Source organism: Aquarana catesbeiana, linkage group LG02, assembly GCF_042186555.1.
Source record: "Aquarana catesbeiana isolate 2022-GZ linkage group LG02, ASM4218655v1, whole genome shotgun sequence".
NCBI lineage: Eukaryota > Metazoa > Chordata > Amphibia > Anura > Ranidae > Aquarana > Aquarana catesbeiana.
Window position 1 is genome coordinate 315,489,025 of NC_133325.1, and position 144,179 is coordinate 315,633,203.

At 42.9% G+C, this 144,179-nt stretch overlaps 3 protein-coding genes across 3 annotated transcripts in view; 1 reads left to right on the forward strand and 2 right to left on the reverse strand.

Annotated features, from left to right (window-relative positions):
- Window positions 1-2,787: 2,787 nt before the first annotated feature.
- LG02H2orf49 (linkage group 02 C2orf49 homolog) lies at window positions 2,788-55,888 on the reverse strand. The gene is made up of 4 exons (XM_073614748.1): window positions 55,584-55,888; window positions 31,534-31,697; window positions 27,962-28,301; window positions 2,788-4,193 (listed from the first exon to the last, which is right to left on the reverse strand). Exons 1-4 carry the CDS (start codon window positions 55,686-55,688, stop codon window positions 4,137-4,139), a joined length of 666 nt encoding a protein of 221 aa, XP_073470849.1. The 5' UTR covers window positions 55,689-55,888; the 3' UTR covers window positions 2,788-4,136.
- Window positions 55,889-55,972: 84 nt separating this feature from the next.
- Window positions 55,973-108,110, forward strand: TGFBRAP1 (transforming growth factor beta receptor associated protein 1). The gene is made up of 12 exons (XM_073614749.1): window positions 55,973-56,067; window positions 64,136-64,873; window positions 68,037-68,231; window positions 73,876-74,030; window positions 79,149-79,231; window positions 85,357-85,698; window positions 86,964-87,021; window positions 88,812-88,955; window positions 93,947-94,093; window positions 99,833-99,992; window positions 101,476-101,909; window positions 107,241-108,110. Exons 2-12 carry the CDS (start codon window positions 64,165-64,167, stop codon window positions 107,424-107,426), a joined length of 2,613 nt encoding a protein of 870 aa, XP_073470850.1. The 5' UTR covers window positions 55,973-56,067; window positions 64,136-64,164; the 3' UTR covers window positions 107,427-108,110.
- Window positions 108,111-138,040: 29,930 nt separating this feature from the next.
- GPR45 (G protein-coupled receptor 45) overlaps window positions 138,041-144,179 on the reverse strand; it is an 8,786-nt gene continuing 2,647 nt past the window's right edge. Inside the window, exons 2-3 of the mRNA XM_073614750.1 lie at window positions 141,828-141,877; window positions 138,041-141,207 (exon numbers count right to left, since the gene is read on the reverse strand). Of these exons, the coding sequence (XP_073470851.1) occupies window positions 139,947-141,068 (1,122 nt within the window). The 5' untranslated portion in view covers window positions 141,069-141,207; window positions 141,828-141,877 and the 3' untranslated portion in view covers window positions 138,041-139,946. The remainder of the gene's footprint in view (window positions 141,208-141,827; window positions 141,878-144,179) is intronic.

Here is a 144,179-nt window from a genome sequence, read left to right on the forward strand (position 1 = left end):
CTGGGGATATGTAGTGAAATCCTCAAGTGTGGGGACTGTTACACCTATTAGTGTGGGTGACAGTAGAAGGTGATCGTAATAGAGAAGTGTAGTAGGGGTGAGGGAATGTGCTGGAATAGACTAGTTAACCATTTCAGATTTATGAAAATATGCATTTAGGAGTCATCAGATTAAAGGCCAATATCCTTTTTTACTGGTAGGGAGCACATTGTAGGGATATTATTGGTCTCGCTCTACCGATCGCGGTGATACCTCACATGTGTGGTTTGAACACCGACTTCATATGTGGGCGCTACTCACGTATGCGTTCACTTCTGCATGCAAGCTTTATTTTACCTTTTCTTTTTACACTGTTCTTTAAAAAAAAAATAAAAAAATTGTGTCACTTTTATTCCTATTACAAGGAATGTAAAAACACCCCTTGTAATAGAAAAAAAAGCATGACAGGACCTCTTAAATATGAGATCTGGGGTCAAAAAGACCTCAGATCTCATATTTACACTAAAATGCAATAAAAAAAAAACATTTTGTCATTAATTTTTTTTTTTTTTTAAATGGCCTTTTAAGAGCTATGGGCGGAACTGACATTTTGACGTCGCTTCCGCCCTGCAATGTTATGGAGACTGGTGTGGGCCATCTTCCCCTCACTTGTCTCCATGCCATTGACGTGAGAGGATCCGATCGCCTCCACTGCTGCCGACGACTCCGGTAAGCGGCGGAGGGCACCGGAGCGTGGCAGAAGGGGGGCCCTCTCCCGCATCCCATAAAAGTTATCTCGCGGTGAATCCGCCGCAGAGGCCACTATTATCGGAAACCAGACCGCTGGTCGAAGAAAAGGATACCGGGGTTATGGCAGCTAGCTGCTGCCATAACAACGATATTCCACTTTAAAGTTAGGACGTATATCGGCGTGCGGCGGTCCAGAAGTAGTTAAGACATTTTGCTTATAGCAAATATCTATAGGAGGGGTTACCACCATCCCTGCTAAGTTTCATTTTATACATGTCTTATTTTCAGTCTGATGTGTATTATAAGTGAAGTTGCGTATCAGAGACCGGTATTGTCGTAATATTGAAGCCTATTGAGATTTCTATACATTAGAGGATTCCACCATTTTTGTTAAGTTATTGATCAGTAAGTTAGCGCTACACTTTTTTTTTTTTTGTGGATTGGGAACACATAACAGTGCTTAGTGGCAGACCTTTTACTGACACTTTTTTTTATTTTACCTCCAGTAGTTTATTGTAAATAGTAGTGTGGTGATTACCTATTATAAAGATCGGCATGTGGAATTAATAAGTATCAACAGATTTCAGTTGTGCTCCACCAGACCGGCCCCCCCCATGGACAATGTGCCTGGCTGCTGAGTTTATCGCCCCATCCCTGCACTTAGTGCACTGATTGGCACTAATTGGCAGCAAAGATTGGCACTAATAGAAAGCACTGATAGGCAGCACTGATGGGCCCTGATTGGCACTACTGATGGCCACTGATAGACATCACTGAGTGGCACCGATTGGCACTAATTGGAAGCACTGATAGCACTGATGGGCGCTGATAGGTGGCACTCAAGGGCATTGATTAGCAGCACTGATGGGCGCTGATAGGCTGGCACTGATTGGAAGCACTGGCACTGATTGGAAACACGGATTGGCACTGATAGGTGGCATTGACAGGTAGCACTGACACTGGCACTGATTGTAAACACTGACTGGAAACACTGGCACTGATTGACACTGACAGGTGGCACTGATTGGAAACACTGGCAATGACAGGTGGCACCGGCAGGTGGCACTGATTGGAAACATTGGCAGTGACAGGTGGCACTGATTGGCACTGGCAGAGGGAGTTTCACACTGAGCCGATATTGACACTTAGTGAAACTATGTGTGACACCGTCATGTAATGTAGCTTCATGCAGAGAAAGAGCAGCTGTCAAAATTCAGCGGTGATGTCAGGGGTGGGTGGGAGGGACCCAGCAACTATCAAACACCAGCCAAGGATTGGGCTGCTTAAGAAAGGGGGCGGGGCCACATACACGTAGCGGCCCGCCCAGATTCTATCCCACTGGCTGGTGTTTGATAGCTGCTGGGTCCTGCCCACCCCCGACATCAACGCTCAATTTTGACAGCTAGTCTCTCTCTGTATTCAGTTATATAACATTACATGACAGTCAGTGTCACACACACTCAGTGGATCTTACAAGCAGAACAATCTGCTCAGTGTGAAACTCTCACAGGCAGCAGGGGCTGCACACTCATTGGATGCAGCCTTTCACAGCAGTCCCACAGGTCCCATGGTATGGCTGGCCCTGCCCTCACTCCTCTTTAACTTACCGAGCCCTCATTCGATCCAGCGCCGTGCACGTCTGCAGCTCTTCTCTCCCCTCACTCCTGGGTCTTGCTGGCTTTTCCTGGGTGCTCCCAGTGCTGTCAATCAAAGCCAGTGATCAGGGATTTGGGGGTGGGGCTGAGTCCCGCTGTCTGTGTCAATGGATGCAGGGGACCTGTGCGACTTCCCATGGGGGCACCAGACAGAGAGGATGGGCCAGGAGGGCCTGCAGGGGACCTGAGAAGAGGAGGTTCGTGGCCGCACTGTGCAATTCTATTGCCCAGAGCAGGTAAGTATAGACATGTTTGTTATTTTTTATTTCACTTATACAATCACTTTAAGTACCCATAAAGTGTGAGACCTGACCTGGCTAAAACACATCTGTATCAACCACCTGTATTATCCCATGTCCATGGATAGTTTAGCACACTAACCAGAAATTTAACAGAGACAGGCTTAATTCATATTTTTTTAATTAAAATACTGGAAGACCTCTTTGAGTAAACCACAATGAAGAGTATTTGTACATGTAGTAAAACATATACCATTGTATGTTTTAGGTCAGATTCTGGAGCATACAGCTGGTCAAAAAATATCAACAAACTTCAAAAAAACAATATTACTGTGTGAGAACAGTCATTTCCGAGGGTCAATCCGTCTACTGGCAAAATTTGTGCTCCTGCTGCAGTTCCATATTGCTTCTGGACATAAGTCACTTCTAGCGCTTCCAAAATTCAATCAATTGATGAACCGTCTACAGTCCACTCTATGAGAACCTTAAGCATTTGTACAGACAGCTAGCAGTCAGGACTTGATAAGAAAACAAAATCGGCATCAGGATACAGACCATTCAAATCTGCATATATACCAATATCCCCCTGCCCCAACCACATCTGGAAAAAAACTTACCTGCTGGAAGGGATTTATGACCCAGTGCAGGTATATCTGCTAACAAAAAAAAAAAAAATTTAACCTTCCTAAACTGATAAAATGTAAGTTTTCTAGTAACCTCCCAAGTCATTTAAAATCCTCTATGCAACATTTACTTTAATCAACTCAACCCACCATCTGCGAGTACCCATCAAAGCCACTTCAATTTGAAGCATTGACTGTAATTGGCAAGTTCAGCCTGTAATACATGTAAAAGTTAAATCTTCAATCAGTGCATTATTTAAAAAGTTAAATAATCATCGCTACTTGACAGAATCCCAAGGGTTGTTCCAACTGGAAAAGAATTATGGTAATGCTCCAAAGATAGGTGGGGCATCAAAAGACACTGCTGGGTAGAAAGACAGAAGGTCTGCATTTGAAGACAAGGTTATCCAATGGCAATGAGATCTGTAGGCATTTCTACAGGAATATGGCATATTACCCCCTCTAAATCATCATAATCCTGGAAGAACCCAAATTAATCAAAAGGCGTACACATGACACAGCAATCCAAAACCATTTAGAATACAAAAATAATATAATTAATTCTAACACGCAAAATAGGTCTACTCTGTACAGTTTTCCAGAACACAAACACCAGGAACAAACAGTCACACAAAGACTACTTAACGGCTCTGAAATGTAAAGAAATTAATATGTGAAGATGTGATCTATGTGAAGATGCACGTTCCTGGTCCTGTAATGTCTCTGTGTCGACCATCCACTTTCTCTGATCCTCCATCAAAAAGTCTGAATTTTGTACTGAGTGACAACAGTTCTGTGAGGTTCTAAGCAGAGGGACTAGATCCAAACACCCCAGTGTGCTCTGTCCCCAAGTCCTTTTCAAAAAAAGACACCATTCACAAAGTAAAAAATCAAGGCCATGTAACATGCGTAATCTTCTTCTTTGCTTCTGTAGGTTTTACGTCACTCTGGAAGAGATAAAATTGAACAATTGTTTTACTGTTCCATACCAAATAATATAAAATGCCCACCAGTAGGTCATTAAAAAAAAAAATCTGATAAGAGTGGGAAAGGGTTAGAACCCCTGGCAGGCTTTTATTGCTGTCTGTGCCCCACTATGTAGTGTCATCCTCTCAATTTGTCCTGGTAACAAAGAACAATGACAAATCCAAAGTGTTATGACTGTCACCAGAAAAAAAAGGTGAGAGAAAATATTCCAATGAGGACCCCCTCTTCAGGTGGCAACTGTCTAAAAGGGAAATTTCCCTCACTTAGGAGAAACTTCCTCTCACGTCCTGTTGTACCACCAGAATAGTCTTCTTACAAAAAACAGAGCACAAAATAGACAGCGATTTTAACCACTACCTACTTTATCCAAACGAAATAAAACATTTTTGGTTGCATGCACAATTGTCTTAAATCTTTATCTCGACTTGCTTCTGAGTCTGAATCCAATGTACCATAGCCTTAAAGGGATTCTTCATTTCTGTTTTCTTATTTAGCAAATCCTAGTTGTCTGGATATGATTCTAAACTGTTTTATTTGAATACTTTGAGTTCACTAATCCAGAAAAAAAATGCAGAACAGGACTTCTCATTTTAATCTAACTTTCCTGATATCTATTTATGTTCACAGATTCCAATAGTACTGATACCAGTAGGTCAGCAACAAGCAAGAAGGGCATTAGGAATAGAAGTCCCCACTTTTGGCCTAGAAGGGGTTTACCGTGTTATTTTCTCTTTGACATCCCATTCACACTTGTCATGTGACTTTGGACATCAGTTGCATGACAAGTCGTTCCCCATGTTTTCCAATGATAACTATTCATATATGTGTGACCTAAAGTTGCACAACTTCAAAGTAGTTTGTGCACTACTTTGGTCTGACTTTAATGCGACTTGAGGGCTGGTGACTTCAATGTTAACCCTCAAATGTTGCATGAAAGTCATCCCTGAATGTTTTACATGCAACTATGGGGTTGATTTACTAAAACTGGAGAGTGTAAAATCTGGTGCAGCTCTGCATAGAAACTAATCAGCTTCCAAGTCTTAGGGCCCTTTCACACGTGCGGACCATTCAGATCCGCCTGCCAGTTTTTTCAGCGGATCTGAACGATCACTCCATACATCTCTGTGGAGCAACGGATGTCAGCGGTGACATGTCCGCTGACATCCGATCCGCAAAATCCAGATGGATGGATGTCCTATTTTTATCCGTCTGGCGGATCGGATGAAAATGGACAGGCGGTCCGTAATCATCTGATCCCCCCCATAGAGGAGAGCAGAGATCTGACAGGTCCATCCCTGCACAGTGTGCAGAGACGGACTTGTCATCCGCCAGCTCAGCGGGGATCAATGGAGCGATCCCTGCTGAGCAAGCGGATGAGTAAAAACGGGCAGCCCCGTGTGAAAGGGGTCACTGTCAAAGCTTAATTGAACAAGCTGATGTTAGAAGCTGACTGGCCACAATGCACAGCTGCACCAGATTTGGCACTCTCCAGCTTTAGTAAATCAACCCCATGTGGGTCTGACTTTGCAGAAGGACAACAAATCACATCCAAATGGCACCCATCCAAAGTTGCATCAATTGTTGCACCAAAGTCGCAAAATTTTGCTTTGGCGTCATACAAGTGTGAATGGAACTTGAAGATATCAAAAAAATGCTTTCACTGGGATCATCAAAACGTGTATACTGCGTCAAGCAAAGTATTAATTGTAATTGAATCTTTCCTAAGATGCTATTTACACTTGGGCAGATTGTGATGCGTCTTTGGACATCAAAGTTGCATGACAAGTCACACCCCATGCTTTCCAATGATATGCAATCATATATATGCGACTTCTAATACTATGATCTGACTTTCATGCAACTTGAGGGCCACAGATTTCAATGCTAACCCTCAAAAGTTGCATGAAAGTCATACCTGAATGCTTTACATGCAAAAGTGGGTCCGATTTGCAGAGGGACAACAAGTCATATCCAATTTGCACCCATCCAAAGTTTTGTCAAAGTTGCACTCCAAAGACGCGCAACTTTGGAGTGGTACAAGTGTGAATGGAGCCTTAATCATGTATGCTTGAATGCAATTTTATATTCTATGTATTTGTATGCATGTTTGCGTATAGTCTACTATATTTTTCTATGTAATGTTGTTAGTATTGGAAATGGAGACAGAATAACTAAACTTTTCACCAGATGACTCAAATCTTATGCCTATTAAAATGAAATTCCAGTTTTAATAAAAGAAACACACTACTAGTATACTTTGTTCATTCAGGGAAGTCCCAATTACAACTGAATACTACTGCTATGGTTTTAAATAGGATGGAAAATGTGTTGATAGTTATAGAAAATTATGAAAACACTTGTGGCAGTTATAGAAGATTCTTTTTAAGAAAAATAAAAATTTTCCCTTAGTGCTAGTTCGCACCAGATGCAGTTCTGTGCACTTTTTTTCTGCACTAAAAATGCAAGCACAGTGTTTTCCATGTATTCCAATGTCTCTAGTTCACACCATGCAGTCAGTTTCCGGTGCAGAAAAAAAAAAAAAAAGTCGAGCGTTCTGCATTTTTTCTGCACAAAACTGTACTGGAACCTAGCAAATTGTATCAAAAACACACTGGAACTGCGTGTGGTGTCAACTGTAAGCAAAAACTGATCCAGAACGTATCCGTAGTGCATTTTTGTGGTGTGAACTGGCCCTAAAAATGCATGCACAGCATTTTCCATGTATTCCAATGGCTCTAGTTCACACCAATGCAGTCAGTTTCAGTCAATTTCCGGTGCAGAAACTGACCGGAAACTGACTGCATGGTGTGAACTAGAGCCATTGGAATACATGGAAAACACTGTGCATGCATTTTTAGTGCAGAAAAAAAGCGCACGGTAACTGCATCTGGTGTGAACTGGCCCTTAAACTATAAATTTGACAGAACTTCCAATCTGGTCTACAAAAAATAAAAAAAAATAAAAAAATTAAAAAAAAAGTCTCCTGGTGGATTGGTGGTGGGTTCGTTTGCAGTTTGCAAATCCTCATCAATAAAATGACTTTATCTTCAAACCAGATTTGTGCATAATTTTTTTAAAAACATTTCATACCAGAACCCTTGGATATAATAGGCAATATTCAAGTTTCAATCAGCCTTCAGCTGATACAAAGTTTAAAGCCATAATTATAATTTTTTAAATTTTGTGTCATACTTACCTGCTCTATGCAATGATTTTGCACATGGCAGCCCCGATCCTCCTTCGCTGGACCCAGGGCGGATATAAATCAATCATTTTTATTTTTATTATTTATAACTCAGATTTTTTAGATTTTTATCAAATTTATTTTAATAAAATGCTTTTGGAGTAAAAATCTATCCAAAAGATAGTTTTCTATTTAAGATACATTAATAATTTAGTTTATTCAGAATGAAATGGAGCTTAGTTATGTAGCATGAGGCTGTATATTCTGCAATATTTACATTTTTGGTAAACTAATTCAATGAATCCAAGTTCTGCAAGCTGAGATAACATGCACTGTATTGATGCATTCACACAATTTTACAGTAACCATGAGATAAACCAAAAGTTCAGGAATATTTCTTTATCCCATTGTTTTGCAAATCTATGTACAATACAAACTGTATGATTGATTCGGTTCTGATATCTGTTTTACTAACCTGACGGCTTATTATTCTAAATATGGAAACCTTCATTTCTTTATCGTACATCATGGGACACAGAGCCTTAAGTAATAACTTAATGGGTTATAGGCCACCTTCAGGTGATGGACACTGGTATACCCAATCCAGGAAGTTCACTCCCTATATAACCCCTCCTCCTTCCAGGAGCACATCAGTTTTTTCGCCAGTGTCTAAGGTGATGGTCACGAGTGAAGATGTGCTCTGAGGAGCTCCAGGAGGGATCCATGCTGGATTTAAATAGCCTTCATAGACCAGATCCATCCAAAGCACGACTGAGGCCAAAGTGGATGGTACCTGGGCCTCGTATCCGAAGCACAATGTTTTGCTTGTAACGCCTCCCTTTGTAGGGCTGGCCCCCGGGACTCAGGGCTTAGGTCATGCTACATTACCTAAAGCTTTCCTGGTGGGGTGCTTTTACGGGTCCAAGGGAGTAGAACCCCGTTATTAAGGAACCCGGTCCTTGAAGGTTTGCTAAACGCAGCCCGCCCTGATGGGTGAAGGTTGGATTGTCTGTTAATTCAGCAAATCCTGCGGCAGGGATAAGGTAAGGGAAGAAACTTAGGAACTAAAAAGTCCACCTATGCTTTCTTCTTTAACCACTTCAATACCAGGCACTTAGACACCTTCCCGCCCAGCCCAATTTTCACCTTTCAGCGCTGTTGCAATTTGAATGACAATTGTGCGATCATGCTACACTGTACCCAAACAAATTTTTTATCATTTTGTTCCCACAAATAGAGCTTTCTTTTGGTGGTATTTGATCACCTCTGAGGTTTTTATTTTTTGCGCAACAAATAAAAAAAGGCCGAAAAATTTCGAAAAAAAACAAGTTTTTCTTTGTTTCTGTTAATTTTTTTTGTAAATAAGTACACTTTCTACCTTCAATAATGGGCACTGATACGGCGGCACAGATGGGCACTGATGGGCACCGATGAGGTGGCACTAACGGGCACTGATGATGGGCACTGATAGGCGGCACGGATGGGCACTGGTATGCGGCACTGATGGGCACTCATAGGTGGCACCGATGGGCACACATAGGCGGCACTGATGGGCACTCGTAGGTGGCATTGATTGGTATATATGGGTGGTACTGATGGGTACGTATGTGTGGCACTGATGTGTGGCACTGATGGGCACTGATAGGTGGGCACAGATGGGCAATGACAGGTGGCACAGATGGGCAATGACAGGTGGCACAGATGGGCAATGACAGGTGGCACAGATGGGCAATGACAGGTGGCACTGATAGAGCATTGCTGGGCAGATCTTGGACATAATAGTGCCAATCAGTGCCCATTTGTGGGCACTGATTGGCACAGATTGGGCACATGTGGATGGCCATGGGGTACATACCTGGCCATCCACGTTGCCCCTTCCCTGGTGGTCCTAGTGGCATCCCTGGTAGTCCAGTGGGGTGATCTGAGGGGGGGCTGCGCTGATAAACAATCAGCGCAGACCCCCCCCTGCCAGGAGAGCCGCCGATCGGCTCTCCTCTACTTGCGTCTGTCAGACGCGAGTGAGGAAGAGCCGATCAACGGCTCTTCCTATTGACAGCGTGATCAGCCGTGATTGGACACGGCTGATCACATGGTAAAGAGCCTCCACCGGAGGCTTTTTACCAAGATCAGTGTAGCGGTGTGTCAGACTGACACACCGCTCCACCGATCGTCATGTGACGTCCAGTCAGGATAACACAACCACTTCCCGGACGTCAATCCGCTATAGGGCGGGCGGGAAGTGGTTAAAGGAAAAAAATGTTGCCATGCCTTAATTCTCCACTAGAGGGAGTCTATGCACATACCTTAATCTGTTGTCTTCACTGTAAAGCTCAGTCAGCCTCCGTGTGGCCGCAGCAGCTTGTGCAGGGGGATTTTTCAGGTAAAAGAAATCTGCCAAAATGCTTTCTTTTTTTCCCCCCTGAAGGGACAGGAGGTTTAGGGGAACATCAGCGGTGTACCCCACCCGGACCCGAAAAAACCCACGCACGAGAACATTTTTAAAAAATAAACCAGGGGGCAGGTTTTTGGAGGGGGCGGAGCCTAAGCGCAGCACCGTGCAACGTGCACGAGGACGCACGGCAGGCAATGGTAATAAAAACACAGCTGGGACAGTCTCTCCTCGGCTGACGAGGAGGAAACAAGCAGTCTGCACACAGGGACACAGGAGCTGTGGGGCACGTGAGGGTTGCAACTGGCATTCCTGATACAGGAAGGACACTTTTTTCCCAGCACTAGGCTGAACTTAATAGCGGCTTTACTGTCATGCCTATGTTCAGCGATTAATTGCAATTGTATAGTGCCATTGTTTTTGTGCTATGGACTATGCCTGCCAAAAAAAGACAACACAAAGACCAAAAAGGTACCAAAGGTTTCACCCCCAGGCGCTAGGATCTCGAGCCGCATTTCCACGCTGTCATCCTCGCCTGAATTACCAATTATGGCAAGCCAGGTGGAGCCATTGGAACAAGTTGATGGTGCAACTGCTTCTCACATCTCAGCCCCTGTATACATGACTGAAGATGTCCTTTCCTCCACCCTGCAGGGTCTGGAAGGAAGATTAACAGCTTTAGTCGCATCCTTCATTGAAATGGATAGGAAGCGTGCTAGATCCCCCTCCACCACTTTAGACCTTTTGCAAGCGGAACAGTGGGCACAGGGTGAGGTGTTACCCTCAGGCGATCAGGAGGAAAGACAAACCGATGATTCCTCTGCGGAGGAAACAGTAGATTAACCTTTTTCAGCCTCACAATCTGAGAAATTGCTGATACAATCTCTAACGGAGATAGTTCGTTCTACTTTCATGCTACCCCTAACGGAGTCTCCTGAAAGCTTGGTTTCTTCCTTGGGTTCCTTAAAGCCCTCACAGCCTTTGCATGCGTTGCCTGTGCATGCATTACTAGAACAGCTTATTTTTTCTGAATGGGATCACCCAGATAAGCATTTTCTCCCTCCAAAGAGATTTTCAGTTGACGCTGCGATTTCCAGCGTGAATAAAAGCCTAACTTGTCCAGTAGACAATGCACAAATGCTTAAGGATCCAACAGATAAAAGGCTGGAATTCCTGTTAAAATCTACTTTTTCCTTGGCAGGTGCTGTTACTCAGCCTGCAGTCGCCGAAATAGGCATCTGTTAATCCCTAAAGGACCAATTTAAACAGGCCCTAAGGCTGGATTCACACCTATGCATTTTTGGTGCTTTTCCATTTTGCACTACAGAATGTGTTCCATAGGAAACCATGTTAAATGGACTGTAGTGCAAATCTGCAAAATGCAAAAAGCACTTAAACTGCATAGGTGTGAATCCAGCCTTAAAGAGATTCCTGCACAACAAGCCCGGGAATTGGCTACCAAAAGCAGTATGCTTTGCCATAGATGCCATTAAAGATTCTATTCACCAGGCGTCCCGCGTTATGCTTATGCATATGCATAGAATCCTGTGGTTAAAAAATTGGTCAGCTGAAGCACCATGTAAAAACCTCCTAACTGGGTTCCCTTTTCATGGGGAGCGACTATTTGGGGAAGATTTGGACAAATATATCCAAACAATTTCTAGTGGGGATTAGTACTCTTTTGCCAGTCAAAAGAAAGTATAAACGCCCTTCACTTAAACTGGCTCCAGGGGCATCTACCTCTAGGCAGTGGCGACGGCCTCCGCCGTCAGACTCTAGGGGAAAACATCAGGGTCAGGTCCAGACTCAAAAGAAGTCTTGGGGACGGAAACCTGCAAAACAGAATCCTAAAGTCTCAACATGAAGCCGCAACCCCCCTCACCAAGGTGGGGGGAAGACTTCTGCAGTTTTCAGAAGTTTGGCAAGAGGAAATTCAGGACAGTTGGGTCATCACCACGGTAACACTGGGGTACAAGCTGGAATTTCGGGACTTTCCACCGTCTCGTTTCCTGAGGTCAAGCGTTCCCAAAGATCCAGAGAAAAGACCATCTCTGTTTCAGGCACTAGAGCGATTAATATCTCAAGGGGTGATCATACAGATCCCCGCAAAAAAGCAACGTTTGGGGTTTTATTCAAATCTTTTTATGGTACCAAAACCAAAAGGAGATGTCAGACCCATTCTAGATCTGAAAAATCGAAATCAGTTCCTGAAGACCTGCTCCTTTTACATGGAGACGATCAGGTCAGTAGTTTCTATCCCTCTAGGAGGAGAACTTCTGGCATCTATCGACATCAGGGATGCATATCTGCATGTTCCTATATTTCCCGCTCACCAAAGGTTTCTGCGGTTCGAGTTAGAACAGCAGAATTTCCAGTTTGTAGCCTTGTCCTTTGGGCTAGCTACAGCACCCCGGGTGTTCACAAAAGTGCTGGCCCCACCTCTAGCCAGGTTAAGGGAACAGGGCATAACAGTTGTGGCGTACCTAGACGATCTATTGCTAATAGACCGGTCAGTGGCTGGTTTTGAGCAAAGCGTACGCATTACAACCAGTTACCTGGAAAGTTTGGGTTGGATTCTCAACCTAGAGAAATCTTCCTTAATACCGCTAAAAAAGCTGGAGTACTTGGGTCTGATCATAGACACAGCCCAGGAAAAGGTGTTCTTGCCTCAGGCAAAGATCAACTCCATAAGAGAGCTGGTGCGGATGGACAGGTCAAAAGGCGATCCCTCCATTCGCCTTTGCATGAGGTTTCTAGGAACCATGGTGGCTTCATTCGAAGTGGTTCCCTATGCCCAGTTCCATTCAAGACTGTTGCAAAACAGTATCCTGTCTACTTGGAACAAAACAATTCAAGCTTTAGACTTGCCAATGCGGCTCTCCCCAAGACTGTCCCAAAGCCTCACTTGGTGGTTACTAACCCAGAATCTGCTGCAAAGAAAATCCTTCAGATCAGTTATCTGGAAAGTGGTAACAACAGATGCCAGTCTTTTGGGATGGGGAGCAGTACTAGAAAAGACAACTGTCCAGGGACAGTGGTCAAGAGCCGAAAGAACCTTGCCCATCAATATCCTAGAGATTCGGGCAGTGCGTCTGGCTCTGAAGGCCTGGACTTCCAGGTTATGGGATTGTCCTGTCAGGATCCAATCCGACAATGCCACAGCTGTGGCCTATATCAATCACCAAGGGAGCACCAAGAGTCTCTCAGCGCATAGAGAGGTGAACCATATTCTAACTTGGGCAGAAAGGAATGTTCCATGCCTATCGGCAGTCTTCATTCCAGGAGTAAAGAATTGGCAGGCGGACTACCTGAGTCGCCAGCAGTTATTCCCAGGGGTATGGTCTCTTCACCCCGACATATTTCGGGCTGTTTACTAAAGATGGGGGACTCCGGACATAGATCTTCTAGCATCCAGGTTCAACATGACGTTAGTCAACTTTGTGGCCAAAACAAGGGATCCACTCGCATGCGTAACGGATGCGTTGGTGACCCCATTGGGATCAGTTCTCACTGATCTATGCATTTCCCCCTATTCAGTTGCTGCCTCGACTTCTTTTCAATCAAATGCATTGATTACTGTATAAATGTCACTGGCAGGGAAGGGGTTAACACTAGGGGATGATCAAATGGTTAACTGTGTGTCCTAGGGAGTGATTCTAACTGTAGGGGGCGGGGACTCACAAGAGGAGACCACCAATCAGTGTTCTTCTGTACTGGGAACACATGATCGGTCTCCTCTCACCTGACAGAACATGGATCTGTGTGTTTACACACACAGATCCACGGTCCTGCTCGGTTAACGGGCAATCGCGGGTGCCCTGCAGACATTGCATTGCAGGCACGCACATCGTGTCCCGAGTGATGCGGCGTGCGCTCGCCCCCCAGACGGCCAGGAAGCCCAGGACGTCATATGACGCCCGCCAAGGATGGGAGATCCCTCCTGCCAATGTCATATGACTATATGCGGGATGTGAAGTGGTTAAGTATATTGCTTTGCTACAAAAACTGATGTGCTCCTGGAAGGAGGAGGGGTTATATAGGGAGTGAACTTCCTGGATTGGGTATACCAGTGTCCATCACCTGAAGGTGGCCTATAACCCGTTAAATAATTACTTAAGGCTCTGTGTCCCATGATGTACTCCAAGAAAAGGATTTTACAGGCTGTTATAAAAATCCTATTTTTGTTTGCAAATATTAAAGATTCTAACTACCAGCAAGGATAAGTCTATACATTTAAAGAGCACCTGTCATTTCAGATCCATCATGGCAGCGCCTGTTAGCGGACCTCCACTCACCTGCTGCTGCCACGTCTCTCACCTTGTTGTGTCACTGCCGCATCACCAGCTATCCTATTAAAGTGAATGGGACTGTCGGTGAGTCAACAGCGAGTCAGAGGAGGAGCCGCAGCAGGACAGAGTTGACAGTTGCTCTTTAAAAATTATGATTTAAAATCGAGTTGTTTTAAATCAAGCCTTTTTACTAGTGATTTAAATCAAATCCACCCTGGCTGGACCCAACCCCACCGGCACTCTTGGCTCCTCCCCCTAGCCGAGTGCCCACCATAGCAAGCTGCTTGCTATTGGGGCACTTGTGCCGGCTTGCACTAAAGCTGGCTTAATGTGCCCATAAAACACACAGAGCGTGGCTACCCCCTCTTGCCGACTTTGATTGACAGGAGCAGGAGCCAATGGCTGCCACTGCCATCTCTGAGCCTATGAAGAGTGAGACAGCAAAGAGAGCCTCTGCTGTAGTGCACATTTCTGGATTGAGATCAGGCTCAGGTAAGTATAAGGGGAGCGCTGCACACAGACTTTTTTTTATTCAAATGCATAAAGTGCATTAAGGTAAAAAAAAAAAACCCCTTCAGCCTTTAGAATAACTTTAAAGCCTAACTCTATCTTTCATTGTGGTTTAAATAGTTTGTTTGGACCAAGCTGGCCCAAATGACCCATTTCCTTTACTAATTGCTGTGGCCGCTGTCAGTGTTGCATAAACTGTATCCTGTCTGCTGCCAGAATAAAATTGAGTCGGCCCGAGTGCTGCTCAGCCATTCACAGGAAGTCTTGTGTTTTTAGCAATGAATGCAAGGCTTCCTCTGAGGTGAAGATTGTGATGCCATCTGCCTGCCTCTTCATCTCAGCCATTCAGAGGAAGCCATGTATTCATTGATAAAAATACAAGGATTCCTGTAAATGGCTGAGAACCACTCAGCCCTTTTTGATTTTGTTGTGGCAGCAGACGGAAAATTCCCTGCACCACTACACTGCATACTGTACATAGCTGTGCTACATACAGTTTATAAAGCACTGAGCAGCCGCAGCAGTTAATAAAGGGAATCATTCATTTAGGCCAGTTTGGCCCAAACTACCTATTTAAAGTGAAAGGAAAGGTGGAGTTAGGCTTTAATTTGATGTCATACAGCGGAATAAATTCAGCTTATTTACAAATAGCACAATTGCTGCACCATACAACCTGGAAGGCCAAGGACATCTAGTGGTAAAAAAGAATTACTGGGGAGGACAGTACTGAGGAGAAGGGAGTATTGCAGCCAGAGTTCTTGAAGGAGATCTCAGGTATCTATTAGGACCCCTAATGTAACCTTTGCACTCTGTTGAAGCTGATTGAGCAGACTGTGTTTGATCAGCTTCTTCCCTGGCCAGAGCTGCAGAGCTGAGCAATTGGGCTCATACTACCCAGCAGAGATCAGCATTAGGGCTGAAACAACTAATTGATTATGAAATTAATCGATTACTATTTTAATAATCGATTCATCGGCTAGTAACATGAGGTAAAAAAAAAAAAAACTAAAATTAGCCCTTTATAGTACAAAAAGAGCAAATAATCGCTACTCTAAATATTACTTTCACAGTTCTACAGTAAAAAAAAAAAAAAACTCCTTACAGTAGGGATTATCTGCTTTTTTTTTTGTACTATAAAAGGGCTAATTTTAGTTTAACCCCATTATGTTACTAGACCTTAGACCTGGTTAACATCTGTGTTTTTTGGTGCTTCTTTTTCATTTACATGGTTTCCTATGGGACATGTTCACAACTATGCTTTTTTCAGCCGCTGCGTATTTGGAAACGGGCAGGGACTTTTTTTTTAACGCAAAACGGTGCTTTTTTGGTTCAATATACTTCAATGGAGAAGCTGCAGAAAAGCATGTAATGCGTTTTTTCAGCAATTTGTGTCTTTTAACCTGCCCAACAGCAAATTCACCAAAACAAAAATGCAAATTGCAGCAAAATCACATGTGCAAATATCAAAACACAGCAAAAAGCACTGCAGAAACACATCAAAAGCAAACTGCATAGGTGTGTACCGAGCCTTATGCTGGCCACACGGATCAATTTTCATAAGAGAATATTAAGACAAAAAAATCTTTGTACATTCGCTGAATTAAAGAATGTTTGAAATTTTCACTTGTTTTTAATATTCTGTTTTTAAAATGAATGTAATTTCTGAACGAAAACCAGATACGCGGTCTGAAAATTGCGTTTGACCAAGAAGTTTTCTATTTCCAAATTTTCCCATCACTGTGGCTGAAAATGAACATCGATTTGACCCCACTAACGATTAGAAAATCGAACGAACGTTCTTAAAATTAAATTTTTTTTTTTTTTTTTTAAGGAAGACATTCATTGTTTGTTTGTTTTTTAAATAAAAAAAAAAAATTGATCTCTGAGTCTGATATTTACCAGATTTAGCCTTTAATAGTATATACAGTATATCTCTTCTGTCTGTTATTCTTAGGATTAGATATTTTGCTCCCTAACCATATAGTTGGTTATTTATTTTTACCACAGCATAGACATATTTAAGAATAAATTGCCTTTTTTTAAAACTTTACATATTAACTAAATTATACACCACACTTCTTTAGTTAAGTTATTAACCGATTAATCGAAACAATAATCGCCCAACTAATCGATTATGAAAATAATCGTTAGTTGCAGCCCTAATCAGCGTATAACACTCAATATCCTGACACCTGCTATTGAGGTCTCGGGCTATCAGGAGGGACAGCTGAGCTCAGGATATGACGGGGTGGAGTAACCTACCTCTACATGTAAAGGCGAATCCCTTCTACAAGAATGTTGGCAGTGGGGAGAAAAAAAAAATGTAAACATTTTTGTCTGTTTACATGATGGCTGCCCCCAATGTGTTAGTTATGTTGATGGCGGCAAAGGGTTAAACAATACCGCAGCACATAAACCTAAAAGCATTTCACTTGTGCCAATGCTTGGATTTTGCCTTGAATAATCACACAGGTACTAAAAAAAAGCTTGCACACTATACAGCTTTGCACGAAAAGTGAAAGACAGCATAAACTTTTTCAATAATGGGGCCAACCTATGGAGACTTGCTTGGATTAAATTGGATTAAATTGGTTGTAAAGGCAGAATGTTTTTTATCTTAATGCTTTCTATGCATTAAGATAAAAATCCTTCAGTGTGCAGCAGGCCCCCTGTTACTTACTTGAGCCCCACCTCTATCCAGCGAAGTGCCTCGGCTGTCCGGGACTCTCCCTCTTGATTGGCTGAGACACAGCAGCAGCGCCATTGGCTCCCACTCCTGTCAAAGTCAGTTAGCCAATCAGGAGAGAGAGTGTGCGGGGATGAACCGTGGCTCAGTGTCTGAATGGATACACTGAGCTGTAACTCGGCTTGGGTGCCTCCATAGCAAGCAGCTTGCTGTGGGGGCACTCAACGGGGGGAGGGGCCAGGAGCACAGAAGAGAAATCACTTCAGAACTTTTTCCACCTTTAATGTGACCTATAAACTGTACAATTCAATTGAAAAACAAACTGAAATCTTTTAGGAAGGAAGAAGTAAAACTAAAATAATGTGGTTGCATAAGTGTACACACCCGCTTATAACTGAGGATGTAGCTGTGTTCAGAATTAAGCAATAACATTCAAACTCATGTTAAGGCCCTTTTCACACTTGTACGACTTGCTACTGCAAAGTCGCATGACAAGTCGTTCCCCATGATTTCCAATGACAACCATTCATATTAGTACAACTTCAAGTCGTGCCGACTTCAAAGTAGTCCCTGCACTACTTTGGTCCGACTTTGATGCAATTTCAGGTTCATGGACTCTATGTCCACTGGTGGCCCGCAATCGTGGCATGAAGAGGCAGAACGGAGAGATACCTATGTAAACAAGGCATTTCCCTGTTCTGCCTAGGAACAGGACAAGGATCTACTGCTCTCAGTGATCTCTGTCGTGTTCTAGTGAGCCCATCCCCCCTACAGTTAGAACATGCTGAGGGAACACAGTTAACCCCTTGATCCCCCCTAGTGTTTAACCCCTTCCCTGCCAGTGACATTTACACAGTAATCAGTGCATTTTTATAGCACTGATCGCTGTATAAATGCCAATGGTCCTAAAATTGTGTTAAAAGTGTCCGATCTGTCCGCCGCAAGGTCGCAGTCATGAAAAAAAAAAAAAAAAAAAATCGCAGATCGCCGCCATTACTAATAAAAAAAATTATTAATAAAATGCCATAAATCTATCCCCTATTTTGTAGACGCGATAACTTTTGCGCAAACCAATCAATATATGCTTATTGCGGATTTAAAAAAAAAAAAATGGAGCATACATATTGGCCTAAACTGTGGAAGAAATTTGTTTTTTTATATATTTTTTTTGGGGCTATTTATTATAGCAAAAAGTAAAAAATATTGCTTTTTTTTCAAAATTGTCGCTCTTTTTTTGTTTATAGCGCAAAAAAATAAAAACCGCAGAGGTGATCAAATACCACCAAAAGAAAGCTCTATTTGTGGGAAAAAAAGGACATCAATTTTGTTAGGGTACAATGATGCACGACTGCGCAACTGTCAGTTAAAGCGACGCAGTGCCGTATCGCAAAAAAGGGCTTGGTCAGGAAGGGAGTAAATCTTTCCGGGACTGAAGTGGTTAAAGTGCCTCTGATTAACCCCAAATAAAGTTCAGCTGTTCTAGTAAGTCCACAGAGAGCTTCCAAAGCATCAGAGGGATCTCATTGTTAAAAAGGTATCAGTCAGAAGATGGGTACAAAAGAATTTCCAAGGCATTAGATATACAATGGAACACAGTGAAGACAGTCATCATCAAGTGGAGAAAATATGGCACAACAGTGACATTACCAAGAACTGGACATCCCTCCAGAATTGATGAAAAGACTAGAAGAAAACTGGTAAGGGAGGCTGCCAAGAGGCCTACAGCAACATTAAAGGAGCTGCAGGAATATCTGGCAAGTACTGGCTGTGTTGTACATGTGACAACAATCTCCCATATTCTTCATATGTCTGGGTTATGGGGTAGATCGGCAAGACGGAAGCCTTTTCTTACGAAGAAAAAAAAAAAACAAAGCCCGGCTAAATTTTGTAAAAACACATCTGAAGTCTCCCAAAAGCATGTGGGAAACTGTGTTGTGGTCTGATGAAACCAAGGTTGAACTTTTTGGCCATAATTTCAAAAGATGTTTGGCGCAAAAAACAACACTGCACATCAACAAAAGAACACCATACCCACTGTGAAGCATGGTGGTGGCAGCATCATGCTTTGTAGCTGTTGTTCTTCAGCTGGAACAGGGGCCTTACTCAAGGTAGATGGAATTATGAACAGTTCCAAATAGCAGTCAATATTGCCACAAAACCTTCAGGCTTCTGCTAGAAAGCTGAACATGAACTTCATCTTTCAGCATGACAAAGACCCATAGCATACATCCAAATTAACAAAGGAATGGCTTCACCAGAAGAAGATTAAAGTTTTGGAATGGCCCAGCCAGAGCCCAGACCTGAATCCGATTGAAAATCTGTGCACAGAAGATGCCCTCGCAATCTGACAGATTTGGAGTGTTTTTGCAAAGAGTGGGCAAATATTGCCAAGTCAAGTTGTGCCATGCTGACAGACTCATACCCAAAAACACTGAGTGCGGTAATAAAATCAAAAGGTGCTCCAACAAAGTATTAGTTTAAGGGTGTGCACACTTATGCAAACATATTATTTTATTTTTTTTTATTTTTACTTCCCTCCACCTAAAAGATTTCAGTTTTTTTATTCAACGGAGTTGTACAGTTTATAGGTCACATTAAAAAAGGTGGAAAAAGTTCTGAAATTATTTATCTTTGTATCATTTTTTTATATCACAGAAACCTGACATTTATATCCACTGTATAACATGTTTGTTATTTTGAAAGAAAAAAAAAATAGGATTTTTAAAACAGCTTACCTGTAAAATCCTTTTCTTTGAAGTACATCACGGGACACAAAGCTATAGTAGTTACTATGTGGGATGTCCCATAGCAATGCCAACTGAAGGGAGGGAGACACAACAAAAGTAGGGCACTAAGAGACTGGAGGACTTATACTGCAGCCTGCAGTACACTGTGCCCAAAGGCGATATCCTCATGACCTTTTACATTTATTTGATAGAACCTGGTAAATGTATGGACTGAAGACCAAGTTGCAGCCTTGCAGATTTGAGCCATGGAGGCTTGGTGATGCACTGCCCAGGAAGCACTAAAAGCCCTGGTGGAGTGCGCTTTAATATGAAAAGGTGGAATTTTCCTCTTTAAACCATAAGCTTAAACAACCACTTGACGAATCCATTTAGAAATAGTAGATTTCTACGCTACCTGTCCTCTCTTAGGGCCTTCTGGCAACACAAACAAAACATCTGTATTACAAATCTGAGCGGTCACCTTCGTATAGACCTTGACTGCTCTCACCACATCAAGAGAATGTAGTGACCTTTCTTCCGCAGAACGAGGTTCTGGAAAAAATAAAGGCAGAACAATATCCTGGTTTAAATGAAAACCTGACACTACCTTCGGTAGGAAATTAGGATCAGGACGCAATACAACCTTATCCTTATGAATAATCAAATATGGCTCTTTACAAGAAAAAGCTTCCAACTCCGATACTCTTCTTGCAGAAGTTTTGGCAACCAAAAAAAACTAATTTCCTTGTCAAAAGGACCAAGGGAATATCTCGTATCGGCTAAAAAGGCTGGTTCTGTAATGCAGACAGGACTAAATTCAAGTCCCAAGGGTTCAGGGGTGACCTAACCAGAGGATTAATCCACGTTACCCCCCGAATAAAGCTACGAACCAAAGAGTGTGAAGCAAGTGGTCGTTGAAAAAACACCGATAAGGCCGACACCTGGTCTTTGATAGTACTCAAGGCCAGCTTAATTTCTGATGCCATTTGTAGCAATTCGAGAATCCTACCTATGACATATTTCCTGGGGTGCCGACCCCTGGATTCAAACCAGGCGATATATGTCTCCCAGACTCTATAGTATATGACTCTGGAGGCCGGCTTCCTAGCATTAACCAAAGTAGAAACTACTGAACCTGACAGCCCATGGTCTTTCAGAATGTGGGTCTCAATAGCCAAACCGTTAAGTTTAGCATTTGTAAGGTAGGATGGAATACCGGACCTTGCAAGAGAAGGTCTGGCCGCGGTGGTAGGATCCATGGGTCCCCTACCGCCATCTTTACGATCTCTGCATACCAAGATCTCCTGGGCCATAAGAATCACCTCCTTTCCTTCCTGCTTGATCCTGCGAAGAAGGCACGGAAGCAGCAGAACAGGAGGGAACGCATAGACCAGTGAAAACTGATCCCACGGAAAAACCAAGGCATCTGTTCTGCATGCCAGTGGATCCTTTGTTTTTGACACAAAGTTACCTGGAATGTGGTCTTTCCTTTCTGAAGATTCTTGGATATCAACCACCAACTGAGGCTTTGATGCACTTTGGGATAAACGCATTGGGAAGTCTAGAGCTTGGACCTTCTTGTTCCAAGTTGACAGGATACTGTTTTACAGCAGTCTCGAATGAAACTGCGGATAAGGAACGGCCTCGAACGAAGCTACCTTCTTTCCCAACAATCTCATGCAAAGTCGAATAGAAGGATTCTTCTTTGCTTTGACCACCTGAATCAGTTCCCTTATGGAACTGATCTTTGCCTGGGGCAAAAACACCCTCTTCTGAGCTGTATCTATGATCAGGCCCAAGTACTGCAATCTCCTTGATGGTTTTAATCCAATGGTTGAGAATCCAACCTAGGTATTCCAGGTAGCTGACTGTGGTGACCAAACTCTGGTTTAAGCAGGCTACCAACTGATCTATCAAGAGTAGATCGTCTAAAGAAGCTAGAAACGTTATACCCTGAGCCCTTAAAGGGGGAGCCAGAACCTTTGTAAACACTCGAGGTGCAGTAGCTAGACCGAAAGGCAGAGCTACAAACTGAAAATGAAGATTTTCTATCTCGAAGCGTAGATATTTCTGGTGAGCGGGGAAAACAAGTACATGTAGATAAGCATCCTTGATGTCAACTGACGCTAGCAGTTCTCCACCTTGTAGAATGGAGACCACTGATCGGATTGACGCCATGCGAAAAGAGCGGATATTCAAAAACCGGTTTAGATCTTTGCGATCTAAAATGGGTCTGACATCCCCGTTTGGTTTTGGTACCGTAAAAAGGTTTGAATAAAACCCTAACCCTCGCTCTTCCATGGGTACCACCGATATCACTTTTTGAGACAAGAGATGATCCAAAGCCAGAAAGAGAGACTTCTTTTTTTTCTGGGTCTCTGGGAACGTTTGATCTGAGAAAAGGAGGAGACGGGAACTCTCGCAACTCTAGTCTGTACCCTAGAGATATTGAGGAAGCCACTCATTTGTCTTGACACTGTTCCTGCCAGACCCTTGAGAACTGCAGAAGTCTTCCCCCCACTCAAGCGAGCAGGGGCACCCCTTCATAAGGAGGTTTTAGTATTTTGGTTTAGTGGGTTTCCTCCCCCAGGGCCTCTTTTGATCATGAGGTTGACCTTGAGGTTTACCCCTTGAACTTGACGGTGGAAGCCGTCGTGACTGTCTGGAGGCAGATGCTCCTGGCACTGGAGAAGAAGCTTGTTTAAAAGAAAAATGCTTAAACTTCTTAACTGGTAAAAGGGAACTTTTTCCATTAGGAATTCTTTGGATGTATTTATCCAGATCGTCTCCAAACAACCATTCACCATAAAATGGAAAACTAGCCAAGAGCTTTTTGCATGGCGCTTTAGCTGACAAATTTTTCAACCACAGAACTCTACGCACATGTACCAGCCTGAGCATAAGCCGTGAGGCTTGGAGAATAGAATCTTTCATAGCGTTTACTGTAAAACATAACGCCTCTGATATCCTGGCCAAATCTTGGGCCTGCTGATCAGGAATAATCTTGAGCACCTCTTTAAACTGGTCTTTTAAGGACTGACATACCCGATCGCTGCCAGCGCAGGTTGAACCACTGAACCTGCTAGAGAAATATTGTTTTTAAATAGGAATTCCAACTTCTTATCTGTTGGATCCTTCATCATTTAAGCATTGTCTACAGGACAAGTCAAGTTTTTGTTCACAGCATCACAGTGTATAGCAGCGTCAATTGCTGGAATCCCCCATTTCTTATTAAACTCTTCCTCCATAGGATAAAGTGTTAAAAACTTTTTGGAGGAAAAAAACTGTTTATCTGGGTGCTCCCACTCAGAATACATAATCTTTTTCAGTAATGAATGGATAGGAAAAGCATGAATAGGCTGGGGAGGCTTTAGTGAACCCAAACAAGAAGTGGGCTCATCGACTGACTATGCTACTGGCAGTAAAAACGTGGAGCGGATCAATTCAGTGAGAGATTGTACCAACAACCTTTCTTGTGAACCCGATCCTTCTGTATTAGACTCTTCAGAAGAGGAGTCATCAGCCTCTTCCTGGTCCCCTGAGAGAAAAGCGTCATCTCTCGCCCCGTTCCTCAGTTTGAGAGTTTGAGGGTCCTGGGTAATAGACGGGGACCTATTGCGCTTAGTCCCACTCTGGGATGCGATTAAGGCATCAATTTTTTGTTCCAAGCCTAAAATGGTTGAGGAAAAAACCTCTTCAGTAATATAAACAGGGGCTGCAGTGCTAAAAGCAGCTGCAACACCCGATGTCCCTGATGGTTCACTCTGACCAGCCATATCACTCTCAGGGGAGGATGCCATCTTTTTTGAGATGGTTTAAGGCTTCCTAGTGCCTGTAGAAGTCTTTATAGAGCCCTTTTTTGAGGTGTTTTTACTCCCCCTTCCTACCATAGCCCGATGCACAAAGCAGAGGTACTACCAGAAGGAACGCATCCACTGCTTGAGCTATTAATGCTCAGCCTGATGCAATAGTAAATGTGTCAAAAGGAATCCCTGTGTCACCAAACCGCTTTCATGCCCCTCTTGCGTCCCTTCCGTCAGCTTGCAGCAGTAAAAATTGTGCTTTAAAACACACATTCCCACGCTGGACGACGCCAATGCTGCGCTAAGCCCCGCCCCCTCCGTTGCCTTCGTCCCCCCTCTCTTTTAAAAAAAAGAGCTATCACGCACGGGCCTCTGATCCTATGGGATTAGTCTAAGGAGGGGGAAAAAATGGCGAAGAGAGAGCCTGGAAGCCGCCAAGCAGGGCGGCGTGCCGATTGTTTTTTTTTTGTTTTTCTCCCGATGCTCTTCCTCATGAAGAGGGGGAGAATACAGCACAGGTGGGGGGTGTCTGGTGAGGAGGAAACCCCCCCCAGACTTACCGGAGGTCTGCTGCTGGCCGGAGAGAAAGGAAGCCTGCTGCTCTGGACACATCGTGATCTATTGAGGAAGCATGAGAAGGTATGTGCTCCATACAGCCCCCAGTGGTGACACATAGACATGACAACATTTACTAATTTAAAGGAGACATTCTTAGGAAAATTCAAAAATTTCCTTAGAAAACTCCAATTACCTTTCCCGCCGCAGGGTTTTCTGTGGTAAAACCAACAGACCCAATCTTCACCCTTCATGGTGGGTTCCGTTAATAAACCTTCAGGAGCTGGGGACCGTCAGGGAATCCACAATCCTGGGCCTGTAATAGCACCTCCGCCAGTAAAACTTTATGGCCTTAATACCAAAAGTACTGGTGGATCCTGGGGTCCAGCTCGCTAAAAAGAGAAGCGTTTAAAGGGCAAAACCTCGTTTCTTTGGACACGAGGCCCGGGTACCATTCAATTCGGCCTAAAAGACACTTTGAATGGATCTGGCTGCATAGCTAGCCCCAGCAAGGATTGCTCCAGTGGAGCTCAGCACATCTTCATTCGTGACCAACACCTTAGACACTGGCAAAAAACTGAGGTACTCCCAGTGGTGGGAGGGGTTATATAGGGAGTGCACTTCTTGTCTTAGGGTGTGCCAGTGTCCATCACCTGAAGGTGTCCTATAACCCACATAGTAACTACTATGGCTCAGTGTCCCGTGATGTACGATAAGAAAAACAAGACTTTAGTATCACTTTAACCGCTTACTGGACCGCCCACCATACATATACTGCGGCAGGGCGGCCCGGCTGCGCAAAATAACGTACCTGTACGTGATTTAGTGCATGCGGTGTAAGGGGTGTGTGAGCTCCCGCTGCGATTGGACACAGCAGGAGCAAAATCAGTGGGTCTGGCAGCCACTGCAACCCACCGATCGTTCTGTAATGAGACGGATCAGAGGTGTGCCTATGTAAACAAGGCAAACTGCTGATCTGTCAGGGAGGAAAGGAGAGATCTTTGTGTTTCCGCTAGGCTGAAACACGATCTCTCTTTTCCTCCAGTCTGTCCCTCCCTCACACAGTTAGAACCTCCCACACACACCTCCCTAGGACACACTTAACCCTTTGATAGCCCCTGTTGTTAACCCCTTCCCTGCCAGTGTCATTTATACCGTGACAGTGCTTTTGTTTTAGCACTGATCACAGTATTGATGTCACTGGTCCCCAAAAAGTGTCACTTAGTGTCCAATTTGTCCATTACAATGTCGCAGTCCTGCTAAAAATCGCTGATCACCAAAAAAAAGGCCCTAAATCTATCTATATATGCTTATTGGGATTTTTTTTATCAAAAATATGTAGCAGAATACATATGGGCCTAAATTGATGAAGAAATTTGATTTTTACAATTTTTTTACTGGAAATGTTTTATAGCAGAAACTGAAAAATATTGTTATTTTTTATTCAAAATTGTTGTTATTTATTTATAGTGCAAAAAAAAGTGCAGAAGTGATCAAATACCACCAAAAGAAAGCTCTATTTGTGGAAAAAAAAAGGACACATTTGGGTACTGTACTGTATTTAGGTACAACGTCTCATGACTGCGCAATTGTCAGTTAAAGCAACGCAGTGCCATATCGCAAAAAATGGCCTGGTCATGAAGTGGGTAAAACCTTCCGGAGCTGAAGTGGTTAAGCATTTGAATATCAAGCATGACATCTGCACACATGGGCCTGTACCTCGCCATAGACTGTGAACCTTCAATAATAGCAGCTGCCACATTCATTTTTTCAGAAGTTTCTTTTAAAGTCACATATTTGCTACTTACCAATGAAGCATTAAAGCGTTTGTTAACCCAAAAAAACAAAAAAAAAAAACAAAAACTTGATCCTGTTCCCTTAAAGCATGCTATACAGCACAGTGCTTGTGTTGTGTCATTTGGCCCCCTGTTTACCCTAAAAAACCTGGCTGATCCTGCCTGGCTATACCTCCCCTCTGCAAACAGACCACGATAATCATGGCTGCTGAGCCCTGACATTGTGGTCTATTTGCGCGATTCCGTCAGCCACAGCTCTTCTGTCTGCAGCTCTCCCTGTGTCCTCTGTCTTCCTCACCCCTCCTCTCGTATCTATACATAAATCATCTCATCTCCTCTGTAGCATTAGAACATCTGTCCCTGTGCCTGTGTAATGTAAAAACTCAGCCGATCTGTACCTGTATAAATGACTCCCACCACTCAGCTGACGTCTCAATTAGTTGTCGGCTCTCTCTCCTCTACCCCCTCCTCCACCAGCTGACAGCAGGTTGGCTCGGCCCCACCCACTTCAGCTCTGAGCTGGAGAAACAAGGGAGCTGACATGTCAGCTGAGTGCCCGGAGCGCAGCTTATACAGGTACAGATCGGCAGTTTTTTTTACATTACACAGAGACAAATGTTATTATGATACAGAGGGGATAAGACTATGTTAGTACAGTGGGTTAACAACCACTTTTAGCTTTTTTTAACAAAAAGTTTAAGGACAGGTGTGAAAAAATGCTGTAAATTAAGAATGCTTTCAGGAACAGAAGTGTTAATAGTTTTTATCAATTAACAAAATGGAAAGTAAATGAACAGAAGAGAAATGAAATCCAAATCAAATCAATATTTGGTGTGACCACCATTTGCCTTCAAAACAGTATCAATTCTTCTAGGTACACTTGTATACAGTTTTTGTAGGAACCCGGCAGGTAGGTTGTTCCAAACATCTTGGTGAACTAACAGTTCTTCTGTGGATGTAGGCTGCCTCAAATCTTTCTGTCTCTTCATGTAATCACAGACAGACTCAGTGATGTTGAGATCAGGGCTATGTGGGGGTCAAACCATCTATTCCAGGACTTCTTGTTTTTCTTAATGCTGAAGATATTTCTTAATGACATTGGCTGTATGTTTGGAGTCATCCTGCTGCAGAATAAATTTAGGACCAATCACTCACCTCCCGGATGGTATGGCATAACGGATAAGTATCTGCCTGTATTTCTCAGCATTGAGGACACCACTGCATCCTCAACGTTGCCCATTACTTTGTGCTTCTTCAAAAGAGCTTCAACAGCACGTCTTGAAACCCCAGTCTGCTTTGAAATCTTTGTCAGGGAGAGACCTTGCTAACGCAGTATAACTACATTGTGTCTTGTTGCAGTGCTTGCCATGGTGTATGACTTGTGACATGAAATGGTCTTCTACAACCTTACCTTAGTAGCTGAGTTTGGCTGTTCCTCACCCAGTTTTAAGCCTACACCTGACTCTAATCCTACAAAATCCCTGACTTTGTGCAAGTGTTCAATTGTAAGAATTGATGCTGGTTTGAAGCCAAAAAGGTAGTCACACCAAATATTGATTTGATTTGGATTTTTCTTCTGTTCGCTCACTTTGCATTTTGTAAATTGATTTAAATAAACATATTTTTGAAGGCATTCTAACTTTACATTTTTTCACACCTGCCTAAAACTTCTGCACAGAACTGTACATATTAGAATAGAAATTTTAGTTGCCAGAGCAAAAAAATATGTCTTAAAATAAAACAAAATAAGTTTGCCTATTGCAATCAAAACCAAGAACTTATGTACTTACTGTCACATCAGAGTCCTCCTTTGGAGCAGCTCTTTTTATTTTTACAGCACTTGCAGGTGTTTCGGTTTTTACTTTGCCTGTTGATGCATTGGTTCCTGGGCTTCTGGCCTGCTGTCCATTGTTACCAGTGTTGACTGCTTTGGCAGAAGGAGAACAAAGTTTGGACACTGGGCTGGTTGGCTGTTCTGTTCGGATAGTACTGTTTACTTTTTCCATACGCAAGGGATCAAGTGTCTGAGCTGTGTCTCCATTTTCTGTCTTTTTCACTTTTATGCTTGTGTTAGTAGAGCTTCCATCGAACACTATGAGAGGTCGTTTTCTTCCACTCTCTGTACTGCAACTTAAAATATATATATATATATGTCAATGAATGTGGAAAAGGTTGCTGACCCCTGCTATAGAGGTATGTCACTTGGGTGACAGCTCCGAGTCTGCTGGGGCAGCTGACAAGGAAGGAAGGGAAATCTTTTACCAAAATGCAGAAAATACATTAAATATACATCATATATTATTGGAAAATTGTTGTTGAAATAGTCTGATGACTAGGTCTCAAATTATTACATGTAACTGATTTTTTTTCTAATAGTACCTAGAGCTCAAAAGACTCTTCTCATCACCAAATGTTTTCTTATTGATCTCCAGTTGCCATTACTCGTGTGTCTTCTATTTTGGGACAAATGAGAGTGGATGTGCGCACTTCTCATTTCCCTCTACACTCTTAGTTTTATCTTTAAGTTTTATTATTATTATTATTATTATATCATTATCTAACTTTTGTTTCTTACAGGCATTAGACAACTGGCATACCGATCAACAACACAACACCATGCTTTTAAGTTGTTTTTTTTTTTTTTTTCACACTTATAGTAGTACTGCTAATAAAAAGTTAACTCATTATTTATTATATAGAACAGCCCCAATTTTAGACCTTGGATCACCTCCAAATTCTGCACCTTCAGACCTCAGATCAGCTCCAATGCATGAGCTTATCAGACCTCAGATCAGCCACGACGCATGTGCTATGAGACCTCAGATCAGCCTCAATGCATATACTATCAGACTTCAGATCAGCCCCAATGCATGTGCTATCAGACCTCAGATTCTACGGGGCTGTCCATAACAGCCAATGGCAGCAGGTGTCAGCTGAACTACATGAGGTAATGGGAATTAGCAACCAAAACCATATTTATCGCAATGCATTTTCAATGTTGTACGCATGCACATTTTTTTAGCTGCTATGGACAACGGTGTCATTCACACAGAAGCCACAAAAAAAAAAAACAAACAAACTGGAAGCTGATTGGTTGCTATGCAGAGTTGCACCAGATTTTGCACTCTCCAGTTTTAGCTAATCAACCCCACTGTGTCCTGGCAACCTAAAAACAGCACTCCATGTGGTAGTTTTGATCTACAGAAAATCAGGCCTTAGGGGTATTTGTTTTGGCCTGTGTAATATCTCTGTAAACAGCTGTTACTAAACCTGGCCATACAGAGCTTGAGTGCTTCTGAGAATAATGTGATTGAAGGAATCTCTATTGTCGGCTATTGTATTTAGGCAGGCCCAACACCCACATCCGCCACAGTGAGAGAAATCAAGCCCTGTATGGCCAGTCTTCGTGACAAATATTTACAAAAAACACAAAGTTACACAGGCAAAACAAACACCCCAAAACTAAGTTTAGAGTAGATCAAAACCGCAGCAAGAAGTTCTATTTTTAGGTTGCCAGGCTTTTGTGCGAATGACATTTGTCCATAGGTCTAAAAACTTACATACATAGAACACTGAAAAGTGCACTGGGGTGAATGTGACTTTGGGAGTTCATTTCTATTAGATCTTCGGCTTAAACTTAAAAGGTCAACTGTCAAGGGTCCTGGCTCAACAAACTTCCTGTGTAGCATGGATGGAGTAATCTATTTGAGAAATCAATTGTTAGCCTTAACGAGACTATCGGGTTGATTCACTAAAGGCAAATCCACTTTGCACTACCAGTGCACTTGGAAATGTAGTCGCTGTAGATCTGAAGGGGACATGCAAGGAGAATAAAAAAACAGCATTTTTGCTTGTACATGATTGGACGATAAAATCAGCAGAGCTTCCACTCAGATCTAAAGTGACTGCACTTCCAAGTGCACTTGTAGTGCAAAGTGGATTTGCCTTTAGTAAATCAATCCCATAGTCACCAACTTAAAATTTGCATGTGCTTGCAGAGCCAATCACAGCTCGAATTTGAGCCGTCTATGGTCAGCTTATTGCAGACCCTTCTTCCAAAACATTCAGTGAAATACGTGCAGCACCTTTCAAGCTCTAATCACTAAGGCCGGGTTCAGTGCAATTGTTTACGTGTTTTACATGTGGTTTTAGGTGTGCTACCATTGACTTGCTTAATGGCTAAGGCCTGGTACACTGTTTTTTTTCATTCAACCCGCTGAGCTCCGGTGGGAGCCGTTGTACTAACTATCCAAAGTTAGTACATTGATCTCCCCCACTGAGCAGTTGTGTTCTGACAGAGGGACGGCCCCCCGCCAGAACACTCCGATCAGCGCTCTCTGTCATTGCCTGAGAGCGTTGATCGGGAGCCAGTCAGCTGCTGGTTTTCCAGCATGCTCGTCTAATAGAAGCCGGCCAAATGGCCGGCTTCTCCTGGACCTGCTGGCATGTACTTGGGCTGAATGTCGGCTGTTTGTTTTTTTTTGAACCAGCCGATGTCACCCGGCATTTGTCCCCTGTGTATTATAGGGGTTCCTCACGGTTTTTCACATTAATGCAAGCTATGCATTAAAGTGAAAAACGTTTTGAGCTGGAGCTGCACCCCCTTTTTCTTACCTGAGCTTGATCGTTCCAGCGACGGGGACGAGTACAGCAGGTCCAGCCGCTGTCTTGGGTCCTCACTAGATAGATAGCAGCGGGAGCCAATGGCTCCTGCTATCAGTCAATCAAATTCAGTGACACAGAAGCCAAGGGATGGGGCAGAGTCCTGCTGTCTGTGTCAATGGACACACCAGCAGGACTTGGGAGCGTGCCCCCATGGAAAGAAGGGACAGCTCTGAGGGAGCACTCGAGAAGAGGAGGAGCCTGGAGCGCCACGGGGGGACCACATAAAAGGAGGATTGGGCTACTCTGTGCAAAACCCTTGCACAGAGCAGGCAAGTATGACATGTTTGTTATTTAAAAAAAAAAAAACCTTTACAATCACTTTAAGAAGAGCTAAATTCAGCGATACATATCTCTCCTTTAACGGTTCGTCATCCCTCGCTGATGATGGCATCCCCTACGCAGCCTCTTCATTAGCCGATACGGGATGATGTTGACTGGTGCAGGAGTGCAGTCATCCTTGCAAATAGGAGCTGTGCTGGAATGTAGACTTCACACAGGCAGGTAGTTTTTTTTATTGCAGAAGAGAGACTTCATGCCACTTGTGCAATAAAGAGCATGCCTGCTTCCAGTTTTTTAAAGCGTGACTTTAGTTCCACTTTAAAGTTAGATAACAACTCAAAACTTCTCAAGGGAGGTGTGGGGATACATATTCAACTGGAGACTTTATTGTGCCCCAAAACAATAAAATATGCCATACCTTTTCAGTGGCTGGGTGTGCTTTTTCTCTCCTTTTTTACTTTCCATCATTTTACCCCACCGACTCTTTGGCAAAGCTCTTTGAGGAAGGGGCATGGCGTGCTGGACGAAGATTTCAGTTAATTTCTCCTTGTCCTTCACAGAATCTTCCACTAAAATATTTTTCTGTATCAACAAAATACACAATTCAGAACTTATTGTTATCAAACTTCATTTAAAAAAAAAAAAAAAAAAACATTATGGGCATCTGGCAGTAGTAAAAGAAATACATAGATCTAAAAAAAAAAAAAAAAAAAAAAGTTTTGTGGCGGGGGATACGATCGCAAACTTTGGATCAGATGATGTAGTGCAGCTTCAAAACTCAAACAATGCATACCTATGGGAGTGCATTACAAGTAAATACTTGGTGCAATTTCCTGGGCTATGTTCTTAATAAAATATAAAGAAGTTTATCATGACAGACAAATTCTTTTATCACTTCAAGGCACTTGGGGGGTTAACATTTCAGTTTGAGAAAATTACCAGTTACACTTAGGCTGGCCATACATGGTTGATATTCAAAAGAATTTTCTTTTGAAAATCAGAAAATTTGTGCGTTTTGTGATCCGATAGTGCCACCATTGATTTCGAAATTTGGACAACCAAGCCTTCAATTTCACCTCATGTTGCTACAGAAAAGAATTTTCGTGGCTGGGAATCTTCTTTTCTTTCCGGGAATTTTCTTTTCTTGCACATGCACATTTCTTTTTCGATTACATTTCTTGCACGATTCTCCCATCATTGATTAGAAAATCGTTTGTTTTTCAAAAAATTTCCAACATGTCCGATTACTCAAATTCGACGGCCGCACGAAAATCGGCTGTTGCTGCAGCCCGCTAATGGTGCGAAATACGAATGAAAATTTTTAGATAAGATTTCCGAAAGAAAATTCTTTCGAAATTCGATCTGTGTATGGCCTGCCTTACCGGGAACTGCGTTTCTGGGAAATCTTCTAGGACGGTACACCTGAGAGATGACTAGTCCCACCTGACAGGACATACAATCAACAAATGAGGTGCAGGAGGGAAACTTTTTCACAATTTTTTTGCTTAGAAGATAGATCACGATTCTCGCTGCGTAACATCATCTTTCACATTAAAACAAAAAAAAACTGGGCTAACTTTACGGTTTCGTTTTTTTTTTTAAATTCATTGAAGTGTATTTTTTCCCAAAAAATTGCATTTGAAAGACCGCTGGGCAAATACAGTGCGACAAAGTATTGCAGCAATTGCCATTTTATTCCCTAGGGTCTCTGCTAAAATATATATCATGTTTGGGGGTTCCAAGTAATTTTCTAGCAAAAAATATTGATTTTAACTTAAGAAAGAAGTGTCAGAAAAAGATGTAGACTTTAAGTGGTTAAACTTCCTGCATTTACACTGTTGAAAACTTGGCAGACTGCCTGGATTATTTACCGTATTTACGCAGAAGTTTTATCCCTTTGATCTAAGAAGGATGCTTAGTTACAATGTTTAAAGTTAAAAGACTCCTGGATGCTTTCTTTTGACAGCTGAGTGAGCAGATAAAGTTTATCCACTTGTTTATATGAAAGAATTGGCAACCTCTGCACGAGAGATCGTCAGGGGAGGTGAATCGAGATCACGTTTTTTTAACGATTAATTGTGCAGCTCTAGTTACCGGTAAGTCTAACTGGCAATTTTCTCTAGTCATCTTCCAGGACGGCACACCTGAGAGGAGGAACAAGAAACTCAAGGCCTACCTTAGGGCAGGACCACTGCTTATAAAACCTTTTTTTGCCAAATGCCAACAACAGTTCCACTATGTAATGTCTCAAGAAGGTATTCTGCTTTACCCATGTGGCAGTTCGATGGATTTGTTCTATTGAGGCTCCGGCCAAGAGGCCACCAGTGATCTTGTGGAATGAGTTTTAAGATGGGCTGGTACTGGGGACCCAATTGCTTATAAGCTATTCCGATTGGCCTGTCTAATACACCTGGCCACTGTTGGTCTAGACGCCTTCCCTTCTTAGAGCCACTACACAGAACTAAAAGGTGGTTTGACTTCCCAAAATCTTTAACCGTATCTAGGTACATCAGCAAAAACCTTCTGACGTCCAATGAATTAAATTTTTCTTGTCTTTCGTTCCTCAGATTTTCACAAAAAGAAGGCAAAATGATTTCCCGTGATCTATAAAATTGGGAGACCACCTTGCGGAGATACAGGGGATCTTGACTCAGAGCTTCCATTAGCGTCTCCAACATCAGGCATCAGATTCAAAGGTGGGAATCTGTTAAACCTAATGGGAGTCAACCTCTACCCAGCTAACAGAAATCTTCTGATCAGGGGATTCAACACGAGCCTCTGGTCCAAGAAAACAGACACAGCTGCTACCTGTACTCTCACAGTGTTCAGGGCTATCCTCTGGTCCACCCCTGCCTGTAAAAATTCTAGCACTACTGGTACAGATGGACCGGAGATCTCTCCATCCTAGCACCAGCGTGAAAAAACTTTCTAGATCTTTGCATAAATCTTTCTAGTGACTGGCTTCCTACTCCCTAGAAGGGTCTCAATCACTTTTTCAGAAAATCTGTTCCCTTTGAGGAGCTCCCTCTCAAGAGCCAGGCAGTCAAGCAAAAGAACCCCAGGTTGGGGTGACTAATCTGCCCCTGTAGTAGGGGGATCAGGCATGGTGGGGAGGGGAGACTGATTTCTTCAAAACCAGCTCCTTTTGGCCACCAAGATCAGGTTGCATTCTAAAACGGGCTTACTTCTGTAGGACCCGTGAAATTATTGCTAGTGGGGGGAAAGGCGTACACTAGGTTGCAACCCCAGTCCTGTGTCAGGGCATCTACCCCCTTCGATCCCCATTCTCGGGTGAGAGAGAAACCGTTCCACCTTCCTGTTCCCCCTGCAAGTAAAGAGGTCTATATCTGGAACCCCAAATCTCAGTTGAACTCCCATTCCCACTTGATGGATGGGCTGCCTACTTAGGAAGTCTGCTTCTATATTGGTGGTCCCCTTTATGTGGACCGCCGATATAGATGGAAGGTCCCCCTTGGCCCAACCCAGAACTTTCAGGGACCAATTCAAGAGACTCCTGGACCTTGCCCCCTCTTCAGTTTAGGTAAGAGACCATTGTTATGTTGTTTGATAAGACTGGGACTTCTTGCCCCTGAATGCCCTCAGGGTCTGTTCTACCGCCAGGAGGTCCCTGTAATTGGAGGAGGTCTTTGCTTTAGCCGGGATCCAGGATCCCTGGGCTTGAAGCTCCTCCAGATGATCGCCCCAACCCCAGGAGCTTGTGTCGGTAGTTAGTTTGACTGGGTTCCACTGGGCCCAGGTTTGACCTGATGCCAATCTGTCCTCATCTAGCCAACATCTTAGAGAGGTTCTTGCTTCCCCTAGGACAGAAATCTTCCCATCCAATGACTCCCTCTTCCTGTCGCAGGAGGAAAGCAGGAAAAACAACAGTCTTCTGTAATGAAGCTGTGCTGAAGGGACCGCTGTGACTGCGAGAGCAGTCTCAGAGTTCCATCAATGATGAAACTGCAGCCACCACTTTCGCCTTCTTTTCCTCTGGGTGAAAAAGCTTTTGAGCCCTGGCTTCTACCAGGTATCCCAGAAAGACTTGACTTGGAAGGTTCGAGGGATGACTTTTCATGATCTACTATCCATCCTAGGGTTTCTAAGGTGAGGATAATTTTTCTAAGTCCGCTCTCACCTGCTGTAGGGAAGGACCATAAATTAGGAGAGATTCCCTGAAGGTGAGATAAGCCACTGCCCCTGCCAGGACCTTGGTGAACACCCTTGGGCTCGCTGCTAGGCTGAAGGGGAGGGCTCAGAACTGCCAGTGCTGGATCCCCTGTTCTGCGCTCTCCTGAGGACCGCGAACCTTAGAAAGGACTGATGTTTCAGGACGCTCGGGACATGGAGGTAAGCGTCCCTTAAGTCTATCGTGGTCATGAAAACATCTTTCAACAGATGTTTCCGCACGCTGTATATACTTTCCATGTGGAAGCTTTTGTGTCGTATAAATTTGTTCAGTTTCCTGAGATTTATTATCAGGCAAAATTTGCCTGAAGGCTTCTGGACGATTAACACGTGAGTAAAATCCCTGACAGAGCTGTTTCGATGGGACCGGGGCGATTACCTCCTGGTCTGCCAGATCTTGTATATTGTCTAGCAACCCTTCTGCCCTCTGACGATCCCTGGGTGGATGGGTCAAAATTAAATTCTTAGGGGGAGGGGAGAGAAGCTCTAACCAATAACCCCCTTTTAATAACTGCAGGATATAGTGGCTCATGGAAATTTCCTAACACTGAAGGACAAAATATGGGAGTCTCCCCCCTACCCTGATTCGGAAATCAATTGGACTGCTTACTTGGGTTCTTGGGGCTGGAACAGAGCAGACCACATTTCTGCCCATTTTTCCAATTCCCCCACTTTCTGTTTGTGTCCTTCCTGGCCTTAAACTGGCACTGGCTAAGGGGGGGGGGGGGGGGCTGCCCATCTCATTCTTGGCTTTAACTGTGATTTTTTTTTTCCCCTTTTTCCGCAGATCGCAAAAGAACCTGGTCTAAGCCGGGCCCAAAGGGCAAGGCACCCTCAAAGGGCAACCCGCACAGACGTGACCTGGACATGACCCAGACGGCCCTTCTTGCTGAATTGAGACGGATCGCTGACTTAGCTGTGGTTCTGACAGTTTTCACTGCCGCATCTGCCAGGTACGCCACTGCTTTACTAATGATCTCCAGGGAGTCTGTGATCTCTTTGGACCTGTTCTCCCTAGCAACATGATCAGTTAGTCTATAAAAGCCAAGCATCAATGTTTCATGCTACACAAGCTGCGCATCCCAGGCCCTACGTAGCAGCGTCTCGAACCTACGGTCCATCTGGTCCTTCATGTTGCCTGAGTCCTCGAAGGACAAGTCAGATTTCTTTGAAACCTGTGACAGGGTTGCATCCAGTTTGGGGGTTTTGAAGAACTTATCCTCCTCCTCTTCCCCGAATGGATAGCTCCTTTTCCATGTCTTGAGTTTTAAGATCTTTCTCTCCGGGTCCTTCCGCTTCCTTAGGATGACCTCCTTAAAGGTCTGGTGGACCCACAGAACTTTGGACTGAGGTCTCACAAGCCCCCTGTACATCTGGTCTCGGGATGATACCTGAGTTGGGGGTTCCGGGATGTCTTCGGAGGTGTAAATCGCCTTCAGCAGCCCCTCCATATCCTCCACAGCAAAGAGTTGCCTGTTCTGCCTGGAATCCTCACTTTCCTGACCCTCCACTTTGCCCCTCCGGGGCTTTATGGCCTCTGCAGGTCACATGGCGGCGCCCGCCGCGTTGGCCGGCGTCATGTTGCTAGGGTCCCGCCCCAGAAGTGACGTCTGCCTTGGGAATGAGGCCTGGAGTGCACCAACATCCGTGCATGTGTGGAAGAATGACTGGGAGAGGCGCCGGTGTTCTGTCAGAATCGGCGACCCTTCAGATTATGTAACGGAAGTGAAGTTCCGACCCATGAAACTGACTGCGCATGTGTCCCACCGCGCTATGCATTTCACCACTTTTCCGACATTACACGCCAGCGAAACAGCAGATTATGTAACAGAAGTGAGGTTCCGTCAGCTGCGCATGCGTTCCAGGTTTGCTAATCTGACAGAACCCCTACAGTCAGAAAGCGGCAGCGGACATTTTACTACACCCGGCTACGTCTTGAATTTCAGAGTAATTTTAGCAATAAAGTGCGCGTATATAAATAAACATCGTATACAGACATCTGTGATGCGGTTATGACATTACATTTTGAAAGAAGTTTGACGACAGCAGTAGGAAGGTGGTGGAGGCCATGTTGGTAGACCCCACACTGCTCAGCGCTAAACCTTTAGGCTTTAAAAATTAAACATCCAAACAGCATTGCAGATGTTAAAATACTATATTTATTTATATGCGCTCACTTTATTGCTAAAACTACTCTAGAATTCAAGACGTAGCTGAGTGTAGTAAGATGTCCGCTGCCATCTTCTGACTGCAGATGTTCTGTCAGATTAGCAAACGTGATAGCAGTGGAACGCATGCACATCTGCTGGAACGTCACTTCCGTTACATTATCTAATGGGTTCGCTGGTGTGTAATGTCAGAAAAGTGTTGGAATGCATAGTGCGGTGGGACGCATGCACAGTCAGTTCTTTGGGTCGGAATGTCACTTCCGTTACTTAAACTGACGGGTTGCCGATTCTGACAGAACACAGGCCTCTCGGCTGAGACTCCTGCTGCCATCTTGCTGAAGTCTAGGCTGCCGGAACCCACGCTCACCTTGCGAGGATAAGGCCCGGAGCACCGCACATTCGCGGAAAAAGCCCACCGCGCCATCTGACCAGGAAGCGTGTTGGCTCCCAGCCAGGAGACTCCTGTGCTTTACCTGCTAGCCCCTTCACCCCTAGAGCCCTGAAACCTGGATGGAAGGTAAGGTGGGGAGAGATACATCCACAGCAGCGCCAGGAACACTTCCCCTGTGCCCAGAAAGCTCCTCACAGAGGGGAACCCCTGGAAGTGGGAAGACCTTCTGCTACCGCCTTTGGTGAGAAAAAAAAACAAACAAAAAAAAAACAACAAAACATTTCGCTGCCAGGGAAACACAATCAAGAACTGAGGTGCAGGGGGAAGGGCGGGGGTTTTTAACCTCATTTGTTGATTGTGTTTCCTGTCAGGTGGGACCAGTAATCTCTCAGGTGTGCCGTCCTGGAAGAGGACTAGAGAAAAATTATTTTTTGAGTAGTAAGAATTATTACAAAATCAAAGGGTTGTTAGGTCATTTTTGAAAAATACTGATGTGAATAGATTCATATATTCTGTAAATACTGTATAACAAGGGTAGGCAACCTTTCAGGGGTTGAGATCTACCTGGACAACATGGAGGAAAGCAAAGATCCCTAGGGAAGAAACTCCCTCTAAAAAAAAAAAAAAAAAAAAAAAAAAACAACTAAAAAACTATCAAGTCCCCAATAAACTATCAAGCCCCCAATAAGAACACAGCATAGTGTCCTGCCCCCTTCATATCACCCCCCCACACTGTACTGTCCTCTGCTCCTCCCCCCTATAGCAGTGTCCTGTGCCCCCCAAAGCAGTGTCCTCTGTCCCCCTTAACATCACATTATCACCCTCCCCCCCCAACTGAAGTGTCCTTTGCCCCTCTGCCCCCCACCTTCCATAGCAGTGTGCTCTTTCCCCTTAATATCACCCCCCCCCACTGTAGTCTCTTCTACCTTTCACTGGTGTACACTTTGCAACAGAGCAGGGAACGAGAGGTGTCATAATACTGGATGGAGGGCGGGAGCTGCCGGAGTTAACTTTTCACATTAACAAGCTGGTTATTGGTTGCTAGGACCACACAGCTTCCTAGCAACCAATGACCTCCTGGTTAATGTGAACAGTTAACTCCGGCAGCTACCGCCCTCCATCCAGTACTGTGATATGTCCCACTCTCCTATCTGCAATGAGAGAGAGAGCGCAGAGGCTGGAGGGGCTGGGGAGGGATATCGGCAATGCAAGGCCGTCTTTGTGATTTACCTGTCAGCTGCCAGCGGTTGACTAGTAGATCGCGATCAACGGCTTTCCGACCCCCGCTATATAATATTAGGATGAGACAAATCCAATAAACCATCAACATTATCAATTCATTTCATACAATACCCCTATTTTGGGAGGTTTCTTTCTGGTCTCTGACCAAAATGTAATAACAGCAGAAGATCAACCGGCAAAACCATATGTTTGAGTGTTATACATTTGATGGTTGCTGGGTCATTAAACATGGAAGGAACTTTAGTGGGTGTAAAATATGCTCTACGCAATTTATCACACGCATGCCCTAGAAGTTGCGTGTGACAAAACGTGTAAGTCAGAGCTACGTGCTGATGTCATTGTACAACTGGAAGTGACTCTGAAGAGGTTTGTTTTTGCAGGCTGGACTGTTTTTCAATGTGCAATCACATGATATTACCTGTAGGTGCAATACTATTTTAATAAAGAGTATTTTTAAAATTTTACACTATGTGGAGCATATGCTCTTCTCTTTCTGAGTGCAAGCGGCTGGTGGCGGTGATGTCTAGTTAACTGGGCATCTTTTCAGACTCTGTGAAAGAGCAGAAGGAGATGTGACAGGTGTGGAGTAATACCATACATGCTTTATATGACCACTCTTTTACAGGAAGGTCATGTTCTTCTAGTAAGCCTGCAGTCTTGATCTTCCTGGTGGAGGTGTTTGATCTGCCATGGCACATTTATCAAATATTTTCTCTGTGTATTTTTCACTTTCACTTTATTTTTGAGACTTTTCATGTTTGCTTACTTAGATCAGTATAAAATATATATAAATGCACAACACATTTAATTTACTGAAATAATACAACAGCCCTACTCAAAGGCAATAAGTGTCACGAAAACAGGGTAAATGGAAAGCAAACGAGGAGGGTCAGATCCCATAAAAGGTATCACATAACAGTAAGCATACTTTAAATAACAGCTATCTTCAGAAAGCACCTGGAGAGCACGGGAAAAAAAAAATTCTCACAGCATGTACAGTAATACTATGATATGATACTCAAAGATGGAAATAGTTAAAAGCAGATGGTATTAGGAGTTGTTTGTTGGGCAGCAGTCTAAGGCCATACATAGGAAATTTTTTGAAAAACTAACGATTTTCTAATCAAGGATGGGAGAATCGTGCAAGAAATGTAATCAAAAAAGAAATGCGCATGTGCAAGAAAAGAAAATTCCCAGCCACGAAAATTCTTTTCTGTAGCAACATGAGGTGAAATTGAAGGCTTGGTTGGCCGAATTTCGAAATCAATGGCGGCACCATCGGATCACAAAACGAACACATTTTCTGATTTTCAAAATAAAATTCGACCATGTTTGGCCAGCCTTACATCCAGAATTTACGCATTTCTGAGCTTCCAGAAGGCAGAGGGCGGGGGATCTGATGTCACTCTCTGTACAGCTCAGAGAGGAGAGCTCAGTGTAATTTGAGACCTGATTGGAGGGAAGGGACAAACCCCCTCCACACAATCTCATAGGAAAACATGCACAGCTGTGGCTGTCAAACGCAGGCTGTGTGCTGGAGTTCCCCTCCCCTTCTCCCTTGGAATCAGCATAACCTGTTAGAAATGACTCATTCAGATAGGAGAGCAAGGAGGCAGCAGACAGTAATCATATTCAGTGCTTTGCATTAAGGCAAGTACACACTATAGAAGGATTTGATTTGTTCATTGTTTGTGTGCAGAGGTTTACAGCCACTTTAAGAAACTAGGTTGCATCCAAATACTACATGAGGTAAAGGATGCGTTTGGGGTATATCCCCTGCAGAAAAGATACCATACAGTATATGTCCGTTCAGGGTCATATGTCATCCAAAAGATATGTCACCTCCTCACTGCCTGCTTTAACCCTCAAAATGCTGTGTGCACTGCATGTGGTTGCAGTGTGGCCCCTATCACTTAAATGAGTTACATTTGGTAGTGGTTTCACCTGCTGAATGTGACATGTTGTTTAACCACTTCAGCCCCAGGAAGGTTTTACCCCTTAACGAGCAGGCCATTTTTTGCGATACGGCACAACGTTACTTTGACAGATGCACGGTCATGCGACGCTGTACCCAAATAAAATTGATGTCCTTTTCCCCCACAAATATAGCTTTCTTTTGGTGGTATTTGATCACCTCTGCAGTTTTTATTTTTTGCGCTATAAACAAAAAAAGAGCAAAAAACAATATTTTTTACTTTCTACTAAAAAACATATCCAATAATTTATTTTATTTTTTTAAATCTAATTTCTTCATCAATTTAGGCCAATATGTATTCTGTAACATATCTTTGGTAAAAAAAATCCCAATAAGCGTATATTGATTGGTTTGCACTAGAGGTCGACCGATATATCGGCCGATATTTGGCGTTTTTTACTTAATCGGCATCGGCCGATTGTGCTGATAAAAAAGGCCGATTGTAACTTCAGCCGTGACTTGCAAATGACTTCTGTAATAGAAGTCAATGCACGTTGCCGGTGTTCTGCCATATAGTGTCCTCGTATCAAATAGTGTCCGCCTCGTACTGCGCAGGCGCAGCGCCTGCGCAGTACGGAGGAGCAGGAGATGCCGAAAATGCCCGAAGTTGATCAGCTGACCATCAGCTGTACACGGCGCTCGGGCACTTGTTAGCGATGGCAGTGTAAGAGGGCCCCTCGCGGGCTCGCTTCGCTCGCCACGCTTCGGGCACGGCCTCGCTGCGCTCGGCAAATATTTATTCTAACTCTATGTCCACTTGGATAGTAGGGAATGATCCTGGACATAGGGTAAGAATAAATGCGCAGGCGCCGTGTACAGCTGACGATCAGCTGTTGAACTTCGGAGACTTTCGGCGTCTCTTTTGTCCTCCGTACTGCGCCTGCGCAGTACAGGGAGGACACTATATGATAGGGGACTGAATTCGATAAGACACCGGAAAGTTATCTTCTCTCCTCCTCTGGGCAGCCTGCCAAGTCTGATAAGAAGATACATTTGTATCTCTTCAAGTTCTTTTTTATCAATAGACTGAACTCCGTGTAGGAATTCTCAGTTTAACCATTTAAAGACTAAATCTTTTCTGACACTTGTTGCTTACAGGTAAAAATCCAGTATTTTCTGCTAGAAAATCACTTAGAACCCCCAAACATTATATATATATTTTTTTAGCAGAGACCCTAGGGAATAAAATAGCGGTTGTTGCAATATTTTATGTCACGCGGTATTTGCGCAGCGGTCTTTCAAACGCAATTTAAAAAAAAAAAAAATACAGTAATGAATTAAAAAAAAACCTAAGCAGTAAAGTTAGCCCATTTTTTTTTCGTCCAAAAGTTTTGATTACCTGTTTTTGTGTATTTAATATTTAAGATAGTTTTTTTTTTTTTTTTCTAAATTATACATACAAGTGAACTGATTGGAGGTTTGTTTTGTTTAATGTTTAAATGTAAAAAATTTTCTGTATCACTTATCACTTAAGGTTGCTTTCACACTGGAGCGGGCATGCGTTGATGGTAAAACGCTGCTAGTTTTAGCGGCGCTTTACCGTCATTTTAGAGGCACTATTCGGCTGCTAGCGGGGCGCTTATAACCCAGCTAGCGGCCGAGGAAGGGGTTAAATGCGCCCCTGAAGCGCCGCTGCCAAAACGCTTTGCAGGCGCTTCGGCAGCGGTGCGCATTCATTTCAATGGGCAGGAGTGGTGGTATACACCGCTCCAAAGATGCCGTTTACAGGACTTTTTTTTACATCCTGCCAGCGCATCGCCTCAGTGTGAAAGCACTCGGGATATCACACTGAGACTGCAGGGGAGCCATTTTACAGGCACTTTACAGGCGCTCTTTTTAGCCCAAAAGCGCCTGAAAAACGCCCCAGTGTGAAAGGGGTCTAACTGTTAGATTTTATGAGATGAAGGGAAAAAAAAAAAAAAAATCGGCCAAATATATCAGCCCAAAAAAAAATCGGCATCACATATCAGAATCGGCCACCGCAATTTCTAAATATCGGCATCGGCATCGGCCAGAGAAAAACCCATATCGGTCGACCTCTAGTTTGCACAAAAGTTATTGTGGCTACAAACTATGGGATAATTTTATGGCAGTTTTATTTATTTATTTTTACTAGTAATGGCAGCAATTAGCGATTTTTAGCGGGACTGCACCATTGCAGTAGCCTAATCGGACACCTGACCCTTTTTTGGGAACCAGTGACATTGTTACAGTGATCAGTGCTAAAAATATTCATAGTTACTGTACTAATGATACTGGCAGGGAAGGGGTTAACACCAGGGGCGATCAAAGGGTTAAGTGTGTCTCTAGGAGGTGCTTGTTAACTGTGTGGGGGATGGACTGACTGGGGGAACACAGAGATCCATGTTCCTGCTTAGCAAGAACAGAAGATCTCTGTGTCTTCCCTTGACAGAACGGCGATCTGGCTTGTTTACATAGGCAAATCGCTGTTCTGCCTCTCTGGGTAATGATTGCGGGTGGCAGGCGGACATCAGGTCCGCCAGACCCGCTGAGTGGCTCCCCCTCTGTCCAATGGGCATGAGTGCGCGCGTCCTCAGTATCCTTTGCAAGAAATGAAGTACAGGTACACAATTTTGCACAATAGAGCCGCCCTGCCGCAGTATATGCGGTAGGCAGTCTTTAAGTGGTTAACTTTTGCCATAGCCGTGGCATATGGGTACAGCCCTGAGCCGCTGCATTTCTTAGTTTAGGTGGGCTCTAGAACTGCAGCTCAATTGCCCGCTTTTACTGTGAATTAACTAGGGGTGCAACGGATCGTCATCGATCCGTGATCCGATCCGCGGAGGTTGATCCGTACGGGACACCCGCGATCCGCGGATCGCTCTGTGGCCTCGGCCATAGGAAAGGCCGCGGCTTCGGCCTAGCTCCGGAGCGGCGGTCATCTAGGTACACCCAGCGGCCGTTTAGCATGTGATCGCTCCGTCAAATGACGGAGCGATCACTTGTAACAAACCGGCGTCGTGTCATGACGCCGGTTCCTGTCTCCCCTCTGTGTACTGATCTGTACAGTGGTAGGGAGAGATCGGATGGCAGCAGTGCCAATGCTCTGCAATGCCCTGCCAATACTCTGCAATGCCCTGCTGCAATACCCTGCCAATACTCTGCAATGCCCTGCTGCAATGCCCTGACAATACTCTGCAATGCCCTGACAATACTCTGCAATGCCCTGACAATACTCTGCCAATACCCTGCCAATATACCCGCTAATACCCTGCCAATACCCTGTCACACCCTGCCAATAGGGAGATTGTGGATATTACAGTGGGGGAGATTTTTTTTTTTGTTGATCCGAAAATGATCCGAACCGTGACTCCTTATCCAAGGAACGATCCGAACCGTGAATTTTTTGATCCGTTGCACCCCTAGAATTAACCTCACCAAGATTCAACCTTATGGATGGCTATCATTACTCTGTACTGAGTCGCTGCATACAGTAAAATCATACAAGATGTCAAACTATTGGCATATAGACTTAAAGTGGTATTAAAGATTTGGCTTTAAAAAAAAAATATATATATATCTCAAACATGTCATGCTTTGTGCAGTGGTAACACAGAGCAGCCCCAATCCTTTTCTTCTCAGGTTCCCCTGCTGGTGCTTCTGGCTGCTCCCCCTTGACCAGTGTCCCCAATAGCAAGCAGTGTGCTAAGGGAGCACTGATGCATGCTTGCTCCCGAGCCCTGCTTCATGTGTCCATAAGACACCCCCCCTGCTCTTTCCTCGTTGGCTCACTGGCTATGATTGACAGCAGTGAGAGCTAATGGCTACAGCTGCTTACTCAGCTAATGAGGAGAGAGTGTCCCAGGACAGCCAAGGCTCTTGTGCACATCACTGGATCAAGAAGGGGCTCAGGTGAGTATTAAGGGGGCTGTGGAGGGAGCAACACACAGAAGGTTTTTTACCCTAATGCACAGACTGTATGAAGGTAAAAAACCTTCAGCCTTTACAACCACTAATATCTTATTATTTTCCCATTTTCAGGTACTGCACCCTTGAAATCAGTTTATGTGGACACACATTTGGAGGCATCTCACATGTAACATGTAAGCCAAGAATAACAAATCAAAAGGACTATTACCTTTTTCAGACTACTCTGCCAATTTTGATCAAATACACTAGTTTTCACTACTAGAAAATCACTTCAAGTTGACCGATGTAATGTTAAATATCTGACAGTTCCTTGGAAGTAAAAGGAACTGCTGCATATGAAGTCAGCCCCAGGACTCAAAGCTGAGGTCTTGCCAAACATTATCTTGAGTAATGCATGAGCAGCTTGTTCTAGTGGTTGGGTTGCCAAAGCCAATGTTTGCTAAATTGCATGATTTTTTTTTTTTTTACAATACCAGCTCAGTAAGGCTAGTCTACATTTGCAGTTGGGGGGGGCTTTAAAAATAAGTGTTTGGGGCACATTTTTACTACACTCCAAACCCGCCTCAAAGACAGTTAGATAGGGGTGTACACATGCTGCAGTGGCAATGCCTTGTTTCACTGCTTCACCGTAAGGTGGGCAGTACTGCTGCCTCACACAACATAATTAAGTGATTGGGGCTATGCCACGGCTATGAGTCAATCACTAGGCTTGGAGTTATGGTGTGGTATTCCCATTCAAAAAGTCCCTTCAGCTGTAAAAAACAAAAAACAAAACACATTCAGGGGGTTGCAGTATCACCTTCTGAATGACAGTTTGCAACACCTGCACAGCTCTGTGAAAAGCAAGGAAAGGTAATAACCCCTGTAAGGTATATTTTTGCCATCTGTGTCTAATTGAGGATAGTTCTCTTCACATCCTGTCCCAAAACAGGAAGTAAGGGAAAATTCCATGAATTTGCCTGTGATTTTTGACAGTGCCGATGTGTGAATGACAAATCGCAGGACTTGTATTTGAGTGGCTATTCATTTGAATGACACCTCAAATCACGGTGTGGGTCTTCCGCGATTGTGGAGTGATAATTCGCACTGCAATCGAGGCAATCCGCATCGTGGGAAGCATGTCGCCCCAAAAAAGTTCAGGAGCTACTTTGGGGCGACATGCTTCCCGCGATGCGGATTGCCACGACTGCTGCGATTGTCACACGATGATTCACGCAGCAGACCCGCACCGTGATTTGAGGTGTCATTCAGATGAATGCCATCTTAAATGCGAGTCCCGCGATTTGTCATTCACACAGCGGCGCTGTCAAATCGCGGGCAGATTCGTGGCAAATCTGCCCCCGATTTAAAATTCTGTAGTGTGAATGTAGCCTAAGAGCTCACAAGTTACTCGCCATTTTTTTTTTTTTTTATATACTGGTTTGGGGGCACTATGGTGGTTACTTCACATTTAAGCCTCCTGCACATGGGCAGAACAACCACTGCTTTTAAAAGCATTTATTTCATTTGATATGCCTCTGAATGCTGCTCCATTTTAGCCAATGTATCTATGCACATTGTAGCATTTAGATTCATCTTTTGAAGCAATACCCAGGGGCAAACAAAAAATAAAAACATCCCAAACCTGCATTTAGAGAGGAGTGTACTGACATAATTTATGCACATGTATGTATATATTCACCCAAGTGACTTGTATAAATGAATATTCTAACCATTAGAATAAGTTTACACGCATATGACGTTACATGCTTGTAATTACGCACCAAATTATTCGTTGATAAAGTGGAACGTTACCCATAACAACTTAATAAAAAATAATGGGGTCAATTCACTAAATGTTACCGCATGCAATATGAAGGTCACGTGACTAGTTTTTTTTTTTGGAAATATCGCATGAGATAATAAAAGTCAAATCATCAAAGTAAAATATCAAAAAGGTGAGGTAAATACTGCATTTTTAAAATAGTCAGATAAATACTAAAAAAAAAAAAAAAAAAAAAAAAAAGCAAAATCATAAGGCCTCATGCACACTGGACATTTTTACAGCTGCTGTATGCTGTAAACTCCCCAGCATGTTATCCTATGTGTCCATGCACACATAGGCTGTTATCAGCGTCTTTTGGCAGGGGCGTTTTCTGGCTGGAAAAATTCCTAGAAATAGTGGGTTTTAAGAGGAGTTTTTCAGCTATAAAAATGCTCTAACTCCGAGAAATGATGAAAAACACGGCTATTGGGCTTTTATCCCCTTCCCGCCGACTGTACGCACATCTGCGTACTCGGCTTTCCAGGGTTATACCGGGATGATGCCCGCAGCTGCAGGCATCATGCCGGTACCGTTGTTTCAAGCCGGCGATTGGCTAACCGTATATAACAACTGATGCGGCTAAAAGCCGCTCGGCTGTTATACCGGAGGAGCGGGAGGGGACATCCCCCCTCCCGCCGCTCTTACCGGGCCTTCCGTGCGATCAGGAAGCCCGGTGTCCAATCGGCTGCCTTCGGCGGCTGGGGGCGGGCTGGAACAAAGCTGTGGGCGGCTTTGTTCCAGCCTTCTCAATGTAAACGCGGAAGCGACGTCATGACGTCACTTCCCGTTTACTCGGCTGCCAATGGCGCCGGTTTTAAAAAAATATACGGTGTTCAGAATCGCCGTTTTCAGCGATCTGAATACTGTGAAGTGCAAAGGAGGGATCGGGGGTCTTCTAGACCCCCGATCCCTCCATAAAGAGTACCTGTCACCACCTATTACTGTCACAAGGGATGTTTACATTCCTTGTGACAGCAATAAAATTAAAAAAAAAAAAAGTTTTTTTTAAACACAATTTACATTTATAAAAAAAAAAATTTAATAAAAAAAAAAAAAAATAAATAAAAATTTTTTTAAAGCGCCTCTGTCCCCGCGAGCTCACGCAGCGAAGAAAACGCATACGGAAGTCGCGCCCGCATATGTAAATGGTGTTCAAATCACATGTGAGATATCCCTGCGATCGTCAGAGCGAGAGCAATAATTCTGGCCCTAGACCTCCTCTGTAACTCAAACCTGGTAACCGTAAAAAAAAAAATTTAAAGCGTCGCCTATGGAAATTCATAGGTACCGTAGTTTGTCGCCATTCCACGAGTGCGTGCAATTATAAAGGGTGACATGTTTGGTATCTATTTACTCGGCGTAACATCATCTTTCACATTATACAAAAAAAATTGGGGTAACTTTACGGTTTGGATTTTTTAAAATTCATGAAAGTGTCCCCTTTCCAAAAATTTGCGTTTAAAACACCGCTGCACAAATACCGTGTGATATAAAATATTGCAACAATCGCCATTTTATTCTCTAGTTTTTCTGCTAAAAAAATATATATAATGTTTGGGAACTCTTTTCTAGCAAAAAATACGGATTTTAACTTGTAAACACCACATTTCAAAAATAGGCTTAGTCATGAAAGGGTTATGGGCGTTTTTGAGCCATAAGCTTTTGTAGGAGTATAGTTATGCTAAAAAAAAGCTACTGCAAAAATGCTGCAAAACTCACCCTACAGCTACAGGTTAAACTGACCACGGTGTCAGGGCTCAGCAGCTATGATATACCGTGGTCAGTTTACATGGGGGAGGGCAGAACCTGCTGAGGGCAGAACCAGGCAGGATCAGCCAGGTTTTTTTTAGGTGATACAGGGGGCGAAATTACACAGCACAAGCACTGTGCTGTATAATATGATTTAAGGGAACAGGATCCAATTTTTTTTTTGGGGGGGTTAACAAACACTTTAAAAACATTCTTCCATTCACCACGTTCTCTGGTGAAATGTTACAATTTATTTTCATACCTTAGCTCAGGGCAAAAGATTTTCACACTGATACATTGTATACTTTTCACTTCCTGGCCAGTGCAGAGTTCCTCTAATTGTTATTTTGTACATTTCTAAAATACCGCCAGCAAACACCAGGTGATAAATAACAAATGTGTGTATTTTATTTATTTTTTATTGATGACTTTAAAAGGAGAAGTACAGCCAAAGCTAGTTTGGCTGTACTAGTTTGGCTGTCACAGGAGTGCAATTTGCACTCCTGTGACCCGTTTTCAGCAGAGAACGGCTGAAGCCCGCTCTCTGCTGATGTCACAAAGTTGGTCTAGGCTCGGTGTCATCATGACCATGGAGCCGGGATCCACCTAGATCCCTGGACCGACACCCGGCTCAGCCTCTCCACAGCCCATCGCTCCAGTGAGCAAGGAGGGGGCAGAGCAGAGAGCTGCGACTGACAGTCAGCAGATATCTGCTCGGGGAGCTGTGAGAACTGAGCAATCAGTGGTGTTCAATCGCTCAGTTCTCAGTGTAGAGGTGCCGGGAACAGATGCAGTCATCCTCCTCCTCCATCCCCTCCTGCTGCTCTCATAATACAACAACCTCTCTGCTATGTTAAACAATGTCCCCAGTGTATTTGTTTTTTTTTTTTTAAACTGCCGCTGTGTACCTTTTATATCGAGGATCGGCGCTCATGTGACCCGCCGCCTCTCTCGTCTCTTCCTCCTGACTGACGTCAGAGGGGTTTCCCAGCCCCACCTGCTGGAGCTGTCAGCTCAAGAGAGGAGAGAGGCGGCGGGTAACGTGAGCGCCGATCGGCATTATAAAATAAAGTACACAGCGGCAGTTTTTAAAAAAAAAAACACATACACTTGGGACATTGTTTAACATAGCAGAGGGGATTGTTGAAAGGTTGTTGCATGGCTTAACAACCTCTTTAAAGTTTTAAAACTTTGCTGTGTGCCTTCCGGTGCGGTGTTTAGTTTGGTTCACACTGCTGTGACTTTGGATCTGACTTGTGAGACCCCAAATCACATGACGTGAAATCCCATGTTAGTCAATGAGCTGTCTTAAAGTGTTTGTTAACCCCCCCCCCCCCAAAAAATGAATCCTGTTCCCTTAAAGCACGAACAGCACAGCTCTTGTGCTGTGTATTTTGGCCCCCTGTATCATCTGAAATACCTGGCCGATCCTGCCAGTTTCCACCCTCCCCTTTCCACACTGACCACAATATATCAGGGCTGCTGAGCTCTGACACCATGGTCAGAGTATGTGCCTCCGTCAGACACAGCTATCTGCAGCTCCCCTCTCCTCTACCTGCCTGTCAGCGCTCACTAGTGCTGCTCTGCTCCTCACTGCTTCAAAACAATCTCATCTTTATATCATCCCCTCTGTCACATAAAAAGCTGTGTCCTAGTTAGTGCCTGTGCTTTTTTTTTTTTTTAAAAAAAAGCTGATTTCTACCTGTTTTAACAGTGTCTCCCAGCGATCACATGACTCCAGGTTTTCTGCTCCTCTCCTCTCCTCCCCGCCTCCCTGGCTGACGTCATCAGGTGAATTGCGGCTCCGCCCGCTGGAGCTATCACACATGGAGAGCAGACAGCCTGGAGTCATTTGATCGCTTGAAGACACTGTTAAAACTTAATGAACTTTATAAAGCATAGGCACTAGGATACAGCTTTTTATGTGACAGAGGGGATGATATAATGATCAGTTAGCGACTTAACAAACACTTTAACCACTTCAGCCCGGGAAGATTTTACCTGCTAACTGATCAGGCCATTTTTTGCGATACGGCACTGTGCCGCTTTAACCACTTCAGCCTCGGACAATTTGGCTGCCCAAAGGCCAGATTTTTTTTGCGATTCGGCACTTTGTCGCTTTAACTGACAATAGAACGGTCGTGCGATGTTGTACCAAAATAAAATTGATGTCCTTTTTTCCCACAAATAGAGCTTTCTTTTGGTGGTATTTGATCGCCTCTGCGGTTTTTATTTTTTGCGCTATAAAAAAAAAAAATGGCGACAATTTTGAAAAAAAAAAAAGCATTATTTTTTACTTTTTGCTAGAATAAATATCCCCCAAAAATATATTAAAAAAAAAAACATTTTTTTCCCTCAGTTTAGGCCGATATGTATTTTTCTACATATTTTTGGTGGAAAAAAAAAAAAAAAAAAAAATCGCAATAAGTGTATATTGATTGGTTTGCGTAAAATTTATAGCGTCCACAAAATAGGGGATAGTTTTATTGCATTTTTATTTTTTATTTAGTAGTAATGGTGGCGATCTGTGATTTTTATTTTATTGGGACTGCGTCATTATTGCGGACACATCGGACATTGTTGGGACCATTGTCATTTATACAGCGATCAGTTCGATTAAAAATGCATTGATTACTGTGTAAATGACACTGGCAGTGACGGGGTTAACCACTAGGTGGCAGTGAAGGGGTTAAATGTGTCCTAGGGAATGATTCTAACTGTGAGAGGGCTGGGCTTGAACACACTGGACAGTGATCACTGCTCTCGATCACAGAGAGCAGTAGATCACCGTCCTGTCACTAGGCAGAACGGGGAATGCTTTCTTTAAATAAGCATCTCCCCGTTCTTCCACTCTAGCCATTGAAGGCTCTGATGAAGAAGGGTAACCTTCGAAACGCGTTAGCCAGCAGTAGTCCGTACGCCTCCTTCCTGGGACCTGGAAAACTGCTACCACTGGACTATTTGCCTCTGTGCTATATACAATGCGATTTTTTTCTTCAACCTTTGTGAGTAGTTTTTTTATCTTGTTTTTAATTAATAAATCTGTCAAGGATAATGCACTAGGCTGGTGCGCTCTTTTTCTTTCTTTTCACCTAACATTAGGACAATCCCATCCTTAAGAGCAGCAAGGCCGAAATCCACAGTTCTTCCTGAACCCTTGGGACCTTTTAGCCAATACACCTGTGCGCAACAGTATTTTTGCATCCTCTCACTTTTCCTCACTGACAGAACAGCGGTGTGCTTTGTTTACATCAGCACATTGCTGATCCATCTCTCATGTGAACGACTGACCATCGCGGACGCCGGACCCACTAATTGGCTGCTGCTGTGTCCAATCGCAGTGGAAGCGGCACGCGCGTGCCCCCTAAACTGCATGCACAAAATCACATACAGGCACGTGATTTTGTGCCCCCTGGGCCGCCCTGATGCAGTAAATGTACGTGGTGCGGTCCGGAAGCGGTTAATTAGCACTACTGAAGTCGCTCCGTCTTTAGAAAAGGTTCCTGTACTACTTCACAGGTGATTTTTTTTTTTACTTCTGCCCATAGACTTTTTTTTTTTTTTAAGTTTTTATTATGCACATGAAGAATAGTCATACAGTACATCAGATAGGTGTTACATCAGCATTATTAATCAGCAAACACACATCAGTGTCAATAACATTGCAAATATCAATCTTCCCTAACTGAACCATTCGGATCTCCGACCCTATCCTGCAATCCAGTATATTTGCTTTTTCTTTTTCAAAAGCCCATAGACTTTAATAGAAGTCGCCTCCAAGTTGGATCCTCACCTATATTGATGTGATTTCGATCCAACATTACAGGAAGATTATCCAGGCATTCCTGCACCGCATAAAAAAATGGTGAAAAACCGATGCCAAAAACAATGCAAGCTCTAAACATCTCAAAACATAAATATTTAACGCATGTTTTTTAGTGAATTTACTTTTTACCACGAGTTATTTTAACTCAAAAATTCAAGTGGTATTTATCTCTTAGTGAATTGTTCGCCAATGTTCTTTAGCAAGGAACATACATCCTACATTAACAATTATGCTACCAAAATGAGTGTGTGCTGTAAATTGCCTCCATTGCTCCTGTTTCTTCTTGCTGGAGGCTGCCATTTTGCTGAAGCCCAGAGCCCCAGAACAATAAATCTTTAGGCTGTCAGCAGATCGGCCTCTACAAATTTGGCATAGTGCCCAAAAATAGAGAGCAACTGAGCATGTGCAGAGCAGGGTGAGACAGTGTATTACTGGATTTCAAACAGTATAGGCACTTATTTTTAATGTTTTACATAGTTACACCTACAAACGGGGCCAGCCTGAAGTGATCTAGCAGGACTTCATATTGTGACTAAAGTTCCACTTTAAGCTGCATTTTTCTGCCAATTCCTGGCACAAAGATCCAGCATAAATAGCTGTAGTTGAATACACCTGTGTACATAAAAAACTAAGGGCTGGTTCACACTGGAAAGTCTGTCATTTCAATGGGCTGCCAAATGCACAAAAAGTAGTGCAGGCACTACTTTTGCAAATAAACCTGCACCAAGCCACATAGTACTGTATGGTAGCTGCAAAAAGACTATGTTTTAGGGTGCCATTAACAATTAATGGTACCTTCACATAGCACGGTGTAGGAAACATGCACAAAACGCACCTTTCTCGCACCGCGTTCCAATGTGAACCCCCCCTCAGGCAGATTCTTACGTTGCCAATTCCGTGAACTTGAAAATATATCTTAAAAAATAGTCTCCTGATAGAATATTTGTGTCATAAAACATACCTGGGAAAGATTAGAGAAACAAATTGTGGCAGAGCTGCTGCTATGGGCTACTTCTATCTACATAGCATTGTCACACCTTCCAGGTTTCTGTGATGAGAAAACGTTTAAGAACAAAGTACGTAGTCAAGGGACACACTCCTGTCAAGAGTCACCAGACAGGTTACAATCTGATCATACACACTTTATACAATCAAGTTTAGACTTACCAAAACAATGCAATATGAGCACCTACCTAATCAATCTAAACAATCTTTGTCCAGGCAGGCCCTGGCACCACATACTACTGGTAGTTCTAAAGGAGGTTGTACAATCAGATTGTAAAATGTGTGGTGAGCTTATGCAAATTATGAACATCTAAATTTGGAAAATTGATCGGATAATGTGCATGTGTGGCTAAACAGCAATGCAAAGAAGCATCGGCATTTGCAAGAGCGTTGCTTCATCAAGCCGTTCACTTGTATGGCATGATGTATGTGGCAGGTGCGGCTCCCAGGATGTATGTAACCTTATACGGTTTAAAAAAAAAAGCAATAATTTAGTGGGGTGGAACTATGTGCTGAAGCTTGCTGGCTAATTCAAGTTTGTGGCTTTTCTTCCAGATAATGCTGGCCATACACTATACGAAAAAAATCAGCCAAACCCATTTTCAAAAAACAAACATTCGGCCGTAAGCGCAAACGATAGTGCCATCATGTAATGACCTATAAATCGTTCAGTGGACATAAATGAATGCATTTTTTGTTATTTTTTTTTAACATATACCTAGTGCAAACAGTTTGGACGGCAAACACATTAACCTTTCAATTTATCGTTCGTTGGAAAATTTCCAAAATCGTTTTTTCGGCTCAAAAACGTCCCAACGATTATTCATTTTGTACCCATTAACTGGCTGAAAAACAAACGAACTGTCTAAATGACCGAATTTTGTCCGATTTTTTGTACAGTGTATGGCCAGCATTAGACAGAGTTATAATTAAAGGAGTTGTAAAGTCTATGCATTAAGATAAAAAACCTTTTGTGTGTAGCAGGCCCCCCCAGCACCCCCCTATACCCTGAGGCCCTTCTCTATCCAGCAATGGCCACTATTCCCTTGGTCGTCTGGGGCTCACATTGGCTAACAGACTTTGACAGCCCCGGGAGCCAATCAGAGGAGAGAGGGGGCCGGGTCAGGGCTCCATGTCTGAATGGATACACGGAGCTCTGATTCGGCTCGGGTGCCCCCATAGCAAGCTGGTGGTCTATGAGGGCACTCGTCAGGAGGGCGGGGCCAGGAGCAGCAAAGAGTGCAACTTTGAGACATCTGTGCGGCTTTATGCACAGATGTCTGTGCAAGTCGCACTCGAAATCGCCAAAAGTAGTACAGGAACTACTTTTTAAAATCGATGCAGCATCGCACCGATTTGAACAGTGCCACTACTGACGATAGGATGCGACTTGTCATGTGATTTGACCTGCCAAATTGCATGACAAGTCGCTCCAATGTGAACGAGGGCAGAGTGCTCAATAGCACCCTGGTAGTTCATTGAGAACTATAAGCCGTTAGCTGTACATTTCCCAATCTCTGCAGCCACGCATTGGGACAATGACTCACTGCTTGTGATTAGCGCTCCGCAGTGCCGACTTCCTGGCAGGTTCTGCACGTGCGGTTTGCGAACACGCCTGAGTGCATCCTTACTGGACAGTAACATGTTACACCGTGGATACGGGTGTAACATGTTAGGAAAGACAAACTTATCCTTTAAGGCTGAATTCATGCTGCAATAGAGACTTGCCGAAGTCTCCAGAAGGTCTCCATTGTTGGCTGCGGTAGGAGGCAGTGTGGTGCGCGATTTAATGCATCACACAGCCCCCCTTTTTTTGTACAAACTTTATTTGAAGTGTACAAAATGTACATTTCATTTACAGGAATGTGATTCAGCACGGTGTGCTGCAATAAAATGCATGTCTGCATTTAGGCGCAGGGCTAGGCTGCGTTGCGGTGTGAATGGGAGACATAGGAAACAATTGTTCCCCGTGTGTCCCTGTGGTGACATACATTTTACATGACAGTAGAACATATGTCACCACATACAATATGAATGATCCCTTAGTGGATGGGTGCATGATTTAGTGCTGCATTGCAGTTCCATTTGATGATTTCTCTAGGTGTATACATTAGGGGGGGGGATTAATGAGGGCCAATCATTATGCATTGCAGTCCCATTTGATGATTTCTCTAGGAGTATACATTAGGGGACAATCATTAGGTATGACACAACAGTCACCAGCCTCACCTGCTCTAGAGACAACAGCAGGAAATCCCTGGAAAGCAGCTCTGGGTGCAGGAAGAGATCGCAGTCCTGCCCCATGGCCACTGATCGCCCACCAACCTGAGCCATTACCAGCACCTCCCACAATGCCCCGCACCTCGGCCGGAAGTGACAGCTCAGCTGCAGGGGCCGTAGAGCGAGGGTATGTTAAAAGCCTTGGTGGATTTTTGAAAGAAAGCTGTTGTTTCATTGTATAGAAATAAACAAAAGACTGTTCCATAAAACGAGTAACGGATGGATTCCCAGGCTTGCTGCCTTTGTCTATTTTTCTATTGCACGCTTTACGTTGTGATACCCAAACAAAACATGGCGGAAGCGGCCTCGCTGACATGTCACGTGAGGTGCGCTAGAGTAAGGGCGACGCGTCGTGTGTGTCATGAGTCCGCCCCCTGTCGGTGGCACGTGACCGTGGCAGAGAGGAGGCCCGGGGCTGCCAGAGCATAAGCAGGTACTGACCCCCACCCCTTCCCCCTGGCATACCTGTGCACAGGGAACCTTTCCCCCAGTTGTGTGTGTCTTCTATGTCCCTGTGTACAGGGCAGCCTAGTGTCAGCATTCATGGGAAGGTGTATGTGCCTAGTGATTCCTATAGAAGGGGAGTCTATGCATGATTCACCTCAGCAGCCAAGCCACCCTCACCCACTTGGCTTCTTCCTATAGGGATGCATGGCTCTGCCTCACCCACAGCACTATGACAGCTTCTGCAAGAGGGGAAGGAAATACTGGTGGGACCCCCAGACTTTTCATTAGGACAGCCAATGAAGGAACAGCCATTCACTATGCTGCAATGAGCTCAGCCTCGGTGACAACCACACTGCTGGTAATATGGACAGGGGTCATCCTTTAGGACTGACACTAAACCATATCCTAATTACATAGTAGTAAAAAAAACACAAGTCCAACCTATGTGTGTGATTATATGTCAGTATTACATTATATATCCCTGTATGTTGTGGTCATCCAGGTGCTTATCTAATAGTTTCTTGAAGCTATCAATGCTCCGCACTGAGACCACCGCCTGTGGAAGGGAATTCCACATCCTTACTGCTCTTACAGTAAAGAATCCTCTACATGGTTTAAGGTTAAACCTCTTTTCTTCTAATTTTAATGAGTGGCTATGAGTCTTGTTAAACTCCCTTCTGCAAAAAAGTTTTATCCCTATTGTGGGGTCACCAGTATGGTATTTGTATATTGAAATCATATCCCCTCTCAAGCGTCTCTTCTCCAGAGAGAATAAGTTCAGTGCTCGCAACCTTTCCTCATAACTAATATCCTCCAGACCCTTTATTAGCTTTGTTGCCCTTCTTTGTACTCGCTCCATTTCCAGTACATCCTTCCTTAGGACTGGTGCCCAGAACTGGACAGCATACTCCAGGTGCGGCCGGACCAGAGTCTTGTAGAGTGGGGGAATTATTGTTTTATCCCCTTTTTAATGCATGCCAATATTCTGTTCGCTTTGTTAGCAGCAGCTTGGCATTGCATACCATTGCTGAGCCTATCATCTACTAGGACCCCCAGGTCCTTTTCCATCCTAGATTCCCCCAGAGGATCTCCCCCCAGTGAGTAAATTGCATTTGTGTTTTTGGCACCCAAATGCATTACTTTACATTTTCTACAGTAAAACCATGTAGTTGCCCACCCCATTAATTTGTTCAGATCTTCTTGCAAGGTTTCCACATCCTGCGGAGAAGTTATTGCCTTGCTTAGCTTAGTATTGTCCACAAATACAGAGATTGAACTGTTTATCCCATCCTCCAGATCGTTTATGAACAAATGAAATAGGATTGGTCCCAGCACAGAACCCCGAGGGACCCCAAACATTCTTCAAACATAATCCAGCGCTCGACAAAACCCAGGCGAAAGGTCTCAATGGCAACTGGAAATTGCATCGTGGCACCTGGGCTACACCGCAGCAGCGGTCTGGATTCCTGCAAAGTGCTTCCCCCCCGCGGGTGCATGGACTTAGGTCGGGCTGGCCAAAATTGAGGCTGCGGCTTTGCGGGATACACAATCTTTTCTGCGAACCAGCAGATGTGTAATCAATACACATCCACTACCTAATAGTCCTTTATTCTTGTTTTCATGTTTCTTAATGTGCTTAGGGTAACATCCTCCATGAGCTCCCAAACCTCTCCTTTACGTCTTGGCTTTCATTTGTTAGTAGAGATGGGCTCGGGCGTGTTCGTGATCTTAGTTCCAACCTACCTGCCCGATCCGGCCAGCAAGCCGACACTCCAAACGTTCAATCACAGACAGTGAGATATTTCCCCATCCACAGCTGCACAGATCGGGAAATGCTTGTGATTGGCTGTGTGCAGTGTTGGCTTCCTGGCCAGATACGACAGGTGGGTTGGGACTAAGATACCGAACATGCTCGAGCCCATCTCTGTTTATTAGGACAGAGCAGTGTACTTTAATTGTGGTCACAAAAATAGAAAAACTTGGGACTTTTGAAGGTGCATCAACTTCCTCAGAGACCGCTAATTTTATGCAAAAACATTTAGAGGGTAGATCTGCCCTCAAAACACGTCGGCCTTTTAGAACATCTTCTCATGTTTGGGAATTGTTCAGTGGACCAGACTGGAGTATTCTTTGATGTTGCGGTTTGTGAGTATACATCTGCACTTGTTTTTATGAATAAAGTCATCGTAAAGCAGAGTTCCACTCATAAATGGAACTTCCGCTGATCAGTTTCCTCCCCACCTCCGATGCCACATTTGGCACCTTTCAGGGGGAGGGTGGAGCATATACCTGTCAAACCCAGATATCTGCTCCCACTTCCAGGGAAAGACCGCCTCACATTGTGCAGGGAACTATGTAATGTTTGGCCCCTCCTTCTCCCCTGCTGCCGTCTGGGAGACACACCGGTCCCATAAGACAGCAGGGACCATTCATAAAGCACAGCTCGACATGCGCAGTAGGAAACAAGCTGTAAGGCTTCACTTTTTGTTTCCCTTAGTAATGATGCCGGCACCCGGAGCTGAGGGACAGGTCGGCTTCAGGTGCCGACATCGCGGGCTCCCTGGAGAGGTAAGTATCCTTATATTAAAAGTCAGCAGCTACAGTATTTGTAGCTGCTGACTTTTAATTTTTTTTTTTTTTACCCAGCGGAACTCCGCTTTAAAGGTAATGGCGCTAGGCTGGTGCGCCCTCTGTTTCTTGATTTGCAGTTACACCTCTGGGTTCCCCCGGCCTGTCTTTGTGGGGGTGGCACCAAAACTGGCACAAAATTCTGATCACCTGAGGACTGTATATTAATGCTTGCCAACGCTTTTCTCTTGAGCGCAGAAGATTTCTTTTTTGGCAGCACATTTTATGTATGAAAGCAAAGTTTATTGTAAACATTTAAAAACATTATTGGCGTATATCATATAGAAAGCACAGAGCGTTCACCATTGAAATGTGCAGGATTCATACAGTTACCCCTTTTGACCTCCTTCTACTCAACCTCATACGTAGTAAAATATCTCTTCTACGCCCTTAAATGCATCTCATCACACCAAGAACGGCGTGATCAGATGCTTTCACTATTTAAAAATGGCGCTGTTTACATCCGCAAATGACAAATTCTTGACGCTTCCTGGTCTCCTAGACCATGGGTCTTCAAACTACGGCCCTCCAGTTCAGGAACTACAATTCCCATCATGCCTAGACATGTCAGTGTTTTACAATGCCTCATGGGATGTGTAGTTCCGTAACAGCTGGAGGGCCGTAGTTTGAGGATCCCTGTCCTAGACCATAGAGTTGATCAGAGACGATCCGGTCTCAGTTCATCTCTATTATAACCCGGCGCAATTGTCGGATCAGATGCCGATTTCCCCACAGAGACCAAATAGGTGGCAGGGGGACCCCCATACCTTCCACCACCTGTAAAAGCAATCCAGCAGCTAATTAGCCGCTAGGATTGCTTTTACTTTTTAGAGCTTCGCCAGCTCTAAAAAAAAAACAATACCGGGGTTATGGCTAAGCAGTTAAAGATGACAGAGCGTTCCCCAGGAGTGAGGTCCGTATATAGCAGTAGATGGGTCCCAACGTGTTTTGTGGAGAGCTTATTCAGGGAATCTGGGCAAAAGAAGGCATAACACATGGTGTAAACCTCAGCCATTGGCTCCTGCTGTTGTCAGTCATAGCCACTGAGCCAATCAGGAGAGAGAGGAGGCAGAGACAAGCCAAGGCTCTGTGCATGAATGGACACGCAAAGCCACAGCTTGGGAGCGAGCCTGCTTGGGTGCCCTATTGCAAGCTGCTTGCTCTGGGGGCAGGAGGGAGGGACCAGAGAAAAGGAGGATCGGGGTTGCTCTGTTCAAAACTACTGCACAGAGCAGGTAAGTATAACATGTTTGTTATTTGTTTTTAAATAAAAAAGAGACTTTAATATCACTTTAAAGCTGAACTAAGCCCTTTACAACCAAGGAAGCAGCTGCCTTAGCCTCTGTTTGATCTGCAGTGGCCATGGTTTAGCACATGTGGATCAGCTATGACACCAGTTATTTAATGGCTTGACAGGCCAGTTGAGAGCACAAGCGACTTAATTAACAGCATGAAAGTAAAGCCTCGTACACACGGTACGATTGTTGGCTAACCAAGTGTCTGATTTTTATCAAAAGGGTGTGTGCCAGGATCTTGTCTTGCATACTAACAGTACACAATTGTCATCCAACAAACACAAACGTAGTGATGTAATACGAGGAATTTCAGCTCTTTAGCACCACCCTTGGGCACCTTCTGCTAATATTGTATTTGAGCATTGATTCCGAGCATGCGTGTTTGTACTTTCAACTTTTGTTTGATGGACTTGTGTACTATCAGAAAATCTGACAAGCAACCGCTGTCCGCTGAAAATTTAGCATGTCATCCATCATTTGTTGGCAGAAAGTTGTACAACAATTGTCAAAAGGAGCGTACTAACGGTAAGATTTTAGGACAACATTCTGTCAACAGACAATCCCCTGCTAACAATCTGTACGAAGCTTAACTCTTTTGAGGAAACTGTTAAATTGATGGGTTTAGTTCTGTTTTAATAGCTGTAGGTGCTTTATTTATTTAAGTGCTATTCTTTAATAGGAACTACTCCTCCCTTTAGGGCCTATTCACAACGTGTCCTTTTTGGCAGCTATATTTCTTATTGAAATAGATATAAGCACATCGAAATGCATGTCAACAAATGTTTAATAGGTGTCAATGCGCATTATGACATGTTTATTTTCAAGTGCGTTGCAGCATGCATTTAGACCCGTTTTTAACTTCAATCTAAAACGCATTTGTCAAATCTGGAAAAATGATGGCTGTTAAGCTGCCCTATGCTGCATAGTATTTTGATCTCCATACTCTAGTGTACAAACTGGTTTTTGTGGATGCTAGAATTTTTTTCTTTTTTTTTTGGTGTACTTTGAGCTGTAAATCTGCGTTTAGATTGCTTGTTGGATTGTAACGCTGTTTATATTTGTAAAACTTTAATAGACAGAATAAACAAAAAGCAGATGCAAAACTGTTAATGGGCCCTTGTATCCTTTTAAGCCAACAAGCATATATTGTTAATTTCACGTCAGTTAAGTTGTACGTGGGTAGCAGTATGTGACTGTGATCTCCTCTGTTAGAGGAAAAATGAGGAATCTGCTGACTCTTTGCAACCAACCTAAAAAGGCAGGAAATGTATGTATGGCACCTCTTGCATGTGCTAAACGAATGCCTGTAACTGTGTAACAAATATACAAGGCTTGATCTGTGTATGCATGTACACTTTAAAGATCAAGCCTGGCAGATTTACTACACAGATACACAAGTTGGTTTTAGTGAGTGCAATGTGTTCCATACGTTTGCTTTTTTATACAATAAATAAAAGAATCTCCCAGTGCAAGTTATAATGTACACATACTTCACAGAAACTGGTAATAGGGTATAAATAATAAAAAAAAAAGAAACCTGATAAGGATCTTAGTTCACAATGTGTCCTACGTTTCTAGATTCCATAGTGTTTCATTTTAACTTGCTGGCAGTACTTTACGGAATGAGTTTGTTTGTTTTATTAATGTTTGTTTTTCCATCATGTTAAATCTTTCAACAGTGCAGTAACCCAATGGCAAATGTAAGCTATATACACAAGGATTGTTTCCCACTATTATCACATGCTATGCTGCCTAAAGTAGGTTTACTGCAAAGATGCCTTAGCTTGCATTCATAAGGGTTGTAGTGGGCACCAAAAAGCTGCCCATCTTCATTGTCTGTTCTGCCGTAGTATGTCCCATGAGAGAAAATTGCCTAAAAAATTCACCCTCCCTTGTGAAGTGGTGGGCAGGTGCACAGATTTGACCAGTTGCGATATTGCCCTGGTTAACTGCCAGAGCATAAAGCTTGTAGCTGGACTGCCTGGGTACCTATTGGGCCCAAGGCTTCTGTCCACACTGCCGTGTGCATAATCTGGCTCTGGTTTTCCTTACATAATTTTGAAAGCTGATGTGAAAATATTTGATTGCTTAAGTTAAAGGGATGGTAAATATTCTGTTGTCTTTGTTTTTCTTAGGACCTATGTACATCCTTGGATTGTGCTAATGCAGTGTTCCCCAACCTTTTTGGCACCGGGGACCGGCGTTGTTGAAGAAAATTGTGCCAAGGCCCGGGGGGGTGTATGCGGCTTTTCGCTGGCAATTTATTGGGGCAATGGCTGGTGTTGGCGCTTCAATCATCCCGGCACCATCATTGATATGATGTCAGGATGATTGAAGCACATTATTTCTACTATTACATTGTAATATATAATGAAATAGTTCAACTCACCATAATGCAGAATGTGCCAGAGTGTCACTTGCCATGTCGCCTGTCACCAGATGCGGATTGTCACTTTCCACATCGCCTGCCTTCAGATGCAGCTTGTCACTTGCCACATCACTTGTCTCCAGATGCAGCTTGTCACTTGCCATGTCACTTGTCACCAGATGCATTTTGTCCCTTGCCACGTCACCTGCCAACAGATGTGGATTGTCACTTGCCACGTCGCCTGTCTTCATATGCAGCTTGTCACTTGCCACCAGATGCATTTTGTCCCTTGCCACGTCACCTGCCACCAGATTTGGATTGTCACTTGCCATGTTGACTGCCATCAGATGCAGCTTGTCATTTGCCACGTTAACTGCCACCACAGTAAGATTGTCACTGCAGTGGTGGCAGCACAGGTGTGCACATTAGTTCAGAGGCAAGCCTGGAGTAGTTGGTAGTGAGGGAGAACCGCAGTAATGGAGGGGGGGTGGGGGGGGTGCTCGGGTAGCTGCCTCACCTCCAGCAGTGTATCAGTGTTCTGCTGCACTGTGTCGGCAGAGGAGCAGTTATGCAGGCGGGCAGTGTGAGATGATCTCAGCTCTCTGCTCCCCCGCCTCACCTCCAGTATTATAGCAGCCCCGCTGTGAGCATGGAAGAGCGGCGATGCAGGCGGGTGGTGAGAGATGATCTCAGCTCTCTGCTCCCCCGCCTCACCTCCAGTATTATAGCAGCCCCGCTGTGAGCGTGGAAGAGCGGCGATGCAGGTGGGCGGTGAGAGATGATCTCATCCTCTCTGCTCGCTTGCCTCAGTATAGCGGCCCCGCTGTGAGCACGGAACAGCGGTGATGCGGGCCGGCGGTGAGAGATGATGTCATCTCTCTGCTCGCTCCGCCGCTGCTCGTCAGACAGTGCAGCCTTCGCGGCTTAGCTGCAAACAGGCCACGGCCCGCGGGTTGATGACCCCTGTGCTAATGGACCTGCATTAATGAGCATTGTGTTTTTTTGAAACTGTTAAATCGATGGGTTTACTTATGCTTTAAAGCGGAGCTAAACTTAACTCCTCTCTAATGGTCTGGGTCCCTCATCGCCATCTTCTCCCTGGGTGCTGGTCATCCCCAGTGGTTGGATGGGGATGACGTAACTCCTGTGCATACACTCATCCTGGCACACGTCTCAAAGACTGTGACTGTGCCGGCAATGTAAGCGGAGCTGCACATGCCCATGCCACAGAAGAATTCGAGCAGGCAGGTAGGAATATTTATTGCAGAAGGGACATTGCATGTCTCTTCCTTGGAAAGCCTGCCTGCTTGCAATCTTTTGTTAATACCTTTATTTCCACTTTAAATTTATATCTAGAGCCCAAAACTCTTATTTAGTTATGGATATAGTGGTGAATGGGTAAAACCTGTGTCTGTTTTTGCCTTCTGTGTCCTGTTTAGGGGACTTCACTTTCTATCCTGGCTACAATGCTGTTATTGTGGCAGAAAGTGAGAAAAAAATCTCCTTAGGGACATTAAAAAAAATACATTTGTTCCTATTGTCTCCCTGTTAGAGATTTTTCCTTGTGTCCTGGTGAAGACATGACTGCTAAGTTGAGAGACATTCATTTTGAAAGGTTTAAGTATTACCTTGGTCTCCTCTTGTCTCTGCAAGGATTCCACAAACACTGCATTTGCCCAATCAATGACAAAGATTACATTTTGTGACTATAAAAAATTATTTTTTGAGATGTTTCTGATTGTGTTTCCTTTTTAACTTTACAGGACGCCCTGGGGCTCTCCCCTCCTTGGCCATGAGTGTGCAGGCATTCAGATTGGTGTGTGCATCTGGGAAGGATCACCTCCCTGCTGGGATACAGATTGAGTGCTTGGAGAGCTCTGGACATGATCTGTACATTGGCAGCAGTGATGGCTGCATTCACCATCTTCTGCTGGTGGAAGTAAATGGCACAGAGTCAGCTGGACTTCCTCTGGGTCAGCAGTCGGATTATCCTAACACTAGTTTTACTACCAGCCGACAAAACCAGAGACAGCTAGGTGTAAAGAAACCAATATGTGAATTGAAAGCCTCCTCTGCCCTTGGCCGGTTACTTGTGCTGTGTGATAATACGATTTTCTTGCTGTGCAATGACTCTCTGGAGCCAGTACCAGGGACTAAGATCAGGGGTGTTCTCAGCTTCACCCTAAATGAGAATCCAGTAAGCGGAGACCCGTTCAGTGTAGAGGTTTGCTTGATCTCCTCCAAGAAACGCACGGTGCAGATCTTCAGTGTGGGACAGGAGCGGGTACAGATAGTTCGAGAAGTGTCTACGCCTGAACAGCCATGTTCTCTTGCTGCTGATGGATATTATCTGTGCCTGGCGCTCAGCAGTCGTTATGTCATCTTAAATTATAATACAGGGCATTGCCAGGATCTCTTTCCTTATCCCAGCGAGCAGAAAAGACCAATTATTAAGAGAATCAGCAGACAGGAGTTTCTGTTGGCAGGGCCTGGAGGATTAGGTGGGTACATTGAATAGATGTTTCTCTTTAGATTGAAATGAATAGTTGTATTATCATATCTTATGCATATCAAGTAATGTTTTTTTTTTTTTTTTTTTTTTATTAATGAAACATAGGGGTTTATTTACTAAAGCTGGAGAGGGCAAAGTAGTCACAATTCTGCAGAGAAACTAATTTGCTTCTAGGGTTTATTGCTAAAGCTTAATTAAACAAGCTGAGGTTAGAAGCTGATTGGTTTCTCTGCAGAATTGTGACTACTTTTGCCCTCTCTAGCCTTAGTAAATAAACCCCACAGTGATTTACTAAAACTAAAGCATGCAAAATCTAGTGCAGCTGTGCATGGTAGCCAATCAGATTCTAACCTCAGTGTTCTCAATAAAGGATAAGTTCACCTCTGGGAACATGTTATGTGTTCCACCCAATTTTAAGGTGGAACATGTTCTCAGCACCCCCCAAAATGGCAGCAGTACAAGAAGTTTTCCTTACCTGCTGTTACTGTTTGAAAACACCGTGGCCCTGTGGGGCTCCGCCCACAAAGCCACATCATTCATGCACACAGCTCTGTGTGAAAATGAACTACTAGTCCCGACATCCTTAGTGGCTGTCAGCTTGTAGTTTTCAGTGAACTACCATGGCGCTCTGGTAGTTCATTGAGTCTTCCTGTCAGAGAGCATCGGATTATGTGTATGGGATGTACGGGCACACAGATGCACTAAGAGTGTGCAGAAGGTCTGCATGGCATCCCTAAACTGCTGATCTCTGGTGCAATGCTTTGTAAGCTCCAACTACAAAAAATTATAAATGCATTTTTTTACCTGCAAAAAGCTTTGACAAATAATAGTGACATCTGATTGGTTTCTATGCAGAGCTGCACCAGATTTTGCACTCTCCAGTTTTAGTAAATCAACCTCAGTATGTCCTATTGCCTTTTAATAATTCTTTAGCCCGGGTTCACACCATAATTCGCTGCGGACCGCACAGGAGCGCTGTGCGTCCCTGTTCACCGTTTCAGGGACGAATCAGGGCCGATTCTATGCCTGAATTCGGCCCTGAAACGCAGCCAAAGACGCACAGCGTTTTTGTGCAGTGCGCACCGCAGCCGCCCCGGAGATATGTGAACCGGCTCCATAGGGAGCCAGTCACATTCTCCTGCTATGGGAATTAGATGTGCGGAAACGCACATCTAATTCGCATAGGTGTGAACCCGGGCTTACACTTTACTGGGCTGTTGTTAAGGTGATAGAAATCTACTTAAAATAGATGTAAGCTCAATAGCCAAAATGTCATAAAATATTTAACATGTAATTTCAAAATTTATATTCAATATTGTAAAATCTGAAGCTTTCATAAAAAAACAAAAACCGTAGTTCTTGCGCCATGTAAGCTCTTATGCAGAAGCTTATGGTATAGGGTGACAATGCTCTTTCCCAGTTGTGCTTCTACATTATCACGCTGTTCCATGCATTGTGGTCATTTCCACATGCATTACGCAGGCATGGGCCAAAGTTGTCACCATCAGGAAAACTGGCATGGGAAATGGCAAGCAGGCATCACTGAAATGCATACATGTAGACAGAAAGTGGCTGCAAAGAGACTGTGGGAGATCATAAGCAATGAGATGCAACGGGATAAGAAAAAAGTTGTGCAAAAAAAATTCCTGCATTGAAACTTCAGGATGCACTTGGCCAGAAACCGAAGCAGACAGTTTCAAAAATGTTTTTAATTAAATTGAATTAATGTGGCTGGTGTTTTTTTGATTGAAGTCAATGGGATGCGATTTTCCATTGAGGTCAATAGGGGGTAATTTTGCATTGCAGTAAATGGGACACAGCATGCCATTATCGGCACTTTTTTTTTTTCTTTTGTTTATTGGCAAAACGTGGATAGCCCTGTTTTCGGTGGCTTATATATTGATGCATTCCTAGAAAAAAGTTATGACATACAGTTCTTTAGTAAGCTATATGCCTTTCAGTTAGGATTTACATCTACTTTAAAATATTGTTATTAAAATAAGCCCTGCTGCTAACATGCCCATTCTGCTTCTCTGAAGCAAACTTCTATCTATAAAAATAGGTTCCAAGTAATCCTGACTGAATATAGCATGTACCCTTTAGTGTCTCTATACTTATCAGGTTTTTTTTTTTTTTTTTTTTTTTCTCTGATTGTCAGAGAATAGGTGCGGCTGCAGCCGCTGATTGAGAAAAATCTTCCAACAAGCCTGTTTGACAGAAGTCGATGGTTAGCTGCCACACATAAATCGAAATTTGGCCAGTCTCTGCTGACCCAGCTGAATTTCCACCCACCTATGGCCAGCTTAGGCAGTACATTGAAATCAAATGTCTTGTAAAATTTCTTGTACTATAGCTTTCTTAGGTAACCTAACTGGCTTTTCTGGACAGTCATACATGTGGGCGAGGTTAGAAAGTGGATAAGGCCAATAAAATGGGTGTGGCTTAAAGTGTCATTTAGGCTCCATTCACACTTGTGGACATCAAAGTTGCATGACAAGTCATTCCCCATGTTTTCCAATGATAACTATTCATATACGAGTGACTTAAAGTTGCAGCAACTTCAGAGTAGTTCATGCACTACTTTGGTCTGACTTTCAAGCAACTTGAGAGCCATAGACTTCAATGTTAACCCTCAGAAGTTGCATGAAAGTCGTACCTGAATGCTATCGATGCAACAGTTGTCTATTATCACTGGTTAAAGCCAAAGTAGTATCCAAGTTGCACACATCCAAAGTTGCATCAAAGTTGCACTCCAAAGTCTGCAACTTTGCAGTCGTATAAGTGTGAATGGGATCTTAAATTTGTGAAGAAATTAGATTTAAAAAAAAAATATTGGATATAATTTATAGCAAAAAGTACAAAAAAAAAATTTCGGTCTTTTTTCGTTTATAGTGCAAAAAATAAAAAGCCCTCATGTGATCAAATATCACCAGCAGAAAGCTCTATTTGTGTGAAAAAATGATATAAATTTTGTTTGGGTACAGCATTGCATGACCGCGCAATTACCAGTAAAAGTAGCGCAGTGCTGATTTCTAAAAAACAAAACTTTTTACGCAGTTTTTCCTCTCCACTGGTATGTATTTTGATAGTACTGGTATTTTTGCTTACATTTTTCAAACTGTTAACAGCCTTTGTTGTTGTTGTTTTGGCAGGGATGTTCGCCACAGTAGCAGGGATCTCACAGCGTGCTCCAGTTCGATGGTCTGAGAATGTAATTGGAGCTGCAGTGTCTTTCCCTTATGTGCTGGCTTTAGATGAAGAATTCATCACAGTGCACAGCATGCTGGACCAACAGCAGAAACAAAGCCTGCCCTTTAAAGAAGGTGTTATCCTGCAAGATTTTGAAGGTACTGGGTGTGAATTGGGGTTTTTGATATAGAGTAAAAACTAGGGTTGCACCGATACCACTTTTTTAAGACTGAGTACAAGTAATGTCGTGTGACAGTGGCACTAATATGCAGCACTGATGGGCACTGATAAGTGGCACTGATGAAGCATGGACTGTGTCAGTAACTTTCTTTCCTTATTTATTTATTTTTTTACAATTTTATTCCTCAGTCCCTTTCTCAGCAGCCTCAGATGAATCAATGAAGCGGCTATCAGCTGCTTCATTGAAAGCCACACAGGGTGATTGGTGCTTGTAACTCCCCCCACCACCGAACCTATCATCCCCCGACTGTCCCCCGTGTCCTCCCCACAGCTGGGAGGTATCGAATTAGGCGTTGGAGCATTTGCACAAGTGTAAGTACTCGTGCAAATTATAATAGTATCGGTACCAGTGCAACCCTAGTATAAAAAAATAAAGCTGTTATATGTTTTTATAATATTCCAGAATATGATGGTCCTAAGACCTTGCATGCACAGCTTAAAGTGATAATAAAGGCTGTTATTTTTTTAAATAAGAAAGAGGTCATACTTGCCTGTTCTGTGCAATGACAGTGCATAGAGAGGTCCCTTCCCTGCTCTACTGGCAGTCCCTTGAAGTCTATGGCCCCTGCTGCCCTCAGCGTCTCCTGTGAAAACATGAAGTGAGGGAAAGGATGCTACAGCTAAAACAGTGCTGAAGTGGGGACAGAAGTTAATTAAGTGTTTAGAGATGGTGGTGGGTAAGACAAATAGTGAGGTGTTTTTTACTTTAATGCAGAGAACGCATTAAGGTAAAAAACCTTTCTGATTTTAGAACCACTTTCAATTGTGGTCATATTTCAGCACCCAGGGAGACACAGATACATCATATTATAGTAATTAATGGTTGTACACAGGTATAGGCCATAGTTACATAAACATATATGCTTGGGTGTAAATCTCTGGATGCACCTATTGTACGTCTGCTGCATTCATTCAAGTCACTGGCCACAGAAAATAAATTATCATCATTTATGTATCTTTCTACACCGATATGTAAATGGCAGCTCCAGTTAAAATGTTATGTTTGTATCAGGTTAGAGAGTGGTTAGGATTCGATATCTCATTTAGCTTTAGGGGTCTTTGGGAGTCTAATGGAAAAACGTATCCCCCTACTCCTACTTTTGCTGTATGCAAGAACGAATTATACAGCCAAAACAAAAAAAAAAAAAAGTGTGTGTATATAATGTATTCCTTATATTAAAATATAATTGTATTTTTGCATACAACTAGCCTGTACCGGAATATGTTCTATTATTGTCTTAAAGCGGGGGTCCACCTATCTATCGTTTTTTTTTTTTTTTTTTTTTTTGAGTTCATTCACAAACTTTTCTTCTCAGCATTACATACTCACATATTGTGTGTAATATGTCCGCCTGTGTCAGATTTCGTCGGAAAGAATAACTTATATTATTCACTGCAGACAGTTTCCATCTTCATTGTGGGCATTTGAAGCCCACAAGCATTTATTTCCTGGATCTGGTGAATGCTGTGCTCCCAGCATTCACCGCTCGTTCCTGCACATGCTCAGTGGCATCCTGGGAAGCTTGAGACTAGCTCCCAGGAGTCTGGGAGAGGCTAGAAATACGCCTACTCCCATGGGAGGAAAACCAGGAAGTGCAAAGAAGAATAGAAAAATAAAAGGTAATTACGGCGATTTAAATTTTTTTAAACGGCATGTCAGCATCTAGGCAAGGAAGAGAATACATACAGATATTGTTCAAAATTTGGGTGGAACCCCGCTTTAATGTAATCTTCTTCAAAACTGCAATCAGATTGGGAGGGTGAGCACTAGGCACCTCTCTAGGCTATGTTACATCAGACGGCTTTGTGTCATTAACACAATAGCAGAGAGAGTATTGTTTTGAACAGTGAATATGCTTGCAAACTAGGGACATAAATGGGGAACGTATAAGTAAGATTGTGGTGTTGAATTTTGCATGGAATTCCATTTTTTTAAATTAATTTCTTGTGAACAGTTTCATCCATTGCAGGGAAACTGAATCACAGTTGGCACTATAAACAAAGTCAATGAACTCGGAAATGTTACAGTGTACATGAGCAATTGGAATAATCACTGAATAGAAGCCAATAAAACATTTTCTTGTCTGTTGCTTTCCTCATGGGATTCAGTGATAAAAGAATAGACAAAACCAGTTTTCAAAAATATAGATTTCAACTATTCTCTAATATTCATAAATATCTTCCAATCCAGATTACTCACGTATTTGTTTTTAATTATTAGAACCAGGAGTGTGTCAATTTTTTTTTTTTTAATCTTTTTTATTGTTTTTTTTTCATATTGTCAGCATTTGCTTGTTTCCTTCCTCTTATCAGAATGGGAAATGCCTGGGAACAGGTCAACAGCACATATATGCACATAGCCTTAGTGATAAGAGTGGAAATAGCAGACAACAGGACACTGGAATAATAGCATAGATTGAATCTTAGACAAACATTTAGTTCAGGAGGATATAATACAGAGATTCACAGTAGCAGAATACTGATAAATGATTACAGAAGAAGTCATGTTTCATAAGGTTTATCCTCTTGCAGGATGGCCATGGCTGACGCTGTTTTACTATTACTAGTAAGAAAAAAAATTAGTTCTAGTATATATCCCATAGTTTGTAGATGCTATATCTTTCTCGCAAACCAATATCCGCTTATTGGGATTTAATTTTTTTTTTTTTTTGTTTTCTTATTGGATATGGCTTATAGCAGAAAGTATTTTTTTTTACATTTTTTTTCTAAATTGTTGGTCTTTTTGTTTATAGGGCAAAAAATAAAACCTGCACAGGTGATAAAATACCACCAAAAGAAATCTCTATTTGTGGGGGGAAAAACTATATACATTTTTATTTGGGTACAGTGTCACATGACCACGCAATTGTCAGTTAAAATAACGCATAGCCCTATCGCAAAAAATGACCTGGTCATGAAGGGGGTAAATCTTCCGGAGGTCAAGTGGTTAAAGTAGTATTACCTTCATTCAACTTTCTTCACAGGACAGTGTTAAAAGAGAAGTAAAGGATTTTTTTTTTTTTTTTAATCCAATCATCCTTACCTAGGTGGATGCAGCATTGTATCTGTCCCCTGGCGCCTCCACACTGAGATACCAGCGATCGAACATCGCCGATCACTTGGATTTCAGAGCTCTGACTGACTGACAGTCTACAGCTCTCTGCTCTGCTCCGCTCCCTCCTGGCTCACTGGAGCACTGAGCTGTGGAGGGTGCTGAGCGGCCGTCTTAGGCTCTCAGTGGCTCGCTGGGAGGCTGAGATGGATGTCAGTCCAGGCACCTGGCGGATCCAGACTTCCGTTGTCGGGATGACGCGGTGCCTGGACTGGCATTGGTGACGTCAGCAGAGAGCAGATTTCAGTCTGCTCTTTGCTGAAAACGGGTCACAGAAGTGCAAAATGAACTGCACTTCTGTGATCCAAAGAAGTAGCCCAGCCAAATGAGCTTTGGCTGGACTTTTCCTTTATAAAGTGACAAACTGTTTTTTGTTTTTTTTTTTAAAGGAAATTCTATTTACGCATGTATTCTTAACTCAAAAAGTATTTTCTGTTGTTCTCAACCTCCCCCAAATTTCCAAATTCTGTTACAAGGAGGCAGAAAAACACTATAAGAAATAATGTCATGAAAAATAGATTACAGGACCATTAACGTGGAACTATGCTCGCCTTCAATCTAGCACTAAGGTATCCTGGAGCTCCCCACTGGCCGCTGACATCTTCAGATGTACAGGGCAGACAGGCAGGTAAGAAACTTTGATGCAGAAGAGACAGTATGTCTCCTCTGCATGAAAAAAACTGACTGCCATTTTTTCCCCCATAAAGTTCCACTTTATGTAGTGGATGTGTGTGGATTATATTTGGAGAATAAGGATATTGTTTAGTGTCACTTTAACAGTGGTCAGTCAGCCAGTCTGTTAGCTTGGAGATGGGAGGAGGAGGGTGGAGCAGGTGAGTGCCTTGCCATCCTAGGCTATGGGTGTGTGTGTGTGTTTCTATTGATGCACACAGTGTAACGAGACACAACTCTAAACCTGTCATGCAAGGGTGGCTTCATAGGATGCAACAAGAGAAAGGAGCCACTTTAAAACAGGAAACCTAGGGCAGTGACCATTGTGCCAGCTTAAACTGGAATATAGGCAAGGATTAAAAGATAAAGATGCTGCATGCTCAGTAAATGACTAAATCAGCTACTGAAAGTGCCTAAACCTAAGGAATTTAATATCACTTTAATCATGTGCCACATTTAAAGAGGAAATTCTTTTTATTCTGATCCTCCTTTGGCAATGTACCCATACTAAGTTAACACATTTCCTGTGTAATAACTGTTTTCTTTGCTGTAGTATTGTATAGCTAGAGATATTAACTAAGTTATCTGGGTTCATCATACATCATATTCCACTACATATTGCTTTGCCTTTTATAATTTTTTATAATCTACATAAATCCTGCATTGAAACTAGGACATTTAGTTCTCATCTGTTTAGTAGCTTACAAGACTTAGACCCAGGGAGGTGGAAGAACTCTTTTCTGGTGTGACAGCAATAAAACCGGGCAGGTCTGTCCTACATTGTCTATTACACACCAAAACATTGGATTGGTTCTGCTTTACCTTTTTGAATAGCTGATATGTGGGCCTGTTGGTTGTAGGTTGCATCTGAGGGTTTTCCTTTTTTAAATAGTTAAATAAGCTGAAAGCAACAGGTGCACCAAGTCCTCGCTCTGACCCAGAGAGCAGAATAATGGTCTTATAGCAAGTTGCTTCAACGCAAGAGTAAAATATGAGCAACTTCGCTTGCTATCACTACTCCTGCTGGTAAACAAAGGGTATTTTGAACTTTTTTTTTGTTCTCTAAGGTAGTTAGAGACCCTATTGCCAGACCATTAATTTCAACAATTCTCTTCCCATATGGCATCAATTTACTCAGCGCTTCACATATGTATTTTACATTCACATCGGTCCCTTGCCCTCAAGGAGCGTACAATCTAAGGTCCCTAAATCGCATTTATACACATACTAGGGCCAATTTAGACAGGATCCAGTTAACCTACCAGCATGTTTTTGGAGTGTGGAAGGAAACCCACACAGGGACAGGGAGAACAGGCAAACTCCAGGAAGGTAGTATTGCGGTTGGGATTCGAACCGGTGACCCTAGTGCTGCTGGACGGAAGTGCTGATCACTTAGCCACTGTGCTGTCATTTAACTGACCCCTTTCCTTTCTTCCCTGGCAGCTTTCCTTGCAGTTATGTGGGAAGGTGAGGGGATGGGTGGGGGAGCTGAGCCAGCACGGAGCATAGTTAGACACTCAGGAGGGGATTATGGAATGCAAGGAGGGAGGGGGCTGGGCTAATGTGATGACTCTCCTAGAGAAGTCATGATTTCTTGCAAGTTCACTGGCACTTTGCAGTGAAAAAAAAACCCATAATTTGGAAAAAAGCTGCAAGTAAGCATTTACTTGATTTTCTGTGCTCTTTCCTGCATTTTTCTTAAGTTGGAGACGGGTCAATTAAGTGTTTTGATTTTTTTTTTTTTTTCTGAAATTATTTTTACTCCACATGTTTTACAGGGCGTGTGATTGTAGCAACTACAAATGGTGTGTATGTTTTAATTCCCTTACCTTTGGAGAAACAGATTCAGGATCTACTATCAAACCAGAGGGTAGAAGAAGCACTTGTTCTAACTAAAGGAGCACGGCGCAATATTCCAAAGGAGAAATTTCAGGTGTGCTTTTAATTTCTAAAATATAGACAAACTACCTGTTGCTTAAAAAAACTGAAGTCTTTAAGAGGAGGAAGCATGTGTGTTGAAATAGAATGGATCTAAATGGGCTTAAATGCATCTCAGTTATATATCTACTTGTAATAAATTACTGTAAAATCTTGGTGCAATAATACACAGCAGCAGCCTCCAAACTGCGGCTCAGGGGCTGTATGCGACACTTTGCTTGCCTTTATCCGGCCCTTGGGGCACTGTTCCATCCACTGACACCAACAGTAGGGCGTAGTTCCTGTCACTGACATCAACAGTGGGGCCTTAATCCCTCCACTGATACCTTCAAAAGGGCACAATTTCTCCCACTGATGCCATCGATGGGGCACAGTTCCTTCCATTGACACCAATGATGGGGCACAGTTCCTTCCATTGACACCAATGATGGGGCACAGTTCCTTCCATTGACACCAATGATGGGGCACAGTTCCTTCCATTGACACCAATGATGGGGCACAGTTCCTTTCCATTGACACCAATGATGGGGCACAGTTCCTTTCCATTGACACCAATGATGGGGCACAGTTCCTTTCCATTGACACCAATGATGGGGCACAGTTCCTTTCCATTGACACCAATGATGGGGCACAGTTCCTTTCCATTGACACCAATGATGGGGCACAGTTCCTTTCCATTGACACCAATGATGGGGCACAGTTCCTTTCCATTGACACCAATGATGGGGCACAGTTCCTTTCCATTGACACCAATGATGGGGCACAGTTCCTTTCCATTGACACCAATGATGGGGCACAGTTCCTTTCCATTGACACCAATGATGGGGCACAGTTCCTTTCCATTGACACCAACGATGGGGCACTATTCCTTCCACTGGCACCAGAGATAGGGCATTGTTTTTCACTGGATGCCAGGACATTTTCTACTCCCACTGGCCCTAGTCCAGCCCCCCTATAGTTTAAAGCACAGGTGGCAAACACAAGACCCGCGGGCTGAATCCGGCCCGCCAGGCCTTGTCATGTGGCCCGCACAGCAGCCTCCGGCCGCTACCTCTTTTTCTCTGCAGGTATCCAAGGCAACACATCCTCCTCAGTCCCGCGAGCGGTGCGGCTTTGTATTAGCGCATGCGCGGCCAGTCTCCATGACAATAAGAGTAAACATCTCCCCTCCGCTCTGTCTCTGTCTCCACCACTGCCTCAGCTTTGCGTCCGATGCCGCTCTGTCTCCGCCCTCCGCTCTCTCGCCTCCCCAGTCCATCCAGCGAGTGATTGCTGACAGCTCTTTTTTTTTATTTTTCCATCCAGCGGGCTGCGTCCTGAGGGCGGGCTGTTTAAGCACTTGTGTTGTACCAGAGCTGGGCCAGGTAGGAAAGTAGGAGAGAGTGCAGATGTGAGGAAACTTGGGGGGGACACGTGGAGGCAGATGTGTGCAGAGGTGGGGGATGGGAGGAGAGTGATGGGTGCAGAGGTCAGAACCAAGGAGGAGGGGTGGAAATGAGATGTTGCACATTGCATAGTACACTCCTGACCCCTCCACTCTGTATGTAGCACAATCCTGACCCCTGCACTCTACGTAGCGCAATCCTGACCTCTGTACGTAGTGCAATCCTAAAATATGTACGTAGCGCAGTCCTGACCCCTGCACTCTGTAAGTAGCGCAATCCTGACCCCTGCACTCTGTAAGTAGCGCAGTTCTGACCCCTGCACTCTGCAAGTAGCGCAATCCTGACCCCTCCACTCTGTAAGTAGCACAGTCCTGACCCCTGCACTCTGTAAGTAGCACAGTCCTGACCCCTGCACTCTGTAAGTAGCGCAGTCCTGACCCCTGCACTCTGTAAGTAGCGCAGTCCTGACCCCTGCACTCTGTAAGTAGCGCAGTCCTGACCCCTGCACTCTGTAAGTAGCGCAGTCCTGACCCCTGCACTCTGTAAGTAGCGCAGTCCTGACCCCTGCACTCTGTAAGTAGCGCAGTCCTGACCCCTGCACTCTGTAAAATGCGCAAAAAGACTCAAGCGCTGACGTGGGAAAAAAACTACTGGTGCGGATAAAAAATAGTTGACAAGAGATGACCAAATAATATAGCTGCAACTAAAAATGAATGTTGGAGTCAATAAATTAAATAGTGGTTAATTGCGCTAGTATTATCCTCTTGCTACTAATTAAATACTACAATCGGTGACTAACTATAGCCATCCTCCTTAAATAATAAAAAAATATATATAAAAACACCTCCAAGTAATCTCAAAATTCGTGAAAAAATCTTCATACGGTATTATATGTAAACAATACTAAAATTAACCCTCTATCATAACCGTGGATGTGCTCATAAATATATGCATCAATTATTAGTTAATATAGGTGCTCACAATTGTATATCTGCTGCTGAAGGAGGATACAAATATGTGCATAGAATAAATACTTAAATTATTTCACCACCAATTAGTAAGCAGGTGCACAAAAAAATTCTGCTGTTTAAAATAAATATATAGATGTGTGCAGTACCATATAAATTGTTCAACATAAGCTGAAAACCAGTGAAAATATAAATATGTGCATAGAATAAATACTTAAAAAAATTTCAAAACCCATTAGTGTACAGGTGCATAAAGAATATATATCCGTTGTTTAAAATAAATATATAAAAGTGCATGCAGTGATACGTAAATTATTCAACATAAACTGAAATCCAGTGTATAAAAGAGTGAATTTAGTTTTTTTCAAAAAAATTAGCATATGAGGTACTCCAAATCCATCAAGTGTTCTTAATAGCAAATTCACTCAGTGCCGGTTATACTGTGGCAAGATTTCTAAATAAATAAATAGTGTCAAGATAAGTTTTACTTTCACTTCTTCTCTTGTTAGACTCCGCTCAGAATCCCGGACATGAAAAGATAAAAATATATACATCCATTGCGCAGAGATTTAAATTAATTGGCTATTATGTATCAGACTTCTCAGTTTCACTCACGTACTCTACTCCACACGATCGCGTTTGTATTGATCAGCTTCACGGAGCTCAGCGGTGAGACAATTCATCCGTCATTGCTTGCTCACACACTACAAAGACTGGGGACGTCACAGGCTCCTCCTACGCGTTACGTCACTGCCACCTTGAAAAAGTCACGTGGCAGTGACGTAACGCATAGGAGGAGCCTGTGACGTCCCCAGTCTTTGCAGTGTGTGAGCAAGCGGTGACGGATGAATTGTCTCACCGCTGAGCTCCGTGCAGCTGATCAATACAAACGCGATCGTGTGGAGTAGAGTATGTGAGTGAAACTGAGAAGTCTGATACATAATAGCCAATTGATTTAAATCTCTGCGCAATGGATGTATATATTTTTATCTTTTCATGTCCGGGATTCTGAGCGGAGTAGCGGAGTCTAACAAGAGAAGAAGTGAAAGTAAAACTTATCTTGACACTATTTATTTATTTAGAAATCTTGCCACAGTATAACCGGCACTGAGTGAATTTGCTATTAAGAACACTTGATGGATTTGGAGTACCTCATGCTAATGCTTTTTTGAAAAAAACAAAATTCACTCTTTTATACACTGGATTTCAGTTTATGTTGAATAATTTACGTATCACTGCATGCACTTTTATATATTTATTTTAAACAACGGATATATATTCTTTATGCACCTGTACACTAATGGGTTTTGAAATTTTTTAAGTATTTATTCTATGCACATATTTATATTTTCACTGGTTTTCAGCTTATGTTGAACAATTTATATGGTACTGCACACATCTATATATTTATTTTAAACAGCAGAATTTTTTTGTGCACCTGCTTACTAATTGGTGGTGAAATAATTTAAGTATTTATTCTATGCACATATTTGTATCCTCCTTCAGCAGCAGATATACAATTGTGAGCACCTATATTAACTAATAATTGATGCATATATTTATGAGCACATCCACGGTTATGATAGAGGGTTAATTTTAGTATTGTTTACATATAATACCGTATGAGGATTTTTTCACTAATTTTGAGATTACTTGGAGGTGTTTTTATATATATTTTTTTATTATTTAAGGAGGATGGCTATAGTTAGTCACCGATTGTAGTATTTAATTAGTAGCAAGAGGATAATATTAGCGCAATTAACCACTATTTAATTTATTGACTCTGTAAAATGCGCAGTCCTGACCCCTGCACTCTACGTAGCACAGTCCTGACCCCTGCACTCTACGTAGCGCAGTCCTGACCCCTGCACTCTACCTAGCGCAGTCCTGACCCCTGCACTCTACGTAGCGCAGTCCTGACCCCTGCCCTACAGATGCAACCGGCCCTTTGAGGGCAACCATCCTGCCGATGAATTTGAGTTTGACACCCCTGGTCTAAAGGGACAGTAAACTTTCCCTTTTGTTTAGAAAGTTTGGCGACCCCTGCATTAGAGTAAAACATTCTTGGAAAGAAAATATTACCATGCTTATTTTTTGCATTTAGTAAAGTTTAAAGAGGAACTGCAGTCAGCTCACATAATTTGTAATAAAAACATCTTTGCCTTTCTGAAGCTTCCCTCCAACCACTTTGCATATTATTTTATATATATACTTTGATTCAGTACCTGCCAAATGTGCTGCAGAAATCTCCCTCTACTGAGTCTGGCTGCAATAATTTTAACTGTGGGCAGCTGAAGCTGCTACCTGTTCACTTCCTGGATACACAGAGGCACACCTTCAGCTCTGCAGCTCTCATTGGTCCTCTTATGACTCACCCCCCCCCCCCCCCCCCCCCTTCCTGGCAAACTCTCACCAGAGAGAGAGAGAGCTGTGCATGGTGTCACAAGCCTAGGCTTTTTTCCAGACAAGTAACTGGAAGTGGGCTGTATAAGGTATTTACTAGCATAAAAAAAATGTTTTACTATCCAAAGTTAAAACAGCAAGGGGAGTAGATTTAATAGATGGAAAGATTAAAAAAAAATTACTGAAGTGGGTAGTTGAAGGCCACATTATAGTAACTGCTGTGTTATATTGGGAATGTTTCTGGTATGTCGGCTGTATTGTGAGAGTGTAAGCCGTAAATGTAGACCTTTCTGGCTTTGCCAAGGATAAGCCTAAACTACTTGTATGTATATCACAAACAATAATATTTTTCTACAGGTTATGAACAGAAGAATCCTGCAACAGGCTGGATTTATACAGTTTGCTCAGCTTCAGTTTTTAGAAGCAAAAGAATTATTCAGGTAAATCATTCTTTTTCTATCCGTTTGTTCTCAGTGGCAGAATGCTACAGATTTCTTTTTGAATTAACTGCATTGCTATCTCAAACAGTATGCACTGGTGTATACATGGTTATTTCCATGCTCATATGAGAATTTATTCGAAAGAGGTTGCAGCACAATTGAGTATATGCATTTTTTAATTCTGCTTGGATCAAGCACATCAAAAACTACAATAATGAAAACATACAGTACAGGACGTAGAGATTATAGAGAGAAATTGTGAATGCATTATTTGAGTTTATATTTGTTTTCCAAAACTCCTAGCATGACCAAAAGTAATGCTTTTGTATTTAAAGCAGAGTTCTGGTTAGAAAAAAAAAGTTAAAAGTCAGCAGCTACAAATACTGCAGCTGCTGACTTTACATAATCATACACTCACCTGTCCCAGGGTCCAGCGATGTGGGGGAACAAAGCCCCGCTCGTCTCTCCCTCCTCTCTGGCATTGCTACTATGGGCTCCCAGCTGTGGGGGGCTGCACGCCATGACTGGCAGGGCAATCATCTGGGACCTGTGACGTGTCCCAGATGATTTCCGAGAGGGGAGAGGTGATCTCCCTTCCGGTGCCCCGGGAGGACGTGGGAGCTTTAAGGGTTCATACAAATGGGCATACAGTGGATATTAAGTCTACACACCCCTGTTAAAATGTCAGGTTTCAGTGATGTAAAAAAATGAGACAAAGATAAATCATTTCAGAACTTTTTTCACCTTTTAATGCGATCTATAAACCGTACAACTCAATTGGAAAACAAACTAAAATCTTTTAGAGGGGGGAGTAAAAATAAAAAACTAAAATAATGTGGTTGCATAAGTGTGCACACCCTCTTATAACTGGGGATGTAGGTGTGTTTTCAGAATTAAGCAAATCACATTCAAACTCATGTTAAATAGGCATCAGTACACACCTGCCATCATTTAGCCCGGGTTCACACCTATGCGAATTAGATGTGCGTTTCCGCACATCTAATTCGCATAGCAGGAGAATGTGACTGGCTCCCTATGGAGCCGGTTCACATATCTCCGGGGCGGCTGCGGTGCGCACTGCGGTGCATCTTTGGCTGCGTTTCAGGGCCGAATTCAGGCATAGAATCTGCCCTGATTCGTCCCTGAAACGGTGAAGAGGGACGCACAGCGCTCCTGTGCGGTCCGCAGCGAATTATGGTGTGAACCCGGGCTTAAAGTGCATCTGATTAACCCTAGAAACGAAAAAACAAAAAATTGTGTACACCCAAAAGGCTACCTCATCACATTAATCATATGCAAAAATAGTACATATAAAAACAGCACAGACCATATAGCGAACACTTCCCAGTCATATCCCTCCCCCACCTCCCTCCCAGACAACCCTACAAACCCCACCAATTCTCTCACCCCCTAGACCTATGAACTGCCTCACCGGGATCTCCCCAAGGAGCTGAGAATGTGCGCCTATGCTGTTAACCCTTCACAGAGATTAAACAAACCCCTGGTGACCACACCTGCAAAGGTAGTTGCTTGAACAATGGGGATTCATACATCCAACCAAGCAGCTGAGAGGAGAGCACTGCACCTTTAAAGCCACTATGGGCAAATGCAGCGCAGTCTGACAGACGGCTGCACCTGGGGGATGAATGTAAAGTCTAATGAAATTGAGCCCCGCTGTTAGTCCTGTAACAATACAAAAAAACGCAGTAATGTCGCGTACACACGATCGGCTTTCTCATTGGAAAAAGATCTGATGACTTTTCCGACGGGATTCCGCTCAAGCTTGCCATGCATACACACAGTCACGCAAAAGTTCGCTGAACTTCCGACCATCAAGAACGCGGTGACGTACAACACTACGACGATCCGAGAAAATGAAGTTCAATGCTCCCGAGCATGCGTCGAATTGTTTCCAAGCATGCGCAGGAATTTTGCACGTCGGAATTTCTACAGACGATTGCATTTTCAGATAGGAACTTTTTCCGACCGAAAAATTAAGAACATGCTCTCAATCTTTTTTGCTGGCTGGAATTCTGCCATAAAAAAGTCCGATGGAGCATACACGGTCGGGTCGCATTTTTCGACGAAAAGCTCTCATCGGTCTTTTGCTGGCCGAATTTCCGATCGTGTGTACGCGGCATAAGTCCTCATCCAGTCCTGAATCTCAGGTAATAGTTCCGCCCCCCGGAACTTCTTCAGGATGAGGAGCAATTAGGTTCTCGCTGGTATTAAAACCATCCACATGCAGGTGATTAGTTGTCTTACTTTAAAGTGGCGGATCCAGCTTTAACCCTTAAATCTATTGTTCCATATTGTCACCAGGGGATTTTTCACCAAACAAAAAACTACACATACTATACTATAAACTAAAAATCCGTATACTATATAAGTATAGATCTATATATCACATAAACATAGGCAATATATTTGAAGGGGACCTGAATTGCCAAAAGCAGTATAGCATACACATATTTTCCGTAGAAGAGGAGTGAAGTATACAACTGTTTCGGTCATATACAAGCACAGAGAGCCAGTAGGGTAAGTGTATCAAGCCCCTCACCTAGCTAGAATGTGGCCAGGTCTAATAGAGGGAATAGAAACACAATATTTATATATAGCTATGTAATGAGAAATCTGATTAACCCCAAATAAAGTTCAGCTGTTCTAGTAGGTCTTTTGTGACATTTTCTTAGTCACATCCTATAGCCATGGTCCGCAGAGAGCTTCCAAAGAATCAGAGGGATCTCATTGTTAAAAGGTATCAGTCAGGAGAAGGGTACAAAAGAACACAGTCAAGACAATTCTCAATCAAAGAAAATATGGCACAACAGTGACATTACCAAGAACTGGACATCCCTCCAAAATTGATGAAAAGAAAAGACACAAAATGGTAAGGGAGGTTGCCAAGAGGCCTACAGCAACATTAAAGGAGCTGCAGGAATATCTGGCAAGTACTGACTGTGTGGTACATGTGACAACAATCTCCCGTATTCTTCATATATTTGTGCTATGGGGTAGAGTGGCAAGATGGAAGCCTTTTCTTACCAAGAAAAACATCCAAGCCCTGCTAAACTTTGCAAAAACACATCTCCCAAAAGCATGTGGGAAAAATGTGTTATGGTCCGAGGAAACCAAGGTTGAACTTTTTGGCCATAATTCAAAAAGATATGTTTGGCGCAAAAACAACACTGCACATCACCAAAAGAACACCATACCCACAGTGAAGCATGGTGGTGGCAGCATCATGCTTTGGGGCTGTTTGTCTTCAGCTGGAACAGGGGCCTTAGTCAAGGTAGAGGGAATTATGAACAGTTTCATATACCAGTCAATATTAGCACAAAACCTTCAGGCTTCTGCTAGAAAGCTGACAACTACCCAAAGCATACATTCCAAATCAACAAAGGAATGGCTTCACCAGAAGAAGATTAAAGTTTTGGAATGACCCAGCCAGAGCCCAGACCTGACTCCGATTGAAAATCTATGGGGTGATCTGAAGAGGGCTGTGCACAGGAGATGCCCTTGCAATCTGACAGCTTTAGAATATTTTTGCAAAGAAGAGTGGGCAAATATTGCCATGTCAAGATGTGCCATGCTGATACTTATACCCAAAAAGACTGAGTGCTGTAATAAAATCAAAACTTACTTCAACAAAGTATTAGTTTATGGGTGTGCACACTTATGCAGCCATATTATTTTTTATTTTTTTATTTTTACTTCCCTCCACCTAAAAGATTTCAGTTTGTTGTTCAACTGAGTTGTACAGTTTATAGGTCATATTAATGGTAGAAAAAAATTCTATAATGATTTATCATTGTATCATATATTTTTTACATCACAGAAACCTGACATTTTAACAGGGATGTGTAGACTTTGTATATTCACTGCATTGTGGACAACAACTTGAAGTTCTGGCTTTTTTTCGGTGCCTGGGAAGCCCAGGTACTGCATGCAGCCTCCTACAGACATGAATAGCTGTGCACAGATATACACAAGAACTTGTGTATAGCATGTGGACGTATTCCCAGAACACAGACTTTATGCTTTCTGGGAATACATCCACACACTATACGTAGGTGTACGCACACAGCCACTCATGTCTATGGGCAACTATATGCAGTATCTGGGCTTCCCAGGGGGCAAAAAAGAAGCTATAAATTTACTTTGTATGCCCCAAATGTGCACATGTACATAAGGCCTCTAAAGTAGCTGTAAACCTCCATCCAAATAACTAAACTCTCTCTAGCACCATTTAATAGCTTATACTATATTAACCAAAACTGCATTGTTTTTACTTTAAAAAAAATTCTTCCCTAGCTTTTTTGCAATACCCATAAAGTTGCCAGTCCATGGGCAAGGCTTAGGACCAGAGACTTGTGACATTATTTCTCTGCCTCCCAAGTTCCACTCCAGCTATACCCGCCCTGCTAAAAACGAATACAAAAAAAAAAAAAAAAGTAGCCTCATTAGCGTGCACAGCTACCAGGGGGTGCCTGCATCACTATGGACTAGGCAAAAGAGCAGCAGGGACACCCCCTTTTACAGAGTATTACTGGGAGGCTCGCGCATTTGTCTCCTTCAAGAGAAGGGGAAGGCCATCCCTATTTATTTCCTTGAGTTGGCTTTAGTCTGTTCAGAAGAGCAGGGAGGATCGTTGGAGAATGGGAGTGCTTTGAGATACCAAGGTAAGGCCGGCCATAGATGGTTGGAATCTTGGCCAGTTCAGCAGGAACCGGATGAGATTTGAACCATGTAAGGACATGCTGAATATACCCAAGTTGATCTGCAGTTGCCATGGTGCTGCACATGTGATCAGTTATGATGTCAGCCTTTTGATGGTTTGACAGTTCAGTTGAGCACAAGCAACTGTGACAGTTATCTTTTACAGCATGCCTTGAATGTAACTGTTTTGGTAAACCGTTAAATCAGTGGCACTTTAGTGGGACTGAAGTCTCCATACTTACCTGTCCAATGGTTCCGCGCTAGCACCTGCATTTCCTTCTTGGTTCTGGTCTTTGGGCCTCTTCATTTGCTGGCAGGGTATGATGTCACTCCTACACATGCGCAGGAGCCCATTATCCCGGGAGACCAGCCCGGCACTGTAAGCTAAGCTAAGCTGAGCTGTTCAGCTCAGTTTACAGTGCCAGAGGAGACGGCAAGCAGGCATGTAGGGGAAGTGCATGTCTCTTCTGCAATAAAAGCCTGCCTGCCCACAGACTTTTATAGCAGGACTTCAGTTCCGCTTTAACAATTAGGTTCATGTTAATTCAAGTTTTATTGTCTGAAAAAGAACATATACACATTAAATAAAAAACAAAATATGTATTATTATTATTATTATACAGGATTTATGTAGCGCTGACAGTTTACGCAGCGCTTTACAACATTAGGGCAGACAATACAAGTACAATACAATTCAATACAGGAGGAATCAGAGGGCCCTGCTCATTAGATCTTACAATCTAGGAGGGAGGGTCAAGTTATACAAAAGGGTAATAGCTGTGGGGGATGAGCTAATGGAGAAAATAGTGCAGTTGTTAGATGGAGGCAGGATAGGCTTCTCTGAAGAGGAAAGTTTTCAGGGATTGCCTAAAAGTGGATAAATTTGGAGACAGTCTGACAGATTGGGGTAGGGAATTCCAGAGGATGGGCGAGGCTCGGGAGAAGTCCCAGAGGCGGATGTGGGAGGAGGTGATGAGGGAGCTAGAGAGCAGGAGGTCTTGGGAGGAACGGAGAGGGCGATTAGGTTGGTATTTTGAGACTAGGTTAGTGATGTAGCTGGGGGCACAGTTGTGGATGGCTTTGTAACTTATTGTTAGTATTTTGAATTTAATTTGTTGGGCGAGTGGCAGCCAATGGAGGGATTGGCAGAGAGGGGTAGCAGAAACTGAGCGGTTTGTAAGGTGGATAAGTCTGGCAGCAGCATTCATGATGGACTGCAGGGGAGATAGTCTGTTTAAAGGTAAGCCAATGAGGAGTGAGTTGCAGTAGTCAGTGACATGGTTCTGAATCTTTTTATGTGCCATCTTTTGTATTATATTTTAGTTCGCTTTCTCATCATGAAATATTTTAATATTTTTCCTGACTATTGTATACAGTTTGTAATTGATTTGTTTTGGTCATTGTAGAACTAGTCACTTAGATATCCGGGAGTTGATTTCTCTCTATCCTCTCCTGCTGCCATCATCCTCTGGATTTATCCGCGCACATCCTCCTCTGCACGAATATGCGGATCTTAACCAGCTCACCCGAGGAGACCAGGAGAAGGTTTCAAAGTGCAAACGTTTCCTCATGTCTTATTTAAGTGAAATCCGCAGCACCGAGGTGGCTAATGGCTATCAGCAGGATGTGGACACGGCCTTACTGAAACTTTATGCAGAGGCAGATCACGAGAGCCTGCTAGATCTGCTGGTGTCAGACAATGCTTGTGAAGTGGGAGATAGTGCAGCATGGCTGGAAAAGCACAAAAAGTAAGTTGTTCAAGATTTAAGTAGATGTGCAGTCATGTGACCTCCATCAGTAATCAGTTTTCTTGGGTCATTTAAAGTACTTAGGGACACCTTTCATTGATTTCTCTGAGAGCTCTTAACTCTTCTGCATATAAAACTTTCTTTAGTGGCAGTGATAAGGGTCTGTGGAAGCCTTGTGCACACATTTTAGAGTACCAGTAAATCAGCATATATATTGCATACATCTAATAAGGGCTAATTCTAATATGCACAAATATGTAAACTTTTCCATTTTTATACAAAAATGCAGTACATTCAGATAGTTGATACAGAATTTGACTTTGCTGTGCATTTATAAAATTTTGTTGTCCGTTCTGGTTTAAAGAAGAAATACCGGGAAGCTGGCAGAATAAAAGTAAAAGTATGGGAGCTTCTTTCTTCTTTACTCACTTAGTTTTAAAGGTGAAAGCTTTAGGTCTTTACTGCCTGGGAGAGTCACTGGCCTGGAAACATGCCTGCCAGGAAGTTGGCAATTTCAATGTTACTGACTGAATACCTGGTCTAGGTCATTGGTTCTTTAGATTGTGAAACAAGGATGGAGGATGATGCACCTTAAGCTTGCATCTTTAAATCAGAGTTCCCTGTGGCATCTTTAATATTTCAGCCCTGGCAGGTTTCAATTCAAAATGGCAGTATGTATTCATATTATGTTTGTTTACAACACAAATCAGAATATCTTCAACTCCACAACAAAAGTTTTTTCAAATATTGTCATTTTTGGTAAGCTTTAGAAATTTATGCAGTTTTTGTGAATATAATTACAAATAGAACTACACAGATTTGTTATTATTTACTGTTAGCCATTTAAAGGAGGCTTGTAGGTGCTTCTAATTAGTTGAATTGTAAACCCTACTCTAACTGCTTATGTCAAGAAGATAGCCATGACCTGTTCTGAGCCACAGCAATCCTCCATGCTGCCTCTTTCCATGCAGCGAGCATTTATAGACTGAGACTGGAGATAATTGGAAGATGGCCCTGTACAAGTCTATAAATGCTTCCTGTACAGGCGTGAGCGGGATTGAGGCCAGAGAGTATGAAAACAATGCCGTGCTTCAAGTCGCAACAAAATTGCGTGACTTTCAGGTCGCACAAGTGTGAAAGGGGCCTTACTGTAAAGTACACTTTTTTTTTTTTTCCTTTTTAATGCTATATAAGGTGCATTATTAAAACAATTGCTTACATCTTGAAGTGTAAAATATGTTTATTACATGCTGCATTTATTTTAGGTATTTTGCACTTGGCCTACTGTATCACTATAACAAGCAAGACGCTGCCGCTCTTCAGGTATATTATATTTTGCTTAGCCTTCTAGCTTTCCTTTTGTCTTACTACAAAAGTTCGAAGGCTTCATTGACTGTTTTGTGTGTGTTTGTAGTTGACTGAAATTGTAAGAACAGAAGTTGATTACTCAATGTATGGCTTTGTATATTTCATTATGGTCATAGGTGCAGAAAAGAAACTTTCTTACAGGTCTTTTTATTAAGAACCTATTCAAACGGATCTAGTCTGTTAAAGGATAAGTTTACCTTCAACAAAAAATAATGCACATTTTTTTTGCAGGTACAAAAAAGTAAATTGTATTATTTTTTGCTTCTGGAGCCTCTAAATCATTGCACCAGCAATCAGCAGATTGCTGGTGCCATGCAGGTCTCCTGCAGACCTGTCAGTGTATCTGTGTGCCTGTACATCATAAGGGCAAGCAGATACGCTTTGACAGGAAGACTAAATTAACTACCACAGCACCATGGTAGTTCATTGAAAACTACAAGCTGACAGCCGCAAAGGCTGTCGGGACTTGTAGATTTCCATTTACAGAGGACTGTGAATGAGTGACGCAGCCGGGTGGAGCCCTGCTCAGCTGCGTTTTTTTTTAATTGTGACAGCTAGTGGGGGAGAAGATCCATACTAGCTGTCAGAGCGGGGGGTCCGGGGGCCAGTCTGTTTGCAACATGTTACACCCTGATCCTTGACATTACTCCACAAGCAACACATATAGGAGCTATGCATTGTAGTAACAAGCTTTTCCACAGCACAATGGTCTGAATGGGCTCTTAGTGTATTGATTATGTGGCCAGCTTAAAGTAATTTTAAAGGCAGAAGGTTTTTTTTTTTATCTTAATGCATTCTATGCATTAAGATAAAAAGCCTTCTGAGTGCAGCAGCCCCCCTAATACTTACCTGAGCTCCCTCTATATCCATTGATGTCCTTGAGTGCCTTGGCTGTCCAAGACTTTACCTCCTGATTGGCTGAGACACAGCAGTGGTGCCATTGGCTCCCGCTGCTGTCAATTAAACTCAGTCAATCAGGAAAGAGAGGGGTGGGGCAGAAACGCAGCTCCATGTCTGAATGGATACACAGAGCTGCAGCTCGGGTGCCCCTATAGCAAACTGTTTGCTGTGGGGGCACTCAACAGGAGGGAGGTTTCAGGAGCTCCAGCCAGGGACCTGAGACGGGGGGGGATCTGGGCTGCTCTGTGCAAAACCATTGCACAGAGGAGGTAAGTACTGTATACCATGTTTGTTATGTTAATAGAACAAAAAAAACAAGACTTTACAATCGCTATATCTAGAGAAAGTGAAGGTTTCATCAAGTAGATCCAACACTATCAATTTAAATTTAATTCAGATTGTCTGACTGGGAATGTTTGTGGAGGGGTACTGGTGCCCATGGCCTTTTGGCACCATCAGTGGATTCAGTTGACGCTATCTGGGTTCAGGCCAATGATCATTACATTTTAAGTACACATGTACTTTCAACAAGCTTTTGATAGAAGAGATTTTCAAAGTATCTTATCACCGCAGTTCTGGCCAATACTGTGAATCAATGTAATCTGTTGGCCGTGGGTTGAAGAAAAAAGTGCACAGAAATATAACTATGCTTTATTATATTGTACTTAGTTTTAGCTAATACTTATTTTCTGTAATCGATGGAAATAAACTCTTACTACATATTTGCTATATCCAATAAGCATATGTAACTCAGTCAAACTAATGTTCATACATATTTTCTGTTATAAATTTTAAAGCATTGGATATCCACTAAGGCGTTCATTTTTTTTTTTTTTTAACTACAGATCTGGGTTAGAATAGTGAACGGTGACCTGGAAGACAACACTCGGACAGATCTGTTTGAGTATGTGGTAGATTTTCTGACCTTTTCCAAAGACCAGCAGTTGGTGTGGCAGTATGTGGATTGGGTTTTGCAGAAAAGTGAGCAGGTTTGTGGTTCTTGGCTTAGGCTTAGATTATGTCAGCCTTTGTGACAGTGTACTATTCATGCTGGTTTATTATTCCTGGACATATACAGTGTTAAAAAGTTTATGATCTATACATCTTACTTTGAGTATCTGGATTACATGATAAAGGATGGGAATGGAAGAAAGAGGTTATTTTGATGCTACAGAATTATCTCATTCGTATTATTCTACTCCAAATGGTATTTTCCTAAGTCAATCATAAAGATAGTGTCAGAAATGCTTAAAATTCTCCATCTCTCTGAGGAATATTGTTGCAAACAGTATAACCGTATAAATTGGATATATATATATATATTAACCACTACAGGACCTGATTATTTCTACTGATATTCAGATTGGTCAAATTAGTAAAATAACTAGAACAGAGTCGGAACTATGGTTTAATATATATACATACATGCATACATACATACATTTTTTAAGGAACGGTTTTAGAAAGTACTAAAAACCAACAACTTACACTGCTGCATACTTGCTTAGCTGTAAGGTATAACCCAAAAACGTGTACCCTGAAAATAGATTTGTTTGTACTGAGAATATCCACTACATTGTTACACACTGATGACAGTACCAGTGTACAGAAAGCAAAGTAGAGGAATCACCCTTTGCATTATGGTAGCTGAGCTTTTTCTGGTTCATCTACACAGGTCCTAGCTTTTTCTAATCCTTCCAAAACCTCTGCAAATGGTGTGTTTGTGTGTGTGTGTGTGTGTGTTTGTGTGTGTGTGTGTATATGTATGTATGTATGTGTATATATATATATATATATATATATATATATATATATATATATATATATATATATTACACACACACTACATTACTAAATGTATTGAGATGTCTGCTTTTACACACACACAAACTTTAATGGCATCCCAGTCTTAGTCTGTAGGGTTCAATATTGAGTTGGCCCACCCTCTGCAGCTATAAGGGCTTCAACTTTTCTGGGAAGGCTGTCCACAAAGTGTGTTTATGGGAATGTTCGAGGTTAGGCACTGATGTTGGCTCGAAATCTGCACTCTAATTCATCCCAAAGCTGTTCTGTCGTGTTGATGTCAGGACTCTGTGCAGGCCAGTCAGGTTCCTCCACCCCAAACTCGCTCATCTATGTCTTCTTCCTCATCTATTCCCATAGACACACTCCTAAACCTTGTGGACAACAACCTTCCCAGAAGACATGAAGTTTTCCATAATGGGGGTGGTAGTGACACAGCACTAAATGATCCACAATGGCTCAAAAGTGATATGGTCCAGAAATAATTAGACAGAATAAAGGTGAATAAAGCACCTGGACCAGATGGCATTCACCCATGGATCCTAAAATAATTGAGCTCTGTCATTTCAAGGCCATTGTTTCTAATATTTAGGGACTCGTTAATGACTGGAATGGTACCACTGGATTGGCCCAGGGCCAATGTGGTGCCCATATTTAAAAATGGATCGAAGTCTTTACTAAGTAACTATAGACCTGTTAGTTTAACTTCTATAGTCGGGAAGGTACTGGAAAGTTTAATAAAAGACCACATAGACGCGTGCTTGCTGGAAAAAAAATATTTTAAGAAGCAGCAGACCGCATGGATTCATGAAAGACAGAATTTGTCAAACCTGTTGTGTTTTTTTTTTTTTTTTTTTTTTTTTGAGGAGGTAAGTAAAACCTTGGAAAGAGGGGTGGCTGTGGATGTGGTATACTGGGATTTTGCAAAAACATTTGACACAGTTGCCCACGCACAGGTAATGTGTAAGGTAAAGTCTACAGGCTTGGAAAGATCAGTTTGTAAATGGATAGAAAACTAGCTAAAAGACAGAATTCAGAGAGTAGTGGTTAATGACTCTTACTCAATGGTCTAAGGTTATCAGTGGTGTACCCCAAGGTTCAGTGCTGGGTCCCCTTTTAATATCTTTATAAGTGTAAATTTGCTGTCACCTCAAAATAACTCAACACACAGCCATTAATGTCTAAACCACTGGCAACAAAAGTGAGTACACCCCTAAGTCAAAATGTCCAGATGGTGCCAATATTTTGTGTGGCCACCATTATTTTCCAGCACTGCCTTAACCCTCTTGGGCATGGAGTCCACCAGAGGTTCACCGGTTGCCACTGGTGTCCTCTTCCACTCCTCCATGACAACATCACGGAGCTGGTGGATGTTAGAGACCTTGCGCTCCACCACTGTCCATTTTGAGGATGGCCCACAGATGCTCAATAGGGTTTAGGTCTGGAGACATGCTTGCCCAGTCCATCACCTTTATCCTCAGCTTTAGAAAAACAGTGGTCAACCAAGAGGTGTGTTTGGGGTCGTTATCATGTTGGAATACTGCCCAGCAGCTCAGTCTCTGAAGGGAGAGGATCATGCTCAGCTTCAGTATGTCACAATACATGTTGGCATTCATGGTTCCCTCAATGAACTGTAGCTCCCCAGCACTCATGCAGCCCTAGACCATGACACTCTCACCACCATGCTTGACTGTAGGCAAAGCACACTTGTCTTTTGTACTCCTCGCCTGGTTGCCGCCACACACGCTTGACACCATCTGAACCAAATAAATACATTTATCTTGGTCTCATCAGACCACAGGACATGGTTCCAGTGATCCGGGTCCTTTGTCTGCTTGTCTTCAGCAAACTGTTTGCGGGCTTTCTTGTGCTTCATCTTTAGAAGACGCTTTCTTCTGGGACGACAGCCATGCAGACCAATTTGATGCAGTGTGTGGCGTATGATCTGAGCACTGACAGGCTGACCCCCCCCCCCCCACCCACCCCTTCAACCTCTGCTGCAACACTGGCAGCACTTATACCCAAACACAACATCTGGATATGACGCTGAGCACGTGCACTCAAATTTTTTGATCGACCATTGTGAGGCCTGTTCTGAGTGGAACCTGCCCGGTTAAACCGCTGTATGATCTTGCCCACCGGGCTGCAGCTCAGTTTCAGGGCCTTGGCAATCTTCTTATAGCCTAGGACATCTTTATGTAGAGCAACAATTCTTTTTTTCAGATCCTCAGAGTTCTTTGCCATGAGTTGCCATGTTGAACTTCCAGTGACCAGTATGAGAGAGTGAGAGCGATGACACCAAATTTCACACACCTGCTCCCCATTCACACCTGAGACCTTGTAACACTAACAAGTCACATGACACCGGGGAGGGAAAATGGCTGATTGGGCCCAATTTGGACATTCTCACTTTTGTTGCCTGCGGTTTAGATGGCTGTGTGTTGAGTTATTTTGAGGGGACAACAAATTTACAAGCTGTACACTCACTACTTTACATTGTAGTAAAGTGTCATTTCTGCAGTGTTGTCACATGAAAAGGGAGGGGTGTACTCACTTTTGTGAGTGTGTGTGTGTGTGTGTGTGTATATATATTGTATCTAATTTTATTTTAGACGCATGCTAATAGTGCTTAGAAGGCTTCAGAATGCCTAAATGAAAGGTGCATTGTATTATGCATACCATGTTACTTTTGCTGTGTGTTTTATTTCTGATTTAAACATATTAAAGGGTCGGTCCATTTTCAATGATATTTCTTTCCTTGTGTTCCCAAATATGCATACTGCAGCTATTACTTAGAATTACTACTTTACCATTTCGCTTTAAATCCCATCATGAAAAAGCAAGTGGGTGGGGGTACTTCATTGTGGGTGGAAACAGAGAAAAGGACTATCAGGAACATCCTGTTGTTGAGGTCTAAGGTGGGCCATTCATTATCTAGTTTTTTTTCCTCTAACTATGGATTGAAGGAAAGCAAATTGCTTGATTCCCCCATCAACAGAGTTGGGAATCCTTCCTTAGCGCTGTTGTGTTCTGCTGGCTGGGAGCGCGGGGAGCCTTCCCCACCAGCACAATACAGTTATAACTGCTGGTAACTATACCCCCCCCCAGTGACTGGGCAAAAAAAAAGCAAACAGGCTGGTTGTATTGAAGTCGATCAATGGATTGACTTCAATACAACCGATTTTATTTTTTTTACTGCGATTTTGCCACGTTTTGCATTCTTTTATGTTTTTTTTGGCAAATTTGTTTTAGGGCAGATTAAAAAATGCTAATTGTGGCAAAAACGTGGTAAAAATGCATGACATGCTTTTCTCCAGCTTCTTCATTGAAGTCTATTGAACCAAAAATGCCAAAAAAAAGCACTATTTTGCATTTAAAAAAATAAAGTCCCTGACCCTTTCAAAAAAACGCGGAGACACAAAAATGCATTGATGTGAAAGTGTTCCATAGGAACCCATGTTAAAAAAAAATTACTTGCGTTTCTGCAAAAAGCATGAAAATATGCGTTGGTGTGAATGGAGCCTTAAGGGGGACTGACCTTTTAACCCTAGCTTATTCTGAAAAAGGATGTCACCTGGAATACATCCCTCTGATCATTTTTTTAAGGAGAATTGTTGATCATAATAAATATTTTTAGCACAGGCAAAGGTGATGTAAACATTTATTTCTGTATGGAGTACATTCACAGCTTCATCACTTTGTTTCATATTCTCTTCTTTCAAAATAATTTCTATTTAAAGATGTGTGTCATCGTCACTGTGTTGAGAAAATTATGATTTTTTTGCTCTAGTTACACACACAAGACATTAAGGCCTTGTTCACATGCGCATAAGTGTACACTCGTGTGAGGGCTGGGTTTGCCCACGTGCCGACAGTCCCATTCATGTTAATTGGGATGTAGCTGCTGCATAGACATTTGACATCCTTGTTGGTGCGGGAGTGTGCCCTTGAACACAGACCATGTGAGTTCAGGGACACACAAAGATGTCATATTACTCACAATTAATATGAATGGGACTGCCTGCATGTGGATGCACAGGAACACCTATGCATCCCGTATGGGCAAACCATGCCCTCACATGGGTTGCTCGCTTAAGTATGCCTGTGTACCCCGCCTTAGGGTTTATATTCTGTAAGATTGTATGGAAATGTGTTTTCACTCTAATCCATCTTCCAGATTGGGGTCCAGATCTTCACAAAACGTTCTTTAGACGAACAGTTGCAGAATGGCTTCTGTCCAGATAAAATTGTGAGCCACCTGTGCAAGTACCGACGGGCTTTGCTCCTCTACTTGGAACATTTAGTCATGGATAGGATGATCCAGGTAATGGTCTTCTGAAAATCGTTCAAAATGGTTAGGCCTATAAGCCAAGGGAGCAGTCTATATGTGGACACTAACTGCTTTTAATGACGGGATGCTTTACTGTATGCAAGATGTGATCTCTCCCTCCTAGATTGTAAGCTCTAACGAGCAGGGCCCTCTGATTCCTCCTTAATTGAATTGTATTGTAACTGTACTGTCTCCCCTCATGTTGTAAAGCGCTGCGCAAACTGTTTGCGCTATATAAATCCTGTACTATAATAATAATGCATATACCTTCATTATGTCCTATAAAGCCACATAATTGGTTGCAAAACAGTATATTGGGATAAAGGTACAGTGGGGAAAATAATTATTATTTGATCCCCTGTAGATTTTGTAAGTTTGAGAAGAGAAACACAGGCGCCTCTAAGTTAGAACTGTAAACATTTTAATGTCAGCCTGACAAAGGAGCGCTCCCTGAGTCCAATCTACCAATGCGCATGCTCCGAAACGGCGTTGCAACCCACCAGTGACGTCATCATGCCCAGCGCCATGTTCAAGCCCTCACCAACCTGCTCCGAGCCTCTCATCGCCATGGTCCCAGAGATCCTGCTGGCTAGCATTTCTCCCCCACAGAAAAATCAGCTGTTCAGAACGCCGCTCTGCAGTGAACACCACACCAGTGTGGATGGACTCGTGCCTTACTTCCTTAACCTCCATGTAAGTGGATAATGCACCTGTATCTCATTAAAATGTTTACAGTTCTAACCTAGAGGCGCCTGTGTTTCTCTTCTCATTTGCTTATCTGGAGTCTGCTTTCAACTTTCCCCCTCAAAGCTTGCCAAGGTTGTTTTGGACTGCTAAAGTAATCTATACAGGTCTCCCCTCTTCGTCTCTCCCGCTCCACATATACTGAGTATCCACTTCAAGGACTTATTGATGGACTATAATGTAATAAATCTCATACTATTTAGCAGTGGCACTACCCATTTTTTTGTCTAGATTTTGTAAGGTTGCCCACTTACAAAGTAATGAAGGGTCTATAATTTTTATCATAGGTGTATTTTAAATGATCGAGACAGAATATCAACCAAAAATCCAGAAAAAACACATAAAACAAATGCTATAAATTGAGTTGCAGTTCAGTGGGTAAAAAAAAAAAAATTTGATCCCCAAGCAAAGCATGACTTAGTACTTGGTGGAAGACCCCTTGTGGGAAAGCACAGAGGTAAAATGTTTCTTGTAGTTGGTGATCAGGTTTGCACACATCTCAGGAGGGATTTTGGTCCACTCATTTTTGCATATCTGCTCTAAATCCTTAAGGTTTCTTGTCAACTTGAAGTTTTAGCTCCCTCTATAACTTTTCTATAGAATTAAGGTCTGGAGACTGGATAGGCCACTTCATGACCTTAATGTGCTTCTTCTTGAGCCACTCCTTTGTTGCATTGGTCGTATGAAGACCCATGCACGACCCATCTTCAGTTTTCTGGCTGAGGGAAGAAACTTCTCATCCAAGATTTTACAATACATGGGCCCCATCCATTGGCCCCTCAATGTGGCAAAGTCGGCCTGTACCTTTATTAGAAAAACAGCCCCAAAGCATAATGTTTCCATCTCCATGCATGACTGTAGAGATGGTGTTCTTAGGGTCATAGTAGAGCTGCATGATTCTGGATAAAATGAGAATCACATATTATTTTATTTTATTTATTTATTTATTTATTTTTTTTTTATTTGGACTAAAGATCGCAATTCTTGGTGAATCGTCTTTCACATTATACAAAAAAATTAGGCTAACTTGACTGTCTAGTTTGTTTTTAATTCATTGAAGTGTACCTTGTCCCAAAAAAGTTGTGTTTGAAAGACTGCTGCGCAAATACAGTGTGACATAAAATATTGTAACAACCGCCATTTTATTCTCTAGAGTCTGCTAAAAATATATAATGTTTGGGGGTTCTAAGTAATTTTCAAGCAAAAAATACTGATTTTAACTTGTAAACAACAAGTGTCAGAAAGGATTAGTCTGTAAGTGGTTAAACTGACCTCATTTACAGACCAAACTTTATCCCTTTGATCTAAAAGAACCAAACTTCTCTTCTCTATCTCTCTACACTGAGGAATGTTTATAAAGATTTGCCGTGTGTTTTTTTTTTTTTTTTTTTTTTTTTTTTTTTTTGACAGCTCTGGCTTTGCACTGTTGTTTACATAGAATTGGGGAATGCCAGTTAAGATCGAGAGGGGAGTTGAATGGAGATTGCTATTTTTTTTTTTTCTTTTTCGCGCAGCTCTAGGTCAAAGTCAGCATTTTTCTTCCACAACACGGCGAGTCAAATTAATGCCAAAGAGCTCAATTTTGGTCTCATCTGACCACAGCGCTCGCTTCCAATCCTTCTCTGAGCCTTCTTGAGTAGGGGGACTCGCCCTGTTTGGAGGAAGAAAAATGCTTACTATGACCCTAAGAACACCATCCCTACAGTCAAGCATGGAGGTGGAAACATTATGCTTTGGGGCTGTTTCCCTTCTAAAGGTACAGGCTGACTTTGCCGCATTGAGGGGCCAATGGATGGAGCCATGTATTGTAAATCTTGGATAAGAACCTTCTTCCCTGAGCCAGAACACTGAAGATGGGTTATGGATGGGTCTTCCAGCATGACCAAAAGCATACCGCCAAGGCAACAAAGAAGAAGCACATTAAAGTCATTGAGTGACCTATGAGAAAAATGATAGACCCTTCATTTGTTTGTAAGTGGGCAAACTTACAAAATCTGCAGGGGATCAAATAATTTTTTTCCCCACTGTTTGTTCAGAATTTGATTTCCTGTGTTTGTAAGAATATTTCGATTTATTTTTATTTTTTAAGCCCTATGGTGGGTTAAAAACACAACCAGTTTTTTATTGTTTGTGCCCCTGTTGTGGAGATTTTCCGCTACTTCCTTTTATACAGGGTATCACTGGGACAGATGTGTTGCCATTGAAGGGATTGCCCTTCTTTGACAAAGGGATAGGAGGAAAAGGGACATTTCACCATGTATTAATTGCTATGTCAGTGTAATTGAAATGCAAAACTTTGTACTTGATCTTATGATGAACCCTTAAACACATTGATGGAAGGCCGATCAACATGATTTATCTTCCTGTATGTTCATTCAATAAAACCAGTACAGACAGAATTATGGAGGCTGCTGTTGCTGAGCTCCTTGTGAAAATGCTAATTACTTGGCTTTCTCAGGCTTCAGTACTCAGTCAGTCATTCATTCCTGTTTTTCATAAATGTTCTTTGCATACATGTTCCTTGTCAATGACTCAAACCACAGAAGCTAGTGAGTTAGCATGACAACCAAGCAACTAGCATTTTCAGAAATAGAAGTTAACAATTGAACGAAAGCCCATGTATTTCTCTCAGTACAGGTTTCCTTTAAAAATGTTAAAATCCACAATGATGTGTTAAAGTTTGAATTCACCCAAAAGTTTTTGTTTTTAGATGATACTTTTAATAAGCAAGGTATTAATAAATTAATCAGAAATATTAATACATTGCATTCATCAAACCACCAATTGCCGTATTTACGGCTTGCTGACATTTACATTCCGGCTGTCCGTTTTTGAAGATATTCAGAATACATTTAAACCCACAACATCTAAAGCTTTTCCCAGCGTGGGCGTTTTTCTCTGACCTTACAGTGAAGTCCTTCCCACAAGTGCTTGATGGGGTTAAAATCTGGTGACTGTGCCAGCCAATTCATCAAAGAGTATTTCTGTGGCTTCCTGTTTATTGACCAAATAAGTTTTGAATAGCTTAAACGTTTGCTTCATATGGTTATCCTGCTGACCAAAGGTGTGAATGGCATTATAAAACGAATTACCTGGTTCATTATGGTTTGCACTCTGAGTAAATATTCCAGCTTTCTAGCACGAAAGGAATTTCATACCTGCACAGTTTTAACAGACATCATTAAGCACTCTTTCAGCATCTTTTCGTTTGCTCTAAAGCTGGGAATTTGCTTTTTGGGTGGCCATGTCAGCTCCCTCCTTCCTGACCTCTTTCATTTACAAAATATTGAAGGACCTGGTCAGAAAAGTGTAGCTTTTCAAGTATTCTGATGGCCAGCACCAGCTGTCAGAATATAGTACTTGGCGCTACAGATTCATCTCTCTGGGCTGTATAGTGTGGATGGAGGAATATGTTAGATTTTTTTTCATTACAACCAGAAGGTCGAACAAAAATCTATTAGAGTATGGCCAGCATAAAGCTGAATACACACTATACAATTTTCTGTAGATTTTTTCCTTCAGATTTACCAAAACCATATAATATGAGGTCAAACCTTAAGAGTTTCAATTTGTATGCAATCAGGCAGGCCCTTGCACTACATGGTCTTGATAAATCTAAAGGAAATCGGACAACAAAAGTTGTATGGGGTCTTAGTCTCACATAAGTTCTCCACCTTGATCCAAATGCCTAAAACTAAAGCTGGCCATACGTGCATTGAAATTTGTCCGGTTCAGCAGGGACCAGCCAAATTAAGATCCATGTATGGATCTGCCGATCGACTTCTGTTCAACCACCCTAGTGGAAAACAATCCACTGCAGGCTATTCTGTGTATTCTGATGGCGGAGAAGTCTCCCCACTGTCAGAATACAAAGACACAACAAAAGGGATTCCCCCCGCCCACCTCAAATGTGTAAATGGAGGAATCGGGTCAGTCTTTTTTTTTTTGTTTTTGTTTTGTTTTTTAACCTGCTGGTTGAATGGAAAAAAAAAACTGACTTATCTATGGCCAGCTTTAAGTTGGCCATAGACGGTTAGTTTTTAATTTTTTTTTTTTTGCAACTGCCAGCATTGTAAAGAAAAAAAAAATTGGTTCCCTTATCCACTCATGCTAGCTGGATGGAGGAATCCTCCCCACTATTCCACTGTATTTTGACAGCTGCACTCTTTTGCTGTCAGAATATACTGATCAGTGGCTGTAACCAACTGACAAATATTTTTGACTTCTGTCAAGAGGGAATGGCCATAGATGGATTGAAATTTGCTCGGTACCTGCTGAACCAGACACATTTTGATCTGTCTATGGACAGCCTTAGGTTTATCTATGTGTATCATTAGTATATCTTGGCTTATTGCACGTAGTATTAGTGAGTCATTTTGAATTTTTAGGTGATTCCAAACATTTGGTTTATTTCAAGACTTGAATGATGTACAATCTGTTTTTCTAATATAAGAATGTTTAAGATATATTTTTTTATTTTTATTTTTTTTTGCAGTTAATGGTAGTTTAGTATTTCTGTGATCTAAAACCTCTTTTTTTATTATAAGGCTTCTACACATACTGATGCAGAAGCACATTTAGTATCGAAGTTAGGAGTTAGTTCCCAAGAAAAAATAGATGAAATTTGTCATCAGATTGTCATTTGTTTTTACAGCCTTTTTTTTTGTTACCACTTGAGTCTCAGAGCCATTTTTTCATGCCAAAACGGACCGTTTGTTTACATCCGCTTTTTTTTTTTTAGCAGAAGAAGAATAGGGCTTTGATCCATTCCAAAAAACAGATGTTGATGAAAGCTGATGTAAATGGATGATCATCTGTTCACATCAGTTTTTCCATAGAGATGCATTAATGTTTGTTTTTCATCTGTCAACGGATGGATGAAAAACGGACAATTGGTCTGCGTGTGTGAATGGATCCTAACAGCCATGTCATCATTCCAAGTTGTTCTCTATTCTGAGTAATCAAATCATTTTTTTTCCTCACATCCAGAAGGAAAAGTATCACACACACTTGGCTGTGCTATACCTTGAAGAAATCTTACGACTAAACTCTATGGACTCATCAGATCACACTGAACTGGAGGAGCTGCGTCAGAGATTTCAAAGCCTTCTGCGGCAGTCAAACCTTTATCGGGTCCTCTTCCTCTTAGGTGTGTGTTGAGTTTTTCCCCTCACTCAGTTAAATGGAAATGTACTGGCTGTGTGCAAATCGATGATTATGTGTATATTTTATTGAAGCTTTTATTTATATAGCTTTTTTTTTTTTCTTGTTTGTAAGGCTGCATTCACACCTGAGCAATTATCAGCTTGAAGCTCAAAAACGCTGGAGGAAAAAAAAAATGAACTATTCTCTATGGAGATGGTTCACATCCCCACTCCATGTCGCCTAAAACTTAAACAAGTTCTGTAGCTTTTTTTTATCTCTCAAATCGGGCAGATTTGGGCATGTTTTTATTCTCATAGCAATGAATGAAAATGCGCCATTCGCACATTTTTGTGCGCTTTGGCGCAATTTTCTGCTCAAATTAAAAATGGAAAAAATAAAATCATAATTATACATAAATACACAAATAACTAAAAGTGATTGTATATTACATGTCGAGCTGAAAATGCATGTCAACAATATATTGCATATTTTATTGGTTCAAAATCGTATAATAGTTTGACGCATATCCCTATTGTTTATGACCAGATTGTTAACTATACAGGAAGGCCCCTCTTTAGGCCACCTTGGTTTTCTTTTATGTAAATGATACAACATTGGCAAGAACGTATCCACAATGTCCAAAAGTCTATGTTCGCTTGGTTTTATTTTTCTGTCTCATAAACTATGATAGTTAAATGTACCTGTTAGTATAAGTCCTGACTTGTTCTGTTATTTGTAAATTTGCCATACAATAACGAAATAAAGGAATTTAAAAATCATAAATAAGTAAAATAAATGAATAATATGTAATAATACATTAATAATATTAATAATAATAATTAACCTCTAACTTTAAAAAATATTAAATACATAATTATTAAAACCAATTAACACCCAAACTCGAACAAAAGACATTAATAATTGATTTTGTGTTAGGGTATTTCGTTATTTATTTATTTATTTATTTTTTTTTTAAGAGGTAAGGGTTAATTATTTATTTATTGTTGTTATTTATTGTTGTTTGGTATTTTATTGAATTATTTTTTATTGATGATTTTTATTTATTTGTGTATTTTTATTTTACATTTTTTAATTAATTTATTATTCATATAATAATAAATAACCCCAACTCCTAATCCTAACCCAAACTGGACTCGAACCCCTTACCCCAACGAAAAAACATTTATAATAAATGAATCATAATAAAAGAAGAAATAAAAACTAACGGGAAAGCTAAAAAAGCTGAAATACCTAGCAACAAATGATGCAACAGATAATAGTTTTCTCTATTGGCTAATAAAAAAAATGCCAAAGCCCAAAAAACGCTGCACACAAACGCACAAAAAACATGCAAAAAACACTCGGACGCTATGCTCAGGTGTGAATGCAGCCTAATGGAGGTGGAACTTTCAAGTAAATATATCCATTTTGTGTTTTTGTTCTGTATCTTGGTTTACTCAGATTTGTTCTGTTATTTCATCTATCAGATAAAATCAAAGACACAGATATGCATATGGAGCGAGCAATATTACATGGGAAACTGGAAGAGCACGATCAAGCATTGGATATCTTAGTTCATCATTTAAAAGACTTTTCTGCAGCTGAGAGTTATTGTATGTGGAACTCTGAGGGCAGGGAGGCTCCTTATCGCAAGAGACTTTTTCAGCTCCTTCTTTCCTCCTACCTCAGTCCGTCCACACCTGCCAACACTTTGACAGTGGCTGCTGTAGACTTGTTGAATAATCACCCTACCGAATTTGATGCTGCCACTGTTTTGCATCTTTTGCCACAAGAATGGTCTGTTCAGCTTCTTTGCCCATTCCTGGCAGGGGCCATGAGGGAACATGTTCATTCTTTAAGGATGTCACAGGTGGCGGTAGGATTAGCAAGGGCAGAGAACATCATCTATAAAAAGGAGAAGGTGAGTGAAGAGGTGTTTTTTATATATATATATATATATATATATATATATATATATATATATATATATATATATATATATATATATATAAATATAAATTTTTTTATTTTTTTTACTTCAAAAATATTTTCATTCCTATTACCAGATCTGATAACAATGAAAGGAGGCCAGGAGAAGGGTTGTAAATAATCGTGTGAACTGTCTGCTTCAATTGCCAGACAATTTCTTGTGGGTATTTACTACTGTGGCGGTTTTCTATAAATTCCCATGTTTACCATATTCCAATGAAACCGTAGATTTGTCTTAGAATTGCTAGTGTCAATACTTGCCCACACAAATCCATGATACATTTGGCATATGTTCAGCTTTAGCACAGTGCCAGCAAGGACTGAATTAAAGAGACTCTGTCAAAGGCCGACGTGGCTGACCTTTTGATAAGGCTAGATGCCTGGCTGCCTCAATTTTGAAAAGGCTAGTTGCCTGGCTGTCTTCAATTTTTTTTTTTTGTGAGTCACTGGTCTGGAACATTTATGCAGTAAATAAAATCAGCGAATTCTGGAAATTGCTGGTCTGTCTCTGGTTTCAATACATCCTGAACAATCATTAGCCCAGAACAACAATACAGAAAGTGCAGTCTAATGACATGCACATTTTGTTCACTGTTGTTGACTTAATAAGCATGAAACCACTAGAAAGCATTTCTGCCATCCCTAGAATTGGGAGGCTTTACAGCCACCATGATCAGTGCTACATTGTAGCTGAGATGGTTTTAAAACCAAGCTCACTGCAGCTATAAAATGATTTTAACCTTTTCGATGCCATGGTGTGTGGTACATCACTGGCAGTGAAAGGGTTAAAATAACCATAATACAATACTAGACATACCATTACTGACTTGTTTTTAAAGGGACAGAGTACAGGATTACTTCTTGAACCCGGATTCACTACATAGTGGGTCACTGCCTTGACAAGAATGCAGCCAATAAAGGATGAATTTTCACATTTTGTCATGTTACAGCCAAAAACGTAAATGTATTTTATTGGGATTTTATGTGATAGACCAACACAAAGTGGCACATAATTGTGAAGTGGAAGGAAAATGATAAATGGTTTTCAACATTTTTTACAAATATCTGGAAAGTGTGGTGTGCATTTCTATTCAGCCCCCCTGAGTCGATACTTTGTAGAACCACCTTTTGCTGCAATTACGGCTGTAAGAGCCCTTTCACACTGGGGCAGCATCGGCGGTAAAACGCCGCTATTATTAGCGGCATTTTACCGTCGGTATGCGGCCGCTAGTGGGGCGGTTTTACCCCCCGCTAGCGGCCGAGAAAGGATTAAATACCACCGCAAAGCGCCTCTGCAGAGTCGCTTTGCCGTCGGTGTAGCCGCGCCGTCCCATTGATTTCAATGGGCAGGAGCGGTGAAGGAGCGGTATACACTCCGCTCCTTCACCGCTCCGAAGATGCTGCTGGCAGGACTTTTTTTACCGTCCTGCCAGCGCATCGCTCCAGTGTGAAAGCCCTCAGTAGCGGCACTTTCGGGTCGGTTTGCAGGCTCTATTATTAGCGTAATAGTGCCTGCAAACCGCCCCAGTGTGAAAGGGCTCTAAGTCTTTTTTTTAGAAATGTCTCTACTAGCTTTGCACATCTAGCGTGAAATGTTTGCTCATTCCTCTTTGCATATAGCTCAAGCTCTGTCAGATTGGATGGAGAGCATCTGTGAACAGCAATTGTCAAGTCTTGCCACAGATTCTCAGTTGGATTTAGGTCTGAAATTTGACTGGGCCATTCTAACACATGAAAATGTTTTGATATAAACTATCCCATTGTAGCTCTGGCTGTATGTTTAAGGTTGTTGTCCTGCTGGAAGGTGAACCTCCGCCCCAGTCTCAAGTCTATTGCAGACTCTAACAGGTTTTCTTCTAAGATTGCCCTGTCTTTGGCTCCATCCATCTTCCCATCAACTCTGACCAACTCCCTGTCCCTGCTGAAGAAAAGCATCCCCACAACATGATGCTGCCACCAGGGTGTGTTCAGGGTGATGTGCAGTGTTAGTTTTCCGCAACACATAGCTTTTTACTTTTAGGCCAAAAAGCTCAATTTTGATCTCATCTGACCAGAACACCTTCTTCCACATGCTTGCTGTGTCCAACACATGTCTTCTCGCAAACTACAAACGGGACTTCCTATGACTTTCTTTCAATGGCTTTCTTCTTGCCATTCTTCCATAAATACCAGATTTGTAGAGTGCACGGCTAATAGTTGTTGCATAGTAGTTGAGGTTGAAAAAAGACACAAGTCCATCAAGTCCAACCTATGTGTGTGATTATATGTTAGTATTACATTGTATATCCCTGTATGTTGTGGTCATTCAGGTGCTTATCTAATAGTTTTTTTAAACTATGGACGCTCCCTCCTGAGACCATGCAGTTTAAGGTTAAATCTCATTTTAATGAGTGGCCACGTGTCTTATTAAACTCCCTTCTGCGGAAAAGTTTTATCCCTATTGTGGGGTCACCAGTGTGGTATTTTTTTGGTATATTCATATCCCCTCTCAAGCGTCTCTTCTCCAGAGAGAATAAGTTCAGTGCTCACAACCTTTCCTCATAACTAATATCCTCCAGTCCCTTTTATTAGCTTTTTTGCCCTTCTCTGTACTCGCTCCATTTCCAGAACATCCTTCCTGAGGACTGGTGCCCAGAGTCTTGTAGAGTGGGAGAATTATCGTTTTATCTTTTGAGTTGATCCCCTTTGTAATGCATGCCAATATTCTGTTTGCCTTGTTAGCAGCAGCTTGGCATTGCATGCCATTGCTGAGCCTGTCATCTACTAGGACCCCCAGGTCCTTTTCCATCCTAGATTCCCCCAGAGGTTCTCCCCCCAGAGGTTCTCCCCCCAGTGTATAGATTGCATTCATATTTTTGGCACCCAAATGCATTATTTTACATTTTTCTACATTATAACTAATTAGCCATGTAGTTGCCCACCCCATTAATTTGTTCAGATCTTCTTGCAAGGTTTCTACATCCTGCCCTGCTTGGCTTAGTATTGTCCACAAATACAGAGATTGAACTGTTTATCCCATTCCTCCAGGTCATTTATGAACAAATTAAATAGGATTGGTCCCAGGACAGAACCCGGGGGGGGGGCACTTTCCACCCCTGACCATTCCGAGTACTCCCCATTTATTACTACCCTCTGAACTCGCCTTGTAATCCATAAAGACATGGATAAGAGAGTTTGGGGTGGAGGAACTTGACTGTCATGCACAGAGTCCTGACCTCAACCATATAGAACACATTTGGGATGAATTAGAGCGGAGACTGTCAGCCAGGCCTTCTCGTCCAACATCACTGCCTGACCTCACAAATAAGCTTCTGGAAGAATGGTCAAACATTCCCATAGACACTCTCCTAAACCTTGTGGACAGCCTTCCCAAAAGATTTGAAGCTGTTATAGTGGCAAAGGGTGGGCCAACTCAATATTGAACCCTACAGACTAATGCCCTGTACACACTATAGGATTTTCCGAAAACAAATGTTGGATGTGAGCTTGTTGTCGGAAAGTCCGACTGTGTGTATGCTCCATAGAATATTTGTTGTTGGAATTTCTGCCAACAAATGTTTGAGAGCAGGTTCTCAAATTTTTTGACAACAAAACTTGCTGTCGGAAATTCCGATCGTGTGTACACAATTTCGACGCGCAAAATTCCACGCATGCTCAGAATCAAGCAGAAGAGCCGCACTGGCTATTGAACTTCATTTTTCTCGGCTCGTCGTACGTGTTGCACATCACCGCGTGCTTGACGTTCGGAATTTCTGACAACATTTGTGTGACCATGTGTATGCAAGACAAGTTTGAGCCAACATCCTTCGGGGGGGAAAAAAAAAAAAAAAACATGGTTCTGTTGTCGGAAAATCCTATCGTGTGTACAGGGCATTAGACTGGGATGCCATTAAAGTTCATGTACGTGTAAAGGCAGGTGTCCCAATACTTTTGGCAATGTATTTGAAAATTGATCAGTGCTGATGTACTGACAGCCTATCTCATTTCTTGAGGCCCCAAAATGCTAGAACAATAAAAAATACCTCCCAAATTATACATTTATGGAAAGTAGACAGTCTGAGGCATTTAGTAAGAGTCACGGTGAGTTTTTTGAAGTTGTACAGGGTGCTGTAATTGCCCCTGGTACCATGTGATAGCTGTGGAAAAAAGAGAATAAAGTTCTCTTAAGAGGGTCAAGACAAAACACTAGGATAAATACAAACTGGCTTTATTAGTACAAAAAAATACCACAACAAATTAAACAAAAAAGAGGGCAAGGATAAATGGCTGGCACAGACCAATTAAAACTAAGACAGTAAAAAGTTGATTAGCAAACAAAGTATTCCTGTAATTGGGCTCCCAATGGTAAAGTTCAACAAATACGTGGTATACTGGTTTAGCGGGTAGATGATCTAAATATACTGATCTTGTATGACAAAATGGCAATACAGCAGGGTCATTCCATTATAGAGGCACAGACCCTCAGCATAGGTTAGTGATCAGATAATGCAGCACATGAAACAAGCAGCATAGCTAAAAAGTTCATAATCATCAGATATGAAGAGAAGATGCAGAGACAGCGGATGAATATTCATGCAGATATCAGCAGGGGGAATGCTATAATCAGTTGGGACGCTTCTATACAAGTACTAAGTGGGATTTAGATACTCTCACCAAATGTATGGAGTCCGTCATCCACCAATAGCATTACTTTACCCCTGGAAGGCTGTGGCCATGAGCGCCGCTCCGCATTGGCCAGTAGATGTATTCAACCAGGGAGGGAGATCCCTCGTTGTGTAGTTGCTGTTCCACGTGTATCCAGGAAGGGAAACAGCCGTCAGCTGTTTGTTCCGTACTGACAAACAAATCCGATCAACGAGCACACGGTTCCCTGTGACGTGCTGACGTCACGCTGCTGATGCGTTTCACCAGCCAATGGACGCTAGTTTCTCCAGAACCATGTGATAGCTGTGGACCAGTGACCACATAGGCAAAACGGCTGTTAATTAATTCATACCAGCTTTGTTGACATTGTGATTAATCAGCTGGGGGATCATGTGACTGCATAGTAAAGTCATTGGGTACCGGCAAGAGGACACATCGGTAGGGGGAGCGGTGTGCATGTGTTTATGTGTTTGTCACTTAGCCTGTAGCTGCTGCCTGTCCATAGTGTATGCACTGTGGGTAGTTGGCAACTGGATATAGTAAGAGTTTAAATTGAGTGTTCAGCGTTAGCTGTTTTTTCATACTGAGGTTTAAACTGATGCATGTTTTCTATTTTCAGTTGAACATGAAGGAAAAGCCGGTAATTCTGTCAGAGAAGAAGCTTTGCCACATGTGCCGGAAGCCATTCCAAGAACCGGTATTTGCCAGACAGCCCAACGGTCACATTGTTCATGCCCACTGTGCTACCAACCAGCACGTCAACAGCAGCATTGACCATGTACCCAGTCAAAGCAAAAGAACATGATTCAAAGTGATGAAACATAATGTTGACTACAATAGCCTCCCCCTGGAGACCACAATGGAACAGGAAAGCTTCAGGCTTCAGTGCAATGTAATGTGAAAACGATGCACTTATCGGCAGACCTGTAGAACGATGATGATAGCAATTTGAATCTGCAGGACCTGGCATAGAAGGATGCTGGCTATATCTCTCTTCGCTGAGCTATGTAAACCATGGCGGAATCAAATGTCCATCTAAATTCTTAACTGAGCTATTTGCATTTTTTTAAAGATATTTGCACTGAGGATATTTTGCATATACTTTAATAGGCTGGATAAAGGAACGTGAACTGTAGGAGACGAGATGTGGTGAATGTGTCTGTCCTCCCTAGCTAAGATGGCCGTCATTGTGGAAGTTTATGGTCTATTCAGTCATGGATGTTTTATGTATTGCACATCCTATCAATCTCATGGTCATAGTCAGCATTCCAGTCACGTAGAAGATGATCCTTTTCCGTGGACAGAGAACTGGCTGTACCACACTCTTCCATATGTAGTCCTGGGAATGCAGTACAACTTCAAAAGGCTTATCACCTCTGTCATACCCTCTGATTAGAGCTGGAATCCACTAAACGTTTTAAAGATTATTTCAGTATACAGCGATAACTTGATTTAATATATTGATTGATTATTAAAGTCCTGTGTCTTACGTTTTTTTTATTTTTTTATTTTTATTTTTTCTTTAAGGTTTCCTTTTTTTTACTGTTTCCTTTTTCTGCTACATGTAGAGGTTCACAATCAGGAGAAACCACTAATTCACTGCCTGCAATACCCACACCCTGTATTTTTTACCTTGGCATGTACATATTGTTATATTGTTATATGGTTAGCTAGGAAAACCTTGCACTGAAAAGGTGTTAGACCAGTGAAATAAGGATTTTTTTTTTTCTTTTTATAAATAAGCGTGTCCGTTACTGTTCATGTCCTGTATCACATTGAAACAATAATGTTTAGGGAAATCTAAAACAAGTGAATTTTTTTTTTTCAGTCACTTTAGTTCTTTATAATATATGTACCATGCAGCTGTAAATCTCTATGGCAGTGAAGTTCTCCTAATATTCTGTTATCCAGTTCTCTTAATGGTAAATGTTCAAAGGATGGTGCTATTGTACAGTTTTGCAACTCTGGAAACGTACTGCTGACACCACTGCCCACCATATACTCCCATGGCAAATGGTGCATGTTGCATTTCTTGGCAGTTACCAATAACTGGCTTGTGCTAGAACATCTAGAAGAGGCATTTCCAACTCATTGGCCATTTTATTCTCACCCCCTAAAGATCCATACTAAAGATTTAGTATTTGCTGTATCAGCTGTGCTACCAGTGCATTCTTTTAACATATGGGCTGGTTGAAAACCTGGTCGGATATGAGTGACCTTGTCAGGACAGGGAGGATTTATACCACCTTGTGATCTGTGATGTTTGTCACCATAGTTTTACATTAAAGAAGTAAAAATTAAAATGGCATGAGACGGATAAGTTTGAAAGCAAGAAAATAACTGAAATAGCCAGATCATAATAGTTGGAAAAAAAAAAAAATCAGATGTAATGCAGCAACTTACTTTATTCTTAATAAACTCTGTCTTGCTCTGCCTCTGTAGCTTGGTTCCTGATTTCTTTCTGTCTCTTCTCCTTTCCTGGTTTCCTATCTTTTGTAGCTGCGATAAATAGAATGTGTGTTGCTAAGGCTCCGTTCTCACTAGTTTTTTTTTTTTTTTCAAACTTTGTTTTATTGTAAGTTTTACAGAGTAGAAAGTACAAAGTTGAACAGTAGATCGTCAAATGAACAATCAATTGCGGAGCAGGGGAAACCATGTTTTTCAATGGCCACCCTTCTAATTGCTGCAACTCAAGTTGCAGCAACTCCAAAAAAGGTTCCTGCACTATTTTGATGCATGTTTCATTAGACTTGAATGCCATGCATGGGCGCTCAACCTGTGGCCCTCCAGCTGTTGTGGAACTACCAGTCTCGTGAGGTGTTGCAAGACAGTTAGAATCATGACTCCCAAAGGGCATGATGGGACTTGTACTTCTGCAAAAGCCGGAGGGCCACAGGTTGAGCGCCATTTCCATAGAGTGTATCAAGTCTCATTTAAGTTGCATGGGAGTTGCACAAGTGAGAGCAGAGCCTTAATATTTATAACAAGTTTCTAGGAATTCAGCCACTTTGCAAAATGTGCTGGCATACTGTGAGTTAAAGTGTTAGTAAACCCAGGACCCTGTATTCACTATATTCAGTCCCCCACAGTACACGGGAATGCAATAGTTTTAGTAAATTTAAGCTGTCTAAATATCTTTTCTCATTAGCAGTTAGAGCAGTTTTGTGACTTCTATCAGTGTCTGTTTAAAGCTTGTAGGAGTTTTTATTCACCCATGATTATCCTATGAAGATGCAGGACCCCTGGCCCTCTGGATAGTGCTGATTGGCCCTGTGCTGATCACATGCCCTCTCCCAAAAAAAAAAAAAAACTCTCTAGCAATACACACCAAACTGAGCATATGCAGCTTGTCCCCTAGCTTCTGTACTATCTGGAGTTGAATTGGGGACTGGAAGAAGGGGAGGATCAGAGGAGACAGGATTAAACAGCCTTTTTACACACTGCAGAGGATTGACCCCTTAAGTTCCACAGTGAGTATAACAAGCATGCTGTACTGAAAATGCACACTGATTTTACTGTTGTGGGTTTAGTAACACTTAGTCCAGTGACCTGTATGCCACCTTGTGGACTCACCTCCTTAACTTGCATCTCACAGTTAAGCAAAGCTCCAAGAGTGCAGCTATAGCTACACATGTGAAGCTCTGACAGGAGAGATGCTGTGTTCTCCAATATAGCATCTCTGCCCATACCTCCCACCCTGCTGTTGGTTCACAGAAGCCTTCTGTGAATGAGTTCACTTAATACAAAGCGCTTTGTGGGTGGGCAGGAGCTGCAACTCCGTAGCCTCAGGAGCTGAGACCAGAGGGTCCAGTGTCAGGAAATAAAATGGAAATGTTGTTATAGTTATGCTCCTTGGCACTCAGAAAAAAAATGTAAGCTGTAAATTAAAGAGATAAGTCCACAAGGTGGCATACACCTCGTTGGATTTAACCCCTATTAATCCAGTACATTTTGCAAAGTAGCCTAATTCCTGGAGTTCAGCTTTAACTGGTTCTCTCTAAAATATCCTAAATGGAGCCCCCCAAAGCAGACATTTCCAGTCCAAACATTCCTTCTAGCTACTTCCTTGATTACCAGTCAGTAGCATCATAGCTTTGGACAAGAGTTAACCAGAAGTCTGCACAATGTTCAGCATGGCCTTGCTAAAGGGCAGAAATATATGGCTCATGGCACATTGCTGGTCCACTAATGTATTGTGGCATTGAAGACCTTACATTGTGGAAGAGTGCTTTCAAATTTGGGTTGAAAAACCCATAAAAAAAAAAAAAAACTTTGGCCTTCACCATCCTTTGAACATCTTCCCACAGAAATTAGGAGTGAGTTTATTTAAAGTAGATCTACATTTTAACTGTTTTCTTTCATAAAATACTGTGTTTTAACCTTTTATCATCCTTATTTTTTTATCTTTGTGCTGATTATCTTCTCTAGCCTCTTTCAGCCATTCATGTCTACATGCACTCACTCCAGTAATGGCTGAACATCATTGCTCTGCAGCTTTGTGATAGTAACAACAGTGGACCATTCCTGCTAACTGTGTGTCTGCACAGCCACTGGTTGTGTCAGCCAGGGGCACGTGACAAAACAGGAGTACATTTGGGACATAGTTGTCGCAGAACAGAAAGTGCCTGGACCTCTATGGCAAGAACATTAACTATTCTTTTAATGGAAGTTGCTCCTTTGCTCCAACCTAGAATGGTGAATGAAATACTTGACCTATTGGTTTCTGAGGACTATAGTTGAAAATTCCTGATCACTGTTGATGTGCCAGAGTTTTGTGCTTCAGCTTTACATAACTTATCCTAAGTTGAATATGTTACTTCAAAATATAACTGTAAAATAAAACTCTAGCTAATTTTTTTTTTTTTAGTTTGACAAGGTACAGAAGGGTCAAAATCTCTCCTGGGTTTTTATGGCTGTATTTTTTTCCCCGCAGTGGCCAGATTTATTTTCCTTGTCCCTGTAACTGGGACAGAAAGTTTGGGAAAATCTCACAGTTGATGCATAATATTTCCCAAAGGTAATGGACACTTGACTAATACGATTGTTGGACATCCAATTCCGAAGCCATCATCATTAACCAGTTAAGGACCGCCCTCTAGCAGATTTACTGCTACAGGTCAGCCCTCCTGTGCAGAAATATGTGTATATATGTGATTCTGCACTTCTGCTTAGGGGGCATGCGCGTTGCTTCTGCTGTGATTACAACAGAAGCCAATCTGCGTCCGCCGGCACCCACTGATCGTCAGGCAGAGAGACAAAACGGAGCTCTGGCTATGTAAACAAGACAGTTCCACGTTCTAACAGGGGAGAGGGGATGAAGTTTGTGTCCCTGCAGTGTGGGAATAAAATCCAACACTTCCCCAAGTAAAAGCAGCACACATAGTGCAGTAAAACACTGGTTTGGCACACATTTAACCTTTTTATTTCTCTAGCTGATTAACCCCTTCCCAGCCAGTGTCATTAGTACAGTGACAGTGCATATTTTTAGCACAGTTCATTCTGTTTGTGTCATTAGTTTCCACAAAGTGTCAGTGTCCGACTGTCCACCACAATATCGCAGTCTCACTATAAGTTGCTGATTGCCACCATTGCTAGTATAAAAAAAAAATGCCAATATATACCATAGCATGTAGACGCTAAAAGGTTTGCACAAACCAATATATTCTTATTGGGTTTTTTTTTTTATCACAAATTATTAGCAGAGTACATATTGTCCTAAATTTATGAAGAAATTAAATTTAAAAAAAAAACAAAACAATTTTTATTTTATTGTATATGTTTTATAGCAGAAAGTAAAAAATATTGTTTTTTTTTTGTTTTTTTTTAAATTGTGGGGGTTTTTTTGTTTATAGTGCAAAAAAAATGCAGTGGTGATCAAATACTACCAAAAAAAGCTCTGTTTGTGGGGGAAAAAATGACAAATTTTGTTTGGGTATAGTGTTACCCTGTATCTCTGACAGTTACTGTAAAAAAACAGGTCTATGAAGTAGTCACTTCACATTGCAGACTTTTTAAGTTTGGTGTAAAAATGTAACCACTCAGATAGATGACTTGGTGTTACATCGCACCACTGCTTGCAAAATTTGATGCCACTTTTGCCTAGAGCCCTTATAAGGTACTCAGACACTTCCTCCTACCCTTTTGCCACGAGGGTTTTTTAGAGGACCGTCTAAACCTGGGTTACCGCATACTCCTTACAGACACTCTTACCCTATACTCTGCACCCTATTCCAGGAGTACCCCACAGGCTAATACCCTCACATGTAGTTATGGCAGAGACCAGGTAAAAGGCAGCCAGTAGGATGCCCTGGCGCTTTGGCCAATCGGGAAACAGGTCTGACGACCTGCCTCCCTGATTGGCGGGGAGGAGCATTAGTGTGAAAATAGGGAAAATTAATTCACTATCGTCACACAATTGGGTGGGATCAGGGTGCACTCTCTGCGCCCCAAGCCCACCCTATTTTGAAGCCTATTAGAGCCTCTGGCTCTAATCAGGTGCTTCAAAAAGTACTGCCCCCGCCATAGGAATCCATGCGTCCGGCGTCCTGAAAGGGGCTGGGTGCATGGATGGGGCCTGGGTCAGTTGCAGACCTTGGGCCTCTAAACCAAACACCAAATCTGCAGAAAAGTCCTTTTTGTTATGAAGTGGGAGACTCCCCCACTTTCCATAGAGGGGGGACGTATGTTGGCCTTTGTAGACAACTGGTCAGAAAGCATCCAAAATGCCTAGTTAAGAGACATGGTGTCCAGGGACGACAAGCCAGAGTTTCCCTTTCTACCTCTGCCCCACTTCAGGTTGTCCAGCCTACCTGCGTTTCTGCACATACTACACATAGACCTTCACGCTGCTCTTGCAGAGCCTTTTTAAGCAAAATTATTATTGTCATTGTTCCAGTGCCAGAAAGCCTTAGGGTTTTTACTCAAAACTTTTTACTTTCTAAAACCAGATCTACCTAATCTTAGATCTGAAGGCTTTAACCACTTGCCATCCAGCAACATACTTGTTCGTCACTGGATTTGAAGGGCAATATCTTGGCTATAGCTGCAGTTGCAGCAATGGTTGAGATATAATTATTTTCCCTCAATGTAAAAGTAATCCTAGTGGCTAAAAAAAAAACTGGATTACTTTTACATATGGTGGAAGGGGGTCCCACACCCCTCCCACCACTACTTTTACTGGTTTCTCCCTTGTTACCAAACATGGTGTGTATTATGGCATCCAAAGAGTTCAATTTTGGTTTCATCTGACCGGACTATATTCTCCCATTATTTCATAGGCTTGTCTAAATGTTGTGCAACAAACTTTAAACGAGCTTCAAGGGGCGTGTCCTGGACATGGAGCTGTGAGGACGTGCTTGGTCCGCACTCCGCTCCCGCCGCTACTTCACCAGCAGCATACCCGCGATCCTGGGCCCTGACACAGCCCAGGACATGTCACAGAGGAGGCGGAATACGGCCCACAACTGCGGGACGGACAACACACAGCAGGGACAGCTGGATTCATATTTTTCCGGGACCCGCGGCAAGGCCCAGGAAAAATCCAAGATGGCGCCGGTCAGCAAAACGGTGAAACAGCACGTGCCAACACAGAAGCAGCCCACGCCACCTGCTATATCTCCACAACCATCACTCGGATCGGTGAGTGACTCTGCACCCCCGGCTTCCCCTGGTCCTCCGTATCCAGGGCAGGGGGATCGGACATTGCTGATCTTATGGAGGATGGGGATATTACGAGACATATCTGGTCCCTCCCCACTAGAGAGGATCTGGAAAAATTCACAGCAAGGGTGGAAAAGGCGTTCACAGAGGATATAGCGCAGCTTAAGGAGGACACCACACATCTGGGCACTAGAGTGGAAACATTAGAGCAAAGGCTGGATGAGGCTCTTCCCACCATGTCAGCACTACAACTGAGATGTGTAGCCCAGGATCAAAAGCTGGACTTATTGCTGTCACAACTTGACGATTTTGAGAACCGTAGCAGGAGGGCTAATATCCGTATCCGAGGTATGCCAGAAGCAACATCCCCCAGAGATATTATCCCCTCCTTGCAAGGCATATTCAGGGAGATTCTGGAACTACCGGACACAGTGCCCATCGAGATGGACCGTGCCCACCGTGCCCTGAGACCACCATCCCAAGATGTTGAAAACCCAAGAGACATAATATGCAAGCTGCATAAATACACCCTCAAAGAGCGAATAATGCAAAAAATGCGCAACAGGCCTTTCTTTGATTTCGATGGCGCCCACCTCTGTTTCTTTCAGGACATATCCAGGCGCACGCTCATGCAACGTCGGGCCCTAAAACCAGTTTTGCTGGCCCTCCAAGAAGCAGGCCTTACGTACCGCTGGGGCTTTCCCTTCTACTTACAAGCTACTAAAGATGGCCGTTCAGCCACATTACGCACCAGAGATGACCTTCCTCACTTTCTCTCTGCCATGGGCCTAGGTAAAGTGGACTTTCCGGACTGGCGCGGGGATCCGGCGATGGCAAACTTCCCAAACATCGAACTCCCCCAGCCCTGGACGCAGATGCCTCAACGCCGAGGCCGTAGACGCAGTTGCCACCAGCAGGAATCAGATGCTTCTCCCGGCCCCTCTATACTAAGAGACTGATGGTAATGCCTGGACCCCGAATTTCATCCTTATCCCCTACGATGGAAGCACCCCTTATTGCCAGACCACCAGAAGATCTGAAGCTCCCCACCTAACCTGGTCATCACTGTGCTCGCACTGACTTGGCTTCGATGGCGAACTTTGACAGCACAACGATGGACAAGGCTTTGCCCTGCAACCCAGATAGACACGGTTTGGGGTTGCTTTCAGATCTCTTTACTTACTAGTTCTACCCTCCCCAGGACTTATCCCAGATTATGCAACCCCCTGAGCCCCTGTCATGCCCCTTCCCCCCTCAATCTATAGGGTCATAGAGAAGCTCCTATGAAGTGGGGGCGGAGCGGACCCTTTCTTCCTTCCCTCCTTCATGTTGGCCCACGACCCCCCCCCAGTAGGCCGCCTACATATGGGTACCAATCCCATTTGGGATGTCAGATTTGGACAGAATGGGCCCCCTGAGAAAGGGGGGCTCATTGGGCCCAGTCTGCACCTACTCAGAACCACTGTTAGGTTCTTTTTGAGTTTAAACGTTGCTTATGTTTATGCTGATGTTAATGATTGTCTTTCTCTCGTTTCTTTACTCTCCTTCCTTACTCTCTTTTCCCTTCCTGGTCTCTGCTCCCCTCTCCCCTTCACTAACAGGATTTCTCAGACTGAAGGCACCCGTTTCGGACTCCGCCGCTGGGACCGAAGCCGACCTATGACACCACTCTTCAATGACAACTGTTAAGGTAATTTCTTATAATGTCCGCAGTCTTTGCTCCCCCTGTAAGCAGAGTAAATTGTGGTGGGAACTGAAAAAATTAAAAGCACAGATAGATTTCCTGCAGGAAACGCACTTTACTCACCATTCTATACCGGAACTATCGACACACATTTATAGTCAGTGGTACCATAGTACCTCCCCGGTCAACAAGTCCAGAGGCACTGCAATAGCTATCCACAAAAACTGCCCCTTTCAACATACAGACGACATGGTTGACCCCCTGGGAAGATACGTCTTCCTGAAGGGGACCATTGCGGGTACTAAATACACCTTCGCCAATATATACTCCCCTAACTAAAATCAACTGACCTTCCTTGATTCAGTCATAGAGCAACTAGAGGGGTTCAGATAGGGGTCCCTAGTCCTAGGGGGCGACTTCAATGTGAGCCCGGACCCATCCCTGGACACTTCACACAGCCGCCCTTCAAATTCACATGCATTAATTAGGCACTTCCGAAAGTCCCTCCAGACAGTGGGTTTAGTCGACAGCTGGTGGGTCCTACACCCCTCAAAAAGGGACTACAGCTACTATTCAGCGGTACACAATGTCTATACACGTATAGATTTGATCTATATTGATCGCCCGACCCTAGAGCTCCTCCAAAGCTCTTCCATAGGAAACATTACCATTTCAGACCACGCTCCGACTGCGGCTACTTTTATCATCCCAGCAGGCTCTCGTAGAACGTGGAATTGGCGTCTTAATGAAAACTTATTAGATGACCCCGTAGTGGAAACTCAGATCTCAGACACGATTAAGAACTACTTTCGAGAGAATACATTAGAAAACTTGAGCGAGGGTACAATATGGGAATGTCACAAGGCTGTAGCAAGAGGTGAGCTTAATGCACAAGGCACTAGACTGAAGAGAGAACGACTAGCAGACTACAACAGAGTTTTTAATGCACTTCAGCAAGCGGAACTTAAACACAAAGTGGGGGGTGCCCCAGAAACCCTACGAGAATTAATGGAACTCAGAGATATATTCTCAAGGCTGTTAGAACGACAGGCGCGTAAGCAATTGCGGCATTTATCCCACCGATACTATGAACATAGTAACAAGTGCGGACGCATGTTGGCAAGAGCACTACGCACAAAACGAGCCCAAATGCAAGTGCACAAACGCCGCACCACCATGGGTGATATGACGTTCCACTCCTCCAAGATAGCGGCAGGGTTCCGCGACTATTACGCCGACCTCTACAATCTAGATGTGAATACAACCTCAGATGCTAAGAAGACCAGACAAAAATCCGTGACTACCTATCTATTAATGGACTGCCTCCCCTGAGTGAAGACCAACTTGCTGACTTAGAATCCCCTATCACTACCGCAGAACTTGAGTCCACCATCAAATCTTTACCCAATGGGAAAAGCCCAGGCCCTGATGGGTTCACCAAAGCATACTATGCTAAATTCTCCCTATTACTCGTGAACCATATGTGTAAGTACTTCAATTCTCTAGCAAAGGGATGTTGTATTCCCCCTGAGGCTCTTTTAGCACACATTTCGGTTATACCGAAAGAAGGCAAAGACCCGACTGTCCCACAGAGCTATCGCTCCATCTCTCTCCTGAATACGGATGTAAAAATTCTAGCGAAAATCCTAGCAAACCGCCTGAAGCACCTTATCCCCCTTATAATACACCTAGACCAGACCGGTTTTATCGCGGGATGTGAAGCCAGAGACCACTCAATACGAGCGATTCAACTAATACATTGGGCCAAAAATAGAGAGGTTCCCCTCCCCTATCTAATACTTTCTACCGACGCCAAGAAGGCATTCGATCGCATTGACTGGTCATACTTCAGGGAGGTACTAATCTCAATGGGGCTGGGCCCAAATATGTTAACTTGGATACTAGCCCTTTATTCAGAGCCTAGAGCACAGGTCAAGGTTAATGGAGTCTTCTCAACCAGGTTCCCGATCGGGAACGGCACGAGACAGGGGTGCCCACTCTCTCCCCTCCTCTTTGCTCTGGCCTTGGAGCCACTGTTACGAAGAGTGAGAGCAAACACCGATATCAAAGGCCTGACTATAGGAGCTGTGGAACACAAACTCTCAGCTTACGCAGATGACGTATTGTTTCACTTAACTAATCCCCTGGTCTCGTTGCCGGTCCTGATGCGGGAACTCCAATATTTCGAAACACTTTCTAACTTTAAGATTAATTACAATAAATCAGAAATTCTACCCATAAACCTATCTACTCCTATGACACATAGCTTAAAGGCTGCATTCCCCTTCACGTGGACCAACACTTCCCTACGCTACCTAGGCATACAACTGACAGACTGCTTTGACACTTTATATACTACAAACTATCCCAAACTTTTGACTGAAATCAGACAAGACTTAGCACAATGGACGAAAATAGCCTTCACGTGGATAGGCAGGACGAACATAATAAAAATGAACGTTCTCCCTAGAATTCTGTTCTATATGCAGATGCTCCCCATATCCCTACCCAAAACTTTTTTCAAACTAATGTCTAACTTGATCACCACCTTCATATGGAATTCACGGAAACCGCGAATAGCTATGAAGATGTTGAGGCGCCCGAAACACTATGGAGGGCTGGGAGTCCCGGACTTGCAGCGGTACTGCCAGGCCATTGCCCTGCAGAGGATTCTGAATTGGCATTTCCATGGACAGTCCAAATTGTGGGTGACCATGGAAAAATATATGGCAGGCAGAAACCTAGTGTGACGGATCCTATTCCACACTCCACTGAGTGCCTCCGTCAATAACACCGCTTACTCCAGTATGACCATCAGACAGATATAATATTATAGCTGCAGTAAATACAAGTCTAGTCGATAATAGCTTGTAGAATCTTGACTGCTTTATTGGACAGAATACAGCCTTTTTATACACATTTAACACAAGGGGTTAGATAACGAGGTAGGGCTGACTCATGGACACTCCCCCCTCCCCTCTAGCAAAAACTTAAAAGACAATAATATAATTAACATGTTAATTAACACAACACTTAAGGCAGACCTGGTGACCAGACAGTTCGTCTCTGCAGGTTAATGTGATCAGCTCTTTCAAGAATCATGTATTGGGCAAGTTCAAAAAAATAAAAGATTAATATAGAAATACCAAATAACAGGGTGAATGTGGACAGAAAAAGGTCCTTGCAGCCAGTGTCCGCGACAGTGCCCCCCCCCCTGTCCCATAGTCCGGCAGACCCAACTAGATCCACCACGGGTCAGCTTGGGGCTATCCGGGAGAGTTTTATAGTTCCGTTTGCCGGGAAAGTCCATCAGCATTCCCATTCTGCTTTCCTGGCCGATACTGTATGGTAAAATTGTAGGGCTGCAGTGCCAAGCTCCATCGTAACAAACGTCCATTATCCCCGGAGACCCGATTAAGCCAGATTAATGGATTGTGGTCGGTGAGCACCGTAAAAGATCGTCCGTAGAGATAAGGTTGGAATTTCTTGAGAGCCCACACCAGCGCCAAACACTCCTTCTCTACGGCTGCATAACCGACTTCCCTGGGTAGCAGCTTCCGACTGATGTAGGCCACTGGGTGCTCACCGCCATCAGATCCTACTTGGCTCAGTACTGCCCCCAGCCCGAATGTAGAGGCATCTGTGTGGACACAAACGTTTGGTTGGGTCAGGGGCAGCTAGAACAGGAGCTGAAGTTAGTGCATTCTTTAATTGTTGGAAGGCAGCTTCACACTCAGGGGACCACAGTACCTGTCGGGGAAGGTGCTTCTTAGTCAGGTCTGTCAGGGGCTTAGCGATGGAACTATATTGCGGGACAAATTTCCTATAGTACCCAGCTATGCCGAGGAACGCCAGGACCTGGGTTTTAGTACGGGGGGTCGGCCACTTGGCAACGACCTCAATCTTAGCAGGCTCAGGTCGTTGTTGTCCACTGCCTACTCGATGTCCAAGGTACTGTACCTCGGACATCCCTATGCTGCATTTCTCTGGCTTAAGGGTTAGTCCTGCAGCCTTGATGCGGTCTAGCACGACACCCAGATGAACCAGATGGTCCTCCCAGGTATCACTGTAGATCGCAATGTCGTCCAGATATGCACAAGCATAGTCCTGGAGGCCATCGAGGAGTTGGTCTACCATCCTCTGGAAAGTCGCCGGTGCATTCTTCATCCCAAATGGCATTACTTTAGACTGGTATAAGCCAAATGGGGTAATGAACGCCGATTTCGGAATAGATTCCGCATCCAGAGGAATTTGCCAGTATCCTTTGCATAGGTCAAGGGTTGTCAGGAATTTTCCCCGAGCAATGCGATCTAACAGATCATCGACCTGGGGCATAGGGTAAGCATCAGTGGTGGTGCACTCATTTAATCTGCGGTAGTCTACACAGAAGCGAGTTGTGCCATCCCGCTTCGGTACAAGGACCACCGGGGAAGCCCAGGGGCTGCTGGATGGCTCAATGACTCCCAATTCAAGCATCTCCTTAATCTCATGACGCATCCCCTCTCTCACTGCGTCAGGTATCCGGTAAGCCGCCTGTCTTAGTGGCAGTTGTCCCGTGGTCTCCACACGGTGCACTGCCATAGTAGTGTACCCAGGGACTGTGGAGAACATTTCCCTTCTCTGACTAAGGACCTGTCTAGCTTGTTCTCTCTGCGTCGGCCCTAGCTGGTCGTCAAGCTTTATCATCTCTATCCCTGCAGTAATTCTATTTAGCTCCGGGAGCACCAGCAGTGGAAGATTCTCAGAATCTTCCACAGCTGGAGCACATATAGCGGCTACCTCTCCTGATCTTTCCCAGTATGCTTTCAACATGTTCACATGAAAGGTCCGTCGGACTCTTTCATCCGAACATTTAGCCACTAGGTAGGTTGTGTCACAGAGCTTTGCCACAACCCGGTAAGGTCCCTGCCAAGCGGCCTGTAACTTGTCCTGCTTGGTTGGTCTGAGGGCAAGAACCTTCTGCCCAACCTCCAGAGTGCGGTTCCGAGCAGTACGATCGTACCATCCTTTCTGCCGCCTTTGGGCAGCCCGAAGGTTCTCCTGGACAGTGTCTGTGAGCTCCTTCAGTCTGTCCCTAAACTCAAGAACGTATGCTACGATAGAGGACCCTTGGGGATCAATTCCCCCTTCCCAGTGGGCTCTGACTAGATCTAGGGGCCCCCTCACCCGCCTCCCATACAGTAACTCAAATGGGGAGAACCCAGTAGATTCCTGCGGCACCTCCCGATAAGCGAAGAGAAGGTGTGGCAGATATTTCTCCCAATCTCTGTGAGAGGTTGCAAATGTCCTAAGCAGCTGTTTCAGTGTTCCATTGAACTTCTCACACAGTCCGTTGGTCTGGGGGTGATAGGGAGAGCTCTGTAGGGGCTTTATCCCACACAGCCTCCATAACTGCTGAGTGAGCTCAGCAGTGAACTGGGTCCCCTGGTCAGAGATGATTTCCCGAGGGAAACCCACCCTGGCAAAGATCCTGAGCAAAGCATCAGCCACAGTTTCTGCATGGATATTTGCCAGGGGAATGGCCTCCGGGTACCGGGTGGCATAATCCACCACAGTAAGGATATATCTCTTCCCAGAAGGACTAGGTCTGGGCAATGGTCCAACCAGGTCTACGGCAACACGGCTAAAGGGTTCATCAATGATCGGTAAAGGGTGTAGGGGAGCTTTCAGCGGGCCCCCATGCTTACCCACCCGCTGGCATGTGTCACAGGTCCGGCAATACTGCCAAAAAAACGACTGAGTCAGACGGTGGAGGGTCCGGGACATCCCCAGGTGTCCGGCTAAGGGTATGTCATGCCCAATGCGCAGCAGGTCATGACGATATTTCTGCGGCACAACCAGCTACCGCTTGGGTGGATGGGAGGCTGTCTTTCCCTCAGTAACCCGATAGAGTAATCCCTGGACCCACTCTATTCGCTCCCTCTCCAACCCCCCAGGGTCCAATCCTGCTCTTTCCCTATAGCTAGCTAAGGAAGGGTCGCTAAGAGTTGCCTGAGCAAATTCTTGGGGAGAAGCCCAAGTCGGGATAGGGTTAGTTGGGGTAGTACAGTCTAGGTCAGGGGTGACAGGTCTTACCTGGGTCCCGTCCTCGAGGGAGCGCACCTCCATCCGGGCTTGCTGGTGGGTGGTAACAGGATAGGCTTCCGGGGATACATCCAGGGAGAAGGCTGAATTTAAATGTCCCAAATCATTGCCCAACAAAACCTCTGCAGGTAAGTTCTGCATTATTCCCACTTCCATTTCTTTGGCCCCCGAACCCCAATCAAGGTGAACCCTGGCAGTGGGGACCCGCATAACATTTCCCCCGGCCACACGCACAGCCACAGACCGTCCCGTCTGCTCTGCCGGGTTTATCATTTGGGACTGTATCAGGGTAATAGTAGCTCCCGTGTCCCGCAGTCCCTGGGCAGCCCGACCATTAATCCACACGGCTTGTCGATGGTGCAAACGATTATCTGTAGTGGCAGCTTGCACAGGGTCTGCCTCATGTAGAATTCCAATATTCTCCTCGCTTGGGTAAGTCACATCATCTCTCTCCAGACAGTGTGCAGCAGCCCGGGCAGGTCCAAGGGGCCTGTTGTTCCGCGCGTCCGGGAAACATTCTGCGGACAATACCTCCTAACATGCCCTGATTGGTTGCATCTGTAGCAGAGGTCCCCTTTTCCTCGTGAAGATGGTAGCTGAGTGGGGCCGGGGATCGACGGCTGGTGTGGAGGGGCAACGCTCCGTGGAATGTTGGGGACAGGCCGAGCTGGGGTCTTAGACTCTGGTTGTACAGTCCGCCTTGAATCCACGTATTGGTCAGCTAGGGTGGCAGCTTCATCTACTGTGACTGGCCGCCGATCCTTTACCCAGTCTCTAACTTCATGTGGGGTATGATCGTAGAATTGTTCCAGGAGGATTAGCTGGAGCGCATCTGCCATGGTAACAGCTTGGCGCCCGGTCATCCAACTCTCCGCTGCTCGGGTCATTTGATGAGCCCATTCTGTGTAAGGCTCTCTCTCCTTTCGGCGGAGGTTGCGAAACCTCAAACGGTGTGCCTCTGGAGTAATGCCGAAGCGAGCCAATAGTCTCTTTTACCCGGTCATAGTCCTGGCTGATCTCATCAGTGACATTATTGTACGCCTCTGCAGCCCTTCCTGTGAGACGGCTGACCAGGAGCGTGACCCAATCTGCTTTGACACCTTGGAGACCGCATTGATGCTCAAACATTTGCAGGTAAACATCTATCTCATCTTCACCATCTTGAAACATGCGGAAGGCGGCATAGGGTAGCTTTTTGCGGGCCGCTGGAGCTTCCCGGTTGAACATAACTGACGCTCCTTGGTCCCGCTGGAGTTCAGCCATTCGCAGCTGGGACACCTCTGTTAACATTTGACTGATAACCTCCTGCAGGGGGTGAGTACCATACAAGGCCAGTCGCCACTGGACGTCACGCTGGAACTCTGCCGCCTCTGAGGTATCTGCTGGTGGGTTACTGGCCTGGTCAATCTCCATTAGTTCGGTGATGAGAGTCGCTTTGGATTTGTTGCTGGAGACTTTTCCACGGGCTTCCAAGAGATCCTTCAAGGTGCTGCGCTTGAGTCTGGCGTAGTGATGTTCCATATGCTGTTAGGAGCAGGGGGTCCCGGTGGTGATTTGGGTGTGCCTAGGCAAGAGGAGCATCCCAGAGCTTGCCACCAATTGTGACGGATCCTATTCCACACTCCACTGAGTGCCTCCGTCAATAACACCGCTTACTCCAGTATGACCATCAGACAGATATAATATTATAGCTGCAGTAAATACAAGTCTAGTCGATAATAGCTTGTAGAATCTTGACTGCTTTATTGGACAGAATACAGCCTTTTTATACACATTTAACACAAGGGGTTAGATAACGAGGTAGGGCTGACTCATGTACACTCCCCCCTCCCCTCTAGCAAAAACTTAAAAGACAATAATATAATTAACATGTTAATTAACACAACACTTAAGGCAGACCTGGTGACCAGACAGTTCGTCTCTGCAGGTTAATGTGATCAGCTCTTTCAAGAATCATGTATTGGGCAAGTTCAAAAAAATAAAAGATTAATATAGAAATACCAAATAACAGGGTGAATGTGGACAGAAAAAGGTCCTTGGAGCCAGTGTCCGCGACACCTAGCTTATGCCCTGTGGCTTTCGCGGGAACGCAGGGGACTGTCCGAATCTACGTCGCCATTAACGATATCTACGCTTAACACATGGGACAGAGTCAACCGACTGCTGAACTTGGCCCCCCTGTGTCCCCGCTGACGCCTCTGGGTGGATTCCTCTGGTTCCTGCCAGGGGAACACGTGGGCTTCTTTGGAGCCTGGGTAAACGACAAGAATGCCAGCTGTGGTAAATTACTGAGAAATGGGAAAATTTTACCTTTTGAGTCCCTGGGAAACCGACCTGGCAGACCGCAGCTCAATTTCTGGAAGTATAGACAGTTGCACCACTTCTTTGAAGTGCACGGTAGCTCTATAAGAGATATCTCAACGCTCACACCTTTTGAGGGGATGTTTATAGCGGAGGAACCGGTCCCCCGCATGATTTCCGAAATGTATCAATTGCTGGGGTCCTCGGTCTCCAAACCTACTTATGTACGTGCCTGGGAGAGAGACCTTGGGAAAGAGTTCTCTGGAACTCAGCTAACACATTTATACCAACTCACGCACTTCAGCTCAGTGGACTCCAAGATGCAGGAGACAAATTACAAATTACTAACACGTTGGTACAGAGTCCCCTCTGACATGGCACGGATATACCCGGCTAGTTCAGACCTATGCTGGCGAGGATGCGGAGGCCGAGGCACTCTCTTGCACCTGTGGTGGGAATGCCCACGAATACAGATATACTGGCAGACTATTAAAGACCAGATTAAAGATATCCTTGGGATAGAGATCCCCCTCTCCCCAGAACATTTCCTCCTGCATATCCCTCCCATACCTGTTAGTCGCTACAAAAAAAGCGCACTACCTCACTTGCTAAACGCTGCTAAGCGTCTACTGCCCATCTTTTGGAAGAAGAAGCAGACACCGAGCAAAGAGGAGTGGATACGCAGGGTAAATGAGATAAGGGAGGCTGAGGAATGGGAGGTAAAAGGCAAAGGCGCTACAAACACACAGCCATATGGTCAACGTGGATAGAACACTTCCACGACACTTACCACGTGTCCTCCAGTCTGGACATATCCTTATTAAAATTAGTAGACCCCACATTGGGTCATCGTGACCATCCTAAATAGTAACCACCACAATTTTTCCAAAGACCGAAACGTGGACTGCATACAAACCATATGTGTTCTAGCCATGACAAGATGGCTGCCTAACGCCGGAAAGTCCGGAGCGGATGTTCGGAGAAATACACGGAACCAAGGAGGGATCCTGTTCACCCCTCCCTACCCCTCTTACCCTCTACCCTCTACCCTCCTCTCTGTTTTCCTCCTTTTTCTCCCTGCTCTTTTCTACTCTAATAAGAACTATTATTAATAGAGTTGTTTGATGAATGAACAGAATGTTAGCAACTGTTACATTATTACCAGATGGATGTGAAGTAAAGATGCTCTCCTGGCCGGGAGGGTCGTGGGGGCGGGGGTGCGCCTGTGGTTCGGGGGGCGCACCGGTGGAGGACAGACGGAGGCCTTGAGCCCCCCTCTGCCGGTGGGGGCCCTGGGCGGTGGCGGCCCCGTGATGCCGCGACTTACTTTTCCTTGGCCTAGGAGACCAACATGGCTCAGGTTATAAGGTTCACGGTTAGTATAGCCCACAGCCAGTCTCCACCTTTGTGGATTCTAAGGCTTGAAAACAACTTGTATATGTACCGCTAAAAGCACACATTCTCAATGTCTCAACGGATGTTTCAGTATAGCACTAATCTATTTACCCTCTCTTTTTTTCTTCCTTTCTTTTGTTATTCCTTACCACTCATTATTTATGCTACCTATATATATGCAATTTATTGCTACTGTGGAAATGAGAAAATATCTGTCACCAATACGCTTATATTGAAATGTGTCTGTTAAGCTGTGACTGACTACAATAAAGAAAGTTTAAACAAAAAACGAGCTTCAGAAGAAATCAAAAAGAAATCCTAAGCACCGCTCATAAAACGTGATAATGGAAAGCCTAAAAAAGCTGCTGACACTAATCACAATCCTACATGTGTATCAATACATTTAAACAATCAACTGTGCAGCGCTTAAAACTAAACCCACTAAAGTGTATATATAGTGAAAATATATAAGTATTCTGATGATACCACAAATATCACTTCATATGTGAAACCAATACTAATCGTGCAGTGCATAAACACTTACATTTTGTAAAACAATAAAAAACAGAATTCATATAAACATATAATAAAAATTGAATATAGAAGAAATTAGCCCATAAAGCCCCCACAATGTAAGTGCTTCATAATAAGTGCTCAAAATGAATCCACTCCTCTGTGCTCAAAAAGGATTTAGGGTGTGTATCACCACAAGCGCCCCACAGGTGATTCCCAAACACAGATTTTATCTTTGCTGTTTACAGACTGGTACGCTTGTAGCTCCAGAAAAATGTGAGTACCTTGTCATCAGTTTGTATGCAAATAAATGTTTTTTAAACGATATAAGTACTATCAGTTATTTCTTTCTACTTTTTATCATTGGTAATCACTGGCCACCTGGGGAGCAAAGAGTGGAGAGGAGCTCTGGAGTTATCTTGTTATTGCCCATGGTGAGGCTAGAAAGCTGTTTTTGACCCTAATTAGCTGTAGTAGTCGCACTGATCCAGGTGAGAATATTCCCGCAGGGGGGAGCACCTGTGGTGATACACATCCTGGATCCTTTTTGAGCACAGAGGAGTATGTTTATATGAATTCTGCTTTTATTGTTTCACAAAATGTAAGTGTTTATACACCACATGATTAGGATTGGTTCCACATATGAAGTGATTTCTGGTATCATCAGAAGACTTATATGCACTTTAGTGTGTTTAGTTTTAAGCGGTGCACAGTTGCATTTTCTTCAAAAATTGAGTCTTTTTGAATCTTTTTGAAACAATTGTACCTGCTAATTCCAGGTCTTTCTGAAGCTCTCCATAAGTGGCCCTTGGACAACTCTTCTGATAATTCTTTTCACTCCTCTGTCAGAAATCTTGTGAGGAGCACCTGGTCATGGCCGGTATATGGTGAAATGTTCTTTCCACTTCCAGATTATGGCCCCAACAGTGCTCGCTGGAACATTTAGAAGTTTAGAAATCCTTCTGTAACCACTGCCATCAGTATGTTTTTCAAAGATAAGGTTGTAAAGGTCTTGAGAGAGCTAATTGCCTTTGCCCATCATGGAATGCTTCTTGTGTGACACGGTAATAAGACACCTTTTAATAGGTCATCAGTTGAGACTGAACCAGCTGATATTAATTTGCACTGACAAGGGGCAGGATTGCTTTCTAATTACTGATAGATTTCAGCTGGTGTCTTGGCTTTCCATGCCTTTTTGCACCTCCCTTTCTTCATGTGTTAAATACTTTTTCCCTGTGCCATTCCATTTTATTACATATAACTTAATTTCTGAACGTATTTGGTTTGGTTTCTTTGTATGTATGGATTGCATGGGTTGTTACCAACCTGGCGAAAATGTCATGTCAATAGCACCTTTAGAAATATATTTACCTAGAAAAATGGTGACGTTCAATACTTATTGTACCTGCTGTAGCTGTCTGCCTGTACCTCTCATATAGGCAGACAGTTGCTGAATTGCAGGAAGAATCCATGAACACAAGAGCGCTCATCAGCACCCTGGCAGTTTATTGAGAACTACAAGCCATCTGCCGCAGTGGGAAATGGAACTTGTAGTTCATTCACTAATCTGTGTAAATAAATGTTGTGGCTGTGTGAGCAGAGCACAGTAACTTGCTACATGTTACACCCTATATATGGATGTAACATGTTACAAAAGGTGGGCCTAACCTTTAACTATTTCCTACACTAATGGGTGTGCCCACTGAGCATGTTGTATAAACTGCATGCAGCTGAAGCTACATACAGTATACAGCCTTGTCTTCTGGGTGTAGGAGGTGAAAGGTCTCGTCTCTTGCCCGGAACAAAATAGATTTGGGCTGAGCAGTGTTCAGCCATTGATTGGCAGCTTTGTATTCTATAATTAAACACAAAGCTTCCTCTGACTGCCCGAGCCGAAGATTGGGACATCATCCGCCCACCTCTACGCTTCAGAGGAAGCTTTGTATTCATTTATATAATTCAAAGCTGCCTACAAATGGCAATTGGGTGCCGCTCAGCCTGACTCCATTTTGTTCTGGGTGTGAGATGGTAAGGTCTCATCTCACTGTAACACAAGGTTGGTATACTGTATGTAGCTAAGGCTACATACAGTTTATACAGTTCACCCGGTGGGTGCACCTGTGTAGCGAGGTCCCGGGGCCCCTGAGGCCTAATGGTGATCTCCAGGGTTAGGGACAGCTGACATCCTTCTGTGTAGAGTGGGTTACAAGGCATGGTGGGTGTGATGCAAGGTGGATTAATGGGCGCCAGACACTTCTTGAATGCAAATAGATTTATTGTCTCTTAAACAGAACTGTGGGAGACCGGGTTGGGGCCAGGACTCCCTGCAATGTTAATTGGCAGACTCCGAGACTTCTATAGGCAGACAGCCATGCAGGGAAAGGCATCCAGCTAGACACCACATCTGCATGAGTAGGACTGCTGTCTCCTATGGCAACAATCTTGAAACAATTTCTAACAAAGGTTGTAATGAACTTCTACAATCTCCTATTATAGATCTTCACTCAACTGCGCTCCCAGTCTATCACTTAGACTTGCTGATCCACTGGATCCCCTGAGCTCTTCCAATCTTCTTTTCTCAGTATCTTCCTCAAGCGTCACCCCCGCGTCCCTGCTGGGTCCCTAGCTTGACACTCACAGATACTCCTCAAGCATCACCCCACTGGCCTGCTTGGTACACAATAATGCTCTGCAAGCATCACCTCCACGGGCTGGGTCCCTGGCTTGACATCTGCTGAAGTTTCCCAATTCTTCACTGTCCCTGGTTGGTGAGAATACTGCTCTGGTACTTGCATCAGCTACTCACAGTGGCCCCTGGTAATAAGTTGGATGTTTCCTTAATGGCGACAGCTTATCCTATACCTCCGACCACGGCAGGTTCTCCGGCCGGCAGAACCATTACTTCTGGTTGGACTGCAAGCTGCAATCCCAACCCTACACTGCTCTCTTGCGTCTGGATAGGCCCTCAGACAGCCTAGCAGCCAGATGTCCCCGGGATAGGCCTCAGGTCTCTGGCCTAGCAGCCCGGGGCAATACGACACACGTCCACCTAGACAGCGGTCCAGGTGGCACAGAACCCCGATCACCTGACTTCACCCAAATAAAAATGCTCTCCCAGCAGGCCAAGGGACCCAAACAATCCCTGCCTATTGGCTGAGACACTCCATTCATTCCTAATCTGTCCTTGCAATGCCCTTGTCTTATCTAATGCCACCAGATACCCGGCCATCTAGTGACAGAAGTGCAGCAATTCCAGAATTAGGGTGAAATCAATTGACCTCCTATCAATTGGTCAAGGCAACTATCACTTGGCAGATTAATTTAATAGCCACCCTGCCTAAACATCAGGGTGCTACACCTGTTAGGTTGGAAATATTTTGTTTGGGCCAGCTCGTTAACCACTTACGGACTGCCCGCCGTCGTTTTACATCACTACTTTGAAGAGGAATACCGTTGTTATGGTAGCAGCTAGCTACCATAACCCTAGTATCCTCCTCAAGAGCGGGCGGTCCGCTTCAAGATGAAAGTGGTCTCTGCAGCGGATTTGCCGCAAGATCACTTTTATTGGCTCTTCGGTGCCCTCCACTGCTTACCGGAGCCGTCTGTAGCGGCGGAGGTCATCAGATTCTCTCCCTAGCCTGACATGGAGACAAGTGAGGGGAAGATGGCCCCCACCCATCTCCATATCATTGCAGGGCGGAAGCGACGTCAGAACGTCACTTCCGCCCAATGCTTTTAAAGGGACATTTTTTTTTTTTTTAAATTACATTAATTTTTTTTTCTTTTTTATTGCATTTCAGTGTAAATATGAGATCTGAGGTCTTTTTGACCCCAGATCTCATATTTAAGAGGTCCTGTCATGCTTTTTTTCTATTATAAGGGATGTTTACATTCCTTGTAATAGGAATAAAAGTGACCCAATTTTTTTTTTTAAAAGAACAGTGTAAAAATGAAAAATAAACGGTAAAATAAATAAGAAAAAAAAAAAGTTTAAACGCGCCCATCCTGCCGAGCTCGCCTGCAGAAGCGAACTTATACGTGAGCAGCGCCCGCACATGAAAATGGTGTTCAAACCACACATGTGGGGTATTGCCATGATTGTTAGAGCGAGAGCAATAATTCTAGCCCTAGACCTCCTCTGTAACTCAAAACATGCAACCTGTAGAATTTTTTTAAACGTCGCCTTTTGAGATTTTAAAGGCTAAAGGTTTGTCGTCATTCCACGAGCGGGCACAACTTTGAAGCGTGACATGTTGGGTATCAATTTACTCAGAGTAACATTATCTTTCACAATATAAAAAAAAACTTTACTGTTGTCTTATTTTTTTAATTCAAAAAAGTGAATTTTTTCCAAAAAAAGGACTGCCATTTTATTCTCTAGGGTGTTAGAATCCCCAAATATTATATATTATTTTTTTTCTAAGTAATTTTCTAGAAAAAAAAAAAAAAACGTTTTTAACTTGTAAACACCAAATCTCAGAACGAGGCTCGGTCTTTAAGTGGTTAAAGTGACAGTAAAGCTTTAAGGTAGCTCATTCACTATTAAATGGCCATCAACTAGTCCCAATGTATGAAATAATGCACCTGCGCTATTTTTTGGCAAAACAATGCACCAGGTATTTACATCAGCACATGCTGTTGTTCTATGACTCTAGTATGCTTGTTTTTACTATGTGTGTTGTATTGCAATAAAGTGGTAGCAAACGCTCTATGTATGTTTTTACCTACAGGTAAGCTTATAATAAAGCTTACCAGTAGGTAAAATTAATATCTCCTAAATGTGCACCATTTAGGAGATACACTAGTGATTAGTAGTTGTTGCATATCCGTGCCGTTCCTTCAGAGCTCTATGCCATGGGCGTGCATGCGTGGGAATGATGTAATCGCCGCTGGACCATTCAAATGGCTGCAGCCGCGAATCCGGTACGAAGACTGGGAGAAGATGGATGCAGTGGTGACAGTGCGGCGCTGAGGGCTTCGCTTCAAGGTAAGTCTTTCATAATGTGCTAGTATGCATTGCATACTAGCACATTTATATGCCTTTATCTTGCAGGGAGTGTCTTTTTTTTTTTTTGTCCACATTTACTACCACTTTAAGAATAAATGTTAATGCACATATACAGCTTATGACCTTGATGCATGTTAAAATGTAGGTTTTACTGAGTGTTATTGCATGCGCTAAGGTGTGAATCCAGCCTATAAAAACACTGTGTAGCACTGCAAAGCAGAAAGCAAAGATTGAGTACAGAACAAGCAAATATAGCTACCCCCATGTAATTACAAATCATACACAGAAACTTTTTGCTACAATTTTTTACATCAAGATCTTTTACATGTATTATCTATAACAAGTTTTAAGTAGACAAAACAGCCCATTTAAGATACACATTATATCCCACTTTATTTTCTGCTGAACTCAACAGTAAAAATACTAGCAATCTGTCAAGTGCTCTGAAGTACCTGAGAATACAGAGTGTAATTTAGCTTTCTATAAAATCTGATATCAGATGTTGGTCACTTGGATACTAAAAATACTCGCTACCTGGTTGTCATGCTCATCCAGTGGTTTCACTGCTTTGGGATACTGAGCCAGAACAAGTATTCAGAGCAGGATTTTAAACTTTAATTTCATACTGAAGCCAGAGGATTAGCATGACAGCCAGGTGTAATGATATCACGTACTAGACACACGAAAAGCTGTAGCTATCGACCATCTTGTTCAGAAATCAGACGTCAGCCATGACAATTTGGCAGAATAGTTACATTGCAGCAGAAATCTTAACCCCCTCCTTCCTCCCTTACTTCATGGAATCAATAGACTCACTTCAAAAGAGCCGTTATCTCAGGCATGGGCCTGTGCATGGCTGTAAACAGCTAATTGAGTCCTGGCAGGATGTCTATTTTGCTGTCCAGGCCTATCGTAAAACTATAACCAAATCCATTAAGCATACATAACATGCCATCCAAGGATGCTCAGACTTATTGAGGGTCGTAAAAGGGCATGCAGAGCAGAAGTGACCTTTCAGAGACCTCTGCCCAATTCAAAACTTAAGAATCCACACATGATTCATAAACTCAGACAGGAACATGACACATTAATGAAAAGTATATATTTAAATGTGGAATTTCATACTGAATGAATTAAGTCCAGGCATGACTATGCTAAGACATATAAGAGGGAATATAGCTGTCAGATGCCTCCTGGGTGACACGTTTATCTGAGCTACCCTGCATTTAGTATCCCTGGACACGAAATTCAATGCTGAAGAATAATCTATCAGTTTCAAGAACTCAACCAGTACATATTGGGAGATATGAATAGTGGTATAAAACTGTGTGTAAGGGAGGATCATTATACTATCATCAACCCCAGACAGCTCATGGACCCTCCTTATTCATTTAATCGGTCAGGGGCATCTGTCACCACCCGTTTGATCACAGAGAAAAGAGGAGGTGCCAAGACAGTTGTCAGTTCTCATTTACCATGAGATCAGAAACATCTGCCAAGTTTAAGAACCATTTTGTCACCTGGCTCATCGACCGAACTCTGTTCAACCCAAGGACATTGCACAGGTAATTTTCTTCTCACTCTGTCTTGTTAATCTGTTGCTGTATATTGTCTTTATTTCTTTGAAACACCTTTTTCTGTAAATATTTTATTTGCATTAATTTTGACCTTTTCATTATTAAAACCCTATTTTGAAAAGTGTTAACCTTGTCCCTAAGCTCTTAATGCAAGCTAACCAAGAACCTGTTTTTCTCAGCTCAGAGTTGTTTTAAAAACAAAATTATAGGTAAATGTGCCCAAAAGGCATGTACTGAACCCATCATGCGCAATTTCATGAAGAGCATTTGATATTTTTCAGAATCCATTTACAGTGGGTAAAGAAAAGAATCACCCCTTTTAGAATAATCACATTTTGTTGCTTTGCGGCCTGAAATGAAGACAGACACAGTTTTTGTTTTATCCATCTGTATTTACTCCAGCTGTGCAACCTATAACACCCAAGTGAAAGCTATAACACCAACATGTCCGAAAAAATAAACCAAATTCAAAATCAGAATCACAGAGTTTAAAAAGGAACACCCCCTCCTAAAAATGACTTGTAAACTCAATCAGGTGTAGCTAATCACCTTCTCAATGGCACACAAAGCCATTTGATTTTCTACTGTGATCTTTTTTATTAGCTCAGCATGAAAAGAGCTTTCCTGGAGCATTTCAGTCCTTGGTAGTGCAAATGAAGCAATCCAACTATGGGTGGTAAGGCACTGTCAAAAGATCTCCGGGATAAAGTTGTGGACCGGCACAAGTCAGGAGATGGATCATAAAAAAATGTCAAAGGAGTTATCAATGCCTAGAAGCACAGAAGTCTATAATGAATATTTGGAAGGTATTTGGTACAACACAGACCCTCCTTGAATCAGGACAACACTCCAAACTGGATGAAAGAGCCAGGAGGAAACTGGTCAGAGAGGCTACCAATAGGCCTACAGCAACTCTGAAGCAGTTGCAGGAATTTATGACAGAGTGGTCATTGTGTGCATGTGACAACAATATCACAAATTCTTCAAATGTGGCATGTATGGGAGGGTTGCAGGAAAAAAGCCACTCCTCAAGAAAGGCCACATGCAGGAGCGATTGAGCTTTGCCAAAACACAGCTTGAAGATTCTGAGGCCACATGGAAAAAGGTGTTATGGTCAGATGAGACTGAATTGAATTACTTGGCTTCAACACCATACGATATGTCTGACGGAAATCCATCCAAATAACACCAATCCTACAGTAAAACATGGAGGTGGTGATATCCTGTTATAGAAGGAAGAATGGACGGGGCAAAATACCGTAAAATTCTTGAGGAAAATCTGTTGCCCTCTGCCAGAAAGTTGTCAATGAGAAGAAGATTTACCTTCCAAAAGACAATGACCCAAAGCACACAGCAAAAATGACCACACAGTGGTTGAAGGAGAAAAGAGTGAATGTCCTCGCATGGCCTAGTCAGAGCCTAGACTTTAAACTCCATTGAAAATCTGTGGAATGACTTGAAGATTGCAGTCTACAATTGGTCACCATCAAATTTATCTGAACTTGAGAAGTTCTGCAAAGAAGAGTGGGCAAATATTACAAAGTCTAGATGTACAAAGTTAGTAGAGACATATCCCAACAGACTAAAAGCAGTAATTAAAGCAAAATGTGGTCCAACAAAATACCGACACAAGCAATTCTATTTTCGATTTTTTTTTTTACACTTTTTTTTGACATGGTAGTGTTATATCTTTCACTTGGATGTTATAAGTTGCACTGAGTAAATACAGCTGGATAAAACAAAAACTGTGTCTGTCTTAATTTCAGGCTGCAATACAACAAAATGTGATTATTTTAAAGGGGGGTGATTTTTTCTATGCTGTATTATATTCAAAGGTCACCATTCTTCAATCTGTCTGCCACCAATTGTGCAAGTTCTCCCACTTAAGAGAGGCCTGTAATTGTCATCATAAGTATACCTCAACTATGAGAGACAAAATGTGGAAACAAATCCGGACAATCACATTGTTTGATTTTTGAAAGAATTTATTTGCAAATTATGGTGGAAAATAAGAAAATAATTTGGTCACCTACAAACAAGCAAGATTTCTGGCTCTCACAGACCTGTATCTTCTTCTTTAAGAGGCTCCTCTGTCCTCCACTCATTACCTGTATTAATGGCAACTGTTTGAACTTGTTATCAGTATAAAAGACACCTGTCCACAACCTCAAACAGTCACACTCCAAACTCCACTATGGTGAAGACCAAAGAGCTGTCGAAGGACACCAGAAACAAAATTGTAGACCTGCACCAGGCTGGGAAGACTGAATATGCAATAGGCAAGCAGCTTGGTGAGAAGAAATCAACTGTGGGAGCAATAATTAGAAAATGGAAGACATGCAAGACCACTGATAATCTCCCTCGATCTGGGGCTCCACGCAAGATCTCACCCCGTGGGGTCAAAATGATCACAAGAACGGTGAGCAAAAATCCCAGAACCACACGGGGGGACCTAGTGAATGATCTGCAGAGAGCTGGGACCAACGTAACAAAGGCTACCATCAGTAACACACTACGCCGCTAGGGACTCAGATCCTGCAGTGCCAGACGTGTCCCCCTGCTTAAACCAGTACATGTCCGGGCCCGTCTGAGGTTTGCTGGAGAGCATTTGGATGATCCAGAAGAGGCTTGGAAGAATGTCATATGGTCAGATGAAACCAAAGTAGAACTGTTAGGTAAAAACACAACTCGTCATGTTTGGAGGAGAGAGAATGCTGAGTTGCAACCAAAGAACACCATACCTACTGTGAAGCATGGGGGTGGCAACACCATGCTTTGGGGCTGTTTCTCTGCAAAGGGAACAGGACGACTGATCCATGTACATGAAAGAATGAATGGGGCTATGTATCGTGAGATTTTGAGTGCAAACCTCCTCCCATCAGCAAGGGCATTGCAGATGAAACGTGGCTGGGTCTTTCAGCATGACAATGATCCCAAACACACCACCCGGGCAACGAAGGAGTGGCTTCGTAAGAAGCATTTCAAGATCCTGGAGTGGCCTAGCCAGTCTCCAGATCTCAACCCCATAGAAAACCTTTGGAGGGAGTTGAAAGTCCGTGTTGCGCAGTGACAGCCCCAAAACATCACTACTCTAGAGGAGATCTGCATTGAGGAATGGGCCAACATACCAGCAACAGTGTATGACAACCTTGTGAAGACTTACAGAAAACGTTTGACCTCTGTCATTGCTAACAAAGAATATATAACAGTATTGAGATGAACTTTTGTTATTGACCAAATACTTTTTTCCACCATAATTTGCAAATAAATTCTCTCAAAAATCAGACAATGTGATTGTCTGGATTTGTTTCCACATTTTGTCTCTCATAGTTGAGGTATACCTATGATGACAATTACAGGCCTCTCTCATCTTTTTAAGTGGGAGAACTTGCACAATTGGTGGCTGACTAAATACTTTTTTTCCCCCACTGTAGATAGGTGTGGCCAATCAGATGACCAAAATGGCCATATGAGTACAGTGTTTGCTTCCATATTTACTCCTAAGCAATGTTACAAAGGCATCTGAAGAACAAAAAGTAAGAAAGAAATATACTGAAATGCTACTTTTATTCCTGGTTTTATTGCAAATTGTGTTATATACCCATTTCTTATATTGCTTAAAGTGATAATTTCCCGTTTTCTTTGAGAAAAAAATATGTACAATAATTCAGTGCAATACAAACATTTTTCTTTTGCTGCTTCTGGAGCATACAAGTATATAACCTCACATACAAGTTGCATTAGATTAGATTATTCATGTACAAGCAAAAACTTCATTATGAAGGTCAGAAAACACTGCACATTACCATTAAATAATGCATGTGAATGTCAGCAGCAGTAAACTTCTGGGTGGACAGTGTTCTGATATTAGAAGACCAATATACATACATTACATTTAAACAATAAATAAAGAAACCTAACAGATTTTTGGCAAATACGTAAAAGTAGTGTCCTGTGTTCGATTAACCACTTGCCCAACGGCTCACGCCGATATACAACGGCAGAATGGCACGTACAGGCATATTAACGTACCTGTACATTGCCCTTTAAGACGCGGCATTGTGGGCGCGCCCCCCGCGAGCTTCGTTAGTGTGATCGCGGGTCCCGCAGACTCAATGTCCACGGGGATACCCGCGATCATCTCACGGAGAGGAAGAACAGGGAAATGCTGATGTAAACAAGCATTTCCCCATTCTTCCTAGTGACAGGACACTGATCACAGCTCCCTGTGATCGGGAGCTGTGATCAGTGTCATGACACACGTAGCCCATCCCCCCTACAGTTAGAACACATCCCTAGGACACACTTAACCCCTGCAGCGCCCCCTCCTGGTTAACCCCTTCACTGTAAGTCACATTTACACAGTAATCAATGCATTTTTAATAGCACTGATCGCTGTATAAATGTGAATAGTCCCAAGATAGCGCCAAAAGTGTCTGATCTGTCCGCCATAATTTCGCAGTCACAATAAAAATCGCTGATCACCATCATTAGTAGTAAAAAAAATAACTATTAATAAAAGTGCCATAAAACTATCCCCTATTTTGTAGACGCTATAACTTTTGCGCAAACCAATCAATAAACGCTTATTGCGATTTTTTTTTTTACCAAAAATATGTAGAAGAATACGTATCAGCCTAAACTGAGGAAAAAAAATGTTTTATTATATATTTTTTGGGGATATTTATTATAGCAAAAAGTAAAAAATATTGCGTTTTTTTCAAAATTGTCGCTCCGTTTTTGTTTATAGCGCAAAAAATAAAAATCGCAGAGGTGATCAAATACCACCAAAAGAAAGCTCTATTTGTGGGGAAAAAAGGACGTCAATTTTGTTTGGGAGGCACGTCGCACGACCGCGCAATTGTCAGTTAAAGCGACGCAGTGCCGAATCGCAAAAAGTGCTCTGGTCTTTGGCCAGCCAAATGGTCCAGGGCTGAAGTGGTTAAAGAATATCTAAAGCCAAAACATGTATTTTTTTCATTTTGGATATAGTAGGGGAGGGTTAGGCTTCATGTACATGGGACGTTGTTCAACCTCTCCTGAGCGATTTAACGTGACAGTTAGAAACCGGCGTCTAAAAACGTCCGTTTAGCAGCGTTTACATGCCGCGTTTAGTTGCTTTTAGCCACGTTTGCGTCTAGAAGCATTTGCAAAAAAAATTAAATATATATATATATATATATATATATATATATATATATAATATATTTTGTTAACATGAAAAACGTCTGTAAACGAAACGCTGCTAAACGCGAGTTAACGCGTTTAGCAGCGTTTACAAGCTGTTACAGGCATTTGGCGTTTCAAATGCCTCTGAACATCCGTCTGAGCCCATTTTTTTGCGTTCCAAAAAAAGCTTCTAAACTGCCTAGAAATTACTATAAACGACCCTGTGTACATGTACTGATAAGATAACATAGAGGAGAGTTCAGGGGCAGCTGAAAAAAATGCCCAACTGCTCCTAAACGTCGCTTTACCAGCAGCAGTGTACATGAGGCCTTATTATGTTTTTGCCAAAGCCCCGAAACTCAACTCCTAAAAGCCTTTGTGTCAATGTACACATAGGCTTTTACCAGAGTTTAGGAGCTGCTGCAGTTAGGGGAGCTTCAACCTCCCTCTCCTGAATGCAGAAGAATCGCATTCAGGATGGGCCCATTTGACTGCCAGCCTCAGGAAAATGCGAACAGCAGCAAAACGCGTTTTGCGTTTTCCTGCGGCCAGCGGTCAAAGTAGGCAGTGTTTACATGAAGCCTAATAGGGACACAGACAGAAAAAAAACAAAAAAAAACAAACAACAGTGGTTCTAACCTCTCACCTCTCTATTCAAAACTAAAAACAAAAAAAGTTTTGACCTTAGTTATACCTTTACTTATATAGCGCCGTCAATTTACGCAGCGCTTTACATATACATTGTACATTCACATCAGTCCCTACCCTCAAGGAGCTTACAATCTAATGTCCCTAACTCACATTCATACTAGGGACAATTTAGACAGAATCCAATGAACCTACCAGCATGTCTTTGGAGTGTGGGAGGAAACCGGTGTACCCGAAGGAAACCCACGCAGGCACAGGGAGAACATGCAAACTCCAGGCAGGTTGTGTCGTGGTTGTGGTTGGGATTCGAACCAGCGACCCTTCTTACTGCTAGACGAAAGTGCTACCCACTGCACCACTGTGCCACCCGTACCTTAACAGTTATCCCTGAAAATCTTTTCTTTAACCACTGGAGCTATGGAAGATTTTACCCCCTCCATAACCAGGTTGCATTTTGCTATTTAGCACTGCGCTACTTTTACTAGCAATTACACGGTCATGCAACGCTGTACCCAAATATATGTTTTTAACATTTTTTCCACAGAAATAGAGCTTTCTTTTGGTGGTATTTGATCACCACTGTTTTCTTTTTTTTTAATTATATAAATGAAAAAAAGACCAAAAATTAAAAACATAAATAAATGTATTTTTTACTTTCTGCTATAAAACATATCCAATAAAAACATTTAAAAAAAAGTCAAATTTCTTTATAAATTTAGGCAAAAATGTGTTCTGCTACATGTCTTTGGTAAAAAAAAAAATCCCAATAAGTGTATATTAATTGGTTTCTTTGAAATTTATAGCGTCTACAAACTATTTTTATTTATTTACTTTTTTTATACTGGTAATGGCGGTGATCAGGGACTTATAGTGGGCCTGTGATAGTGCAGCAGGAAATCTGACACAAACTGACACTTAGTGGGAAATGACTAACTGTCACTGACATCACCAGTGAAACTAATACAGTGATCAGTGCTAATAATATACACTGTCATTGAACTATTGACACTGGCTGGGAAGGGGTTAACATCTGCTTTGCAGGAAACAGAAAGAGAGCGACCATTCCCTCTGTATAGAGCCCTGTGTTGTTTATCAACACAGGGCTCTAGGCTGTGATTCGACACATGAACCATTAGCCGGGATCTGTTGACAAAGTCCCAATAACAGGGGATTAGGCAGGCAGAGGCACAGTTATGTAGTGGTACATCGTTTCTGAGTTTCAACTGTGGGCCCCTGCCCGCCTAATCCCCTGCTGCAGTATATGTACTGTGGTGGGTTGGCAAGGGGTTAAACGGCAGACTGGTGTTCACTACAAACATAGATAGTACTGGGGCGTATCCTCCTTCTCGTCCTCCCTCGTATTTTAGGAAGAATCTTAAATGTTTTGGGCATGAACTCCATACAGGCCTCCCGGAATTTCTTGATTCTCCAACAGTATATAACAGGGTTGAATACAGACTTGAGGTAACTAAGCCACAAGATGCAAGTGCTGATCACATAAAATGAGTTACTGTAGTAGAAAGTCCTACTAAACACTGACAACAGACTGAACACAGAGTGCGGAAGCCAGCAAAGAGAAAATCCAATGAACAAGATCAGTATGGTGGTGAAGGCCCTTGTCTTAAAACTCATGTCTACATTCATTTGATGAGGCCTCTGCAGTCCCATCAAGCCTAACTTGCTTACTTGACTCAGACAGAGGCTCTCTGCATGGTTATGAATCCTGACAGCATTTCTTCTGACAGTGTTCAGGATGCATAGATAGGAGTACAGCATTACACTGAAAGGGATAAAAAATACTGCTACAACCAACATGACTGCATATGCCCTATCAGCTAAAAATTCTGTATATCCCAAGACACATTGAGGTGCACGAGTTGGAACCTCCACCAACGTCCAGCCAACTACAGATGGAAAGGAGATACAGAAGGACAACACCCAAGAAGAAGCAATCATTATCTTGGCACGGTGTGGATTTAGTTTATCTTGTCTCTGTACAATGATCAGAAAACGATCAACGCTGATAATGAGTAGAATAGCAACTCCTTCCAAGACAAAAAACCAGTACAGCATGGCTGAAATCTGGCAGAACTGGCTGCCAAAGTGCCAACTCCCAGTTATAATCGTAACTGCAGTAAAAGGCATGCAGAAAAGGGAAAGCATAATGTCCGAAAATGCCAGCGTTGCAAGTAGAAGATTGATTGCAGACCGCATAGCTGGCTTCTGGTAAACGATAAGGCAAACAATAGCATTGCCCAAGAAAGCAATGGCAATCATTAATAGCATAATTATTGCCAATAATATCCTGAGTGGGGTAGGGAATGCAGCAAATCTGGAATTTGAGTTCGTTATAGTTTCATTCTCACTGGAAACCACACAGCTGCCAAAGGCTGTGCTATTGCAACCCATGGTTACAGCTATGGCACGGAGAATCCTGTTTTCATTTCTCCTCGATGTTCACTTATTACAAGTCACACATTACTGCACCGTTTTTTCTTTCTTTCAGGTTAGTAGAAAGATCTTCCAAACATTCTGCATCTGCACAAACCTAGCAAGAACAAAAAGACAATAATAAATATAATTGCATAGACTATACCTGGCCACATACAGTACAAGAAAATTATTTATCTGCTACAATGGAAGGTATTTAAAGAAGAAGTAAAGCTATTTTGGCTATGTTTCTCCTATGGATCACAGGAGTGCAGTTTGTTCAGGTCACTTCTGTGGCCTGTTCTCAGCCGACAGCAGGCCGTTAGCAGTCAGCTGATGTCACTTTAATGTCTGGATCCACCCAGATGCCTGGACCAGAAGCTGGATCAGCTTCTCAGCGAGCTGTTGAGAGCCTGAACCGACCCCCCCCCCCCCACACTGCCCAGCACTCCAGTGAGTGCTGAAGGGGCAGAGAAGAGGCTCTCTACAGGCTCAGGACCAAAAGCTGAGTGGTCAGTGTTTGATCGCTCAGTTCTCAGTCTTAGCAGAGGACAAGTCATAAACAACAGAACGACAGATATATAAGACAGATATGATATGTCTCTTAACTCAAAACAGTAATAGTGTAATTATGGGCATCTCACCACAGAAAGGTTCCACAGACTATACAACTTTTAATGAACAATACTTTTATTATTTTAACTTGAACATGATTCATAACAAAAAAAAAATCCTTACCTGGATGAACAACAGTGAAGGATTCAAAAGGAGAGAAGGAAAAAAAAGGCCTGTGAATCCAAACAAAAATACATATCAGTGTACTAAAACATCAAAATACTGCATACTTAGGTCCTATGCAAACGGGCATATGTATTTACAGCAGGAAATACAGCTGCCTACAATATCCTGTAAACACTGGTCCACAGTGCATCTCAACTCATACAGTCATACACATGCTTATGTCCATATGTGCTAGAATGCATACATAGGGGCTTGGTAATGTATATATCTCCCCCAGCCCATGAATGACTCGAATGATTCATTATTGGCAGCCCCTCTCCAATAACAAGATATACTGTGCAGTGTCTTTGTCTTTTTAAATTATGCAGCTAAATACCTTTATTCACATTGCTAGTTGCAGTCACGTGAGCCTCTGATATCAGCCGGGAGGTCACGTGATTGTACACCAGCGATGTGAAAGACAGTATTTAGCGGCACGATTTAAAAAAAAAACACAGTATATCACAGTATAACTTGTTATTACAGTGGGGCTGCCTGTAATTGTTATAACTAACTTTACAGACACATGTAATAGTAGCCAAAGGGGTGGGGGCAGGGGGGAGATGGCTCACAGACTAGGAACTGACAGGCAGGGAGGGAGAGGAGAGGGGAGAGGCTCTGAACACAGCAGGATGACGGAAGCACATAAACTGACCATGGTATCATGAATCAGCAGCCATGATTACCGTGGTCAGCACACACAGGGGGACACAGAAACAGGCGGGATCAACCAGGTATTTTACTTTATACAATGGGACAATTTACACAGCACAAACACAATGCTGCTTAACAATCTTTTAAAGGAATAGGATCTTATTTTTTTTTTTTTTTTTAAGGTTTACAACCGCTTTAAGCTCAATACTCCTGTAGGGTGCTAATTCTTGTCACAAAATAAGACTTTTGTACTTACTGTAAAATCTTTTCTTATATATATCAAAGCCTAAGTGCAGCCAAAATAAAAAATAGAAAAATCAGCACCAGGGACATAACTTACAGTCAGTAGGACGTGTCCTTTATGCTAAAGCCTCTGCTGTTAATAGAAATTCTCCTCCGTCCATTATCCCCTTTCCCACCCTCTGCTACTGTAACCTTCTGGTACGGTGGGGGTTAATACAAATAAGGGGCTGTCGTAAGCTTTCATCAAAAGAGATCGACTATGCCCGCCCTTCCACTCAGCTGCTCCGTACTACAGCTTCTATGAATAAAAGATGGGAGGACGATTGTAAGCTCTGTCCCCTCCATACAGAGATCCTGACATATATCCCTTGTGCTGATTCTTCTGTTTTTCTTTTGGGTGTACTTTGGGTGTTTTTTTTTTTTTAAAGTCAGCAACTACAAACACTGTAGCTGCTGACTTTTAATGAGGGCACTTACCTGTCCAGCGAGCCCGCGATGCTGGCCCCCCGAGGCCGTTCTGTTCATCGGATCGGGTGCCGGCGCCGCCATCATAACTAAGGGAAACAGGCAGCGGAGCCTTGTGGCTTCACTGCCCATTTCCTACTGCACATGTGCGAGTTGCGCGGCGCTTTGTGAATGGCCCTGTTGTCTTCTGGGACACACCCAGGTCACAAAAGACAACAGGGCAGCTCGCCGAAGAGGAGGAAGTAACCGAACAGCTTCACGGAATAGGAAGAGGCAGAATAGGAAGACTGGGAGATTTTTTGGAGAATGTTAATGTAATTTTTTATTTTAGGGTGGACCTCCGCTTTAAGCTTTAACATGTTCTCACTAGCTGTACACCTATGCGGCCTCTGTGCGAGTGGGCTGTAATGCAGAGTGGCTGCATACAGTTAGGTACATATATATTTGGACTATATATTTGGACACATGCACAATTTTAGTTTTTTTCAGGTATTTACCAAAGCATATTCAAGCTATAGTTATATAATGGATATGGGCTGAAAATGCACACTCTCAGGTTTAATTTGAGGGTATGTACATCCAAATCGGAGGAAGGGTTTAGGAGTTACAATTCTTAAGAATAGCCATCCCCTTTTTCAAGGGACCAAAAGTAATTGAACAATTGAATCAAAAGCTCTTTCATGGTCAGGTGTGGGCTACTTGTTCATTATTTATTCATAAATTGAGCAGGTAAAAGTTCTGGAGTTGATTCTAATTGTGGTATTTGCATTTGGAATCTATTGCTGTAATCCTACATCATGCGTTCAAAGGAGATGTCCATGCAAGTGAAACAGGCCATTGGAAGGCTTCAAAAATGAAACAAATCCATCAGAGAGATAGCAGCAACATTAGGAGTGGCCAAGTCTAAAGTTTGGTACATTCGGAGGAAAAAAGAACGCACTGGTGAGC

Coding starts and splice junctions, on each gene's coding strand:
- LG02H2orf49 (XM_073614748.1), bottom strand. CDS start 55,688: ATGGCTCAGGTTGGTGGGCGATCAGTGGCCATGGGGCAGGACTGCGAT. Junction 31,698..55,583: donor TGCTGTTGTCTCTAGAGCAG/GTGAGGCTGGTG, acceptor TTGTTGATACAG/AAAAATATTTTAGTGGAAGA. Junction 4,194..27,961: donor AGGAGGACTCTGATGTGACA/GTAAGTACATAA, acceptor TATCTCTTCCAG/AGTGACGTAAAACCTACAGA.
- TGFBRAP1 (XM_073614749.1), top strand. CDS start 64,165: ATGAGTGTGCAGGCATTCAGATTGGTGTGTGCATCTGGGAAGGATCAC. Junction 64,874..68,036: donor GGCAGGGCCTGGAGGATTAG/GTGGGTACATTG, acceptor TTGTTTTGGCAG/GGATGTTCGCCACAGTAGCA. Junction 87,022..88,811: donor AAGACGCTGCCGCTCTTCAG/GTATATTATATT, acceptor TTTTAACTACAG/ATCTGGGTTAGAATAGTGAA.